Source organism: Oreochromis niloticus, linkage group LG4, assembly GCF_001858045.2.
Source record: "Oreochromis niloticus isolate F11D_XX linkage group LG4, O_niloticus_UMD_NMBU, whole genome shotgun sequence".
NCBI classification, from domain to species: domain Eukaryota; kingdom Metazoa; phylum Chordata; class Actinopteri; order Cichliformes; family Cichlidae; genus Oreochromis; species Oreochromis niloticus.
The window spans coordinates 25,621,400-25,743,295 of record NC_031969.2 but is presented as its reverse complement, the minus strand read 5'-3'; the positions used below and the strand labels follow the sequence as shown (position 1 = coordinate 25,743,295).

The 121,896-nt window shown below is 39.2% G+C and overlaps 5 protein-coding genes, 1 long non-coding RNA gene and 1 other non-coding gene across 10 annotated transcripts; 3 read left to right on the top strand and 4 right to left on the bottom strand.

The window, feature by feature from the left end:
* Window positions 1-3,546: 3,546 nt before the first annotated feature.
* On the bottom strand, window positions 3,547-13,378 carry LOC112846616 (uncharacterized). 2 transcript variants are annotated; one of them, XR_003219668.1, is made up of 3 exons: window positions 9,621-13,378; window positions 5,952-6,150; window positions 3,547-3,824 (listed from the first exon to the last, which is right to left on the bottom strand). It is a non-coding gene; the product is annotated as an uncharacterized LOC112846616 (long non-coding RNA). The 2 variants fall into 2 exon arrangements; XR_003219669.1 differs by having other exon boundaries at window positions 6,019-6,150.
* On the bottom strand, window positions 4,265-4,336 carry trnac-gca (transfer RNA cysteine (anticodon GCA)). The gene has a single exon. It is a non-coding gene; the product is annotated as a tRNA-Cys (tRNA).
* On the top strand, window positions 8,975-16,785 carry lfng (LFNG O-fucosylpeptide 3-beta-N-acetylglucosaminyltransferase). Its single transcript, XM_005468816.4, has 8 exons — window positions 8,975-9,527; window positions 13,385-13,433; window positions 13,655-13,757; window positions 13,837-13,990; window positions 14,085-14,170; window positions 14,559-14,724; window positions 14,827-14,912; window positions 14,998-16,785. The coding sequence occupies exons 1-8, from the start codon at window positions 9,117-9,119 to the stop codon at window positions 15,062-15,064; spliced, it is 1,122 nt and encodes a 373-aa protein (XP_005468873.1). The 5' UTR covers window positions 8,975-9,116; the 3' UTR covers window positions 15,065-16,785.
* Window positions 16,786-30,609: 13,824 nt separating this feature from the next.
* On the bottom strand, window positions 30,610-56,390 carry ttyh3a (tweety family member 3a). Of its 2 annotated transcripts, none has more exons than XM_003442175.5 (15): window positions 56,250-56,390; window positions 55,658-55,880; window positions 52,870-53,039; window positions 50,193-50,304; window positions 49,820-50,040; window positions 47,161-47,256; window positions 46,435-46,507; window positions 45,462-45,537; window positions 41,263-41,318; window positions 40,543-40,635; window positions 39,721-39,813; window positions 38,853-38,989; window positions 37,403-37,576; window positions 36,922-36,997; window positions 30,610-32,806 (listed from the first exon to the last, which is right to left on the bottom strand). In XM_003442175.5, exons 2-15 carry the CDS (start codon window positions 55,781-55,783, stop codon window positions 32,735-32,737), a joined length of 1,575 nt encoding a protein of 524 aa, XP_003442223.1. In that variant the 5' UTR covers window positions 55,784-55,880; window positions 56,250-56,390; the 3' UTR covers window positions 30,610-32,734. The 2 variants fall into 2 exon arrangements, with proteins under 2 accessions (XP_003442223.1, XP_025762149.1); XM_025906364.1 differs by lacking the exon at window positions 30,610-32,806 and adding an exon at window positions 34,573-35,415.
* A 156-nt stretch (window positions 56,391-56,546) lies between these two features.
* snx8a (sorting nexin 8a) lies at window positions 56,547-66,820 on the top strand. Of its 2 annotated transcripts, XM_013269607.3 has the most exons (15): window positions 56,547-56,675; window positions 58,110-58,190; window positions 58,325-58,391; window positions 59,083-59,210; window positions 60,084-60,213; window positions 60,994-61,184; window positions 61,368-61,488; window positions 62,056-62,192; window positions 62,355-62,435; window positions 62,540-62,700; window positions 62,889-63,018; window positions 63,114-63,182; window positions 63,592-63,741; window positions 65,001-65,150; window positions 65,466-66,820. In XM_013269607.3, exons 3-15 carry the CDS (start codon window positions 58,370-58,372, stop codon window positions 65,544-65,546), a joined length of 1,551 nt encoding a protein of 516 aa, XP_013125061.1. In that variant the 5' UTR covers window positions 56,547-56,675; window positions 58,110-58,190; window positions 58,325-58,369; the 3' UTR covers window positions 65,547-66,820. The 2 variants fall into 2 exon arrangements, with proteins under 2 accessions (XP_013125061.1, XP_003442224.1); XM_003442176.5 differs by lacking the exon at window positions 56,547-56,675 and having other exon boundaries at window positions 58,026-58,190.
* Window positions 66,742-73,328, bottom strand: nudt1 (nudix (nucleoside diphosphate linked moiety X)-type motif 1). The gene is made up of 4 exons (XM_005468815.4): window positions 73,101-73,328; window positions 72,834-72,990; window positions 69,849-69,994; window positions 66,742-67,244 (listed from the first exon to the last, which is right to left on the bottom strand). Exons 2-4 carry the CDS (start codon window positions 72,983-72,985, stop codon window positions 67,072-67,074), a joined length of 471 nt encoding a protein of 156 aa, XP_005468872.1. The 5' UTR covers window positions 72,986-72,990; window positions 73,101-73,328; the 3' UTR covers window positions 66,742-67,071.
* A 1,258-nt stretch (window positions 73,329-74,586) lies between these two features.
* mrm2 (mitochondrial rRNA methyltransferase 2) lies at window positions 74,587-76,905 on the top strand. Its single transcript, XM_003442177.4, has 2 exons — window positions 74,587-74,956; window positions 75,691-76,905. Exons 1-2 carry the CDS (start codon window positions 74,668-74,670, stop codon window positions 76,119-76,121), a joined length of 720 nt encoding a protein of 239 aa, XP_003442225.1. The 5' UTR covers window positions 74,587-74,667; the 3' UTR covers window positions 76,122-76,905.
* The last annotated feature ends 44,991 nt before the right edge of the window (window positions 76,906-121,896 follow it).

Here is a 121,896-nt window from a genome sequence, read left to right as displayed (position 1 = left end):
CATTTTTTTTTGCTTTTGTTTTTAACCTCACAGAGAATTTAGTAATGTAACTAAGGTTTAATAACAGGGAGTTTATGAATTGGAGTCCTGGGTTAGCCGGGTCAGAGGATGTTTACTGCATTTCTTCAGCATCACTGATCAGGACAGCACAGACATGGAAAGACAATAGACAAAGCAATGTCCTATTTAAAGATGGGTCATTGCTATTTATAAACCAGTGAAGAGGCCATAAGAAGGGGGATGGAGATGAAGACAACACTTTATTGCTTAACTTGAAAATTGAATTTTACTTCTACACCCAAAGTTTAAAGATCGCTACAATTACAAAGAAAAAAAAATTAGTAGGATAATGACATTTATCAGCTATGCAAGCATGCTTTGGCTGTCATGCTTTCTCCTGTTGTTTCCAGGGTAAAGGAATCCTGTAGTTTCCTCTATTCATTACAGTCAGCTCTTATTTTGACATCTGTAACTGGCCCAATAGAATCTGTTATGCAAGTTAAAAATACAGATAAATTCAACCTGTCACAGCAGCTGCAGACAATGTTACTCTCCATCTCAGGCAGCTGATAATATCTCCTCCGATATCAGATGTGGTGGAGCGTGGCTGTTTTTAAATGTTGCAGCAAAGCACACTTTGTTTTATAGCTGGAGGACTTGTTAATTTTCTGGTAGCATGCTGTCCTTGATGTATCCTGTGTGTTGTTCCTGTAAGTCCCCTCATCGTCTATCCACTTGTGAGATCCCCTTCTAAATCAAAATAGACACTTGTGGCCCGACACAAAGGGCAGTATTGTTTCCCTCTGAAAGGCGAGCATGTGCTTTGCTAATGCCGCACTTGCAGCAACCAACCTCTGGGACAACTTCTACATTCAGCCTTTGAATAAGGAACACAGTTATGCATGGATGACTTCCCCCAAGGTGCCTGGAGGTTGTGGGAAAGGGCCCATAAGTAAGTGTAGCCTCAATGAATGGACATAAGACTTTAATGATAGCAGGCCCATCTCAGTCCATCATAAGGTGGGGGTGGTTTGGTGTGGATAACAGTTCCAAAATTGCTAGAAATCAGGGTGATATAACCTAAGCTTTATTTCATATTTTTATATACTGTCAAATTTTCTTTTACGTAGTTTCAGATGCACTTGAGTTAAACTGAATGACATTGATGCATTTGGAAGTTTTGATCATGTTAGACTTTGATGAGCATCGTTCCCGACTCCAACCTTCAAGGTCTTCAAAGGAAACTTTAGCTGAGTGTGGTTAAACCAAGTCAAGCCAAGTTTGTCACCAAGTAAAGATTCCTGAAACTTCAGAAAAACTTTTTTCTCCTTCCTGTTTTTGCCTACTTTTCTTTTTTTGATCTCTCTCTCTCCGCCCTTTGCTTGTAAGAGTCTAGTGTTTATGACTAACTATTTAAGAAAAACAAAAGATCCAATTTCTGTGGTCAAAATCACTGAAAAACAGTGGATATTTAAAGCTTGGCTACATATGGAGCTTCACAAGATGTTCCCTACTCTGCTGAAAATCCATTCCACTGGAGTCTTTGGGCTTCTCAGTTTTGGCAGTTCTTATAATCCAACCCTTAAATGCTGTGCATACATCATTTTGAACACTGAAGGTCAAAAAGTGAAATACTAATTTAAAAAACATATTTCAGATGGGGAACTTTTATCAGACAAAGCAAAACTAAATGACATTAACAAGGGCAAAAAAAACAATACACCCACTATCTGCCTTTTTTGTCAAGTGACACAAATTCCTCATTACAGCAAGAACACGGTAAAGACCATGTTAACATTGTTGGCCTTAAATAGGCTGACAGAGCCTGGTTCTTGACTTCCAGGCATTGTGTTCCAGGGTCAGGGCTGTTTGTGGCTAGCTTGATCTCAGCTCGGTCAGACATCGCCTCCTATTAAACTGTGTGATCAGAGTGGCGCCTGTATGGAAACCCGTGAGGCTGATTCAGTCGGCTGCCTGAAGGAGATTAATATAAAAGACTACAGACAGGGAGGTGCACCTTTCATGAATCTGCTTGAAGACTGGCAGAGATCTAGCAGCAGGCTATCTGTTGTTAAAGTGCAATCTTCCAGAAAGTGGACAGTAGGCTGATACAAATTGTGCAGTGGGCATCATAAAAGAGATGCAAAGTTGTGATTGCACAGAATGTTTGGTGAGTATCTGTTGATCAGCCTTGATGTGAGTTTTTCCTAAATTTGCATAATATGATCTGTTCGATTGCAGTCATGCCATGCAACATTTGGGTGCCAAAGTAACCTGCTTCTGTCATGGATGTCTCCCACGGGAAATAAAAAGGCTTGTAAGCAGCACTAATGCGGCAGTTTCCCACGGACTAAACACGACTAAACAGGCGCTAAACACGACTGGTACTTAGGGAGATCAGGTGAAAATCATGTTTCTGACACTAGTCTGCAGAAATACCTCAAAGAAAAGCACACAGATCAGATCTTATAAATACATGATTCAAATTCACTGCTTTTTAACTTTTTGGGAGGGAAAAAAAGCCCAAATTCTACAATCCTGCTGACAGTAGAATAAGGCCTCCGCTAATCCATTTAATATGAGAGGATCAGCCCAGTTGGACCCACAACAGGAGATAAACCGCTGCCCTGTGGGATGGAAGCTGCTCTTGTTTCCCGGCTGGAGCTGAACCAGTGACGGTGCCAGGAATTAATCCCAGTCAAAAACAGAACAGATTCCCTCCGCTGACCACGGTGGCCAGTCTGGGAGGAAAGTGTGTGGTTGTGGGATCCATAATCATGCGGGATTTCCTGACAGGTGGCATGTTCAAACCATGCCATGTGGCAACCCATACTTGGCCTTATTACTGCAAGCTTCATCCTTTAATACCGAGCCATCCAGCTATCAGTTAACACCAGCTCCCTGATATTAATAGCTATTATCAGATCATGAAACTAAAAGAGCTTACAAAGCTGAAAAAATAATGAGAAAAAGATAACCCTTGGATTCCAAAAAAGCAATCAAAAGAACAACATTTTACTTCTGATGCATTTGTCTATATTAAGTTATGCAAATTTGCTCATTTTACAGAGGAAAAACTTCAGAAGTTTCCACTAGTGTTATCTAACTGGATAAAAAAGCTACTTTCCCCCCCAAAGTTATGTAAATGCTGCTTTAAGGACAGTAGCCGGTCATAAAAACAAAGTTTGTGAGGCTGAGATATGCAGAGAAAAAAAAGTCACCTACATGCATTAAATTAGATGATTTCAACCAGCTACTGGTGCAAGTGTCTTCAACAATTAACTGGTATTTGCTGCACTGTCTAATGTTTTCACATGGCAGCAAAGTCATTTCACTGCCCAGCAGTCACATCTGCTTTTCATTGTCATGGCTCCTTAATTTGCCCAGTCCCTCATGTTGCTGTATATCACCCTCCTCCCTGTAGAGTTCACTCCCAGTAAACAAAAAGCCTGAACTTTGCTGCTCTGCATTACAAAAACATGAATGAAAATCCTCACGAGTCTTTAAAACAACATGTAAAAGACTGATTCCTTGTAGACTGTGAAATTGAAAGCAGGGTGTTTATTCTTTCTAGCTGTTAATAGACTTTCGGCTGCAGAGTAAACATTCATTAAAAGTCATAAACAGCAGCAGATGTAGAATAATGCAGAGATGACCGAGCATCTGCCGCTGCGCCGTGTGAGGTATTGTGGTATAAGAGAAGAATATTGTGAAAAAAGCTCAGGGGATCAGGACATCTTAGCGATATTAAGGTTTCCCCAATGACAACTGTTCAGTGGTAGTTTCCTTTCAGCCTGGAGGTCGTCTCCACAAAATCCAAAGGCCTGGAAAAAGAGGTAGCAGAGGTTTGGTTAACAGATCGAATGACAGGAGCCTCTGCAAGTGTGAGATCAAAAGGGAGTTTTTATTTGGTCACAAAGCCACCGGAAAGAGGGAATCATAAAAGTCTTCCATACAAGCTGGATTCAGGTGCTAATAATGTATTGGTGCACCACTCCTCTGTCAGCTGGCATCAGTGGTTTAGAGCGGCTCTGTGGTTAGCGCTGTTGCCTCACAGCAAGAGAATCCTAAGCAGTCTGTACATTCTTGGGTGGGTTTTCTCTGGGAGACCTAGTTTTAAAACTCAGGAGTTTAACCTCCTGTTTTTTTAAGATGCTCAATAACATGAACTTGTCCACCTAGTGAGGTCTTGAAATCCCTTTTCAACCAAACACCTATTTGTCAAATACTGTCCTGTGCAGTGAGTCTTTTATACTTAAGAGGAAGGGGGAATCTGGATTTGAACCAGAGACCTTTTGATCTGCAGTCAATTGCTCTACCACTGAGCTATACCCCCCTACAGGAGACAGCAACTATGACAAAATGACAATGAAAAATCACGAAGTAGAACGCTTCATCCGATTGCAGTCTGTGGGAAACTGACAGTCTTTTTTTAACTTAACATTGTTCCACTTGGTTCACATTTTAAACTGTAACCTTTTCACTGAGGCTGTGAGCATCTAAATCCACAAATCACCCTGATCTTCTGAAAAAGAGGAAAAAAAGAAAAGACAAATAACACAATACATATGACACCCACACAACACTCTTGGAGTGAAACCTCAGCACTTTCCCACCAGAGTCTCTCTCCACTGTGTCTGCCGTCCCGTGAGAGTCTGACACATCAGACTGCCCTGTCATTTCCACAGTATCAGATCCCACAGCCCTATTCTTCCACCACAATACACACAGAGATCATATCTCTCCAACTCTCGGTGTTCCACAACATAAAGCCCCCCCGTAACACTGGTGAAACAACAAGTAGGAAACCATGACAGCCCCCAGCCGATATCCATAATTGGGGCCAACCCACTAGATGCATTTAAGTCCGGGGCCTCAGTTGTGAGGCAGAAGACCAGACCAGAATAGACAAGAGTCCTCCCAGTTTAATATGTTGATCATTTGATGCTCCCGGAACAACAAGAGCTGCCACAAAGACAGAGTGCTGGGAAGCATTAGGCTGACAGACTGGAAGTAGGGCAGAAGCAGGGGGTGACTGTCAGGTCTGAACAGTTATGCAAATAGCTGTAGTACTAAAGAGGAGAGTGTGAAGGGAACAAATATGACGGGGGTGTGTGGGGAACTTTAAAATCAGCTACCAGCAGTGAGTTTCCTGTTTTCATTGGACCTGCAGAGTTATGTTTTTCTCCTCTTCAGGAAAAAATTCTCTTGGCTCAGACTGCTTTGGGTTTTTTTCTTTACATTTATCTAAGAAAGAACTTTATTGCTACTGATTCCCTCTTCAAAAAATCAAAAGTTAAGCCTACTCAACATGATGGCAAGCAAACATAGAAAGCTTTGCGATTAAAAAGATGGATTAGGCAAAACCCATTTGGAGTAGTTCTCATATTGGAATAAGAAGGAAGGAATGCATCAAACAATTAACAGGATATGAGTCGCTCTGATGCGAAGGTATCTGACTACAATCTAAAAGAATGTAATAACACTGTATTGTTGTTAAACACAAGCTTTTCTGGGCTATACATTCACCAACTTACTTCTTACAATATGCATTGTCATATGGAAATAATTCACCTGTTATATAGTTCATCAGCTTTTAGCGGTCTCTTGAGTTTACTGAGATCTTTGTGAAAAGACACACCTGAAGTATCGCTGTTGTGTCTTGTTTCCAGTAGCAACAGGTGGTTTTGTACAATTTAGAGACAAACATGCGATTGTGAAAACAGAGAAGTGTATAGCAAACAGTTTGGATGGATAGTATAGATATTTCATGAAAAGAAACCAACCAAATCTAAAATGTACATACAAGTGCAATATTTCTTCAAGTAAACTATCTGAATATCTCCACACTAATACAGTATGAAAAAAAATATGCATGATGGGAATATTTACGTGTTTTATCTGAACTTTATCTTAAAATATAATCTGTTTTGTTGTTCCATTGTGCTCACCTGAAGGAACTACTTCCAGACTTTTGGGAATTCTGTGTGTAGATCAATAAAAATGGGTCATATTTACACGTCTCAAAGCAGCTGAAGCATTCTCAGTCGCGGTCTTTGGAGAGTTTCCGCTAATGCAGCATGAGGAGGGAAACTGAAACCGAGATCTGAGGCGGACGGCCGGTCCCCTGGCTCTCACTTCTGGTGTGACCTGTAATCCCATCAGAGATAGTGTGTCCACGGTGGGAAAATAAACAGAACTGTAGACTGATCCCACCACTCAGCTCCCATCTCAGTGTGGTGTTATTCCATTTGTACTTTTTTATAGATTCAGTCACACTTGGGCAGGGTACCCAGTACCACCCTCCACTGTGGTTAGTGTTTTTATAAAATTGAACAGTGTGCTATATCTGAAACATGCACTGCATACTGGTTATATGCTTGTTTCTTTACATTCATTTGATCAGTTCAGCAAGTTAAATGAAAGTAATCAAACTTGACAAGTTTATACTTCATGTTGCCCTTTTTAGCATTTATAATAAAGTCAGAAATTATATTAGTAACTGCAACTAAATCTGCAAAAATGAATGACAAGTGAAATGCAGTTGTAATAACTCATGTATACCTTAGGAAATTAGCCAAACAATTATTTTTAAATCAGTTTAGAACAAAATAGTCTAGACTCAAAAGAGTCTTAGAATCAATTTATCAAACATTTGTCTACTTATTAATCCTAAGTAATAGGATTTATGTGTTTCTCATAAATGCAAAACTCACAGAAACATTTATTAAATGTTGAGCTCTGATTATTAAGCCCATTTTAAGGAACATTAAATAGTTCTTTTCACACTGTTGGATGGTCTTCAATCAGCTGCCTACCTAGTAGCCCTATAGAGTGATTTCCAGTTGTGCCTGGGTAACAATGATTTGGCGTATTCACAGCTAGAGAGCGGTTGTCCTGTGTTCTACCTCCTGCATGTGTCAGAAGAGAAAACTTTGAGCACTGTTCCAGTCTGATTCTCGTAACATGTTCCAGAGTTCTTGTTTAAACACAGCTCTAGACAGTGTGCTTTATGCATGCTCCCTCCTGCAAGCTCTGTCCATGCAGCTCTCTTGCTGAAACTAAATGGAGTGTTGCCAGAAATGAGATTTCATTCAAAGTAGACTGTATATGAAAAAAGGCAACTTCAAACAATGCCCTGACCTGGTCTGCTGACACTGTGTGAAAGTGACTTCAGACTCGGTACTGAAGCAACATGGCATATACCACGGAAGACTGGAACTGAAATATTCACTAATAAACAAAGGCTTCAAAAAGCAGCAGCATTCATGGAGCCATCCTCAGGAATGTTAAACAAATGGAAAGAAATGGAAAGAAAATCTTGCCTTGAGCTAATGTCTTCCATGTTGTCTTATAGCTGACAGAGCAGAGTGTGTTTTCAGGTTTTTGTGGATTTGGTGAATATTATGTGATAATTAGTGTGATGCTGTCTAGACAGTTCTGGGCTTGGGTGATCACGCTGTCCCACTTCATCCTGGGATTCTTTACCTGCTGTATGTGTTTCACATGCAGCCTCCTTTGGAAATAGAAGAGCTATAAATAGCAACCCTTTAATTTTATCATCTGGGCTCAGATCCCCTGACAGACTGATGCCTTCAAAGGGAAAAATCAAGCACACTGTGTGTTTATTTGTGGGTTTGTGGTCACTGCGGTGAGGAAGTGGCCTCGTCTGAAGAAACTAGGGTTAATACCGCTGCTATTCAGCAGCAATGTTAGATGGAGAGGTCAAAGAGGAGGTAGAGGAAAGGCATCTGAAAGCGTTTCAAATGGCTGAAATCAAGTGAACCGAGAGGGAGGCGGGAAAGGGAGCAGAGGCTTCTAAGACTGGAGAGAGTTTTGACTTGCCATTTTAACAGCTGACATTGTTTCACAAATCTAAAGAGCCAAAATACAGTTTCCTTGCTAGGAAGAAATCCATGCAAACCCAGCAGAAAGAGGCGTTTGACTGAAGAAGAATGAAGGCCACGGAGACAGCCCCTTCTGTCTGGTTTCTCATGCTTTCTTTTAGACGCCTTTCTGTGCTCACTGTGGACAAAGAGCCTTGTCTGGAGCAACAGAGCGGAGCAGTAACTTCTGTCTTGCGTGTCTCAGAATTAGACAGAATGAAACACCTGCAGCGGAGAATATGCTGTTCTTGTGCATATTCTTAAAAAAGACTGATTTCATTTCTTGAACTGCAACTGCTATAAAGACATAAAAGAGTCAAACAGGAACACAGACTTCAGACTTGGACGAGTGTGACTGTTGATCTTTTCCTGATGCCCCTGATACACCTAGTCTTTGGGACACTGTTAGTTCGTTGGTATTGAAATCATTATGGTCTGTGCAGTTTTTCATCCTAATTTGGATACTGTTGATCATCTTGGGATAACACAGTGATAATAATACACCCATGTGATTGATCAGGCTGCCTAAACCTGACGGTTGCTGCGGGTTATTGAGACTCCACCAGCTGAATGTTGGTCTAAATGAATCTCTTTTGGTCAGCATCCCAGCACTCCATTGCGAGAGCCAAAATTTGAATAACAAGTGTTCAGGAATGACCAACTGTTTAGTGGCCTCTCAAGGTCAATGGAGAACAATGGAGCCTGTTTGTCTGGTGAACACCCGGCTCACACTCAGGCGAATTCAAATAGCTTCACTTTGAAAAAGAAAGAAATTTAAAGGGGGGGGAATAAGCGTGATTTCAGTGTGGTGAACAGAATCCTTTTATTACCCGATGAGTCACAGCATTGTGGGGATGATGCACTTTTTCTCCAGGTGCAGTCTCTGAAACACACCTTTCTTCGTGACCAGCTGCAATTTTTGTTTTACTTGGGTCAAACCTTCACTTTCATGATCTGTGAAAGGACAAGCTGCACTCACGCACGCACGCACGCCCCGTTGCCGCATCACTGGCTGAACACTGGATTCACGGACCTCCTACGAGGCGTGGCCAAGCGTCGAAGCTTATATATTTCTCTCGTAAACGCTCGCTCCTGTATTACAGCTATGCACCCCAACGGAATTGATGTTTGTCCTTTTGCGTTTTATTGAGAAAAAAAATTACCATATGGACTTTGGATTGGGAGTTCGTTTAGGCGCTTCATAGGTTTTAGTCGTATTTAGGTTTAATCATGTTGAAAAATAATGGAAAGAAGACCGCAATCCCAGTAGCCTGCACAGCATGTCTCTGCCTGCTGCTGCTGCTCCTGGTTGCTGTGCAGCATCACCGGGTGCAGGTGAGCGAGGTGACGAGCGAACAGGACATCGGTACGCGCGCTCTGCTCCAAGATGCCACGCCGGGGGAAGGGGAGAGCGCACCGCCCGGGAGCGCACGGGATAAGAAAGGATTCTCGGCGTACTTCACCAAACTGACCCGGGGACGGAGGGAGGTGGAGAAGCCCGCACGCTCGTTCGCTGACCCCCCTCCAGCTGAGAACATCAGCGCGAATGACATCTTCATCGCTGTGAAGACCACCAAGAAGTTCCACCAGTCCCGGCTGAGTCTGCTTCTGGAGACATGGATCTCCAGAAACGTGCAACAGGTAAATGGGAAAAGTGTAGCATGGAACATTTTCAGCTCGTTATCAAAACACTGCGCGTGCATAATCAGAAAGTTAAAGATTTTAGTGACTTACTTTGTAGATGATGTCATTGTTGCTGAGCCCGCGCTACATAGTTGTAACAATAAGTCAGTGTACGCATGCAGGTGATGATGATGTTTGATCGCTGTTTACGGTGCTGTATTGTTCCCCTTGTCACCAGATGACATACTGAAACGGCCACACCACCCCTGTTCACCATGCTGAATTCCCTCTGCTCTGTCACGTTTTATTTTCCCTTGAGTGATGTCCCTGAGAACGGAGGGAGCAGTTTCAGAACTCCCTCTTCTCCCCTTTTCTCAACCCCCCTCTCTCCCCTCTCTCTATTATCCCCCCTCTTTTGAGGTGTCCCTGTGAATGCCCCCGGTGCAATGGATGCTTCACAGCCACCGACTCCAACGCTGTCCCCCTTCCAGGGCTAACAAAGCTTCTTTCTGAAGGGGGAAGAAAAGCTTTCCCAGCCCCTTGTCTCCCCTCTCTCCATGGGAACGTGGGAGCTGAGTCTGGGTCAAGCTTAGTGGAGGGATGGGAACATGGGGGCTTCGTTTAGGGGATGCCTGGGACAAAAGGGTGCATCTATAGGCTTGCTTATGCTGGGAAGGAGCACGCTGAGTATGAAAATGTGTCCTTGAAAACCAAGCTCCTAGAGGGTGCACAAAGACAAGGCTGAGGAAACAGTAGCTAGTCAAAGTGATTTTATCCTACACCTCACATGCGCTTTTGCAGAAGTCGTTGTAATTTGTTTCGGCTGCAGTCACATAAAGGTTTTCTTTTTCTTTTCTTTTTTATTCCAAGCAGCAGTAAAGTTGAAGGGGATCTGTTTGATGCCAGGGTTTCAAATAATAATAGACTGTCACAATCACTGTGTGAAAAGGAGTAATGATCAGATGGAGTAGATCAAACCATGATCTGCAGCAGCTGCTTACATGGGAACAGCTTCTGCTAATTGTTTGCAATTACTGCAGTGGATGATGTTAGTTAACCCATTTAAAACAGAATTAACAGCAGGGCTGAGAGGCAGGCAGCTGGTAGGTGGCTGCTTGGACAAAAAGGACAGACTGAGCACCACAATGCATGAAGGAGTTCCTGGAGAAGGGGTGCCAGGTGGTCAGGGGAGACAGCACAATGGAAAGCCTTAATGCCAGCCATATGATGTTCCGAGTTCCCACCATGTACATATGGCCATCCTCTGTGATCAGATTTGATTCTCACGCTCAGCTGATGGACATCTGTGGAGTTTGCATCAATGTTGGAGCGTCAGACACAGGGGACAAAAAGTATTATTTCTGTATAAGCAAGTATGGTTTTTGCAGGCTTTTACACTTGCTTGCTTGCTTCTCACATCTGCTCAGTATGTGATCTGGTGGTGTTTCTGTGAGAACAGGGAAGGTAGATTATCTCCGTGATAGGTTTGTTGACACAATAGTGCTTGTGGCCTTCTTAATCTTTGAGCGCATACATAGCATAAATAACACTTTTGTAAATCCAGCTTGTTTGGGTCTTTATGCACATTGTTACCCGCTATAGCTAATAAATGCTTTTGGAAAAAAAAAACACTCAGTAACTGGGACTTTATGTTTAAAGTTTAATTCCTAACCATCCTCTTTACTTTCTCTCTTTCCGGAGTTCATTTGGAAATCTGGCACATATGAGCGTTTTTTTCCCCCAGTGTGTAAAATTATTTCTTGTGTCTGGACAGCTGGCACTGACATCTTCACGGTGGTGTGCCATGCATTCCTCTCCTAAGAGTCTGATAATTAGCCAGCAGTCCAACAATGAGATCTTTTACCATTTAGAAAAAAAAAACCTACTTGGAGCTGCAGTTCAATTAATCAAATGGCTTCAGTGTAAAGAAATAAAATACAAGCTGTCAGAAAGTGGGTGGATGTCATTCAGGAGGAAATCCTGCTGTTAATCTGCAACTTCTGATTTGGTAATCAACAAATGCATGCGTTTTATGCCATCAACTTATCTTTTACTGCATCCCTGATGAAACAATTCTAATCCTGTTTGATGTCTGCCAAATTATTAGTCTGCACAAAAAGTGCTGAAATGCTTTGAAAAGCTGGGACAGAAAGGGGAAGGAATCAGGGTGGAGGTGGATGATAGAAAAGAAGGGAGCCCAGTGCCCTTCCTTCCTGTGGAGCTGGAGGCAGCCAGCCAGGCACCACGTTCAGCTCAGACAGGGCCGTGCCAGACCTTCCTGTGATCAGGAGCGCAGCGCCGCTCTTCTCCTCACCCCTTGCCCTCTCGCCTCTTATCTCTGCTCCACACAGGACCATCTCTTTTCTCTCTCGCGCATTCTTTTTGTTTGAATTAGTATTCCATGAAAGTAGCTCTTTTAAGTTTTCAGTGAAGGAACAATGACTAAGGAAAACCTTCACCGGGAGATTTCTCTTTAGTTAACTCCTGCAGCTGTATGCAAATGCTGGCAAACGCTTTCAGCGTTTACCCAGTGGAGACTTTACCCAGCATGAAAACTCACAGCATTGTTCTATTCAAGAGGCTCTGGCTGTGTGTGTGGGGGGGGAGACGACAGGGGGTGAAAAGGGGGTGAATGGCCACACACGGTTTTCGATTTACTAATCAGCAGTGAGAATCCACCACCTCTCCTCCATCCACCCTCCTCCTCTTTCTGTCAGTACCCAGGCAGCTCTGGCAGCTGCCTCAGTGATTAGGCTGTCTATTGAACGAGCTTTAAAGCAAACAGCGCCAGCCTCTGATCCCTTCACCAGTGAAACCACCACTGTTCCCTAAACAAATACAGGCTCATGGCTTCAGCGTTGAGCAACATCTGCTCAGAATTTGTTCCACAAACTGCTTGAGCAGCCTCGCTTTGTGTTGGGGGAAAAACAAAAACTAAACTGGAGCAACCGATGTTTCATTTAATTCAAGTAAAGTCAGCGGCCTGCTTATAGATGCACATCACAGATTGCAGTTGCTCAGCAGCAGGGCGATGGTGGTGAACGTGCAGGCATTAGAGCTCTATCTGTTAGTGAGGGTTAAGGGAGCGTGACCTGGCATGTAGAGACACGTGGCGTAGATAGGGTAGCGTGGTGTTCGGCAGGTGCTGCCTCACCTGAGGTGAAGAGTAAACAGACCACTGGCGGTTACAAAGCCTGGGGCCGGCCGCCTTTTCATCACCACTATTCAGCAGCTCGCACCTGCTCTGTGTGAGTTGTCATAAAGAGAAGTCTAATCTCTTCCCGCTTCTTTTAAGTGTGTTCCTGTAAGGTGCCCTTTGTTCTTCACTCCTTTTATGACTAATTGCTACATTTAACAAGCGCCTGCAGTCTGGTGGTTTTAATTCTTCTAACGTTTTTGAATCTGTCAGTCACACAGCTGCGAAGACAAAGAGACAGACATTTTTTTTATGCTGCTGTTTTTATCAGCATTAATCATTTTGAAGCTCGGCAGCAGGTCCAGCAGAGCGACGAGGCTCAGCCACGGGATGCGATACACGAACGGGGTGTGTGTGTGGGAGGCGGACAGTCTGCCTCCTCCTTTGTTGTTTGTCTGGGATGCTTCGGGGCGGCTGCATAGTTGCCATGGTGAGAGTAAAACGCAGGACAAAAGGCCTTTATTAGAGCAGGAGGCTGTTTAACTCGATGCGTTTTCCACTGCATAAAAGCAACGCTGATTGATGCTAATCACACCAGCTGGATGTGACGGAGAGCGACTTTGAACACACTGTTGAATATGACCGTGTGACCACTTCACATGATCAGCCAGAGTAGCTATAATTTTGTGGCTCTGAAGGCCAAGTCTCCTTATCTGTGATTTCCCTTGTTTGTTTACAGACGTACATCTTCACAGATGGAGAAGATGATGAGCTGAAGAAGAAAATTGGTAAGTTTTATGAGGGAGCTTTCAAGTTGCCAACAAAGATTCATTTTGTTTGAGAAAGGCGCCATCAATGAGAAACTGAATCCCATTTTAAATGCCATAAAAATTTAGCTCTGAGCTTCTTGCCTCTGTGAAAGATGACTTTGAAATACACAGATGCTTCTTTGATGATGCCATGCCTTATGTTTTAAACTATAACTCTGTTTCTTTCATGACCGCCACAGGGAGTCACGCAATTAACACCAACTGCTCTGCGGCACACAGCCGACAAGCTCTGTCTTGCAAGATGGCGGTGGAATATGACAAGTTCATCGAGTCGGGGAAAAAGTAAGCATCGCTTTAGAAAACGCTCACTTGTGCATTAGCCGGGAATGTCTTTGGATCTAATAACTTTTCTGTTTCGCAGGTGGTTCTGTCACGTAGATGATGACAATTACGTGAATGTTCGGGCCCTGGTGAAGCACCTGTCCCAGTACCCCCACACCCAGGACATGTACCTCGGCAAACCCAGTCTGGACCGGCCAATAGAGGCCACAGAGAGGCTGGGCGACAATAAGATGGTATGCTGAAGATCGTTGTTGATATCGCAGTATATATTTCAATGGTGCCTTGCCAGATGGTAGCATTAATAACCTTTTCGTTCTCCTTTTATAGAAACCAGTGAATTTCTGGTTTGCTACAGGAGGAGCAGGTTTCTGTGTGAGTCGGGGTCTGGCGCTGAAGATGAGCCCATGGGCCAGGTAAGATATTTATAATTATACTGCACTAAGATTGCATTTGCCTTGCAGGCAAAAAACCCCCCAAACGTCCTCAATAGTCGATCCAAAGGATTACTATATTTGGAATAGTAAATTTCTAAGCTAAAGCCCAATAAAAATAAAGGCAAGAAGTAGCGCCCCAAATCCCCACCCACATGACAATGCCAACCTTGGGCGTGTCTTTACTTGGATCTGTAACCAGCTTGCAACACCCAGAGACTCTAGAACTGCCATTACAAGGCAGTAGGTGCAAGGCTTTATATGTTTCAGAGGCATGTTACAATTTCAAAGTGACTTACTGTCAGTATAAAGGATTAGTACAGTAGAGCAGAGTACACTGGCACTGAGCAGGGGACTTCTTATTTTTCAGTGGCGGTCACTTCATGAACACAGCGGAGAAGATCCGTCTTCCGGATGACTGCACCATCGGCTACATCATCGAGTCGGTTCTGGGGGTTCCTCTGACCCGCAGCAACCTGTTCCACTCCCACCTGGAAAACCTGCAACAGGTGTCCAGATCTGAGATTCACAAGCAGGTGAGAGGCTTATAGGACATGCTGCATCCTCGAGAAAAGGACAAATCCGAGTGAATGTGATGTTAATGTTTTTGCTCTTCTTTTTTTTTTTTTTTTTTTCAGATCACTCTAAGTTATGGGATGTTTGAAAACAAGAGCAATATCATCAATTTGAAAGGGGCGTTTCCAGTAGAGGAGGATCCATCAAGGTGAGGGGCTGTTCTACTTCATTATAAGACGTATTAATTTAAGTACATTTTCAACACAAATCTAAATCTTTTTCTCGTCTTCCAGGTTCAAGTCTGTGCACTGTCTCCTGTACCCAGACACCCCGTGGTGTCCTCCCCAGGTTCCCTATTAGGGCGACCGCTCCTTTCTCATCCTCGTCTCCGTCTTGCCTCGGTATCTGAAAGGCTCGTGGAGACCAGTGTTTGGTATTAGACCATGTAGCTGCTGTATTCTTGCTGCAGTGGTGCATGGTCTTCAATAGTTTTACTGGGCTGCTGTGCGGCCCGCCTCGGGACTCTTCCTTCCTCTCTGGAGCCAGAACCTCATCCCGTATTATGGGATACGGTCGGAGGACTTCAGCTCAGCAGGAAGTAGCTTTCATCGTTAAGCTTTGCAGGCAATCAGTTGAGCTTTGTGATGTACATGTTGCTTGTAAATGTATCTGCTATTCTCATAGAATGTATTGTCTTATATTCGAGCCTTTTGCCAGCTTTACATTAACACCTTTTTTTTTTTGCTTTTTAAAATGCAGAGCCCTTCAAGTCTGTTTGTAGGCTTTGGGCTTTTTTTCTGATTTAATTGGCTTTTTTTGTGTATTTCTTTTGCATCAAATGACTCCGGACATTTGCTCTAATATGAAGATGTTGTTGTGCTTTTAAGTTAACAGTGTTATATTCCCCATAACCTGAGCTGGCAGTTGGCAGATTTCCAAACGCATCCTTTGGCGATCCAATCTGATGTGTATCAGGACAAAGCACTTTTCCCTTCCTCATAGTTTTGTTTTTATTTCACGAACTTACCTAGTTTACGTCCTCTAATGATATACTTCAGATTTGTAGCCAAACTAACAAAAAAATAACCCCTCAAAATCTCAACATTTGCTCCTTTTGATGTATTTAATAACACTCCTTGCATTAGTTACAATCAAGGAAAAGTAATGAGTGGTAGAGATTTTGCTTTGGGGTTATAGTCACCTTTGCTTTGCTTTGCTTTGACAAGTCTTTTTTTTTTTTTTTTTAAATATTGCACAGCTGTGTTTCAAATGAGCTGATGTTTGCTCCTCACCTCTGAAAGGTACAACAGAGCAGAATTACTGTCTTTTTAGTTTGGATGATTCCCATTCGAAGAAGAAAAGCAAGAGCAGTTTGAATCAGTAGCACAGAAAAGGAGAACCACATGGGTAAACTGAGCCACAGTCTATAATAGTTTGCACAAAAGACTGTTGAGCCTCTGTGTTGTTGTCAATATGAATGTTCCTTATTTACACATAACATCAGCTGGTTATTGTTGAGGCCTGCGAGGTGAAAGCGACATCAGCGTTTCCTCATGGAGGTGTCTGTTCCCTCTGTGTCATTTCTCACCCATATTGGGTTACACTATACATCTTGATTACAGTATTGTGTACTGTGCCTTTGTTTAAATGAGTAGGGATTGTCTATGCTTAGAATGTAATTTCCCCCTTTGTGGTTTACATACACTTTTAATGACCTGTATTTTTTTTTTTTTTTTTTTTTTTTTTTTTTTTGGACTGCTTTAAACTGTGCTAAATGACTGTGGTGTTTTATTCTCCAGTATCTGGAGGGTTTGACCAGTTCATTCCCAATAACTGGCTTCTCAGGGATTATGAGCTGATCCTGGTGTTAACTACCATGGGACCCACGGTGGGACCTAAAACTCTGAATAAAAGTGCATAACCACTGAGAAACTTTCCATTTTTGGGTAATGTTTTTATTTGACTGTCTTGCAAGCTTAAGATGTTACACTTAATGCTCACATTAATCCTATTTGTAGTACTTGGTGCTTTATGGACACTTAAACTTAAATCACACATTAAATCTTGTAACAAAACTGTCACTCGTGAACTCTGGACGACACTGGGAGATTCAAGTTTTTTGTTTGGTTTTTTTTTTCCACAGTTGTCCTTTCTCGGGAGTAGCAGACAACAAAAGACAGCCTGTTTCGGATGACATGTCAGTACAGGAAATAGTTTGATTTAGGTGTGGAAGCAGCTTTAGTAGAATCTGCAAGACACAGGATGATGATGATGATTTTCACGTTGCTGCATTTAGATATCAAACAGACTTTGTACAAACAGCCTGGCAGGTTAAAGACCTGTGACTATGCTAAAGACTGGTCTATATGAGTATTTCAGTTTTACTTTATAGCCGAGGCTTACTTTTAATTCCTATGTGTGGATTTGATGCTGTAGTACACATGACTTCACAATGAAAGAAAATGACCCTTTCAGCATGAATTGTAGTGGTTACGCTCGGGATAAACATCCCCTCTACATTCTGAGATGGCTTTTCATAATCCAATATTCAACAGATATTACTATGATGAAAGAAGTAGCCGGAGGCCTGGGTGTAAACATGCTTAGATCGGTCCAGGTTTTCCCAGCCCTCCCTGCACTTATCCGTGCTGTTATAGGGTAAGAGGAAGGGTCCTTCTTAGACTGGCTGCCATACATAAAGACAACCATTGGCATCTACAAACAATTTAGATTCACCAACTAACCTAAAACCACATGTTCTTAGACTGTGGGAAGACGCCAGAGTACCAAGTGAGAATCGACACAGGCATGAGGAGAATGTGCAAACTAGACACAGGAGCGTCCCACGCACTAAATGAAACACAAATAACAGCAAAAATAAAACAAAACTAACACTAAATTCTATAAATCCAAGAATAACCAATGCTCAGTCATTCCAGTTATCACAGGAATGATAATGAAAACAGGAATCGGAGCCTAACCATCATCAAATCTAAGAGAACAACAAGACCAAACAGAAACCACGTAATTAAAGCACTCATAGAATGATTTTCTATTCCATTTGAACACTCAGTGTGCTTTCTTTCCACAAGCCTCATTCACACACTCTGATGGATTCATCATGGGCAACTTAGGGTTCAGTATTTTGCCCAAGGATACTTTGATACACAGACTAGAAGTGCCAGATATTAAACCACTGACCTTTCGACAACCCGCTCTACCTTCTGTGCTACAGCCACCCTGGTTAATATGAAAAAAAGAGTCCAAAGAAATTTAAAACCGCACACATGACAAATTCTTGATTGTTGTGTCAGTTTATATGTTTATTCATCAGTGAAGGAGGCTGTTAGATTCACTGTTATGACAGGTAGACCAGAAGAGTTGTCATTTAAGGGAAATGATATGTTTTTATGTGCTGCTATAACAAGATGTGATATGACCTGTGGATAGATTAAATGTGCAGGAGTGGACTTTTTCATGTTGGGCTCAAAATAAACCAATTGCTGGTGGGTAACACTTTCCGCCCTGTGAAATATACATTAATGTTGTTATGTATCAACACTATCAGCTTTGTCTGTAATGGACTCTTTTTACACTGAAGTGTTGCTATTTTTATTTAGTTTTTATTTTCCACCACTTGTTATGACGGACGGCAATTCAGTGTCTTCCCACAAGGGATTTAACATGTCAAAGGAACAAAAAACCCCCCCAAATTACTACTAACACAGGAACTTTTAAAAGAAGGCAGAAATTATTTTCTGCACTGTGAAGAATAAAATATTAATTAAAACAACTTTTCTTTTTTAAAAACTTTTTTTTTTATCCTAAAATAAACAGTTTACTTGAAACGAAGCACATCCCGGCTGAACTCTGGGAGACACTGAACTGAAGATCCATCACCAAAGCCTTGCATGGGAGACAAATCACTCACAGCAAACATCCTCACCACAAACCATAATCACAGCTTTGTCTTCCATGGATGTATAGTGGGAAAAGCTTGAGTCTTTCATGTGTCTAAAGCTCATGTTCAAACACAGCACGAGTCCTCCGCAGCCTAAATTTCCCCACTTCTCTTCTGTTTTAACTCACAAAACATTTCCAATTAATCTGCACAGGGGTTTCACACATATAACTAAAGAGAGCAATCGAGGCACTTTGATTCGTAGACATTTATTCTGACGGTTGTTCTGCTTCTTCGTCTTGCTAAGAGGAAGAGAAAGATCTGTTCCCTGGCACTGCACCCATGGGAAAAAAGAACATGTGGCTTAAGTGCAAAACTCTTGTATTATTAAACTGTGAATGTGCAAACAGTAATTGGATCAGCAGCAGTTTGATCTTTTCCTGCAAGAGGGAAAGGTTTTTATATAAACAACAAATCATTAGAATCTTGGTTTAATCTGTCTTTAATCTTTTTAACCTCGGAGGAAAACTCAGAGTCGGTCGCAGTTTTACACAGTTTTCCCAGTTGTAAATCATTAAAAGTACAAGTAAGTAAAACAAAAAGTTTGGATGCTTTTACAAATTTGCCAAGAGAGGATTGGAAAACACCAATTCCTGGAGGTTACGTGTAATTCAGATCTCTGAGCAGCTCTGAAACAATTATCACTGTTACATATTTTTCTTTTGGTGGTTTTCCAATATTTGCCTTCCTTGCTATTCTAATTATATCTGTCACCAGCAAGCAAATGCAGGATAACACAGCCAGGCTGAGGCTTTAAGTGTATGCTATTAGCATTTCAATTTCCACCCAGAGCTTAGGCCAAGTTTTCACCCTCACACAAGGAGACTGATTGAACAGAGCTTTGTTAAAGAAGAGAGCATGTTGGACACAAAATGTAGCTGCAACCAGACTCTGAGAAACTGCAATATTTAACAGCTACAAACACTTTTGTTTTTTCAAAACGTGAAAAGAGTGTGCTTACTACCTGAGTAATTAGTCTAGTAAAAACCGAATCAGGTCATTTGCATGTCACTGAAAGGCTCTTAGGAAATCTTGATGGAAAGTTTAGAATGACTGGTTGACAGAGGTGGAATGATTTCAAGTGTTTTGCATATGTAGGATGCGGTGACAGGTGAAAGATTACACGAACTGCAAACAGGCGCCTCAGGTGGAGCACCTGCCCGTCGGTGAACTGTGGTGAAATGTTACCGGGGGGCTGTTTCTCTGGGTTTGTTCACTGATAAAGAATCCAGTATCCAAAATGTCTGTCGCGTTCTGTTGACAAAACATAAAAAAAAGCCAACATGACTTGAGTTTGTCTCAGTTTGAGTCATGGTTTAGGAGAAATGCAGCTTCTCTGCCCACCCACATGTTTTCACCCCAGGGAGAAACTGAATACAAAAACACAGAGAGTCTTGTCTGTCACCCATGTAATGACCCAACAGACTGACTGAGAGCGGTTCTAAGTGTTTTATGACTACCGGGAAAGGTTTTCACTCAGTTCAAAATGATAAAGAACTAGTCTACCTGGTATTTAGATGGCCATCCACAGTGTTTACCCTACCCTACCAGGTATGGAGCCAGGGTCAGAACCTCAGTATGAGGTGAAATGCTAAATGTCAAACACTCAACCGCAAAGAGCCTAAACAATTAAAGCAATGCAAAATCATCACAGCAGAAAAAATAAACAGACATTAAATTACTTACAACCCACAAAACTGCCACAAAGTCACACAAAACACACAGATCAGCACAAAGAGGCAAAAACTCAACCACAACGACACACATTGGAACCACACAATGATCGAAACTGTGACCATGAAGACTTTCAAAACAACCACAGAGACAATAACAACAGCGACAAAGCAAGAATCGGGACAAGCTGACGCAAAACAACCAGAAAGACTTAAAAAGAAGCCGCAAAGAGAAATATAAGAAAATTCAAAATGACTTAAGAGACACAAAATATCTAAAATAGGAATAAAAGAAATGTGAAGTTAACTAAAGCCTGGGGATCTTTCTAGTATTTGTCATTGTGTGACAACATTGATAGTTTATGTTAATTAAGGTGACATCTCTCTGAGTATCAATATGTTTAATACACATTAGTATTTAGATTGGGTTTTTGGTGAAGAGATGTCATATCTTTCAGATCTAAAGGTGTCACAGGTCTTAAAAGTGCTTTGGTTGGAATGACGGAAACACTTGAATTAGCCTGTTAAAAGTCTGTATTGCTGTCCGTTTAAAACACAAACACCCCCGTGTGTTTTTTTACACCTCCTATCAGCGTTTTGAGTGGAAAATGTGAAATTTCACAATTCTGCAAAGGTGCCCCCCTCCTTGCGTTTCACTCATTAACAACACTGCAACTGTCAGTAGAATGGAAAACCCCTTGTGTGTGTATGGAAAAGGGGTGCTGGGAGTAGATCTGGTGAGGTATGGATGCTTGCCACAGAGGGACATTCCTCAGAGTGTAGAGGATTACAGCGACGCAGGCCACTCGCACATTGTCTTCATGACTCTCCTCTGCTATATCAGTCAGTCTCCAATTAACAGCCTGCATTGTCTGCAGGATTAGGAGCGGCGGGACAGGGCCCGCGGAGAGATCTCACAACAACTGGCACAGAACTTAATCCTGCTCTGCATGTGCTCTATAGGCCATCCAAGTTGGGAGTTTTCTATAATCCAGGTATCACATATCCTGGCAAAGGAACGACTTGAACTTACTAAGCAGCACTTGAGTGGAGGGCTTGAGGAATGTTGAGGAAAACCAGCTTGTAGAGAAATGTATTTATCTCAGCTCTCGTGTTTCAAAAAGTCAAATAATCATCCTGATTGATTCCCAACAGAAATCTTGTTTAATTTAAGCATTGACATTTTTACAAAATTGTAATTATATTTCTTTGTTTTATTTGGAATTTTGTCATCAGTATCTGTGCTTTATACTCTACTGTACTCTACTGCTTTCTACCATCTTCTTCTTTCATTTGTTTCCTTTAGAGGTCACCATAGTGCCTCTGTTTTATTCTCTTCTGTCACACCAACTCTCTGCATGTGCTTCTTCTCTACATCCATAAACCTCCTCTGTGGTGCTCTTACTCAGCAGCTAAATCTTCAGCATCCTTTTTCTACTGTGTCCACTCTCCCTCCTCTATACATGTCTAATCCACTCAACCTGAGGTGTCACTCTGACATACTCTTTCCTAATCCTGTCCACACAACTGCTTCCACCATGGTAGAACAGTTTGGATGCTCATAGCCTTGCGTCTCTTCATCCTGGTCTCCTGTACATATAATTTTTACATCTACATTCCCGGTCTTCATCATATCAGCCAGCTCTCGCCTATAAAAGTCACAGTCCAAACTCCGTCCAACAATAGAACAGTTTCCAATGGGAGCCTGCTGATCAACACCAGCACCAGTGCTGCTCATTGTTAGGCTCAGGTATCAACCGATCCGATATGGAGTGCTCGTTTCTTCATATTTGATTTGGCTAAGATCTGATACAACCCTCCTCCCCATTATTCTGGGCTTGGGACCAGCACTAGGAGTACACTGGCTTGTGGCCCCCTGGTTGTTTGTGCAGGATTTAGTTTCTGATCCTTTATTGAAGCAGCTAAAGTGTTTGACATGCAGTAATCAATACAGTTAGATTAAACCGCATGAGATGCTGTAAATAGTTTATAAAAGTTAGACAGAAAGGAAAACAGTCATAGTGAGCAATTAAATTGAGTATATTCTCCATGTTACTGTGCTGCTTGTAGGAGAAAAAGGTCAAATTTTTCCAACATGACGATTTAGTACTAAAAGTGTTAGAAAGACTGACTTTAATAAGATTGAAAATAAGATTGAAAATACAAAATGACGAGGTTAAAACCCATCACTTTGTATATGCCTTGGGTAACACATAGCAAGGAGAATATGACAGCTCCCCCAAACAAGAAAACTGCGTCAGTGTAATGTTTTGGAAATGTTCAACAGAGCATAGATGGTTTGTAAGTGCCATGCTCATTTTCTCATTAGGCTGCACGGCTGACCAGGAGTTGTCAGCTTTACAAACATGGATAAAATAATAACATCTAAAAAAATACTGGAGTTACAACCCAAATTCCCAAAATGTTGGAATTTTTAGAAAAATGGAAATAAAAACAGAATGTGAGGATTTGCATATACCATATTTTATTATCTTATCAAGAAAAACATTGTTGTTTTGAATTTGATTTACCACTATTTAGCATCTTTTTCTTTTTTTAAGCAACAGTTCATAAACATCAGGAAAATTAAATATGTATATAACTTTTAGCACTGACTTTCCAGATGTCCAAGCTTCCAATTCCATAGGCACTAACGCACCCCAATCCCATCAGAAATGCAGGCTTTTGAACTGAGTCCCGTTAACAAGCATGGTGGTCTCGCTTCTTTTTAGCCCAGAGGATGCGGTGTCCATGTTTTCCAAAATGAATCTGAAACTTTCATTCGTCTGACCGCAGAAAAGTTTCCCACTTTGTCTCATTCCGTTTTAAATGAGCTTTGGCCCGGAGAAGTTTGCTCTTTAGCTTAAACATGCATTTCTGGATGGCACGGTAAACTTTCTGGAAGTGTTCCTAAACCCATGCATGATTTCCATGTTATGTTACTGACCTGTTGTCAGTTTACTCTAAAATGTTCTTCCTCCTGTTTCTTTTTTAGTACCACTCATTGTCTTTAAATTTACATTTTACACAGTGTCCCAACGTGTATATACAAGGCTTAAAAGATTGATTTCAGTAACTCTGCATTAAAATAACATGGCTAACGTTACATTTCTAAATCTAAGATTTAACCCATCTATCTACACATTCATCGTCTCAACCATTTGTCCAGTTCAGGGTCGCAGGGAGGCTGGAGCCTATCCCAGCTGTCAGAGAGCGAAAGGCAGAGTAAGCCCTGGACAGGTCTTGAGTCTATCACGGGCGAGCTGGGTTTTTAATTATTTGGTACTGCCATGTAAATTTATTGTTTGAAGGTCATTTGCATGAAAGGTTAAACAGGTTTTGCATAAATGCAAATGAGGGTGCAAACGGTGGTGCATGACCTCAGGCACTGATAACTCATCTCCACATAACAATGCAGCATTCTGGTAACCAACTGTTAAGGATATTTTGGGTTTGATATGCACCAGACTTTTATGTGGAGGACAGCTGGTGGAATACTCTCACCAAGCAACCAAAGGTTTTACATTGTGCTCATAATATTTTTACCAAAACCACTAAAAAACCTTTTAGATGTGTCTGAATGCAAAAACTGTGACTCTCTCCTCATTTAGACGGTGTTTTCGAATGTTTGTCGTAACCTTGGTAATAAGAAAACTTTAATGTCCTGGCTGTGAGATGAGATCATGTGGTTAAATGTCTTATGTGGGCTTTTTCTTTGGAGTTGGTGGTGAACCACTGGATCATGACAAATTCTTCACACAGAAGAACAGGAAGGAAACTTTGAGAAAGTCGTGAAGCATCTCAGTGAGCAGGGCTCAGAAAAAAAGGGGGAAAAAAGCAAGGACATGGATAAATGGCCTGCTCCATAAATCTTTCTTTGGGTACGTGCTCCCACTGACTGCTTGGGGTGATGTGCACAAAGGAGGAGGTGAGGTGTGAACGATGTGAGCGCTGACTCTCAGGACGCAGCAGCCTCCCTCGGAGCTTTGCCACAAAAGGGACAAGCCAGGCGCCCGGTTTCCTCCACTCCCGCTGAGCAACAAAGCAGTGACAGGACATGGAGGTGCTCACGTGTAGAGTTTGCCTCAGCTATACTGTGATGACAAGATGAGAAATGAGAAATGACAAAGTGTGAGAACCATTCATAATTACATGGAACTTTTCCATTTTATGCCACTAACAGCTGTTGTTTAAATACAAAAGCTATGATAATCTTAGGATGTACAACACATTTTAAAATAACACCATCATCTTTTAGGTTTGTGACCACAAAGGCAGCATAATTGATGCCATCTAATTGTAAAATAAAAGTGATTTCACTAAGAAAAAAGTGTGTGGAACTTTAGTCTTCCATTAATCATCTCTCAAACCTTCTGAAAAGATTTCGCAGTCGCTCTGAAAGCAGCTTCTACTGTTATATTTTTATTCGCCTACATATCGACATTGATGATCATTAAACCCGTTGTGTGTATTTTTCAAATATTCAAATATACCAATAACATTTTTCAACTTTCTACTCCGATGAGTGTCTTTCATCACAAAAAGTCAGCTTCCTTGAGATTCATTCCTTGAGTCTACCACAGAAAACAACCCACAAAAGTGACATGACTGTATAGCGGTTATACAAACGTGAGGAGGCATTTATTTTACTGAGCTTAGTAAGCAGTTGCTGCTCATTTAGTTACTCAGCACACATATTTTTTTATTCCTGCTTCACTCTCACTGCTCTTATTGCATTACTTTGAATAAAAGTAGCTATTCTGAGTTAAAAACCTTGCGTAAAAGGATGTATAATAATAATAAAAATAATCATCTGCTCCTTTGCAGGCCTTAAAATGAGTTTTAAAAAAGCCCAGTAAGTACATACTTACTGTTTACAAAGACATTAAGGGGGTAAGTAGGAGCCAGTAGATAATCAAATAATCAGTTTCATCCAAAGTTTTTTCACAAGTGGAATACATTCAAGACATTTGCTGATCTTACCAGGAGTGGATGTCCCACAAATTTCTCCTGAGGGTCAGAGTGCAATGCTCAGAGAATCTGAAAAAAAAGACCCCAAAATCCCTACAGGCATCAGATATCATGTTAGATATTAAAGTTAATGACAATATGATTAGAAACTTGACTTGTAGCTTCTAATTAAACAACGAGACTTCTGGAATCACAGCGTTTGGAGCAACGAGAACAAAGTGGAGATGTTTGTCCATAATGCACAGCACTACATTTACAGAACACCAAACACAGCACAACAGCTCAAACAAATCATACTGTCAGACAATGAGATGTAGCAGTGATTATTGCAGCCATGGGAGCGGGGCACCTGAGTCGATCATGAACTTTTTGGTATACCAAAGTATGCAAGGTAAGCTTGGCTCAAACGGGCTCATGCAACAGGACAAGGATCCCAAGCACAACAGCAAATGTATAACAGAATGGATGAAAATGAAAAGAATCAAAGTGTTGCGTTGGCCAGACCTCAATGTACCACAATGCTAGCAGGGTCTTAAGAAATCTGTGCATAAATTAATGCCTGCTAGCCTCAATGAACTTAAGAAACTTTGTAACCATTGCATTTTTAAAAATTATGTCTCGATACATAAAACCTTTGAATTGAAAGAGGGTGGATCTTCTTTTTTTATGGTGTATGTAAGAGAGCGAATGGCGGTCAACATTTAAAGCTGACAGACGGAGCCCGACTTGACCCTGATAGAGGTATTTTGTGTGTAACTTCACTTGCCAAATGGAAACTCAGTGCTTCCAGAAAGTCAAGAAAAAATAAATTCAAATAAAGTCTAAATAATTATGACATGTTTTGGAAAACACCTGTCAGCAAAGAATTCATTTTCTGTTTCTCTTTTTTGCTAAAATTGCTTATCCTCTTATTTTTTTTCAAATGCAGATGCGCCAGAAAGATTTCAGAGGGGCAATATCAGCCGTGAGGTTTAGGCTGATTACACTGGTGCACTTTTAAATGGAGGTCTTAATTGCCTTGTGAGGCTTAACTCTCTTGTGTGTCTCCTGGCCGTCAGTCATGCAGCTGCTTGGCACTGAGAAGGCAGAGAAGAAGGAAAGCCATGGTCCGACCATCTGGAAGAGAGCCCAACCAGACTCAGGAAGTGTCTGTCTGAGTGTTTTGGGGGGGGTCAGAGGGTGCAGTCTCACCCTCCCCAACTGCTCCCCCCTCCTTCCCCTTCTCCATTCAGCTCGTCACCTCAAAGCATTAGTAATGCATTCCTCCAGTCCAGCAACAAGCAGTGTAATTCAATTTCCTCGACAGTGAGGCTGTGTGAAATTTCAATTGCGTCTCTGTGTTAGACGGGCTGTGAAAACCTCCCTGCCTCCATCGTGCTTTGTTTGTTTACTGCTCAGCCCGCACAAAAAACAGCAGGAGCCCGGGAGATGATGTAACCTTGGCATTTATCATTCGGGGAAAAAGTGAATCTGAATATTACAACTGTCTTTTAGTAGGCTAAACTCAGGAGACACATTTTTGATAGACAAATGTGACACATAGTTAAAGAATTAAAATAAAATAGGCAGTTTTAAGATAAAAAGGGGTATTTTTAAAATACAAAAGTCTGTTTGTCTGTTCTTGAATGATCAGTTGCAGTATCAAACAGGGTAACAGCAGCTGGTTGGCGGCATGAAGGAAGTTGACAAAACCAGACTAGTGGCCCGGTGCTGACACTGACCTCTTGCCTGCTGTCTGCCCAGAGATGTCACAAACACAAGGCTGCCTATTCTCCTCAGCTCACATTGAACTACATCCACACTGTCGTATGTTACTCCATAGCGACAGAACTAAACCTGAGCAAAAATCAGACTCTCTTCTGCAAAAGGAAAGCAACAATGACCCCCAAAACCTCCGAGACAGTAAATGTGAATATCTTCACATTCTCTCCCCTACATTTCATTCTAAATGTTGGCACATGTAATTTTTGCATGTTAGCTGGACATGCCACCCCCTTTTTAGCTGAAGAAACAGATGCCTTTATGCTTGAATTATGCTTTGAGGGAAATCTACACCGTAACTTACGAGGCAACTGGAAACCCCTCTCAGGCTTTTTAAAATATTAATACAAATTTCTCCTGCCAATTCCTTTTAATATTATTTTTGTAAACTCCTCAGCGGAGGCAAACCTGCTCATATGTATTCCACTACAATAACTGAAATAACTCTGGAAATTTAGATTTATAATGGGAACCAGAAAGATGTGAATTATCATCATCTTCTTCTTCATTCTTGCATCTTCAGGTTGACCTCTTGTCTTTTTATCAGTGCTACCATCTCCAAACTGTACTTCATAGCACGTCTCACTACTATCTAGTAAACCTTCCCTTTCAGACTTACAGTGAGCTTTTAGAATAAAGATGAGGAACGTGAAAAGTATGCAACAAAACACAAACCCTTGGCCTTTGCAACATTGGCCCAATGCTCACTTTCTACCCAATGATGGCAGACCTCCACGTAATATAAGAGATGAGATTCCTGTGCTGAGATTCCAACTGAAGGTGTATCCGCACGGGCAGCAAACAAATCACTACAAATTGGTAGCTGTAAACCACAAAGGTACCAAGATCAAAACCCAGAATGACTGGATTCGACTGCAGCTAAAGTGGAGTAGAGAAAATGCAGAAGAGAAGCTGAGTTGGAGATCCAATGTAAGAAACAGCAGGATGAAATCGACTCTGCGATCAGCTCTTCAAAAATCTTGAAGAGAAAGATGCAAAACGCAGAGAACAGGAAGTCAGCTGTGAGATCGCAGAGCTCAGAGTCAAACTCTGCACCAGTGAGACCCTTAGTGAAAAAAATTATTTGAAGGCACAAAACTTAAAACAAGAACTGGAAAAGACTAAAACTTTCTACCTGGAAATCATAGAGAAGCAAAACCAGGAGAACACAAACATCAAAAATGAAGAAAAGAAGATTGTACTGCGGCAGGCTTTGCAGTCTCTGCAGGAGACAAGAAAAAAACAACAGCTGAGTCCAACATTTTCAAACCAGGTCATTCTCAGGCCCAAAATGAGACACTCCAGGAGAATCTGCAAGAAAAACAAGAAAGGAAGGCCAAAAAAAACACCCAATCCAGAGGCAGATGCCCCTCCCTGGGCCTGTTTTTGCTGGAGGTTTCTTCCTTTTCAAAGGGAGTTTTTCCTCACCACTGTCACCAAGTGCTTCCTCATAAGGGATTGTTGGTTTTTTCCCCTTTAATTCAGTTCAGCTCATTTGTATGTGAATACTGTTGAATTGAACTGAACTGAATTGATGATTTTTAGGAGACAGAGTTAGTGAGGGAATCAGACTGTTATAACATATTACCCATAAAAATGACCATAAAATGATCAAATAAAAAAATGGCATTACCAAAATATCTAAAGTGTGAAGATTTAAATTTTATCTTGTTTGTCTCCAAAGTAATTAAAGTGTCAAATTACAACAACTTAGCAGCAGAAATAAACACGTTTACAGCCTTGTTAAAAACTGTATTTGTTCTGGATGATTTCCACTCTATTTGTGATGTTTATGCTTTTTCAAAGCATTTCCAATAGTATCTACCATGTAATATGCCTTGCTCAATGGTTCATGGAACTATTAGCAGTTTTGATAATTGGCTTGGTAAATTTAAATTCTATAGCTTTATCTATACTACATGCGCTACATGCAGGAGACAGATAGCATCAGGTCAGTATTCAGTCATTGCTATGAAGACTTTCTCTTTGGCATCCACAGACGGTGAATCCACGTTTGCATGAGTTTGACTCTGCCTGCCAAAGATTTCTTTGAGTAGGACACTTCCTCTTCAATGCTGACTTCAGTCAATTTGAAGACTTGAAGTTTGAGCACATTTTTAAATGAATTTCTGGAGTTTGAACTCTCACAAATGTCCCCTCAGAGTCCAAAAAGCTCTTAAACCAACTGATTTATCAGCAAATTTTAAAAAGCGTGAAACATTTTCAACATTGTCAGTCATTTTTGCATCAGTGACCGTAAAGGATTCCCGCCATTTTAGCTGCTAAACGCTGCACGATGTTCACCAGCAGCCTACTTTAATTTTAGAGCTCCGTCTCTGAAAACAGCAGCCTGTGGGGGCTGAAAATGAAAGTATCACCTTAGCATTTTATTTCTGAGAAACTTAGCTGTTTTGAATAGTCAAGCGTCACGACTCATATCCTGTTTTGTTTGTGCTGTATGTTTACATTAAATGTAGTGACGTCAGAGAGCACTTGGTGGTTAAAGAGAATTACCAAAAAAACATAAACAACAGACCAAAGTGATCAAAAAACATAATTTCTAAACAGCATCAATTTAGATGCATGCTCTCATCAGCCACTTTATTAGGGAACGCTTTGCTTGTACAGAGTTGGACTCCCTTCTTCCTTCAAAACTAACTTCATTCATCATGGTATAGATTCAGCAAGGTGCTGGAAACATTCCTCGAACACTTCAGGCCATATTGACATGATGACATCACACATTTGCTGTGGATTGGTTGGCTCCACATCCATAATGTCAAATTTCTATTCCACCATATTCTAAAGGTGCTCTATTGGATCGGGATCTGGTGACTGTTAGTCCATCGAACTTATTGTCATTTTCAAGAAATCCATTTGCAATGATTTGAACTTTGTAAGTAAGTAAAAGTTTACTTTTATAGTGCTTTCACAGACAAAAGTCACAAAACACTGTTCAAGAATTAAAACATTGTAGGCTCAGTTTCCTACCTGGTGTGATCCTCTGCTGCTGTAATCTTCTGCTTCAAGGTTACATATGTTGAGTGTTCAGAGAATGCATACCTCAGTTGCACTCTCAACCTTAGTTGTAATAAGTTACTGTTGCCTTCCTATCAGCTTTAAGTAGTCTGACTTTGCTTCTCTGACCTCTGGCATCAACAAGGAATTTGGAGAACTGCTGTTCACTGGATATTTTCTCAGTTTCAAACTATTCTCTGTAAACGTTAGAGATGGTCGTGTGAGAAAATCTTGTACTTTAACCTATAAGATTATTAGACCGGCCCGCCCGGCACCAACAACCATGCAACAGTCTCTTAAGTCACCTTTCTTCCCCATTCTGAAGCTTGGTTTGTACTTCAGCAGATTGTCTTGACCGTATCTGCGTGCATTGAGTCGCTGCCATGTAACAGGCTGATTAAATATTTGAGCATTTGAACAGTTGTCTCTAAGAACTACAGTGAAGTTTTGCTGCTACCTACTGGATGTCAGGAGGGATTTTCAGTCTCAACAGCACAAAGAAGTGCAATGACCTATTGCACTACATTTAAGGTTTCTTTAATTTTGAAACACAGCATTCAAGCTCAAGACGACCACAGTGTTTACATGTACACGTTGCATATATATATCTATATCTATATATATGCATATATAAAAAGGTTACATCTACAGTGATTTTTTTTTCCTCCACAAAAATTTTAATGAAAAATTTAAATCTATTTACCATATTCACATTCATGAAGTAACACACGGTGCTTCTACAAATCTAAACTAAAAACAAACTAGCAAACCCAATAGAAAAAAAAGTTGTTTAAAAATGTAGACATTAAAGAAATTAAAATGTCAATTTCACAATTTTTTCTTCATTTTGTAATAGTTTATAACCAGTATAATAGCATTGCATTACAAAACAACAAAGAGTATGACTATCCAAAGGAGAAAAACTGCATCAGTGTAATAACATTTACCAGAATATAGGTGGTTCGAACCAGTCAGGCTCATTTTCTCAACAGACTTTAAGTAAAGAGATAAAAAAAACAAAAAACAGTAAGGGTTGTGCTTAACTTGTTGGCACAGTCTCAACATCACCTCTTGTACTGGTCACAAAGCACATCTAAAAAGCGAGCTGAGGAAGCAGAAGTACAAACATCTCACTGCACGTTGCAAAGTTTGTCATGCTTCAACAGGAAACGTAGCAAAGAATTTTCAGATTGTACAGAGAGCACAGTTGTTGCAATCCCTTCACAGCATCCACTCACCCGTTACCGTTTTTGATTATAAATGCTAAAACACATTTGAGAAACACTGCACTGCCAATGCATGAAGCTTCTCCTGAAATTTCTGTTGAGATATGCATATTATCTTTTTATATACACATTTGGATTAAGAGGGTTAGTCACTGGGAGGAGGAAGCGGTTTCATTTTGCAGGGAAGGGCATCATCGGATGTGGATGTGTGTGGACAAGTCCCAGTTTTGCTAAGGGAGCACATGGTTTTATTTAACAGGAACATGGCTAATGCATACTATGCTGAAATGTGTAAGGGGGAAGAAAATAAAAAGGAATATAAAAAGAAATTTCACACACTCCCCTGCTTCACCATCTCTCTCTCTCTCTCTATATATATATATATATAGATTGTTAAAAGTGTCTGCCTTTTTACTGCTTCCAGTAGTATATAAAAGAAAAATTCATCATCTCACTGAGGAAAGTGCTGTTGCTTCCCTACAACGCAGTTCATCTTTGTCCAATCCATTCATGAGCCACAATCACAGCTTCACACAGTCCTGGCTGTGTAACAGGGGCTCAACACACCGTCTAAAAACAACAACAAAAAACCCCCCAAAACAAAACACACACACACACCACAGGAAATAACAGGATCTCGAGAAGAAGAAGAAAATAAAGTTCTCTTTCGAAAGACTATAAGACGTGCAATACTGCAGGAAAGCGGTTTCCAGAAATCAGGTTTAAGACAAAAATGCAACAGCATGCCAATGCCAGAGAAATCCAAGTGTGTGGTGCATGTGTCACATGTACACATTAAAAATAACAATACCTTGTACTTTTAAGCCAGTAAGCAGAAAGCAGTGCTGAGGAACTTCCTGTATGTTATGCTTTAGATGAGACAAAAAATGAATTTTAAAAAAAGGTTTGTATGAATGTGCAAGGTATACCTCTCTGAGTATGGTACAGTACTTTACAAATCAAAACAACCAGTAGTAATCAATGTTAGTCTATGAGCACTTCCAGAGTCCTTGACACAGCAATGCTTGTTAAATGTGACTGGTACGTGTCATGGTGCATTCATAAAAGACAAAAAAAAAAAGAAGAAAAATTCAAAGTCAGCCCTGGCACCATCATGTTGGAGTTAATTTCCCAGCACCAATGATGATTCGCGCAGTAGTAAACGTAAGCCGAGGAGATGTAGACAAGTTCCTGCACTCACAGCTCATGAGATGAGATTTGATGGATGTCCCGAAGCTCTGCTTCAACCAGCCAGCGAAAGCACATTTGGTTTCATATTTTAAGTCAAGTCAGGCAGCAAGAAGCAAGAGACTGAGAGAAAAATTATCTATGAAAAGACAAAAAAAAAAAAGACTGATGAGTGGCTTTCTGAGTGACTTCAGTGGCATCAGTGCTGCAGACCAGATGAGCCTGTCGGGGTCTATTGCGCTGGAGTGTTGTTGGGATCCGGTCGACTGTTGGCGAGGTACTTTGCCCGCATGCTGGAGGTGTACTGTGAAGGAAAAAAGTAAAGGAAAAAGAAAAAGACAATTCACATCATAGTTTCACTTTTTTCCAGGTAGCACACTCATCAAAAATACTTGAAACCACATTCTGTGTAGGATTGGAAAGGCAGATTTTTACCCTTACAAAAAAAAATAAAAATAAAAATAAAAGGTAAGCAGCAACAGAAGAACGAACAGACATACAAAATACATACATGTACAAAAAGCAAAGCAGAATTCATTCAACAGATCAGAGAAATACATACAAGTTACATTTCATACAAGTTACTCCAGAGGGCTGAAATCTAAAGGGATAGTCAATGACTCAAACACAGAAAGTCACAGAAACAGCTACAGAGTACACAGACATCAGACTAGAAAGAGCTGGACGTAATTTAGGATCATTTTGACACTTTTGTCCTGCCAGACTTCGTGCTCGCTTGCAGGGCCAAACATTCATATAGATTTAGGATGCAGCCATGCGTTCTTTGAATACAGGTGATGCAAACACAAAGGCTGCATTTCACACTCCTGTCGAAACACTTGGTTGGCACTTTGTGGTCAGATTTTGAGATCAACCCTCAGAGCCATCCAGACAGCCTGTTGATATGAAAGCCAAGTATTTGCAACAATATGGGCTGAAACATCAACACTTACCATGCACATTTAAGTAAAATATTCAACATTAGAAGAGCTGTAACCGTAGGCTGTATGCTAAAGAGGGACAAAGCCACTGCGCCGTTACCCATCAGTTATTTAAGTCCTGCTATAAAGCTTAGCTGAGCATTTTCACTGTTTTTTTTTTTTTAAACTAGATGTGATAAAATGGACAGATGTGACTGTGTACCTGACAGACACCACACCTTACACCCCCATGCAGCAGTGATTTATTAATTAATAGGTAGCCACACCCTGAAACATGCAATGCTGTATTCTTTCTTTTTGCTATAATGGTGATCATATTTTACACAACATAAGACTTAAAAAAAGTGTCTGAGATAATGAACTCATCAGGTTATGAGTCACAGATCAAAAAGGGAAGAGGTCAGTTTTACTGAGGTCGTCTATACTACTGGACTCCGACATTTGCTCTAGACTCCAGACTTTGTTTGGGTAGAGCAACCGCCCCCTTCTGGCTATTAGAAAGAATGCAGGGTTTAAACACTTGTGCACTGGGCTCACTTTTAAGACTTTAAAGCCATCTCCAGGTTTTATACGCAATCTATGGCTGTAATTATCTGTCCATCCATTCTCTTCCACTTATCAAATCCAGGGTGCTGGTGGGGATGGAGCCTATCCCAGATACAATAGGGCCAATTAACCTAACCCCACTAACTGCATGTCTTTAGACTGTAGGAGGAGTCCAGAGGAGAGAACTCACACACTCACACACACACACACACACACACACACACATAAAGGCCCTAGTCAGATGGCAGGATTCAAACCCAGGACCTTCTTGCTGTTAGGGAACAGTGTCAATCACCATGGCGATAATAATTTAGGTTAAATTTGCAATTTCATTGTTTGTTTGTTTTTTGCAAAAATGATTATAATTCTAAAAATAAGTTATGAAATGTAATTTAATCGTTCCAGTTTTACTGAACAGTTTAATATCTTCTAGGCTGGGGAAAGATATTAAGGCTGAACTGTCTGCAAACATTGTCAGCACCCTGCATTTTTCTTACTAGCTTGTCTCAATATTTCAAGTCCAGAAACAAAATAAAAAATAAATAAAAATTTAAAAAAAAAAAAATCAGTATTTTCAGATTTTTTCCCCACGATGCATTTCTTGTCAGTGCAAGAATTCAGGCAATGCTGGGGTCAGTTCAGAACCTTCAGTACTTTCTCATCCACATTGTCATAAATACTTACAGAGACTAACAAGCACAGGTGTTAACTATTCTTTTATATACTCAGTAACCACTGTAGTGATAATGGTGGTGCTTGAGAATGTAATGAAATGATGGATGGATTTGTTTCTATCATCAAATGTAGTGTCAGTGAGGAAAATGTTAGAAAATAGAAAGACACTAAAGGTCATACCAAAGTCAGTACCTTTAAGTGATATGTCCCTGCTTTACAAGGCCAGTAAACAATCCTGAAAGACTTTACAATGTCTACTTGTAACTCCCATGAGATCACCCTCAAAGCCAAGAATCAGGACAAAGCACATCCACATTATCACTGAAATGGTTTAATGGACTTTTAATTTAATGTTGACTGTTATTGACTCATAGGTCATGGTGTGCCTTAAGGCAGAGCTTCCTCCCAATATATCAGAGTTGCAGGGCGTAAATGGACATGCAGCCTGGGGCCACAGGAAACAAACATCAGGTGAGACACCAGGTAGGACATTTAGCAAGAGTCGGGAGAGAGGGGGAGTGAGGGTGAGGGGTCCATTAGATCTGGTGGGTCCTAAATATAGGGTGAGTAGAGCTGGGAGCTGGGAGTTTGGGAAGTGGTACAGGGGAGGAACAGGCCAGCAGGGGGAGGAAGCGGGCATGTTTAGTACCTGTTAGCATAGCAGATGAGGTTACCAAAACGATCTTGAACTCTCCGAAGGCTTTAACTGCCAGCAGTGACCGCTGTTACTGTCCGCAGCAGTCAAATACAACTGTATGGATCCGCAGAAGCAAAAACAAAAACGACAAGAAGAGAGTATATAGAGAAGATACACAAAGCAGTGTCGAGGTCCAGACAGACACACAGACACGGGGGAGAGCAGGAAATCTGGTGATGTTCAGGCCAGGTATAGGCAGAAGGGAAAGGACGAGGTTGCCTCGTGATACAAACCAACACCATTTTAATAACTCTTCACTTAGAATGAAAACAAGAATTCCTGCACATGGTCCATCTAACGGCGGCATCAAAACAGATGCACAGGGATTTATAGCATTGCGTTATGCCATTTGTTTACATGAAGTTTACTCAATGAACTTCTGATCACCAATAAAAGGAACGCGTTATGGACAGTATGCAGGATTTTTCTCCTCTCTGTAACTTTTCAAGTGACACACAGAAAACACTGGTGACAGCATGGCACTTCCATTAGCTATGGTAGCTTTTCTTTTAAGGGTTGTGAAGAAACTATACCCAGGCCATACTCCGGACAGGTTTGACACTTCGAGGCAGAGAAACATTCATGCACACATCCACATCTGTGGGAAATTTAAAGTTCCCTATTAAGTCACCTTTTGGATTTTTAAATTGTGGGAGAAAGCTGGAGCTTCAAGAAGGAGAAGGCAAGAGTTCTGTCGCCCCTTCTTTTAACAAGATCAAGTACAGCACAGCACTGCTAAAGCTGGGAGAGACTGATTAAGACTTAGAAGGGTGGATCCTCAAAAAAAAAAAAACCCCAATCAAAACAAAACAAAAAAGTTCCCACAGACTCATCTCTATAAGGCTAATTTCCATGGCTTATACTAACAAATGAGCTTTTCTTTTTGGCACGGCAACTTTCACAGCATAAAGTTTCCAAAAATCTTTTAAGGAAGTCAGGAACTAAATCTGGCGGGTTCTGGTGAATTTACTGGGGTTTTCCACGACTAACATGGAAACCACAGCTTCTTCAACCATTCACAAAACAAAGAAGTGACAGCACCCATAAGATATGGGTACTTTTTCTTATAACAAGAAATTTGAATAGGTTCTCTGTTCAAATACATTAAAAGAAAAATTTGTGTAAACAACCTAAGGGCATGGTCTGAAGAGAGAGGAAGCTGTGGTTAACAGAGGCAGGGGGTGATAACAAGAAAGGAAGGCGAGTTAAGCAGAGTAAGCGAACATACTCTTGATAGTTTCATGGTGCCGATGCTGTTAAGCAAAGATAAACATCCATCAAACAGTCAGTGCATCATGTGCAGTGGAGACAGATGCTCTGAAGTTCTCTGTCTCTCCTACCACCTTTTTATGTCGGCTTACCATTCATTAATTAAACTCCAAGGAAGCATCAAAGTCAGACGGTAGTATATAGACACCACTGGTCTAGTTAGCTTCATTCAACATGTCTCTTAAAATAAAGTAAACAGTTTCTAGTTTAGTTCTTCAGTGTTTTCCTCTGGTGTAAAGGTGCAGACTGAATATTTTTATGAGGTGCTTTAACAGGGAAAACAACACTTACCGAAGGTGGAGGAGACTCTCGTCCTATCAGTGGTGTGTTTTCACAGCGAGAATTAGGGAAGTTGGCATTCTGAGCCCTGAAGGGGAAAAACACGATTGGATCAAACTCAGTGACCACACAACTACAGTGTCAGTACTCACAAACAGATTTCTAGATTTGAAACCATACACTATGAGCATAGCGATAAAAATCAGCATTCCCTCCTCAAGTTTCCCAAAATGTGTGCATTATTCAGGAGGCAGACGGCTTTGATTTTCACAGGCATCACAGCTGGAGAACACCAGCTGCATCTGCTGCACATAACATGACTTGCTATAGGAGTAGAGCTCCGTCTGGGGACAGATAAATTTGCTCCTGAATACACAAGGAATCTAATGTCAGCCTCACTGTGCATAATCTGGGCTGTCTTGTAAAAATATATCATCCACCCCTCCTGCCTTTAATGTGGTTTTCCCTTTAAATTTCACCAGTAATGTCTTACATGTACTCTGTGACGGGTGCGTTGCTGACGGTGTGGGCTGCAGCAGGGATGGAGGTCTCGCTACCATAGCTGCTACCACAGCTGTACAGGCTCGGCATGTGAACCCGGTACAAATTATCATGGTTCTGCCTCCCTCCATGGCTCAGAGACTCGTCCTCACTGTCCTCCTCGCTCCTGCAAAACACCACACAACAATATAAAAACCACCACCAGGGGGACCCCGTGTCCCATCTCACTGATAACAAAAGAACATAAAGACGCCACGTGGTCACGTTTTTCATTAGTCTGAGTCACATTCTGATTCAATTTCATCTCTGCTTCGGGAGGAGACAATAAGATAAGGTCTCTGCTTTTTGAAGCAAAGAAGATGACTCAATTAATTGGTCCTGCTCCTTCAAAGAGCCCTACTTTTGCATGTGATTTTTAACAGACCAAGAAAAAAACATTACTTCTGCAAGAATAATCGGATTCTATTTGCTTCTTTTCAAACATCGAAGCTCAGTAGTGTATAAGATAACATTATTGGACTAACATGGTCTGTCAAAACAGAGCAACAATAACGCTGGCAACATGGAGCCTGTCTCCCTCTAGTGTTCCCACAGGCTGATTTCATGCATTTTTAATCCATGACATCATGGAATCTCATTCAGAGCACTTCACAATACAATCACTTGAATCTACACGGTCAGGAAAACTGTGCTAATAACTTACTGACAACACTAATGCACTGGAAATGCTAAACTTTGAGACTAAAAGTACATCTTGATAATGACCTGCCATTTCAAGCTGTTAAGTAATTCGCTGCATTATTACAGCAATAAAATAAAACAAGCTTGGCAGGGAAACTGAGAAAAACAGACTGGAAGCATGTAATCCCTTGCTTTATAACAGGAAGCTCTAGCTGAGATCAAACTGATGAACATGCCCCCCCAATGGCAAGATAATTATATGGAGCAGCTGAGCTGAGGCTGAGAAACCACATTCCTGTTAGCAAACCATATCTGCTTTTATTAAGAAAGAAATCAGAATGATTTCACCCCTCCTGCAAAAAAACAAAAACAGACATGTAGTGAGATAGCACATTTGATGAGGTTTATCAGGAAGTAATCTATTTAAGGATGCAGCTAGAGCCCCCTGGACCTGTCCCAGCAGTAAACAAAAACCCGTCTTTGAAGCACAGACAAACATAAGTCTTACAGAAAAACAATCATGTTTCTCTAATTTCTTTCTCTCCAGTTGTTTTGCTTCATCCCCACACATGTAAAAACAAGTGGCTACAAAAGCATGCAACAAATTCATGATTAATTAATTAATGGGCTTTTCCTCTTGAATTATTTCTCACTGTATATAAAGTCCTCAATATAAACCTAGCTTAAAAGCTTTCGCACCACTTTACAAGATGTTTCTGAGGAGGACTGTCCAAACTGTATGAGGTCAATGAAAGTCGTACCGCTTGCCTCTCCAGGTGTGTGGCACACTGCACACAATGGAGGTGAACATGAGAGCAGTGACAAAGGAGAAGAGCACGAGGTAGATGAGACCCTCAAGTCCATCATAACAAAGTCCTGTCATGGCCTGGACGTAGTCCTGTAACAAGCACAGGTGTTAATTTTATTTTTTGGAAGATTTAAACAGGTTCAAACAGTTTTTTGTTTATTTATTTTTTTGACAAACATAAGGGAAAAAAGGCAAAATAGAAGGGAAGAAGTTAAAAAGGGGTCTTTAACATGCATCTGCTTTGACTTCTTGTTTAAACTAGGTCAAACAAAAGAGATCACAGTTGGCAAACTAGAGGGGAGCAGAGTAGGTTTTCCTTGCCTCAAAAGGAACACTTTTCATCATGACTGAAAACTTTTGACTATATGCACTGCAGGAAAAAAAAAATATTTGTACTCTGCTAAAGTTTCTCTCTTCACATAAAATAATTGTGTCTTGCTAGCCAAGGAACTCTTTGAGAGAGAAGGCAGAGCAAATAGCACCAAGAAAAGTGCTTCACTTGCACATGTGCACTTGGAATTTGGAAGCCACTGAGGGACAATCTTCCAAAGCACAGACATAGCCAAGTACTTGTCATTCAGCCAGCTTCATAAATGGTACACAGCCAGCATCAGTTGGACAAGAACTTGCATACAGGAAAGGAAACATTATTTATGATGGCAGGTGTAGTCAACTGCACAGGCATAAAAGACGGGCTGCTTTATACAACTAAGCTGCACTACAAGGATGTCAGAACACATCAAGTCCGCCGGCCCTTTTTCAATCAGACAACGAGCAAGCCCACAGTTAACAGTGTCTCAGTTTGTAAGTCTTCTACTCACCATGTGCAGGCTGCGACAGTCCACCAATGCAGTGAGCTGATGTAGGTTGATCTCTGTGGTGTTCAGTATCCCCTGGATCTCTTCCAAGCGTCCCTGTAAATTAGCGATGGGAAACTCAAAATGTGCACTGTTGAAAAATGGCTCAATGGCTTGAAACCACAAAAAAAGAAAAAGTGGAACAAAGTAAAAATCAGAGCAATTCTCATTGTTTACCTGAAAACACACTACACAGCAAGTTTCCCCATCATGTCTGTTAATAGTTTAAACACTTGACAATGAAGAATGAGATAATGTGATTATTCAATGCACATTTATCAGGGATTTGTCTTGCTTCACTATACAGCAGCACAAAGGAGCCAGAGCTGAAAAAGCAGATTATAATGTATGATACATTTTAATGGACAGTTCCCTTTTTCCCTCTAGTTCTTTTTTTAAGGTCTGGCAGAAAATGTTTGATTGCCAGATAAAAAAAACAGTGTTTCCGCCACCTCAGCAAATTTCACTGTGTGGATACGTGAAGTGAAATATGCCTCCCTCTGTTCCCTATGTCAGCTCTCGTTTATGCCTCTGTCAACACAGAGTAAGGACCATCCTTGGACAATAGCATAGTGTTGTATTGACAAGGGCCAGTGAAAGCCTAATGCACATAATGCAGGTCCCAGGTGGGCTGTCAGCAGGCCTTTATGTGGACAGGTGCACTTCACTTCTCTGCAGGCCGGTCAGGTCCCATTCACTTGTATGTTGTGTCATCACAAACCGTTAGAGATACCATGTAATGTGGGACTACAAGTAAAGGGTATTTTACTGGGGTGGGAAACATACCTTGGTTTGTTTATACTCTCTGGTGGCAGATCGAAGCAGTTCAAACACATCATCCTGCATTTCCACTAATGCTTTGTGGCTCCCGGAAAGCCTCTGAAACGAAAAAAAAAGAATGAATATTGTAGCAGTCCAGCATATTTCAAAAGTATTTCCATTTTTTAAATCAGTGCCAGAGGCTTTGAGAAGCTGTCTCCTTTTGTAGTCAAGCTGATGTCTTGTGAAATCACGCTGAGTTTATAGAGCTTCAAGGCTTATATAATGTATATATAGCGCTTCGTTCTCTATACACAAGGACTAACAATAGATGCCTAGCTTTAGCTGCACTCAAAACTTCTAATTTATTCATGGAGCTCGAGAAATGAAATGTAGGGACTCCATTAAAGAAAACCGCAGTTTCACAGTGAGTGTGACATTTTACTTCTGTACAACATCTCTCATGCCCAACACCCTTTGAAGCAGCCCCACAGTATAGTCATGGACGTACAGGAAGTGCTGCTCTGCATCAGCTTTCCTGCTGGCATAATGAAATGTATTGTACTACTGCATGGAAAAAATTGCTTTGAGGCAGTGGGAGTGGCCCATGGTGCCTACTTGCATTCCTCCTAATAACAAGGTCATACATCATGCAGAAAATATGTCTGTTGAGATTTTACCATTATGAGCCTTAAATGGTTTGTTTTAACATGCACAAAGACGGATCTAATAACACATGTAACAAACCTGCTGGAAGGGATTGCTCTGCTCCAAACTGCAACTAAGGTAGTACTGAAGGGTTTCTGCAAGAAAAAACAGAACACATATGAACATGTTGGCAGAGCCACAAGAAGTTATATGTAGGGCTGCGGCTAGTCTTTATGACGACATAACTTGAAAGCGGTTTTAACTCCCAATGTGTGAACTTTTAAGCTTCCTCAGGATGTTTGTTCTACTCAACCAACAGCACAACTGCAAAGAGGTTAACAACATTTATTGGCTTATCATATGGCAAATGTGGCAGCTTTTTCAGCTGCTCCCTTAAGGCCAGATGCCCTTCCTGACGCAACTCTCCCAGGGATATGCGTTTGAACCAGGAATCTTTCATGTGCACTTGTTCAGTTTTCTCATGTATGAAAACAGACATGTTTATTTATTTATTTATTTAATTATTAATATTAATCATGTTATTCTTTTTATCCTAATTGCATTACTGTTACATTCATTATTCTTCTTTGTCTTTTATACAATGAATATCTAGCTTGCAAAGTAATTAATTACAGGCAGGTTAGCTTCACTATTTGATAAACACTTTTTTATAAAAACAGATATACATGACAACACATTCCACTTAACCCAAAATGCACTAAAAATTAGAGCAAAATATATTTACAAACAACCTGCACATAACCTACAAAAGGAAATCCTTGCTTTCATAGGTTGAGACAAATGAAGACGCTTAAAAAAAACCCTACCATCAAATAGATTTGTAGCTGATTAATCTTCTATTTAAATTAAAAGATACCGCTAGCAACTAAAAAACTGCTATATCACTGTCATATTTTGTAACATGGTCCAAATGTCTTGCACATCACAATAAGCTGACCTTAAAGGGGACCTAGTAAGCTAATGTCAAGGACCATATATTATTCTTGTAGTCTAGTAATATAGCTCTGCATGATTCACAGTTCAAAAACAAATGTGCATTTATGCAATACTGGGCCTTGGTGCGTTATCTCACTTCATCCATTGTGTGAAAATAGTTATTAAAGCTCCCACCCCTTTAAAGGTTTTTTGTGTTTAGCTTTCTTGCAGATCTGTAAAACTTCTGTGCTCACAACTTGTGCCGACTCCTTGCAGTGACCATGTTAAGGATATCCCTCCCCTTTGACGTCAAGCCAAAAATAGACAAGTGCTAGAAACAGCACAATTAGAGCAGCATGAAGCCTGAGCTTTTGACTCATGAGTTTATTTGTGCAAATTTGACCTTTGGTCTATAAAACATAGCCATGTTTGAGAATCTAATTTTTCCATTGGGAAACGTATAACAACAACAACAACAAAAAAATTACTAACATAAAAAGTCAACTTACTACTAGTACAAGTCAGAGTCCAGGAACATTAAGTACACAGAGGTATTCAGCTGCTAACTTTGTGTGTCGGCCTTTTAGTACTAGCCAGGCAATGCAGCAGGTTTCTGAATGTTTATTGTGAACCTCAGAGTTCAACAAACAAATTTTATTTATGCAATTTCAATTTGCAACAATAGCCTCAAGGCTTTACATAGCCTAAAGATCCTACAATGTTAAATACTAAAAGAAAAAAAAAAAAAAGAAAAAAAAAAGAAAAAGGGCTCAATCTCACTAAAAAGCTGTGTAAAGGTGGGCATTAAATTCTCTGCATGGTTATCAGTACAAGCAACCACTTTCAAAACATGAGATACTGTCAAAAAGTACTGATTATAACTACTGCAGGACAAGACGGCTACAGCTTTTTTCTATATTTCTCATTCTTGCATCATTGTGCTTCGTCTTCACAGAGTCACTGGTTCAGACCTTAAGATTCTAGGCCAAAATATACTATGTTACTGTCTAGTTTTGAGTCATTGAATGCTGCCCTGTAAGACACTGATGGCTACTATAACTATGAACAAGCTAATCATGAGCTTTGAGGTTAAATGGAAATGTGTTTTTCTCCTAACACAGAAACACTTGAACAATCAGCACTACACAGCCAAAGAGAGGCTTAGGATTAAGCCTTTACTGCAAACAGCTTCAGGAAAACAACAGTGTGGTTATAACACCTCTAGAGTCATTGTTAAATTACAACATGACCATACTTGCAACCTGCTTGCAGTACACGATGAGCCAAAGAAGACTAATTCATTTTTCAGACTTTCACTTGCTGTTACCAGCCACTTCAGTTAGGTTAATAATCACAGAACTGAGAAGGAGTGGATGAGAAATGCTTTTGCGTGAGAGCATGACTCAGAAGCGGTGGAATACAGAAGTGTCCACGGATAGAGGCAGTAGGAACACCATCACCACCACCAACCTGACACATGGTGTTAGTGACGTCCAAACTCACTGCTGTGTCAGGAGCCTTTTCCCACACAGCTGAGCATGAGAAGCGAATTTCCGGCATTTAAAAGTACATATCAGCAAGCTTCTGTTGGTCCAGCTCTCACAACTACACCCACACATTTATATCAGGAGGAGCAGATTTCCTGAAGTCCTTGGATGAACTATGGATGCCTCATCATGGGGTTGGGATCAGTTTTTGTGTCACTTGGTATCAGAACACATACTTAAATGATGACTCAGTTATGGCTTTCATGATCAAATAAATGTAACGGACAGGAAGTGGGTTTATATAATTCTCATAGTATTATGCCATTTCCCCGTGAAGCACAAGAAGAAGAATTAGTTCTGCTCATAACTCAGTGAGGAACCCTCAAAATAAAGGACAACAAACAAGTATTGTTCGGTATTATGATTAGACTGATACGCCAGTGAGCCATGCCATCAAGATATCTTTGGCATCCAGTCACTGCACTAGGTTAGATATTTAGCAGTCAGAACAAATGAATGAGCTGCACTGTGAGTATTTCCAAACACGGGGATGTGTTGAAAACCAGATGTCATATAGACTAAATAAGCAAATGTTCACAAGGAACCAACTTCCTCCAAACACAGAGGGATCAAACGCACAAATGCAGCTGTTTTGAGCATCTATGGAGTTCAAGCCTGCTCAGAGTTGCAGCTCATCTTTGTCACTGTTGCCACCATTTGTATTGAAAACAAACCATCATAATAATAGAGAAAAACCGGCTGCAGCAGAACAAACTGCATCTTAAATTTCTCTCTGATAAAATGCCTAACAACCACACAATGGGGAGAAAGCACACGCATGAAAACTAACATTGAGTGTTGTTGAAATGATGCTACCACAACCACTGAGGGGAGAAAAGCAATAAATCCAGTGCTGTAATAACACTTTCTGCTATCCAGAGATTTGTCTAGTCCAATTTCATGAAGGCAAAAGCTGTAAGGGAGAAAAAGACAAACACAAGAACCGAGTCTGGACTTACAGCAGTTTTTTCCCCCCACTTTGTGTTAATACTGTAATAGCAATATACTTACTGCCTCATCACAGTAATAATAAGTGAGTTCCTTTTTTCTGCTAAATAGTTAGCATGTGTTTAAGGGAAAAAAGCAAAACTGAAAACCCCCACACTGCATAAATTAGCCCTAGGGTAAAATAGAGCATTAAAGCTGCAGCATAATACAGTTCAGTGCATACAGTGAGCCAGTGCTCATTGTTCAGATTAACCATACAACGGAGCAGTTAAAGCTAATGTCCTGGTTTCTGCCCAAAGCATGGCAATCTCCATGTTTGAGAGATTAGAAGAAGATATATTTTGTTAAGCTGATGTCAAATAAGGGATTTTAAGCAGAAATAGGAGCACCAAAATCCTTGGTGGCGTTTATAACATGTGATTATGGGTCTTATTTCTAAGACACAATATCTTTTTTCCCCCTTCCAAGGACTGAAGGAGGATGCAGGAAATACACTGCGTCCCGGATACTGTGCTCCTTGGTTCTTATCTTCCTCATGCAAATCCAAGGCACTATTTTCCCTCTTACATGTGTCCCATCATGAGACATATAGGTCAATTACTAAAATCAGACAGTTTGAGAGCCGTCTGTAGTGGTTTTTAAAAAGCAGCCCATTGCCCTTCTGCCCCCACTGTAGATGTGGTAGTAGTACTTGGAGGGGTTTTATGGTCTATGGAGAAGAGCAAGGCTGACCCTTTAGAACAATGAGATGTCAGTGCAGCACAACAGAGCATTCAGATCCTGTTCTCTGCCCTTTCAAAATTCAGTTATTTTGAAGAACTTACTGAATCTTTACCACATAATGATCTTTATAAGAGGAGCTCATACCTTTATTGATGACTTGATACTGCTTTGTCACTTCAGTGACATACGTATCAGGAGATGCACAAAAGTCACTGGTGGTCTAGAAAAACAACACAAATTAGACAAATTAGACTCAGTTGGTGACATCTGCATTCAAATGCAGTCAAACGTCGTCACATGCATGATTGCAAATGAATCATCATCTTTGATGAACTGATTGCAGCTTTAAAAACAAAAACAAAAAACAAAACAAAAAACAAACAAACAGGAAAAAAAAACACTTCATGTCGCTGGCTCTCTCAGTCTCTGCTGAGAGCAATCAAACAAAATTAATTAAATAAATAAATAAAAATGAGCACATTTAGGTGTGAACAGCTTGATTCATCTGCAGGGGAGGAAATCCTCCACAGGGATATTTAATTTGCATAAATAAAGATTAATGTTCATCAACATTTTTCAACCTCCTGGAAAATCCATTTAAAATGCCTGTTTAAATTATGTAACACAAAACAATATAAACAAAATATATGGATTTATTTTTTAACCTCAGTGAAGCAGCCAGTTTTACCACTTTCTGCTTCTGGGAGCATAAATTGCAATATTACCCCCATAGTGCATAATAACCAGTTATTTTGCCTTTTAATCACAAATCTTAATCAATACCATTCGTCTTAAAGATTTCTGTAATAAGTACCTAGAAAAATAAAACACCTGTACATTGTTGCACAATCCCCATTAACAAATGCATATCAAACATGACACTTATGAAATACACTTATTATAACTTAGTAAAAGCAGTTTCAGTCAAAATAAAAAGGTCCTGTGTAGCATAGTCCTTCTCATAGGTATTGCTATTTTCATGACTATTTAGTGTATTACTCCTTATATCTTGACTCATGTACTACTAGTTAAGTGAAATAAAACTCTGCTCCGCAGCCACAGGCTGCCCACAAAAACGGTTTTCCCAACAGGATCATGCAGTGATGCAGAAACTTACAGCAGAGACAGCAAACTCCAGCCCCAGGGAGACCCAGCTGATTACCAGAGCCACTACACCAAATAGGCACACCCTGGGGAGAGAAAGGAAGTGAGAAGTATATTTAACCAGCAGCAACTTTCATGTGCAAAAACAACTTAATCTTCTGCAGAAAGAAATATATTTAAGATAGAAAATTTGACAATTTATTCAACACAAAGATCTGCAGATCAGTCTTAAAGAATAGTATCAGCTGTAAAGGCAGAAGGATAGAAGAGGAAGGCAAAGGAAATCACCAACATACATACATGGATAGATTACATAAGCAACTAAAATCAGATGCAGCTAAATTCTTGAAATCATGTTGAACAATATTGAGTGATCCAAAAAAACAAATCTTGACCAATTGGCTATTGGCTGAAGGCTGCAAGAACACAGGATATCCAATATCAAGAAGTGATACTGAGAGTCCGTGTTATCATGTGCAAAGATAGTACATAACAAAATAAACGCAAACCTGTCAAGCCAAAAATGTCACTTGTGTCAACAGTACTGATCAGTAAAATACTGATCTGATCATGATGTGATGCTCCTGTGAAATTAGTTTTAAAAGGGCTGAAATTTCAAACAAACTTTTTTGTATGAACTGAACAGTAATGAAGAAGTGGTTTCGTGTATGGTAACTGCCACTCAGCCAAATCCTTCCCCAGGTCACAAGAGTTTCCCCTTGCATCTTGTGAGACTCACGCTATGAGTGTTCCTTTGGAGTTGCGAATGAGGCCAAACAGCACCAGAAGGCAGATGAGGACATCGAACAGAAGCAGGGTTATGTAGCCCAGCCACCTGTGAAGACACATGTCATTAACAAGTGGTCAAAGCAGCACAACTAATCATCTCTCAGTAAAGAAGCAGTTCTCTTAACATCAGTCACAATGATTTCAGCTTATCCTATGTATTATAGGTATGCCTCCTGAAAGGTTTGTTACACTTGAACATTGAAACCTAAAAAAATAAAAAAATAAGAACCTGAAAATAACTGAGGTTAAGTCATACTGGTCTTGGGGCAACTTGTAAGTGACATGTCATAAGTAACCCAGAGGGCAACCCTGGTGTGCGAGAATTAAAGTTACCAGCGAATAATCATATTCATTTACTGAAAAGGATGCCAAAGGAGGGTTAGGGGCCAGATGAAGAGCGAATTAGAAAAGCCCTCTGATGACCCCCAAAATAAATATCAAGGGACCAGTTCACCATGCATCTGGTGGCTGGGCAGAGCAGCCCAAAGTAGCTATAGGGGTCAACTCGCCTGTGGGTTCGAAGACTTAAGGACTGGATGGTAGTCAGGTGCAGAAGCCCTAGCGGTTCCACCTCTGGCTTTCAAAAACTGGCTTGTGGTACCACTGAATGTCACTTTTCTGGTGGAGAAGGAGTCTGAGGTGATGCGTGGGATAATTGCATTAGATATCCTGAGCTTGACTTAATGGACAGCTAGGGCTCCGAAACCAGTTTCCTGGAGTGGGGGGTGAACTTCCATCAGGTCCACTCAGGAGTTGCTCTAGGTGAGTGGCGGTGGGCAGGAGTGGGTATATTTGTAATCCCCTGGTTCAGTACCTCCCTGCATGTTCAGGTGAAAGAGTGAGTCCTCCATACTGGGGAACTTTAATGCTAACATGGGAAATGACAGTGCGACCTGGTTGGATTTGAAGGGTTTGCCCAATGTGAACTTGTGTGGTGTTCTGTTTTTAGACTTCTGTGCCAACTACAGTTAGTGCACAATGAACACCATCTACAAGCATAAGTGTTTTTATAAATGCACGTAATGCCACGACAACCTAGGTCACAATTTGATCATCAAATGATCAGATGCAGCCGTATGACTTGGACACTTGGGTGTAGAAAGGAGCTGAGCTGTGGTGCTGGCACAGACAGAGTTGAAGGGAGCTGTTGGGCTGAAGGAAGAGTCCTGTTGGCCTTGGTTATCCTGCTTGACTCCAGAGACAGCTAAGAGATATTGGTAGCTCAAGCAAAGTGCAGCTCTGGCAGTAGCTGAAGCAATAACTCATGTCCAAGGAGTTCAATGAGACCATGGAACAACTCATAGGAGGAAGTGGTGCTCTACTTATACTAAATGCAATGAGGATTGGGGAGGATCTCCTTAATACCGCTGACATGCCTTCCATAGTAGAAGCAGAGTCCAGGGGTGACTCATCTCTCACAGGAGAGGAGGTCACTGTAGTTAAACATCTTCTGGGTGGCTAGGTGAATGAGGTTTGCCCTGTATTTCTTAAAACTCTGGATATTATGCGGCTGTCCACAGCAGCTTTCCATAATGTTTTCTGCAATACTGATTAGAGGTCTGCAGCAGTGCCTGTGGATTGGCTGACTGAGGAGGTGGCTTCTACTTGCATATACAAAAGGGTGGCTTGGCTCTCCCTTAGAGATAAGGCGAGTAGCTTGGTCATTTGGGTGTGACTCAGAGTACAGCCACTACTCCTCCACAAATGAAGTGGTTAGGGCATTTGACTAAGCCACAGGCCAGACCCAAGATTGGAAACCGTGTCTACCTGTTTAAGCTGAAAGATGTGGCCGGGAAGAACGAGGCTAATAAGCCTTTTTAGGCTGCTGTCCCTGCAACTTGCATAAGATAAGATAAGATACTAAAAGAGCACAATTTAAACAAAAATATATGCTTGTAGCTAGGTGGTAGCATTCCTTTACTTCCCTGTGACTATTAAATCACATCTTTTGAATGCATGTAAGAGCAAGTATTATGGGAAAGGGTTTATTGTTAACGGACTGTGAACCTATTCTTCAAGGATATAATTGGTATATTTAACTGACACCACAATTCCAGGGTATTTATTCCTCTCACACTGGTCCTTTAGGGGTGCTGCAGATATCAGCATAACTGATCCACATATAGTAAAGGTAATGAGTCTCTGTAACCTTATTTGACAGAAATCAATACATTCAGCTGGTTTTTCTGACCATGTGATAAACAAAGATATATTTTATGCATGAGAAAATTAAACACTGCTTTAATTTTCTAGCAGAGAAATGTAGTCCAGGCTTGCAATTTTTAAGCAGGTCAGCTACCTCATTATGGGCTGAATAAGTTAAAGAAATTCCTGCTTGCTTGTGCCTACCATTGCATCCTGCTATCTTGAATCACTTAGACATTTTAATACAGAAATACATCCAACACAGCACCACTGCCTAACTAGGAAAAGAATAACTAAATCTCAATGAAATATAAATGTTGTAATAAGCACCAGTAAAACAGTTCATTTTTTTTCTGCATCTCATGCTACATCTATTTTAATAAAATAGATGTAGCATGAGATAATTAGTCTGCTGTTATACCACTGCAAAAAGTGGTGCTTTGGCTCCACTGTCCCAGTCTTACCTGTACCAGTCAAAAAGCTCAATCTTGCCAGCAAACTCATCCAGGGAGATGTTGGAGTTTTCCCAGAAGGGAATCTCCACCATCTGTCTGACCAGCTCATCCAGCTGGCCCTGCAGCTTTTGGATGATGGACAGGTAGTCTGCATGCTGTGCATACTGCCCCTCAAGCTGTTGCAGATTGTCATCAACTGTCTGGTTCAGTGAGGAAGTACTGTCATAGACCTAGAGCCAAAACAGGGCCAAACAAGGTCATGATAGAGTTCAGAGAAGAAAAGTGGGGCTCACTATACAGCTCTAATGAAACTGGGGTTGCTTGTGGCAGCAAAGCGATTAATTATTAAACCTCTTGGTATAATTTGTACACTTTGTCTTACCAACTTCTGCACTCCAGTGATCGTGCGGTTAGCATGGCGGAGAGAATACGTCATTCGATTCACTCCATCACAAGTCTCGCCGTTCCCATAGAAACCGACGGCAATGCCAGCGCTGAAGGGAGACAAAAGGAAGGGAGGGGAGACAGGGTGGTGAGGAGGAGGGATTAGCTAAAAAAGACACAGAGAGGAGACAGAGAAGAGAGCAAGCCAGAGGGACAGCTAGCCAGGGAGAGAGGCGTGTGAACTCTACATTAACCCTGTCGGTTCAGACCCCAGTCAACAGGCTCCTTTGAGCTTCTGCAGAAAGACTCCATACAGAACCATGGAAACACAGAGGAATGGACCAGCTATGCCCCAAGCCCCACACTATGACTGACAAAGGCTGTACTGAGGCAGGAGATCTGCTCCCATTAGCACAGGCAGGCCTCAAGTTGCAGAAAAACAGCTCTCTCTAATGCATGAGCAACAGTTTCCAAAGGTACATCGATGGCAAAAAATGGCTTCACACTTATTAAAATCCTAATATCATTGGGAGAATACAGAATGAACTATATTTACAATAAAACTGTTTGGTATATTCTCATATTTCAGTGATAAAATATCAACTCCAATTCTGCACAATAATAAAGATTTAGCTCTGACATCAGTTCCTGCATTGCAGCTGTTGACATTTTGGAAGCACTTATCCTATGACATTCATCCTATAAACAGATTGTATCAGATGAAATGATTATGAATGAACCACTGTGGGTTAAAAGTGTTCAGCCAACAGCACTCAGTAGATCAGAAGGTTTTCCCTTTTCCTGGAGTGCTGCTAATCTCTTCCTCTCACACTCTGCAGTGTGATAAAGGTAAATAGGAGCAGCTTCACAGTACAAAACAAACTAAACTCCCTGGTGAGATGTGACCCTGTGGAAACTCTATACTATTCATAAAAAGAAAAAAAAAGTGAGAAGATAATCCTTTTATTTTTAAGTGATGCAGTTTCTTGTGCAATGATACTGCGATGCTGAGCGTGGACCCACTGTCAAAGAACAAAAGCAAAGCAAAACAGAAATGCCACATCTCTCCAACTTTTTTCCCCCCCTGCTCAGCATTTATGCGTGGGTACAAGCGTGCACACAGATACGGTGATTGTAATGCAGTTCTTGTACTCATCAGGTCCCCAAGCTCTTTGTGCTACTCTGAATCAAATGTGATGGCTCTCTTGCGGCCCATCAACAGGAGGAGGAAAACAGGAAACAAATTCAGTTTCCAAGGACAAAAACTGTGTCCAGATGGTACAATTCTCACACTATGCACTTACAAAAATAATAATGTAAAACCTTAAACTAAAGCCTAAAAGTACATAATGCTCATATACTGTACATCCTCCTCTTCACAAATTCCTGTCACACTGCTTATTCCCATCAGTACAGTTGTGGTGGCGACAATCCAACATACATAGGAATGCAACAGTTTTCAAATTATTCTGTATACAATGGTATCTGGAGGCTTTCAGTGTGGGTGTGAGTGATGTACTGCCTTAGATGGTTCAGGAAGACATTAGCAACAATACAGAAACTGCTGAATAAAACTAGGTGACTTGTAGCAACAAAAGCGAAACAGCTGTTAGTACTGCAAAGTAGGCAGGCCAGTAATTACACTTTCCTCAACTCCGTGACGAGCAATTGATGGGACTATCAACTGGAGGAAAGGATATTGCTGATTGACATTAGATCACGTTGTAAATACATCAGAGAGTTACCTATGCAGCCAGACCCTGACATTTCCACTAATTAACAACCATCAGATACAAAGTCTGGGCTTTATTTCGATGTGGTTATTTTCCAACATCGTAAGCACTTTCATCCAATTTTGCAAACTTAATATGATAATACAACCGAAAACCAATAAACTATAAAACTGCACAAATTTAGATATTTATTGAATTCATCGCTATGAACTATGTCACAAAGTATTGCTTGTTTCAGCACGGCTCAAACCACTCTGAATCTGTAGCAGCTGACCACATTATTTGCATATTCAGCTAATAATGGCTTTAGATTGGTGTACTGCCCTTTACCAATGCTTCAAAGGCTTTATCTCTTGCTATGCAAATGCAAAGCAGCCGGTACCAAAAAGACAAATCTTAATGCCGAGTGCAGTACTTCCATTACAGAAGTTTGCTTGGAGCAAATCATAACACTTCATATTGTTAATCATACTCCAAAACAAAATCAAATCATAAACCATGTGTTATCTGAAAAAGCGATCATTGATTGAATTATTTCATTTTATCACTGGGCTCCATGTAGCTCCTTATAACAATGTGCTCAACCAAAATTGGTTTACAAAACACTATTAAATAAGAACAAGAGTAGCACCATGAGTTACAAGCACTAAATAAACAGTCACACTTGCCATGTTTTCCAAGCTTTAGAAACAAAGAAGGAAATTCATAAACACCAAAATGATCAAACATCCATTTCATTATGTCATCATCAGTAAACCAAAACATTTCTGGATTTTTTTTGGAGTCATTTTAGTAGATGCATCTATTGCCATCTATTCTGTGTTTGGGGATCTGACATCATGGACTGAACCATTGCCAGTGTTTAACTGTCAGTATTGTTCAAGAGTAATATGTTATCACCAACACTGTTTATCACCACTGCAGGCCCATGTTAATACTCACCTACAGACAAGCGTTGCAATAATGACACACCAAGCTGTGCAGCAACAGTCGGCGTTGGGCTGCTCCTCGTTTTTGTTCCGCCGGCAGCACAGCCAAATGGAATAGAAGAGCAGGAAGAGGAGGTCCAGAGCCAGACAGGCAAGCGCCACACCTCCCAGCAACAGGATTGACTGGTAGAAAGAAGAATGGAGTTATGGAAAACTTCATAGCTGTTACTGGTTTTTCCTCAACAACAACAACAGCAGCAACTGGGATAGAATGCTTTTAAAGTCTCCCACAATGGAAATGCACACAACTTCAAGTATGTTGCTATCTTATCTGAGTGCTGTATTACACCCATTCTAAACAGTGGTGTGTGCTTCAATGTTAAACAGAAACATGAAGATAAAGTAGTCTGTTGACTGATTTGCAAACTGAAAGACTGAACTGAGAACTTGATCTCAGAGACAACTGCAAAGAACAGCAAAAACCACAAGAATGTATAATGATGTACAGTGTGATAGTCAAACCTCTCTCCACTAACTGTAGCTCTTCGTATGTAGGTCAGACAGAGGGCCTATGTGTTCACTGTATGCTCCTGAGGATTCATTGCTAGGGCAGATTTCCATCCACTTTTGTTTTTGTGAAAAACCCAGTGTTGTTCTACTCGTTCAGTTTTCCCAACAAAGCATTGCAGTGAATGACACGCCCTAGTGACCTGTGCAAAGCAGCGAGTGAACACAGCCAGTACTTGACTACTCCCCATGTTCCCAGTGATATACACAAACAATGCCATGCCTCATCCATGCTGCTCTGCATACTTCAACCGGGAGGAAAGACTGTGATCATAATGAGGATTAATTTTGGTGCATCACTTCTTTACCATCTGGGCAAGATGTAAGAATGACATATTCAAAAGTTGCATCACCTAGACGCAGCCTGAGCCCCATTAATGTCTCAGCCATCTGGATGAGTCAAGAATGTCCCTGAAGCTTGAGAGGGAGCATTGCACTGGCAATAATTAGCAGCCTGTAATTAAAGTCAGTCAATAATTATGGTTTGTAAGCTGTCCCAATGATAACACCTTTTATGTGCAGCACTTGTCATGATAAAACTAAGAAAAGGAACATATAGCAGATAACAGCTGGATTACCCTTTTAATAGTCTGTTACTATCCCTGTTGCTTTTGAAGAGATATTTTTCACACTGAACTTCCTGAACAGCTGTTATCCAGTAGGGGTGTAACATTTCTCAAACTGGGTCCAAAGGAATTTTTTTTTCTCAAGTTGTGGCATGAAGTGAAATATGGTTTTTGAGAGCTGTTATTCTTTTGTTATATCCATTAACTCCTACCAGGATAGCTGTTGTGAAAAGCTGTGAACTTTATACTCCTTAAAATGCTCACTTGCTCTAAACTAAAATCTATTCTCACCATTAAAATCAATGTTTAACTAAAGGAATCTGATAGTAGGTAACATGTTAGTTCGAACAGGGAAATAATCAGAAATGAAAGTGTAAACATCCTTTTAACTGCATAAGATCTGGCCAATGACCGTGAATTGCAGACGCATGTCTGGAACATGCCTTCCTCGTTTCGGAGGAATCATGATTCACTTCTTGATTTTCTGAATCACCCTTCCATGGTAAAAGGGAAACGGGGTTAGATCTTGATGCATCTCTTAAAGTTAACTCATGTCTGTAGATTTTTCCACTTGTTTTCAAAATGCTCCTCTACATTAGTCTGCCTGCTCTTAGTAATCACTGACCCAGAGCTTTATTAAAAACCACAAAAGTACTGAGGATTTGGTAATGACGCACTTTCTAACACCAACAGCATAAACAACATACATAAAAAGAGGAATTTAAGACTGTCGTCATAATTATAATTATTATCAAACCTTTTTGCAGATCTCTCTTTATTAAAACCTAAATAAAAACAATTACTTATCAGACTAACTGTACAGTTTTCACACAATTAAGGACTGCAAAGTGTTACCTGCATCTAACACCATGGCTTTCACAGATGATAAATATCATCTTTGTTGAAAATAAATTCAAAAAGAAAGCAATGCACTGTTCATGGCAATTCAAATGTATTTATTGATTAAAGGATAATAGAACTAATGGGTCTAGAGAAGGGAATAACCACCCAGAGCTGGGTACCTATAATTATCATAACAATTTGCAGAGACTCTCCAAAACTCTCACTTTATGTGACCTAAATTTAGAAGATTCTATTTAATATTAAACATATGAACAAACGCCCTGCTTTCCCTTCCCCCCAGAGTCTAAACTGCTCATTAGTCAGTGCAGAATCCTCCTTAACCCCTGCCCTCAGTTTAACCACCCCAATGTGAGTCTGTTGGAATAAATATATTTTTTCCTTTGGGTACTCCAGAGTCTTAATGCCCCCCATGTGGTGTAACAAATACTGACCATGATAAGATTACAGGGAAAATAAGACATAAGGAAGTGGTTGCTTAGGTCAGCTTATGTGGCCTGGATTACACTATACATTGCCAGCTGGTTAGTGTCTGGAAAGCTACACACACAGATGGTGTCAGGGATCAAAAGGTGGAGAGAACGATCAGCTGCCACCAATACAACTAATAATATTAAATGACAACCTTACAGGAAAGAAAAACAAAAAAGAAAAAAAAACAAAACACAGACTGTGGCCCAGCATGCCCAAACATGCTAAAATTGCGAAATGGAGGATTGGGATTTTATCAAACTGATACCGAAACAAGCACTTGATAATATCACAGCCCCAAGTGCGAGTCTAGGAACTTGCAGGGTTTTATTTTACCTGTTGATACGTCCAGTCTTCTGGTCTGAAGTCACTGCTCGTTTGCTCGAACCTTAAGTTGAAATGTGGAAGTCTGTGCAGCAGGTTCACCCACCATGGTGGAGTGTAGCTAACCACCGCTGCCATGGGGAGCAAATGTCAATGGGATCCACGGACAGCGGACAGGAGAGAGGGGATGCTTTAAAGTGTAAACACGCAGGGGAATCCACCTCATACAGTCAATCTGTAGCCGGGATGGATGACAAAAACACATGCAGTAATGTTTAAGTGTTTTCTTCACTCTGACAATCATAAACATTACATTCATTTATTTTTCACCTACGTATAAATCCGAAATGCTTTCATTACATATTAATACGAGCTCGGGTAAAACAACAGCTCGCTAACTTCACAAACATTGATGCAGCTAGCACTCAGCTAACCTTAACTACTCGATGTAAACCTCAGTCATGCTAGTTACTTTCTGTCAACTTAACTATCTCTGTCGTTGTGCGACAGTTGGGACTTTGCTCTAATGTTAGCTGTAATCTCTCAAGCACAGAAATCCATTTAAAATCACATAAAATTTTCGTCTTTTAGAAGCTACTTATACCCGTAAAGTAGGTTAGCCAGCGTTAAGTCTGCTAACGTTAGCCGGTTTAGCTGCTAGTTAGTTGAGTCCGCTGAGAGTCGGGGAGGAATCAGAAGAAGCAGTCTCTTTTGTTTCACTTGGCATTCTGCTCTGCGGTTTGTTGCATCCTGCCTTGCTCATTTGGTAGTTCCTCATTTCATCTCTCGCAGTCTTATTCCACCGCAACGACTCAAACTACCGAGCGAGACCTCCAACCAGTTATCGTTCGTGCGAGAGGCTGGAGCCAACCCAACTCGGCGACTGTTCACGACATTCACCCAGCTGGCAGCAAACCCAGCCCCGGCCCGCAAAAAGTAGCCCAACACCGTCGATATGTTTTAAAAAATAAAACATGACCCAACAGCGCCACCCAGAGGAGCCGCAGCGTCGGGCTACTGAGAGGTTCAGGTAATGTCGGAAAAAGTATGACTACCTGTCTATTGAGTCACAGCTAAGAAAATTGTCTCCTCTAAGGCAGCGGTCCCCAACCTTTTTTGCGCCACGGACCGGTTTATGCCCGACAATATTTTCACGGACCGGCAATAAGGTGTCGCGGATAAATACAACAAAATAAAACTAGTGCCGGTACCGAAAAAAAGAAGATTTATTCATAACACACGTGAAAAGACCCAGGAAAACCGAGTTAACGATAAAAACGATAACAAAATAACGCTGAAAACCGATAAAAACCCTGAAAACCATACATTTCACACCTGAGCCTCAACTCTCGCGGCCCGGTACCAAACGACTCACGGACCGGTACCGGTCCGAGGCCCGGGGGTTGGGGACCGCTGCTCTAAGGGGTTTAAGATAGTTAAATTTTTTTTGCACAGCGGGAAGAAAAATTAAAAGTCTTGTAAAAGTCATGCAATAAACTTATCTAAAAAATATTAAGGAAGGAGAACAGAGGGAAAAGTCCAAATTACACAAAATTACACCAGAACCTTGATGGAATTATGAAATCAGAACAACCTCCAACACCCATCAGATTGCATGTGGTGCTATCTAAAAAAATCATCTGACTAGTAACAGCTTCATTTGTCAGGATGACGATGAACCCAAACATGCTGCAAAGGGAGTAAAAGCATACTTGGACCGAAAACCCCCCCCCAAACCCACAGTGGGACACTATTAGTCATGGATTAGCCTCCCCAGAGCTTGGATCCAGCATTACTGACAAAGAAAGAAACAACAGGCAGTCAACATCCAAAGAAGTTCTTTGAATATCCTTTAAAAAGCCTGGAGAAGTATTCTTGAAAAATGCTTTTACAATAAAAATTACAATAAAGCCTAACCGTAAGAGACTTCAGGCTGTATTAAAGAATGAAGGTGGTCGTGCCAAAAACACTGACTTTCAAGCTTATTAGTATTCTGCAAACACGGTTACATTCTGTATTTCCATATTTCTAACAAAATATAATGAAATAAGTGTGGCTCAAGCCTTTTGCACATTATTCCTGAAAACAATGTGTATTGATAATCTGAGAGTATTTTCTGTTTATTTTGTTTCATTTTTCTATTCTCTTTCTGCTTTATTGTTGATATCTACGACAAAACAACAACAACAATAACACGTAAAGATAATACAGCTAAAAACAGTACGGTTATGTGTACAGCAACAACGATCACGTCAATTAAGCTCTCTGCCTGTGCATCTTGTTATCCCTCAAGCTAAAACATACAAGGAGCACATGAAGGCACCATTGCTTATGCAGACAAGTTTAAAGAATGAGGAACAGAGAATAAACTAAAATTAAACCTCCCAAGTGAAACCATGAAATAAATATCCCCCTTCGAGACATTTTTTCCCCATTGTAAGTCTGATAAACTTCTGTCTCACAGAGTTGGGAGCGTCATAAATCGCTTCTTCACACCCCAAATCCGTTTCTTGGTTCGGATTAATGCAGTTTAAAGGCACAATTGGTGAGTAACTGTGGCTGTAAGTAAATTACTGCACTTAAATCATGTGGATTATTCATCTCGGGGCTCGGACTTGAGCCAGCGATCGCTACAACTTTAAGAAATAAATTGCATGTTTTTTTTTTTCTTTTCTTCAGGAAATCACATGGAGGTGCTCCCGTGCTCACATGACAGGCTGAACCATGGCAGGAGAGATCAGTGAAGGTAGAGTGCCGAAACTTCTTAAAGTCCTTTTTATGACTGTATCGCCAAATAATTTCCATATTGGATTTATTTATTTTTCTCGACTTTGCGATGTCGGAAAAGTTTAAAGTGTGAATATTCCTGCGAGCTAAAATCGCTATGAGAATTTTTGAGTAGGCAACATTACGATCGGAATCAATCTTCTTTGGAAAAGCCGTCGTGTGCGCGTTTTATCTCACCTGTTGATGTTTTCTTGATACCAGTGAAGCTACAGTCTTGGTGATTTTTCCCGGTAAAGGTTATGTAAGCGGTGAACAGGGCTACTTAGTTTGGGAGCTGTTTTACTTCCATTTGGAAAACTTTCCCTTGTCCACTGAAATACCTAAAAACCCCGTAGTGATATTATCTCTGCTTTATTCATCTTATCTAGTCCGCACTTCTCTAAAAGGTTGTTAATATAATACATTTCGAGGCTTTTTTGTTTTATTTGTTTTTTGTCTGATTTTTGGATGCCTTAAAAGATTCAAGTCAACACAGTAGCCTGTAATTTCTATGTGGGGTAATATAAAACCACGAGATAGGAAATAAAGCGAGTAGTTTCATAAAATTAGTTTCTGGTGACCCCTGCACTGGTTACCACTTCATTATAATGGTGGAATATTTCTCAAATTTGGGCAGTTGTGATGCTATGTAGGTGTTGTTCCTCTTTTAGGCTCAGTTCCTGCCTATTACAGGGAAGTGCATGAGGCCATCCGCTGTAGGACAGATGAGAGAGTGCAGGTTGAGGTTTTTCAGCGGCTGCTCCAAAGGACTGATCTCTCCAAGGTGGTCTTAAACCAGGTGCGGGGTCCACACTTAAAGCATTCATGCTGCCACAGGCAGAGACTGCAGTGTTATTTAAAACTGTAACTTTTACTTATTAACTGGCACTGGCCCAAAGCAGCCTACTGTAATGGACTATACAGCCCACACTGAACCGAAATAATAGAGGAATATCCCATTCACCCATCCCTATTTTTTGCATATTACCAATGTGACATATGCACTCACAGTTTTATAGTGACATGAGGCTGGGATAGAAAAGGATTACAGACTGGTGAATTGAAGCCTTTAGTCAAAGAGACAATTTAATAAATTAAATGGGCTGCTATGCCACATTTTTGCTCAACTGTTCACTTTAATTTTGATAAGGGATGCTTTGTGAATTAGTGTTAGCAAATGCAGACAGAGTAGATAAAGACACAATATTTTATCAGGTCGCCACTGTGAGATAGGCTCCAGTGCCCCTGTCACCCTGAGTTGGATGAGTGGTTGAGACAAAGGATAGTGGGATGAATATCTTATCAGCAGGAAGTAACATTGTTGGCTTGCAGGCACTGAATACATAGCGGTGTGTCCCGTGGTTTTTGTTTGCGTTAATGCTGAGATATACAACACATGCACAATATGAAATTTCTCTGAAGTTACAATGTCTGTAGGTTTTGGCTCAAAGGTTTTCTAATTTCTGCTACATAACTTTGCACTTTTGCTGTAACAAAACAAATTTAAAGAAATGTTTTTTTTTTTTAATGTCCCGTTCCCTGACCCCATTGCATATCATTGCCTTTGTGTATACTGTGCACTTTTCGCAAAAGGAATGCAAACCACATTTGAATTTGGTTGTCAGACTGTAAAATTGTGACTCTGAGGCCATATTGTCTTTGTCCTCTTCAGATTGCTGAGCATGTTGACTCCACCGATGGATTCCTGAGCAAATTATCACTCTATAAAGCGCTTGCTTTGATTGCTCTCGCTCAGCAGGGCAAGCAACCGAGTCCCAAACTCTTGGAGAACTGCATACTAGGTAGGGGACAGTGACAGCAGTGTTGTAAATGTTTTGCTTAATGAGTAGTTTGGAAAGTCTTCAGTGTGTAAAACGGCAACGCCAGCATTTCCTCTGCTGTCAGGATAAATCATTTGCAAAGATATAAATGTCACTGTTTTTATTGACCATATAGATGTAAGGTTTCACTTTTAAATAGAAGGATTTTTTAAAAATGACAGCTCTAAACTGAAAAGTACCAACTGCATAAAATTTTCATTTCACTTGCCTCATGTGGCTTCATTTAGTTTTATTTTATTTTGGTAGGGAAGACTTTGCTATATTTAAGTGTTGCATTCTTTCACTAGCCCCACAGAGGGAAGATGACAGGGGGAGAGGTTTTTATGGTTTTCATTGAGGTAGCCATTATGCTGGCTTGAGTTAGATCCATCCCCGATCTTCTGTGATTATTTAAGGCCCTCTCTGTTATTTCAGGTGTGGCCAGTGTGGCAGCTTGCTGCATGCCACTTCCTTGTCTGCTCCAGAATGAGCCTTATGCATTTGTGGGAGTACATTACATTCAATTCACGATCTTCCTGGAATGTCCTAGAAGAAATGAAAAGCAGATCACATGAAGGCTACACACAATACTGAGCTAGCAGGAGACAAACAGAGGGAAACACGTAGTCTTCTGTTGAAAAACAGAAAAGTGGTTTTAACATCAGCATTCCTCCCACTTGGGAAATTCACTTCTCTCTAGATCCATTGATTCGATCACGGAAAACAAATATTAGATCTTGGTTGTTGCTGTGTGGTTGTCAGAGTTACCGAAACCTCAGCTCGGGGAGCCGAGGGACCTGAGCACACTGAGGATGCAGCCGGCTCAGGACGACGTGCTGACATTGTCGCAGACGCTGGACGGGCTTCTGGCGAAAGACACGGTCCAGGTGGAGCTCATTCCTGAGAAGAAAGGCCTGTTCCTCAAACATGTGGAGTACCAGGTCACCAGCCAGGTAAGGCACCAAATAAAACCTGATACAGTAAATATGTGTGTTACATTGGTCTAAAAAGAAACTAGAAACTCTGCTTCTCGATCGGTATTTAAATAATATGAACTAATCTAGAACACTATGTGAACTACTACACTGTAACTCTTTCTCTTAAATTTTCTTGTCTTTGCTTTTTGTTTTATTCAGCGTTATAAGATATCAGTTTACCGGCGTTATAGCGACTTCGATGTCTTCCACGAGGTTTTGCTTCAGAGATTTGCCTACAGAGTGGTGCCAGCTTTGCCACCTAAAAGGATGTTAAAGGGAGGTAGGTCAGGTTTTTTGTTTCTGCATTGAATCATTTTACAGTTTATCTTTTTAGCTGAACATGTCTGTTACTTCAGATTTGTTTGGAGATTATTTGCATGTATATTCTCTACAGAATGGTTGACAAACACATAGCCAAGCATTTTGGCGGGTAAAGAATAAAAGTTACATATTAATACAGGAGGTTTCAAACTGATGAATTTAAAAAATATAAAAGAAACTAGTGATGTGTAAAAATCCGCCTGTTTCCTCTTTATGTAGATTCTTATGCACTGATGAATCCTCACAAAAACGCTTGGTTAGACACTGACTCACTTAAGTCTTAACCAGCTATAGAATATCTAAAAAAATGCATCATCATATGCAAATCAGCTTTTGCACCATAGGTGCTTTTTGATGCATAACATCGGAAGAGTTCTCCATTTATGGTTTTTAAGTAAATTGACATAGACTTCAAGTTTAAGCTAAAGTTTGCCCCCGTTTATACCCCACACACCCCTCTCTGTCAGCGCTAACACTCCTGGTCAAACTGCTCATGGTGTTTGTTCTCTGCTGCGTCTCTCCACAGTCCTGACCTCTCTCTCTGAGCGGGAGTTCATTGAGGGGAGGAGACGTGGTCTCGGCAGATTTATTAACTTGGTGGCTCGACATCCCTTCTTCTCAGAGGATGAGCTGGTCAAGACCTTCCTCACTTTCAGTGGCTCTGTATGTCGTTTCTTTAACTCACTCCCTGTTTCTTTTGTGTTGGCTGTTGCCCAGTAAGCATTATGGTCATGATGACTGATAGTGCAATGCATCCTGTTTTAGCTAATCTGTGTCTTTTTCCCCCCCAAACTCTGACCTCCTCACCCTCCTCTTCCCAAACAGGATGTTCAATCTAGGCTGCGTGACACTTGTAAGAAAATGGGTGACGAGTTCATGATTAACAGAATCGCAACTCAGGCAAAGGTTTGCACATGGTTGATGACTCCAGTTGTACTTTTCTCATAAAGAATCGCCTGCTTTTAAGGATTCAGACAGCACAAAAGAGCTTTGCCTCACTTGTTTTACAGGAATATCTCCCAGCTGACATTCAGGCTCAGTTTTCGACAAGCAGAGAGATGATTAGAAATATCCACAACAGCTTCCAGAGGCTGCGGGACAGAGCTGAGAAAATGGTGGAGCGCTCTAAGGACAATGCATCTGATCTCCTCATGTTTGGCAAAGAGCTCAGGTATTTTATTATTACGGGTATAAACTTAATCTTTCTGTAGTATCCGCAGGTATTGGAGTTTTTGGTAATAAGGTTCAAATCCTCAGTGTTATCTGTGATTCTGTTCCTGGTTGTTAACTTGAAATGAGTTTGGCAGCTAGCACACCACAATATTACTTTCTCCCTCTGTAATATTGTATTTTCTGCAGTACACTGGGCTCAGATGCCTCGCCTCTTCCCTCCTTGGCCTCTTCACAAAGCACCTGGGGGACCCTGCGCCAGTCGCTGAAGAGCCTTTCTGTGGAGTTCGCTGTGCTGTCTGACAAAGCTGCTCAGCAGGTATAGCCCTCAGTCTTTCATCTTCACCACCTGCTCTGCTGTGTTTGTCCAAAACTGGCACTGGGTAATAAATGTTGTTTTGTTAATGTCCTCAGGGCCGGCGAGAAGAAGATGATGTTGTGGAAAAATTGAATCTTTTCCTGGATTTGCTGCAGTCGTACAGGGTGAGTGAGTTTCACTTTTGGTTCTCGCCTTTCACTCCACCTCCAGGGGATCCTCAACCTTTTGTGTGGCAGTTACTTTTGTCCTGCCTGCTGTTTTCTGATAGAAGCGCAATGAATATTTGTAAATTTAAATTGAAGTGCATTTAGTTACCAAAGTCAGAATATTATGTAATGGACTGTTTTAACCTCACTCCGCTGAAATTGCAGTTTTATTCGTGGGTGGAATTTTTTTGATTTTGCAAAGCAGCTGGTGGGTTAATAAGAAAGCATTTTCCACAGCGTCTATCAAATCTATTAACCAAAAAAAACAACATGCATAAAGTTCTTCCATTACCCCTGGTTGTTATGTGCAGCACAGTGTGTTTCCCTACAATTTGGATTCAAATAAAGAAGTACTTTGTTTCTCAAGGATCTCTGTGAGCGGCATGAGAAGGGCGTCCTCCACGAGCACCAGAAAGCATTGCACAAGTACAGTGTGATGAAGAGGCAGATGATGAGTGCCACTGTGCAGCCCAAAGAGCAGGCATCTGTGGAGCAGCTGGAATCGCGAATTGTTCAGGTGATCATTTCATTTTCTCTTTTGTGAGCCTTCAGAGTGTGAACTTATTTACTGCTTCAAAAGTAAAATTCCAAAACGACTGGAGTTCATATAATAGTAACATGTGCCCTTAAAACACACACACTGACCATATATTTGTGTGGGTTCGCATTTGAATGGAGCTATAGCCTTGTGAGCCATTAAAAAAATATTAAAATGTTGGGGATGAGAGAAATTTGTCATCTGCACATTATCCTGTTCCACTACATCCCAATGGTGCTCTATTAGATTGAGATGTATTGACTATGAAGGCCATTCGAGTACAGTGAACACATTGTCATGTTAACCTGCTGAAAATGGCCATCAGAAGATGGGTACAATGTGGTCATAAAGGGACAGGCATACTCCTCAATAGACTGTTTAAACGCTTAATTGGTACTAAAGCACCTGAAGTATGCAAAGAAAATATCCCCGTGTTTCTACATCACTATCACCAGCCTGAACAAAACAGGGTGGATCCATGCCTTCATGATGTTTACACCAAATTCCGAACAATCTGAATCTCACAGTAGACATCAAGACTCATCAATTTCCAGTTGTCCAGTTTTGGTGAATCTGTGTGAATTTGTAGACTTGGCTTCTTGTTCTTAGCTGACAGGAGTGGTATCTGGTGTGGTCTTTGACTGTTGTAGCCCTTCTGCTTCAAGGTTAGATGTGTTGTGCATTCAGAGATGCTCTTTTGCTACTTTTATTTATTTTTCTGTTGCTTTCCTATCAGATCGAAGCAGTCTGGCCATTCCACTCTGACCTCTGTCATTAACAAAGCATTTTCAAGCCATCCTCTGTAAACCCTAGAGATGGTTATGCAGGCAAAATATACATAGGGTGCCCCGTCAATGCATGTAATGCTCTCCAAAAACAGAGAGATTATTAGTTGACTAATATGTGAGATTAATGCTCTGTAATATTATGTACAACAGTCATGAATGAATGATGAAAGGTAATTACAGTGTTGACATGACAACACAAAATGAATCAATTTTAAATCCTATAGACTCTTTTAAATGTAATTGAATAATTTGTGGGCTTCTTGTTTTGGTAATGAGAGTAGAGCTTCATCATGTTGTTGTTGTTTTTTTGTTTTTTTTCATATTTAGCCCCAACGCTTGTACATGTGAAATTAGACAACGGTCACTCCATATAAACTGTTTTATTTCTAATAATTTCCATCCTTTAATAAGCGGTAAAGACATCTTCCTGTATGTTTATTCTAATAACAGCAAGAAAATGCCATCCAGACCATGGAGCTGCGTAACTACTTCTCCCTATTCTGCCTTCATCAAGAAACACAGCTTATCTTCACGTACCTTCCGATTACCTCGCACATTCTCGGATCTTTCGTTAACTCCCAGGTCCAAGGACACCGAGAGGTGAGACAGCTTTTTGAAAATAATTTTTCTACAGATCCACCTTTATGGCGACACCTCTTCAGTAAGGTCAAATAAGTTATAAATTGGCTACTGAAACGGATGGATGGTATAGCTGAACAGACCAGCCTTTTTCATCTGGGATTTGAAACCAAGCAAAGCAGTAACGGTTATGTACTTCCTTCTGATCGCTGGTTTTCAGTTTCTGTGGTTCAAGTACTTGAATGCTTCTTTTTTTCAGTGGGTCTTAAAGCTGGAAAGTATTGAGCAATATATTCTGTGCAGTAAAATACACCATTGTTTTCCCTTTCTTTTTAGATGGGGGAGGTGTGGAGTGAATTGCAGCCAAAGCTTGGGTGTCTCTTCAGCGGTAACAATGGATTGAAACACTCCGTCTGAAACCTAAATGTACATGAGATGAAAAAGGAAAAACACAGCCAGTGAGGATTGCAAACTAGAAAATAAAGCTCTTTGAGCTAAAAGAGAGGGGAAAAAAGCACAGCTTTTCATTCAGTTAGAGAATTTACACATTATGTCTGATCATTGGCCATGTCACCTGCATGGGACAGCTGGCTCGTAAAACACTTTACGCTCTGCTTCGGAGTAAAGTCCAGTTCACTATTAACTTTTTATAATTATTTGAACATGTCAGGAAAATCCTCTGAGGTGTTATTTTGTAACAGATACAAGGCTGGTGCATTCATTTCTGCATTCTGACTAGTTAAAGCACCTGTATGTGATATTTAAATTTTCCACACTAAGATGAAACAAGTGGTGAAGGACAGAAAGGCTGACTTTATTAAAGGACAGGACTATTTAAAATCTTACTGTTCTTGCTGAATAACATTGGACCAGTATATTATTTTGTTTTAGAAATGTTAGTTCGTAGGGATGTGTATCAGCATACTCTTCCTGCTTTTTGTTATTTACATCAAGAGTTTTCGCTGCCTGAAGTATTTGCAAGCGTCCCAGTTTTTATTTTAATAAGCTATTTCAAACATCTGACCTTAAACTGTAGGATAATATGAAGGGCCGAGGTGAGATCTATGAAAGGATAATGTCTGGCACTAGTGACATAATATGTTGATAATAACACTATAAGCTATTGATTTACTACCAAAGACAAAGCTGCCTAAATACACTCCTTTGCTATACATAAAAGCAGGACTCCTGCATCGCTCCAATTTAACAATCATCGCTTTTATTTCTTTAAGAAGATTTTTGCGCACATCAGCCAACAGATGAATTATTATCAGGACAAAAATGTCTGGATTTTGCTGGATTTTCTTCTCATTCACTGTCTGACTTTGTACTTTTCTAAAACTATGTACATTTTTGATTTTTTGTACACACATACTGTCATATAACAGAGAATATACTTTACTCAAATATATGTAACAAAGGTGCAATTTGGGGTTCATGTTAAAGAAGCTATGTTTCAAATGGCAAATACACCCAAGTGACCTGGTTTAAACATGTATTTTATGAAGAAACTCCCAATACCGTACAGTATGAAACAATTATTTTAGTAATCGTCTTGATTTAGAAAACGTGCTGCACAGAATATGAAACCTAATGAATTCAGAACTGTATATACTGTAAATATTCCACTAAAGCGGTGCTTCAAAAATTGTGTTGAATCAGATACTTTAAAAATAAAATGAGAATATGGATGTTTTCTTTCAGTGTAGTGCTGCTTTGATTTTCATGGGGAAAAAACCTGTAAAGAAATAAAAAGGTTTCTAATTGTGTTACAACTGCATAACATGTAAACCCTCCACAGGATATCCTCGTTTCCTCCGCATAATGACACAAAACAACCGTGATGTTGGATTATTCCTGGTATTTCTCAATTTCCAGAAGACTGAGGTTTTATATTGGTCCCTGATGTAAAAGCCACCAATAACAGCTCGATTATTTCCCTTCAGAGCTCCTCCACTTCTTCCAGTGTGTGGCTGAGAATCACATCGTGACCCTGAAACTTGAAGTATCCAACGAATTTCTTCTTCTGCAGCATCAGAGGGAACCACAGTATATCATCGGCCCACATCTGACTGAAAGGAATTTTGTCACTTTCGAACCACTGAGGCCTCATTTCTAGAAAACAAAAGAAAAAATAATTAGACCTCCGGAGAATGAAATCGCATTTTATCATCTGCCTTCAGATATCATCTGCCTTTCACTGTCATTTTTTGTGCCATTTCTTAGTTACTGTCCAGAGAACAGAGAGATTTATTATTAAATCAATTCAAGTTGCTTTAGGACTTCAATCCTAGGTAGACAACAGACATCTGCATTACGGCAGTGCAGATAACACTTTCACTCATTTCCTGCTTTATCTTATCGGTTTTATACAAAACAAAACTTTTATATGACAAGCTGTTAAAATCAAACACTTTAATGTTATTTGATGTGCCTTAAAACGCTCATAAGTGTATGCTGAAATAGTTATTGTCACTAAAATTACTCTTTTTTTTAGAATTTTTTCTAGTCAAAGATTAGAGATTAAAAAACTCCACCATATTCATTCATTCTTTCTTAACCTTAACAAGATGCTAGAAATGGTTGGATCTTTGTTTTTTTATTTAATAGCTTGACTAGACTGTTCTTGACTAAACAAACTTCATACTTAATTAATCCCCTGATTGGTTATTAGTATTTTTCAACTTTTTAATTTCTGTCTTGTTAAATCACTGTTAAAACCACATTACACAATTTCCCTTAACTTCACCACATTTCAGTTAAGCTTTTTTCCCTCTACTTATCTCTTCACCTCCTGGCTGTTTGACTTCTCTTACCCTCCAGACTCTTTGGTTCACTGCTAATGCCTGAACGCTCGAGGAGCTGAGGTTTGCCGAGCGCCTCCAGACTTCACCCTGCTGACCTTGGCTAAATTGCCTGGAAAGACATCCTTGCAAGTTCTTCCTGCTAAGGGCATCAACTCTTCTTTGTTTATTTACAATCTTTACCACTGAGAGCACAATTATAGATTTTTCTTTCCACTTCACAAATATACTATACACGCTCCTACTTCTATCTCATACAAAACAGTCAAATAGTCAAACAAAATCTAACACAGGATACGACTGGTTTAGACAATTGCAGACCCATTTCCAGACTTCTACTAATTTCTAAAATAACTCACAAAACTACTGCTTACCAGCTTTATCAGCTGGTTGAGGGACATTGTACTTAAAAAAAAAAAAAGTATACCAGCCATCAGACCAAACCAATTAACATATTATTGATCTGGTATTTCTGGCACTGCTATCAAATGGTTTTATTAATAGTTATTTGACAGAGACTTCAAAATTCATAATAACTTTGTCTTTATCTTCTCTTTTCCCATGTGACATCTCTCAAAGCTCCACCCTTGCACCATTTCTGCTTTCATTACACATTTCATGTTTTAGAGTTCTCATATTTCTTATTTCTTACTGCTGCTAATCTAATAATATGTAGCTATACTTTCCTATTACACCTATCAACCAATTTTCACTATCATTACCGACTGAGTGTCTTTAAGTATCTCAAAACTGAGGTCCATGTGTTCAGACCTGACAGCTTCTCTAAGGAGATCGGTCACTAGCCCTGCAACATCAAATAATCTGTGAGGAGTTTTGCAGTTATTTTGACCAGCATTTGAATTTTGAGCCTCAACTCTCTAACCTCATGCACTCATTTCTTTCAACTAAGAAACATCACTAAAATCAAACCTTTATTGTAACCTTCTACTTTGAACACACACTCCAACCTTCTGTCTGCTGTAAGTTATTGTACCTTACTTTTGATTTGCACTACTCGGTCCTCTCTAGCACACCCTCAAAAACCACAAAGTGCTTGCACATCACGCCTATTCCTATTCTTGCTATCATAAACCTTGCATGGAACTCAAAAGCCATGAAACCCCCCAGTGTAGCTGCACTATGACAGATTGGCATAGAAGAGTGGGCCAACATTTCATTAAAACCTAATGTCAGAGCCTGACTCTAGTTATTAGAAGAATTTGGCTTCAATTGCTTTGCTCAGACTGCTTGTTTCACTTTAAATTTTGCTGGAAAAATATAAAACTAGTACAGCCTGCAAAACAACCCCCCCTGAAGATGTCAGGAGGAGGTCAAATGCTTTTCACAGACTACACAGAACTCTTAACTATGAACATCTGCTCCAGTACTGCACAATTATTAGATATATTTTTTCTTGCTACCTAACATTTCTACTCAACTCCATTTAAAAAGCTTTTTCGGCTGTTCACTTATTCGCTTATTATTAAGGGGTCACCAAAGTGGATGGATTTGCATATTCAACAAATTTGATTTTATAAAACCTTTAAAATATTATTTTCATTAAGAAATGTGACAGATATGAAAACTGAACTGTTGATTTTAAGTTTGGGTCAAACATCACTTTAACAGTAAGTTACAAAAAATGTTTTGCATCAAGTTATTAGGACTCAATTATATTTATTATAAATGTATTGAAATATAAAATATTTTCCTGCCAAACTGTTAGGCACTGTGCAACAAACAGTCTTTGCATCTCCTCTCATAGGGCACCATTATCTGAAACTTATAGGCAACAGTGAACTAAAATTCACCACCCCAAGCTCTCTCTGTTTCCTCTCATTTCAACAATATGACTTTCAAACTATAATACCACTGGATTTCCTCATTTTTCAGTGTGGTGCAGCGGACGGCATACCATCGGATTCTGTCGGTTCTCCATTATATGTGTCAGCTCTGAAAACATGGACATCAAGTAGCTGCGTTTCTCCCACAAATTCAAATTTGATATTTCCGATCTTGTCGAGAGCATCCACCGTGAGACCACTTTCTTCTTCCAGCTCTCTGAAAGGAAAAAACATCAAATAAATGTTTAATTATGTGGGTCTTAAAAATAAGCTCACTGTAGACGTCACACGGACACTAAAAGCAACTAAAAATGGCAAAGTAATGATATCAGTGGTTCTAGGACACAATCTATTTGTGGCATTTGCTTTACCCTCTACACAAAACATTTTAAGATTATTAAAAAAAAATTAGTATGAGAGTAAAAGGTCTGGTTAAGAGCTTGTGGGCTGAACTTTGAGATCGGGGTCAAAGTGTTGCTGCAAACTGCAGAGGGTAGTAAAATATGCCAGAATAGCATGTTCAGGTTGACTGAATGTCAAATTTCTGGTACTTTTATTCTCTCTTATCTTTTTTTAAAAAGTAACTAACCATTAATACACTAATATGTGACATAGCCTAAAACCGCCGGGGCTGCTTTCTAATAAAAATGTGTCCTCAGAGAAGAAATTAATATAAGAGCTTTGTTGCTTTCTATGAAGGTGTGGCAGGGCGTGGTCTGCGGTGCCGCTGCAGTGGAGGCGGACGCACCTGAGCGGCATCTGCAATCACGCCTCGCCGGCATAAAGAGTCTGTACTGGGTCCTGTCAGTTCCTGTTGTTGGCGATGTGTTCGGCTGGTGGCTGGAAAGCTGCAGCCGTGTGTGTCATCATTCATTTACAGAAGGTTAAATCTTGGTAAAGGTACACTTTATACATATCTTACTCATCACAAGAGCTTCAGAGATCAGAACTGTTAGGGGCAGGGATGACGACTTTTAAAAGACTGAAAAAAAATTAAAATTTTATGGAACCATGCAGCAGCTCTTTTTGTTTTATTTTCTGGGGATTCACCCCAATCATAAAAAAAAAATAAACAACTGCAAAAATGATGCATTAGCAGCATCCAAGAAAACACTCCACCTTAAAAGCTGCTGGTAGTTGCCAGCAGCAAGTGAATTTTAATGTTCCTTCCACAGAATATTATACATTACACTCAACATATTAACAGACACTAATTTCTATGATTAGGACCATTAATTACAAACTGCAGTTTTCCTCTTTTTCTTTTTATTTAATCAATCACACTTTTTAAAAGAAGCTCTTTTGTCTAGCAATATTTTCAGTCACAACACGTTATCTAAGGGCCCTCATTTTGGCTTTTTAGCCCCCAGTATTCAAGCCAAACACAACCTTAAGTTCCCTTCACTAAAAGAAATGTTTTGACTGGTGTTACTTATCTTTGTTGTCTCACCTTCAATGCACAGAATGATATGCAGAGTTGGACACTAGAGTCTGTTAAAAGTTTTGAGAGCCAATACAGGTTCAAAAAGCAACTTAAACAAGTTAATTCGGAAAATGTGAAAGCTGAAATTGCTGTGGAAGAAATGCAAAATAAATGTTTGCCTATTCACTGACCAGGATTTATTAAATTAGGAGTGAAGCTAGGATTGGGAAGTGGGTTAAGATGATTTTTAGTATTACCCTTACCTGACCATTACATGAAGAACTAAGTGTTTCTAACTCAGTCTTGTTACCCATCACATTTCACTTGTGTTCCCATCACTTGTTACCCTTTAGCATTCCAAATATCCTAAACACAAAGCTGGTCTCACTACGTGTTTAAGGGAAAACGGCTTGAGAACTCGCCTAATAGTTTTTTGGGGGTTTCCTTCCTTTGCTTTGAAGCAAATTTCCTGCAGATGATTGATCACAGATTGTCCAGACTCCACATTAATGTGTTTCCCCCCACACACTTACACAGTACTCACACTTACAGAGTACAGCATATCAAACTCCCTCTTTTTCAGTCGTCTCCTTAACCCTTGCACAACACTGTTACTTTGCTGTTGGATATAAATACAGACAGAGTTTGGTCTTAAAATCCAAAACCTAGTGTTATGTTTTGTCATATGTTTTTAATGGTTCATGTTAAAGCTGTAACTGTATCTACCATGACAGGTATCACAGTGCATATTGATGTGATAATATGCACCGTGAAACTGGTTAAACTACACTTAAAACTACTTTAGATAAAAACACAAGGGCTATAAGAAAATACACCTGTAATAACCTAAAAGATGCTTTGTGTTTGCAGAAATTTGTGCAAAAACAAAACAAAACAACAACAACAAAAATAAAACAAAACAAAAAAAACATAGTTGCACATCCAAACGTGCTGTGCTGTGAAATCTAGTGACCGTGGGGATTCAAGAAACCAGTTTCAGATGATTTAAGCTTTGGGATGAAGTATGTCAATTAAACAGCACAACTTTTCGTTTCTCTTTGTGGTTTATTAGCAGGTTTTATTGACACAAATTCATTACGAGAAATGCATTTAGTGTTTTATTATTATCCTGCTGGAAGGAGCCATTAGAACATGGGCACACCGTGGTGCAGAAATGGATGGACATGGTCAGTAACAATATTCAGGTAGGCTGGTAGCATTTAGATGATGTTCAGCTGGTACTAAGGTGCCCTAAGTGTGCCAAGAAAATATCCCAGACACATTAAACCAGTACTGCCCGCCGCTGATACAAGGCAGAATGGATCCATGCTTTCATGTAATTTACAACAAATTCTGACCCCATGATCTGAGTGTCACAGTCAAAATTGAGACTCAGACCAGTTGACATTTTTCCAGTCTTCTATTGTCCAATTTTGGTCCCCATGAGAATCGTACCCTTAGTTTCTCGTTCTTAGCTGATCGTTGTTGCAGCTTTTGGAGTCTTCTGCTGTTTCCTTCCTACCAGCTTCCCAATTAGTTTCGTCACACTTAAGACCACTTCATTTCAAAATCGTTTAAATCACGAGTCTATTATTATTATAATATAAAAAGTGTTGAAAGCAACTAAACTTGCCTCCTAGCAGCGTCCTCAATAGTTTCTCCAGGCTGAACTTTGCCCCCAAACCCGTTCCACTTTCCAGCTCCAAAGCCCCTCTTCTTCATGCCCAGTAGCACTCTGCCCGGCTGGACTACGAACACAAGGGTCAGTAGCTTGGAGCTCAACATCTCGCCTGAGTGTGGAGGTAAAGAAATCTGATGTTAAACTAACGCAATGCATCTCTACTGTGCTGCACAGTAAGCGTAATCAGCTGCACACTGCGCTGTGTGCTAACATAGTTACCTGCTAAGTAAAACTGTGCTGGCGTATTGAAACCAGGAAATCTTGCTCAGCGGTTGCCGAAGAAAAAACGTAACTGTTTATAAAAACAGTATACTTTGAGTTCAACAACTCCCGCGTGCAGCGGCAGATCGGTGGTCACGTGATGTGCTGATGCGTAAGAGCGTGGATGAGTACGATTGACGTAAACTCAGCTCACCGGGTCCATCGCTTTCTTGCTAGATCGGTTAACCGTGGTTACCATGAAATGTGTTCGACTAGAAACTGCAGCTGGTTAATGCTGCAGTTACAACACGTGTTATCTCAAGATAACCCAACAACAAATGGAGGTTATCAGTAACATCAGAGCTAATGTTATTATCATGGTATTTATGTTGAAAAATTCTACTGAAAATACAATTTTATTGATTGATTATTTTTATTTTGTTAATATAACAAAAACTGCTTCTAAAAGCTTCGTTATGTCTCTGATGGTTCTCAGTCATCTAGGTCATCCAGGCCCTAAATGCTTCTTTACTTACTTTCATTACTATGTAGACTACTAGTAATAATAAGAAAAGCAATAATACTTAAATGCACTTTAATCATGCCTTACAAAAAAGATTCCACCTGAAATCTGTAAAATTTAAGGTTGAGTTTACCATTCAAAAACTGAAGAACATTTTCCAATCTAAATTTGCAACAAATCATCTTTGTGGCCCATATTATTATTAAAAGTTTATAGAGAAACCCAACTGGATAAACAACTGAATAAACAAAGGAAAATGGATGAATGGCTGGACTATAGAGAATCTGGAGAACTATCTGCATGTAAAGATCATTACTAACAGATGTGATCTCCCAGCCCTCAAATTAATCTACAGCACACAACATTCCATAATGTGAAATCACTGCAGGGGGTCTGAAGAAATGCCACTTCGTCTCCTGTACTTGGATGGCATGGTCTGACACATAAAAGCTACTTCAGTCTGCTCCCTTGCCTCAGCTGGTAGCTCCATATGTTTTGATTTGGTAAAGTTTTACATCAGATGCTCTTCCTGACAGAACCCCCAAAGAGAGTGGAATCGAATTGGTGACTTTGGTGAGCCAATGTGTTATTCACCAATCAAACTCTCCAATGCTTTTTGGAAAGCATTTGTGCTTTACATATGCTGCAATCTATTCCTTTAGGGAAGGTCTCGTCTGTCTTTGACAGTGTCACACCTTCTGCACATATTAGAGCACTGTAATAAGAGTCTGGATGCTAAACTGGCTTAATATAGCTTGCCTGTCTTCTCCCACATTAAAAGATTTTGTAAACAGTAAAAAATAAATAAAGAAATGTGACCTAGGATTTCTCAGTATTGTATAAACTTAAAACAAATGGAAAAATAAATTACTGTAGGCACATTAGCCTCAATCTGTCCCAGATAGGAACACTTGTTGTGTACGTGTTTTGCAGTAAGGGGACGTATATAGGCACGCACCTAACGATTTTGCCCTTAACCAATGAGGAGGGGGGGGGGGGGCGTGTATTTTGACGCAAGCGCAGTTCAGCATGCGGTACACGTGACTGCGCACTGTAATAACAATGTGGATGTTTTCCTTGCAGAGGAGATACCTGCACTCCTCGTTGTGTTTGATGAAGAAACTGAAGGGTAAGACGCCAGCAGAGCAGCGCTGGCTCCGACGGCAGCTTAAAGACCCGTATGTCAAAGCTTCTCAGGCCCAAAACTTTCGATGCAGGAGCGCCTTCAAGCTTCTAGAGATAGATGACAAGTTCAGGCTCTTACAGCCTGGATACGCTGTGGTGGACTGCGGAGCTGCTCCTGGAGCCTGGAGCCAGGTGGCAGTCCAGAGGGTCAATTCAGCTGTGACAGGTGAGAGGACAGGTGTCTAATCACACACGTTTGTGGGAGGGGCGCTATGATATGATTGTTACAACGTTTAACCTAGAGTTTTTGTGCTTTTGCTAAGACTGTATGTCAGGGACGACTTTAAACCCAACCTTATAATAGTTTGTCCGATTTCTCCCTATTGCGTAGTGCTTCTGTAGTTTTCCAAGCGTAAAGTATTGTGGCTCATCCCTAATTTTCCTAATAAGATTATATAGGCATCGTAAAATGTCATATTGATTGATTTTGTTTTTAAATATCTGCAGTGTGGTTTGAATATTAGCATTCAGAAACCGAAGCTGGTCTTAATATCCATCATGTCGGCGTTTATTCTTAGTGATGCAGATTGATGGGAATAGTCTGCACTACATTTACCACACAAACAAAAAGCAGTGCTCTGCAAAAAACAGAAGCAGATGTGATAGACTGTGATGTATTACCAAGCTGAAAGTTATTGAAGCCTATGGCAGATGCATTAATAAAAGCAGAAAATTCACAAAAGAAACGTGTATTGATGACAATATAGAACACGTGCTATTATAATTTGATATAATTATGTATTATTATAATTATCAAATGAGTTGTCTTGCTTCTCTAGTTGATCGTGCAAGGAAATAGACTGACTTTTATATCCAGACTTGTCTTTCTTGTAGCTCAGCCTTAAATAACAGAAAAAATAAGCTTGTAAATTAAAGTCACTATCTTTCCTATTACCTTAGATCCAGAGTTGCCTCGTGGTATGGTTGTTGGCATTGATTTGCTGAACATACCGCCTCTGGATGGTGCTCACTTCCTGTCCAGTTGCGATGTCACAGACCCTGCCACACATGCCAAGCTGTTGGAGCTTCTTCCCCACGGCAAGGCTCATGTCATCCTGAGCGACATGGCACCCAATGCCAGCGGTTTCAGAGAGATGGACCACGAGAGACTCATCACAATGTGTTTGTCTTTGATAGACTTGGCTGAGAAAATTTTACAGCCCCAGGGTTCTCTTCTTTGTAAATACTGGGATGGGATCCTTGCTCATAAACTCCAGGAAACACTCTCAAGTGTGTTCAGTAGTGTTCGGACTTTAAAGCCAGATTCCAGCAGAAAAGACTCAGCTGAACGATATTTCCTTGCTAGAATGTTCAGAAGGCCAGTAAACTGATGTTTAATTATGGAGTGTGTGCTCCGTTCAGTCTGAGCATGACGAAGGGGCTCTCTTAGTGGCTGTCATCAAAAGATGGCACTGTTGAGGCATAAGTAAGGCTGACTGCTCCAGGCACAGAAGCAAACACATTAAACACTGTGATGCTGGCTTTTAAGCCCTGCAAACTTAACACAGCAGCAGTGAATCAGTAATATGTAAACCTATGCAAGAATCAGTTTGATATTCCTCAAGAGCCCAATGCAGTGCTTCTCTGAAGTTATTGTTTGCCCCAAGTGTTTGTTCTACACACTCAGACTGGTATTTGCTTTGTTACAGAAAGTCATCTACCAGTGGTGCTTATGCTAATAATTTGCACTGCCAGCCATGTAGAAATATGTAATAATTCTCTCACTGAGAGCTCACAGAGAGCGAAAACTAATACATAAGAGTCAAACACAGTATGACTAACTGGAAGTGGGATGCTACTCAAGTGTTATTGGGTTCTGACAGTGAAAACATGTCCATTTCCTGTGAAAATGTTATAAGCACAGTCATTTCAGTTTTTTTTTTTTTTTTTTTTTTTAACTTCATATTTTCACAGATCTCCTTTAAATCACTGAGGTGAACACTTTCATTTGTTTCTATTTTTTTTTAGTACAACTGGTCATGAAATAAAAGCACATTTTGTAGTCGTACTGTGTCACAGTCTTGTCCTGACTTGTAGCGCCATTCACCAGAGCCAGGTGCATATACGATGTCAGTATCTTCTCTTCCCATCTTAGTGCATTCGTTTTCATGTATGTACAAGCAGCTATCATTTTTAGAGGGCATTTTATGCTTTTAGTCCAGTGACAGAAATAGATTGGGAATGACTTGGCACAAAGGTCTCCAGCTGGACACGTACTTGGGATGTTGCTTTACCCTTTGGCCAAAAGGGCTCTGTCATGTACAAATGAGTGAATAACAATGAAATGCAACCATGCGCAGAGGTTCAAAGGAGAAGGAGTTATTTCAGGCACCCCTGGTTCTAAAAGGAAAAATCCCCATTCATTTTACAAACAGAGATGCAATTCGCTGAATACTTCTACAGCTTGTATGTCTTTCATGGTTAAATAAATCAGTACAAAAGATTAACATCTGTGTTGGCAAACATTTGGTTCTTTAGTAAAAAGTTATAGGTCAAGCCAGACGATAGCTTGATCTCAAGTAAAAGAAGTATTTTTCTTTTGAATTCTGATTAATTTGTGGGTGGATTTGTAACAAATCTACCATAAAAATAAAGTTCTTTAAATTTGTTTTTAAAGGTATAGTAATCCTTACTACTGCAGTAAAAGCAAATGCAGTCTCTAGAGGGATAAAGAGCCTAAAGAGGCTCTCTTATGGTTTTGGGTAGAAATGTTTGGAAGTTAGTAATTTACAATAGTTGAGTAATGAGGTCAAAGATGCATAACATTTAGAGGATGTGCATGTTGCTTTTTAGATTCTAAATTTGTGCAAAAATGTTGAGCCACCTCATATTTCCTAATGTTTTGCTAGAAAAATCTCAAATGGGGGCAATGATTTATTTTCTTCTGATTTTTTTTTTTTTTTTTTTTTTTTCCTGGTGTGTCTGGTCAAGTTCTTTTCTACTTTGGTAAACCTCGGGAAAATAGGGAGAAAAGACTTTCTTAAGAAGGAATTCACATCAGTCACCCTTCCACCGAGACCATTTGTGATGAAGATTCAGTGAACAGTAGATGGATCAACTGAAGGACCGTATGCAATCTGCTGGAGTTTGCTTTTTTAGGCCTGACACTTCTTTTGTCCTCTACTTGTCCAGTTTACAATTTTTTTTTTAAAGAACATAACACACACCCTGCCAAGATGTGACATTTTTAGCTAATAGTTTTTTGGGAATCATCTTGTTGGTCAGAAAATAGTATTTTTTCAAACTGTTTTATCTTTGGCAAGAAATGGGAACAAATTATGTTTTGTTGACAGGTTGTTGGTAACAAATTACCCAAAGATACATTTTCAAATGGATTATTTGCTTACTGTTATGTGTATGGACAACACTGGTTCATCCACTGATTTTGGTTTCTTTGGTGCTTAAATGATTTATAGGTCAGTGCTTTGGCTTAACAAACAAACAAAACAAGACAAAACAAATCTGGTGAGGTGCAAGGACGGGACTGAGAATGAGTGAAGAAACCAGCCAATGTCAAAGAAAGAAAACTAAAAGGCCTTAAAGACCTTCAGAAAGCCAGAAGAACTGTTGCAGAAACAAAACTACTTCAATGAAAACACACAAAAAAGAATGGCTTCCCTGGAGAAAAAAAAGAAAGAGGCGTGGCTCGAGTCTGAATGTAATTTAATTGAATATGAATATTCTGTTAAATTTCATGTTTGCCTTTTTTCCCCAAATGTGTTTAATGCTAAATGTATATCTGAATATATCTATGTTGCAAACGGTAACTGAAAATATTTTAATTCCTTGTGAAAATACAATATAATAAATGACTCACAAGCTGTTCTTGTTTTGAAATCAGTTTAGTCCTAAATTGTTTTTTTTTTCCAAGTCTGATCCTGCCATAAAAAGAAAATTAAAATCCTAATCGAGCTCAAATTTGCATTTATGCAGCAAAGAAAGAGATTGCTCACATGAATAAATTAATATGGCTGCTATCTGGCCTTTCTGTCTCAGGAGTGATGAGTAATACAGTGTGAACTGAAACATTCATGCCTCTTGGTAAAATTAACTGCATAGAAGGGAGACTGACCCCTAAAGATGATTGCTTAGAATGAACGGGAGCAGCCATGCCTGTTGATGAAGCTGATAGTGCAAGATGTGAACAGATGACCAATTTTACTTCTCATTACTTGTTGATTATTCAACCCTTTGCTATTTAGATTTAAATTATTTCAGAATTACTGTGGGATTTATGTAAATTCCATTGGACCCGAGTGTTTCGGCTCAGGATAAATGATGATTCATTCACAGGCTAATTCATTCTTCCCTGGACAGCTGCAGGTATCGTTGTAAATAATAGTAAATGAAGAGAGGAAAACAGAAAGCCACAAATTTTGATATTCAGATCTGTCTGCTGAGATGTGGTAATTACCTTTACAATCTGCCACGTAACACCAGTTTTCACTGCTTTGGTTTGTTATTGCTGCATAGGATTATATGAACTTTACTTTTCATAAAAAGTATTCTATCCTTAGCACGTCTCACAATTTGGAGCATTTAATCTCAGATGAACTACAAAAAAAGGCAAATTATTTAACAAAAACACAGCCAAAATGCAGAATGTGTGAAAAACTACAACTCTAAGTACATTCCAACGTCCTTTAGCAGCATCTGTTGTAGATTTCTGGTGTGATTGGGATTATTATCCTGTTTACTTTAGTATAGAGAGGAGTTCATGGTCAGCTCAGTGAGTACAATGTGCCTAGCTAATACAGCTGCAAAACAAGCCTAAATCATCATCCCTCGACCACTGTGCTTGACAGGTGGCACAAAGTATTTTTTTTTTGCCTATGTGGTGCATTTGGTTTTTAACTAAATGTGATGCTGTGCATTAGGTCCATATATCTTCATGTTGGTCTCATCTGTCCAAAGGACATTGTTCAAGTAGTCTTGTGGTTTGTTTAGATGCAACTTTGCAAACCTTTGTCATGTTGCCATGTTCTTTTTAGACAGAATTGGGTTTCTCCTGGCAAGCAAGAAATACTTGCCAAGTCTTTCTAATTGTACTGTCATGGACTCTAACATTTAGCATGCTAACTGAGGCCTGTAGAGTCTTAGATGTAGCTCAACAGTTTTTTGCAATTTCTTTAAGGATTGCACGCTCTGACCTTGGGTGAATTTGCCGGGGTGTCCACTCCCGGAAAGATTAGCATCTGTCTGGAATGTTTTGCACCTGTGAATAATCTTTCTCACTGTAGAAACAATAGGCTTCAAATTGTTTGGAAATGGCCTTATAACCCTTCCCAGATTGACAGGATGCAACAAGCGCTTCTTTCAGATCACTGCTGATGTATTTCCTCCTTGGTATTGTAATAGTACACACCTGAATAGTCCAGACCAGCAAACTGGCAAAACGTCTGATTTACAGACACTTGCTCATGATCAATTAATCAACTTCATTTAATAATTACCACCTGGCTGCTACTAACCCTATTAATTCCCATGAAAGCAATAAGGGTGTACTCAGGTTTTTACATACTTCTTCTGTGTTTTGGTTTAGTTTTTGTTAAATAATGAATCTCTATAGTACATGTTTTATTTTTTAATTTTTTTATTTATTTATTTATTTTTTATTGATCAGTGTTCTTTGATCAGTGGGTTTTGGTCAGTGATTGTTGATCAATGGTCATGAGAATTTGCATAATTATGATTAAGGAACTGACCTCACAGCCCATTGTTCCTTCAGTGGGCTGGTTTCAGTCATTATGCAAATGTACTGTTTATAAGGTTTGGGGAAACCTGCAGTCAGCTGAGACTGAAGAAGTCACTTGGATGAGTGACGAAACGTTTCTCCCACAAAACGCTACGTCCAGATGAACAGATTCAACTTTTGGAGATACATGTTTTATTTTTAATCTCAGGTTGCATTTACATAAATTTAAGACCTACTAAAGACCAGATATTTTTTTTATTATGTCTTGATATGTAAACCTGATAATTTATGCTTTTTACTTTGACTGTAAGACAAGAAGTAAAAGTACTACTGACAAGTTGCTGAGGTTTTGTTGAAAAGGCGGAAGAAGAATATAATTAACAGCTATTCAGTGTCATCCTAATCAAGAATTAACTTGAAATTTCTGTTCATAAACTCTTACCTTTCTTACATTATGAATAAAAATGTGTTCATATGAATGATAAATACATTTAAGCCTCTTCCTGTGTAATCTGATGTTATTTACTCTGGTGACAAAAGAGTATAGAGGACCCCCAATTAGAAAAGCCCTCAAATGATTTGAAAACAGAATTGATCTCTTACCAAACAGATTTTTTTTTGTAAAAACTCTGAATCTTTCTGAAAAAAGACCTCCTTTTTGAATTTTGCTCTGTCCCACTAATAAAAACAAACATTGCCTCTAATATTAACACAGTGGAACTCTCAAATTGGCAGGAAATTAAAGAAATGGAAATATCTTTTCTACCCATCGTGCCTTTCATTCCCTTGGCTGACCTGAGTTGCCAAAATGAATTGCTCGTCTGACAACATTCATCATTCCCAGTGCCTGTCCCTGAATGTTAGCAGACTGAGCCAAGCAGGCATTCACTGACGTAAAGTAATGAATACTATTATGATGATAATTTCATACCATCTTCACAGGGAAAAAAAAAAGAATCTGAAATCTTAGGGCTGTATGAAGACCGCAACTCTTTTTTTTACTGGAAACACTTTCAGTTCATGATGTCAAGCCATTTAATATAATGGAAATTTTCTGGTAAACAAGCGTGTTTCTAAGAATACGTGGGAGGGAAAATATTCCTTCAGACATCATTTTTATAGTGCCTCATTGCCTCTCAGACAACCGTAAAAAAACAAAACAAAACACAAAAACTTACAGGTGTTTTGTGTCTGCTTCCCTGGCATTGTTATACAAAAGGACACATATCAGTGAATAATCTTGATCTTTGCTCATCGGGGGCTGCAGCAGTCCTGCAGAAAAATGTCAGGAACATTATAGCAAACAGGGTGAAGGTTGGATGTGGTACGAGGGTTAAAGAGACACAGGATAAACAAAGCATGGTCTACATTTGTAACCCCATATCTACTGACATTTACGGGGCAGAGCGGAAAAGGGAAACTGAGAGATAAAAACTTTGAACTAACTTTGTGTTAAGATTTTTGCAAGTGTGGATGTTTTCCGGTGATTTGTCACACTTGGTTAGTAAACTAATGTGTGATAAAAGAATGCAGAGAAGGAGATGATGGTGATCAAATATTGTTGTCACGGTCCTATTAATAAGCTGTGGTTTGTGTTTTCAATTCTTAGCTTTTTTTTCTTTCCTTATGTATTTGAGGGTGTTTGCCATTTTTATGTTCCCACTGTCTTTGTCTTGCTGGTTTTGTAGGTGAATTTAATGATGGAGTACAGACATATAGTCCAGAAAACTGACCTCCTAAATCCTTCTCCTAATCACTTTTCCTTGACCTCAGTGGAAAATGTCATGAAAAGGTGAGAAACAGAATTTATAAGAACGTAGGAAATGTGAAGTATGTGGACAATCTGACTGCACTTGCACCAGACTTCTTAACAATGTGATGATGAATGTCTGTCCTTTTGAAACTAGAATGTCCAGAAGATGGTACCAAATGCAGATCTTAGGTTTCATGTTGGTTAGATCAATGAGAACATCACTTCATTACAAAAAATGAAATTGCAAATTGCAGAAAAAGTAAAATATTGCCTAAAAAAATGAAATATATTCATTTTTGAAATGAAGTATTTTCTGCTGGAGACTGATCCAGGGTAACCCCTTTCCACCTTTTTGTTGAAGATTTCTGTGCACAAAATAAAATTCCCAGCTCCCCTCCATAACCTTTATGATAATCCTAAAGACTGAAAATACAGGAATGGACATGACTAATGCCAATGGAACTACAGCAAAACGTAAAACCACTTTGATCAGTTAATGTAGCTCATAATATTGATTTAGAGAGCTTCTCTAATGCAAGATCATTTCTTGATAAGAAGCAGATTTGATCACAGCAGTGTATTGTTTGTAGTTAACCTTTAATCTGTTCCAATGATGGATCCTTCCTTATTATTTAGAAAAATCAAACAATTATGGCTGTCAGAGAGATTTTTACAGGTCACTTCACTTGGTTAGTAGTGTCCCTCTGCAAATTTAATCATCTGACTGCACCTTTGGTCTCCCTTTCAGTTTACTTCTCGTTTTACTTTGAAGATTAGTCCCTCATTTGGCTTTCTTTGTTTTTACTTCCCAACTTTTTTCCACCCTTGTTGTGTCTGATTACCTTTTCTTCATTATATGTATTTAGTCTGTGTCTGTTCTGTTGTCAGCTTCCTTGTTAGGATTCCCACTTTCAGCTTTGTCTTCATTTGGCTCCTTATATGATTTGTACCTTTTATGCATTTATTTTTTCCCCCCTAATAGTTATCAAAGTGCCTTTTCATTCCTGCTATTCTGTCTTGGTTGTTTGTCTGTGCTTGATCAACATTATGACTACAATATGCCAATTGTGTTTATCCTTTGAATATTACATAATGCCCACATCTCCCAGTAACATAATGTCTGCACTACTGTTGCACTTACCGCTTTTTATAGGCACACTCTGTAAACTGATAACTGCAACATTTACTCTAAGAGGTCTGAGCTGATGAAACATTATGTTAAAAAATGGCTGCTCTTGAAAAAATACGCCCTTTGACGTTTAGATTTAAACCCACTAGAGCTCTGGAATAATAATGCTTCATTATTACCATCAGCTATCTTTTGAAGACTGAACGCCACTTATCAGTCTTTGCAAACACTTCAAGCATTTGAAATGGTTATATCTTAACACCAAGTTCCCCATGAATCAGCTAAAGAGTACATATATTTTGATTTCCTTCGGTTTTTCTTTGTGAAGCCCTCCTCCATGTCTAATCACTTTGTATCATTTAAAACCTTTCACAGTTTTGCTAAAATAGGAGGTTAATAACGGTTCTAAAAATAACTCTAATATATATTTAACACATATTAAATTATAAAAAAAAATATAGGACTTTTAACTCTGGCATGAAAAGTCAAAATAACAAACATCAAAGACCAGACTAGTTCGATCAGGTACATCACTGGAATATCTGTTGACTAAAGGTCACGCAGTTGAAAGGGACTAGAAAGAGAGAGCATATTTCTCCTGTTTTGGCTTCCCTTCATTGGCTTCCTGTTAAATCCAGAATTGAATTCAAAATCCTGCTCCTCACATACAAGGTCTTAAATAATCAGGCCCCATCTTATCTTAATGACCTTGTAGTACCATATCACCCTATTAGAGCACTTCGCTCTTGCACTGCAGGCCTACTTGTTGTTCCTAGAGTATTTAAAAGTAGAATGGGAGGCAGAGCCTTCAGTTTTCAGGCCCCTCTTCTGTGGAACCAACTTCCAGTTTGGATTCGGGAGACAGATACTATCTCTACTTTCAAGATTAGGCTTAAAACTTTCCTTTTTGCTAAAGCATATAGTTAGGGCTGGACCAGGTGACCCTGAATCCTCCCTTAGTTATGCTGCAATAGACGTAGGCTGCCGGGGATTCCCATGATGCATTGAGTTTTTCCCTTCCAGTCACCTTTCTCACTCACTATGTGCTAATAGACCTCTCTGCATCGAATCATATCTGTTATTAATCTCTGTCTCTCTTCCACAGCATGTCTTTCATCCTGTTTTCCTTCTTTCACCCCAACCGGTCGCAGCAGATGGCCGCCCCTCCCTGAGCCTGGTTCTGCCGGAGGTTTCTTCCTGTTAAAAGGGAGTTTTTCCTTCCCACTGTCGCCAAAGTGCTTGCTCATAGGGGGTCATATGATTGTTGGGTTTTTCTCTGTATTTATTATTGTGCTATCTACTGTACAATATAAAGCGCCTTGAGGCGACTTTTGTTGTGATTTGGCGCTATATAAATAAAATTGAATTGAATTGAATTGAAAAAATATGACTCAGAATGTTGCATTAGACTGTAAATCCTCTCTTTCTTCCCTGATCTCCAAATCCCACTGTAGAAGATCTCTGGTATACTCAAACCCAAGAAATATCTCACATCTTTTGGCAGTGTTAATATTAATTTAACTAAAAAACAATATCAGTCATTGCTCTTTTATATAGTAATTGTATTCTATTTAATATTGAGCAAATCTCTGTTCCTGAATGATCCTAGTCTTAATCAGTCTTAAATCAGCATTCTGCCCGGATCCTTGAAATGTAGTCAAGTGAATATGATTTTTTCAGCAGTAAATTTATTATGATATTGGGAATGTTGGTGGATTTCCAGACCAATGTTGGAGAAAATCCAAAATGACTTCATTCTTCTTTGGCAAGTATTTGGTACAATGTGTGCTTTTTGTCATGCTGCATAATCCATTTTCACTTAAAATTAAGCTTAGTTCTGTTATAAGATGCAATACCACTGAAACCATGATACTCACACCACCATGTTTCATTGCTGGGATACAGTAATAATACCGGAATGCAGTGTTTTCCTTTATCCAAACACAGTGCTTTTCATTTTAAAAATAAAACTTTAATTTTGGCTTCATCCACCCACAAACATTGTTTCAGCAGCCTTCTGGCTTGTCCTCGTGATTAGCAAACTGTAGATAGGCAGCAGTGTTCTTTTTGAGGAGCGCTCGATTTCTCCTTGCAGCCATGCCAAAGACACCGTTGTTGTTCAGTGTTCTCCTGATGGCGGACTCGTGAACATGGACAGTGGCCAGTGTTAGATAGGATTTATTAGAAATGACCTTTTTGACTTTCAGGGCTATTACACGTCTTGCTCTTGGAGCAATCTTTGTTGGTTCTGTAGAGGTTAATGCTGTTTTTGAGTTTCACTCATTTGTACACAGTGTGTTTGACTGTGGATTTGAGTCATGATCAGCACATTGTGTTTTTTTTCCCCCTGAAGAACTCATAAATCTTCTTTTGTTCATGATAATAATTCACTTCAAATATGTATTGTGAGGATCAGACTTTCATAGATCCTGGTTCTTTGAATAAAACCAGTGCACACACTCATGCCTGATTGTTATTCTACTGACTGAGACCACCGGATTCTTATTTCTCTTGCAGTTTTACTGCATATCCTCAGGATCCATATATTTTTTTCCTTCTCCCCTCTGTAAAAACAGCGAATGTCTTAAACAAATATATGGCTAAGAGGAATATTTTCTTTGGTTCAGTTGAGTTCTTTTATTTTAATTTCATTGCATGTGTTAAAATCAGGTAGTTTTAGGTCATTATTTATACAGAAATATCAATTTTATTTTTTTCACTTGGAAGAAATGTCACAGGAAATATCTGTGGCCAGATTTGATGTGGGGACAGTCATAAAATCCTCAGTCTACTATCACTACTATGAGTGTTGCTGGACCACTGATTATTTGTTATTTCAGGCTACACAAATATACTTTATTTTAATTGACATGTTGTTTTTATGCCATAATTTTCCATTTTTCCCAATTAGATATTTTAGAAACAAATTATTTTTGCTACAGAATCCTTATGCTGAATCAACATTGTTTTAGAATATGCAACAAAAGAAAGAAAAGCTGCTGGGAAAATGTAAACAAAATCTGATTGAACATATGAAATTCAAATGCTTACACTGAAAAAATGAAACATTTAAAGAACAAAAAGTTAATTTTGAATTTGTTGGCAAGAACATGTCTTTAAAAAGTTGGGTCAGTGCCATCTTTACCACAGAGCACCATCCTCTTTTTTTTTTTAACAACACTCCACAAATACCCGAGAACTGAAAAGATCCGTTTCTGGACTTTTGGAAGGAGAATGTTGTCTCATTCTTATCTGATATAGGATTCTAGCAGCTAAAGAGTCCTAGATCTTCTTTGTTGTATTTTTCATTTCATGCTGTATCAAATGCTTCCAGCTGGTGAAAGGTCTGGACTACAGGCAGGCCAGTTTAGAACCTGGACTCTTCTACTATGAAGCCACACTGTTGTAATATATGCAGTATGCATTTTAGCATTGTCTTGGTGAAATACCCAAGGCCTTCGATGAAAAAGATCTCATCTGGGTGAAAGCACCCATTACCCTAAGACCAGTACATACTGACAGTGCCTTTCAAGATGTGTGGGCTGCCAATTCATAGGCACTAATGCACCCCCATACTATCAGAGATGCAGCACCGAGAACAGTCTAGATGGTCCCTCTTCTCTTTTGTCTGAAGAATGTGGCACTTATATTTTCTCCTTAAAATGTTCCTCAGCCCATGCCTGTTTTTAATGTAGTGCCACCTGAGGGCATCTAATATTTATTTTTGGCTTTGTCCCTTGCACTCACAGATTTCTCCAGATTCTCAGAATATTTTGATGATGTTGTTTACTATATTTGATGAGATATAATTGTTTTCCAAGTTATAGATGCAGTTTTTTTGCTGATCGGTGAACCTCTGCCTCTCTACGATGCTATTTTTATACCCAGTCATGTTACCAACCAATTGCCAGTTAACCTAATTAGTTGCAAAATGTTCTTTGAGCTGTTTCTTTTTAGTGCCACTTACTTTTCTACCCATGTGTTGCTAGTTAACTTATTCATATTTTATTCACATTTAATCTATGTTTCAGACAGCATAACAGCTTTTTGGAATTAAGATTGTAAGTAGCTACTCTCCACAAACAGCAGAATTATGAAATCCAAGTTTAAATGTTGTTTTCTTTTCCATTTAATTAACTTACCATGGGACAGGTGGGGAGCTATCTTCTGGGGATCGTGTAGCCAGTCTGCTTGCTGGTGAGTAGACAAATGAGAAAATACAATTGGGATTGAAGACTGGGTTAAAGACAGATGGTGCAATGGCAAATTGTATGACATCTTACTTCATGTAACTGTGACCGGACAGAGGCACTTAATTTATTTTAATTCCAGCTTATGAAATATAAGAGGAGCTGCTTTGTACAAGAATTTATTACACCACGCTTTATTGCTTGTAGATACACATTTTCTCACAGCTGGTGAATATTGTTTCATTTAATGCTGAAAAATGTTTCAGTAGATCGGGCAATATTCCCATTGTGTTAAAGCTTATGTAAGTCTGCTTAGCGGTAGTTATATAAATTAAAAATGTTTATCAAATCTGAGCCTTTGAAGTAAAGTTCATCCATTTAGCAACTCAGGTAATGACTATAAGCCCACTGGATTACTTAGCAAGAGAGAGATGAAGCAAGGGGATCTTCTGGAGTGGGCATGCTCATTAATTTTTCTAGAGATGCTGAAGGCAGGACTTCACGTGGTTGTACAGTGAGCGCCCCTTGGGTTCATGTCAGCGCTGTACCGAGAGCTGGTTGTACAACCAGAGGCGCTGTGTTGGGTTTTGTTTTTCTCAAGCAGAATGAAAAACAGGTCCGATGAGGTGTCTGCAGGCTCCAGCAGTGCTCTACTGGTTGTTATGGTCGACTTGTCTCATTTCTGGAAGGTGCAAAACTTCACCTATTGGGGGAGTTGTCATTCTATCAGCAGGAGAGGAAGATAACACTTTTGGCAAGGCATCTAACATTCTCTCAGAGTGGAGAGCAGCAGGAGGTTGATGAATGTAGAGGAAAAACATGTCCTCATTGTTATGCAAGAGGACTGAATTATAGTTGTTATAGATACTGCATTTGGTTGATTCAAGCTGTGAATTTAAATATTCATATAATTTGCAATGATCTTGTGTTAACTTGAAGCACTATCCAATTTCAGGACAGTGCATCAGTATCAGTGTTGACATACAATAAGCTATGAAAATAAACATTGCATCACTCATACACGGATACAAAAGCTAAAATCCAGGCCATTACTTATGTTTTACTCACTTTTTTCTTTTTAACCATGCTTTTCTGCAGTATCGCACAGAAATGAATCCAGTATTTGTCTCCAGAGAAAATAATCATCTGGGATTTAAGAGGGCATTTTGTGTGTTTACAGTGGATGTTGTGGGATGTTTCTTGTTTTGCCTTAATGCCACAGGAACTTGCAAAAAAGGCTTTGAAGTGAACTATATAGGAGGCTGCTAATGAAACACTCATCACAGCTAATCTCCATATGAGTGCTTTGAGAAACAACAAGGGAAAGATGTCTCACGTTAGCTTATTTCTCTATTTGACATGTTTGAAAAAACTAATATTCACTAATACTACATCGATGCAATCGGTATGAAAACTAGCAAAGAAATAAGTTCCCTAAAAGATGGATGCGTGTGGCAACCAAGGTCGCGTCAGGTTGTTGGTCAGGAGGCGGAGAGAGGTGAGGGGTGGCCTGATGAGGCAACGAGCAGCAGCTGAGTCCCATTAACTCTCCATATCTGTCCCCGTCCTTCAGCACAGTTACAACCTATTCCCACTGCTTCGCCATATGGTGGCTTCATCTTTTGCTGTATGGGCTTTATTTCATGAAAATAATCTTTTGCTGCTGTCCTCCTCTTTTCATTTCTTTTCGCGTGCAGGAGAGGCTCAGCAGGAGACGTTTCGAAAACTTCTCCAATTGTGACAGGACTCGCCTACCCCTGCGGGATGAGCAGTCCTTTTGTTTCCCATTTTATTGTTCTGATTTTGTTTCAGAATTGCTCTATCATCCATTTTCCTCAGCTCGCTGGTAAATGAATGAACCTCTCTTGCTATGTCCTTTGGTTGGGGGAAATGAAAGAGGAAAGAAAGAGCAAAAGTTCAGGAAAAAGAAAGAAAAACATCCCTCTGGTGTTTTGGGCTTGTTGCTGTGCGCCTCTTTTCCTGTGGGCATCATAGTAGTTTTACTAGGTTTGGCTTAGGTTGCTGAGTTGAGTGGGAAGGGAATAAGATTAAACTGGAAAAGAAGAGTATGGCGAAAGAGCAGCTGAGTGACTTTTTTTTTTTTAATCTTCTGTGCACATGAGTTTACAAAGACTGATGCTTAGTTTCAGGTTCATACTAATTCTATTCCCTGTACTTTATGCTCCCTCACAGTGTAGACACTGTGTTATTGTAGAGACTGATTTTGCACACTTTAACAAAATATCAGCGCTCCAAAGCATTTTTACTGTCAAACAATGTTGAATGTGACTCAAACGCCAACTTTGCAAAGCAACTGAGAATTAAACATCAAAATACTGTCTACAAAACTTCAGTTACTTTTTTTTGTTTTTGCACGACTTCTTTTTGAGGTGTTTCACCACCACCCACAGTGTTTTATGTCTTCTTCAGTTGGAGCTCTTCCATTCGCTTTGTGTGGGAGAATATTCTGTATCGACTGCACTCAAATCTACTGTATTTAGTAGGCATGATGTCTCTTTTGAATATTCTTTATTTTGTTATTTCTGTGGTAGGGATTCGGTGTCATTATGCAGTATGGATTTTTGGGGCACAACCTTATGCATCATTGCCTGTGTTATACTTTATTGCACACCTGGAGTCTGAGTCATTTATTCAATCTTCCTACACAGTTAAAGCAATATGTCTCAGATGTTATCATTATGAACTTCACAGTTTTAAAGATATTTACTGTGTAAAAGTCTCAGATCACTCCTAATGTCTTTATATTTTGCTTCCAAGGAGCCAGGTGTTCCTTTTTTTTTCCTTAATGGTCTTGAGCGGTGGATCTCTAGTCTTTCTTAGGATCTTCAAAGCTCATCAGAATTGTACATACTGCATTCTTGCCTTATATTACTTTTTTTCCATTCACGTTTGCACATGTTTCAATAAACTCCTATTTCCCATTTTCAAAGCAAAATTTGATTGGGTGACTCAAGACTTTTTGTACAGTACTGTATGTGCTTGTATTTTTTTTCTATATTTCTGTTGTTTGCCAAGAACTAGTACAGCACAAGATAGACGATTTTAATTTGTCTGAATTGGAGGCTTGTAAGGTATAATTCTGAACTCTGGAGAAAGCAAGGCAAGATACATCGCCCTGCTCTCCATCACCACAACAGAGTTATTATAACTACATATTTATGACTCTTAAAAGGTAATCATGTTAATCATGTTAACATTAAGAGACATATTGAGTTATAATATGTCTGCATATTAATCACTTAGCATAACATGAGCAATCAAATGACTTTCTGCTAGTTTTATTCACCCAGTTACACATGTGAAGACATTTCACCTTCACAGATCCTCTAAGGGTTAAATATCTGGGACTCTTCACCAATGTTTTCATGAACAAAAAACCCCACAAAACATTCTGTCGCCTTCTCTTCTGGCAAATCGGCTGTTTAGTTTATAAGGCTTTTTAGCTTATGGTTATTCCAGTGATGAGCTTTGGTTTTGCGTTCTGTACTTTTTTCATGACTTTGTTACTTTTTCCCCATCTGTTCCTCCTCATCTGTTCTCACTTTTGTCTTATTATCTAAAATGCGTCTTTTGGGACGCTTCCTATTTTACTTTGAAGGTTAGTTTTCTTTCATGCCCTCTGTTGGTTTTGCTTCCTGTCTCTGTCTTCCTTGACTCCCTGATTGTTCTCACCTGTGTTAATTGTGTTCAGCTGTTCTTATTCCCCACATGTCTCCTGTTGTTTAAGCAGCCCTTTGTGTATAAGTAGTAGAAGTCTTTGTGTTGTGCATTGTCAAAGTTTCTGTTGTGCTCCTCAGTTTTCTGCTTTCTATGATTCCTCCTGTTTTTTCTTTTTTTGGTGATACCTAGTTTTTGGACTTGTTATTCAACCTTCTTAGCCTAAATAAAATGATTTCATCTTACTTTTTCAGCCTGTTGCCAGCATCCTGCTTTTGGGTCCTCTCTTTCCTCACAATATTGCTATATATTTGAGAAAATAGCATTAAGTAGCCCTTCCTGCATGTTGAAAGAAATATTTCTATTTGAAACAAATGTGAGTTTTGTTCTTAAATGAATATAGGTGTCTTTTTGTCATATTTATTACCAAGCTTATTGTTAAATTTGACCTCAAGCCTCTATCTCAGAAATATAAAAGGTGTTTCACCCTTAATGTGACTTTCTTTGCTCTTCCACAGCAGAAATCTGTAACAACCCTTTTGCTGGGGAGGCTGTGTAACTGCCAAACCACAATATCTCATGTGTTGTGATGGAAAATTATGCTGGGTAATTTCCTTGATAAAGTCTTAAACTAAAACTAATGGAACCTAATAGTGAAAAATCACCATTGTCAAAGCAGCCAAAATGATATGATCTCTCATCAACATAATAACTACACAGGTCACTCTGTCCTTGTCTCTTTTTTGCCATCCTTTTGCCTTCCAAATAAACAGAGGCTCTCAGAAGCACAGCAGCAAAACATGCAAGAACCTTTCGTGTTATCAATTGTGATTCATTTATAGAATCCAATCTCTCTCTCTCTCTCTCTCTCTCTCTCTCTCTCTCTCTCTCTCTCCATATTTGCACATTTAGGTGTGTACACACACACACACTCACACACACTCACACACATATATACATATGTATGTATGCATATATATATTAGCAATTTGTAAATGGCAGAAACTTAATATATAGTTTTTGTTATTTTGTTGCTTTTGTTGTGATTATTTTCTATGATTGTGCTGATTCCTCAGCTTTATATAATGTAATTGTGCTGCAGTTTGGCCAGGACTTCCTTCAAAGCAGATTTCCATCTCATAAATAACCTTGGTTGGATGAAGGTATCCTATCTCTTGCAGAAAATGGTCTCAGTTGGACTGAAGACATGTTGAACAACAAACTCTCTCTGATGCAATTTCCTGTTCTTTTATTTGGCTGGTCTGTGCAGTCGGTGTAGAGCTCTGCTCTCACAGCCGTTTCTCGAGTTTTAGTTTATGTACTGCTTTTTAAGAGGGGATCTGATTAATTATTCATATCAGTGGTCTGCTGTGATATTGTGGCCATTACATGTGCTGCATCAGAATATCTGCATTATATTCATAATCAGTTTATATTTTTTCGGATGAGATGCTCAGCCATATCTTTGAATATTAAACACAGCCTGTATAAGTTGAAGATAACACTGTTGCTGCTGGATGAAAATATTTTCCCATCCAATTGTCAAAGCTCTAGAGATGGCAAAATGAGTTTGTCAGTCGAACAACCTCGTTGCATTGCTGACTGGAAAGTTTCCACAGCCAGCTGCAATAAAAAAGAACGGACCACATTCTCTTTTAAGTGTATTTTTTTAGACTTATTATTAATCATAAAATACCTAAAAATAAATAAATAAATGAAGAAACCTTCGTATTATTACCCACAGTTTATTTTCTTGGCACTGCTTTACCCCTTTAGCATTGATACAGGCTGTTGCTCTTTTGCCAGATAAAATATGAAAACCAACTATTTGCCACCGTCACTGTCTGGTTGGAGATAATAATGGAGGGCTGGCAATGCCGTAAATCACAGTGGCCAGAGTTGCACTCTTCTACAACTTTAATCATACAATAGAAGGCAAATTTTTCCTGTGTGCAACATGGGGGTCCCAAAACAGTTTGATATCAACAGATATAATTTGACTAAAGTCTCATGGTGTTTATTTCAAATCAAGACAAACTAAATGACAAACCTAATCACCATTGCATCACCTGTTAATTAGTCAGCTTATTAGTTATTAGTCATTATAAAGCCTCAAGTTGTTTGCCATCTCCATCTTGACATTTTGAAATTGGATATGAAGGTTTACCAGCAGGACATTGTCCAAAGCATCACACTGTTTCCACCGGCTTACCTTCTTCCCATTGTGCATTCTTATGCGAGGTGTCCCTAAGGTAAGTGACACAATGTGACTCATCAGACAGGCCACTTTCTTCCATGGCTTCTTGGTCAAGTTCAGGCCTGTCTATTGTTGGCGCTTTCAGCACTGGACAGGGGTCAGCGTGGGCACCCTGACTGGTCTGAGGATATGCAGTCCCATTTTTCGCTTCTAGCACATAAACTTTGAGGACAAAATTTTCTATACTATCCTCTAACAGGTGCCATGATGAAAAGATAATCAATGTTATTTACTCCTCTTCAGTGGTCAAAATGTTATACCTGATCGGTGTATTCTGTGTTGCTTCCTGTTGCTTCCAGTGCACACGCCCACCTCTCCAGACTATCTTCCACATGTTCCCTACTTTCACTAAAGATGTAGTCTGCAAACATGATCGATGGCGACCCCTTCCTGACCTTACCTGAGGGAACCATGGTAGAAGACTCAATACAATTCTAGCATGCTAGTCTTTCTTCTGGAGGCATCCCAGATGAAGCATCAATTTTCATCCATTACAGCACATATTCATATATTCAGATAACAACACCACCAGTATCGTTGGACACTGTTGTTTGAGTAAAATCCACATAAAACACAGCAGCTTAGTTGAAAACCAGGGCAGTATTTTTGGTTGCTTTTCTTTTAAAACATGTTCGTGTTAAATAGACTATGTCATACAAAAAGGAAAAAAAAAGGATTCGGTGCATTTTGTTGATGTTGAACAATTGGATGTTTTTCTCAACAGGAGATGCAATTTGAATGTGAATTAATGAAAAAAAGAATGACTAATGAAGCAAAATTTTAACCTCTGCTGAGAAAGCCCCTGTGTCTGTCTGGCTGGATAAATGATCAGTGCAGGTTTATTGTCAGTTTGCTCCAAAAGACTTGATGGCACACTGCTGGAGACCTCAGCACTGATATTTAAGCTTGTAATATTGCTGAAAAGTCTAATGCATTTGCTCTGCTGGTAAATAAGAATTATAATAAGTGTGTGTACTAATTAATCTTTACATCTTTGCATGCTTTTAGATGCAGCAATACAAGGCATGGACATTATAGTTCTATGAATATTGTAGTTGTATGAAAATGACAAAATGTTTTTGACCACTAGACTTCATATCAGCCTCTCAGGATACAGTCATTAGCTGACAATCACTACCAATGCAGCAGCTTAACAGTCCTCATGAGATTCGCGGCTCTGCTGCTTGAGCTGTAAGACAGAAGAGTAATCCAAACTCACTCAGAAGAACTGGATCATTATGAAGTTAGGTCACTCTGAAAGTCAAGGGAATAGCATGTTTCAATACTGAATTGTAGTGGACTTTCTTTTTAATGGATTGAGATTACTAAAATAGCCCTGCATTAATTCTTCCTTTTGCACATAAATTGTTCATTGACTGACTAAAAAGAAATGCTTGACAATGGTGTTTTTCCATTTTTAAAGCAGGCATGAGAAATTTATCACATGATCCAGATTCAGCATGTCACCAAAGCAGTAAATGTTTCTGCTGCTAAAAATACGATTCAGGATCATGTGACTATTAACAAAGAGAAAAGGCACTGATTGCGGTTGGAAGTGAAACAAGCCCATGAGTCCTAATATAGTGAGTTAATCATAGCAGCAAGCTGTAGAAAAACATCCATAGTATTGATGTTTCGTATAATGGAAGGGTATTTTGACAGGCTTTCTGGTTACTGACCCGGCAGATCCAAACAACATTACAGTAAAATGCTAGTCGTCTTTAAAAATATGACTTTTAATGCCAGTGGTTTTTCTTTTTGGCTTGATTTTCTGCGTGTTCAGAGGAGCTTGTTTGGTTTTAATTTCACATCTAGTGGCATGGGAGGATGACGTGCCAAAGAACATGGGCCACAGGCAGTTGAAATGCCTGCCATACTTCCTGCATCAGAGCAATGTGTAACAGGAAGTCTTGGCCTGAATATCAGCTGGCTAAATTAAAAGCCCCAAGAACGAAGAGGATAAATCAGTATGAAAGTTGATGGTTTTGCAGATTGCCCCCCAAACTTCTGACTCCTTGGGCTCCTAGGCCTGTGTTTGTTAGGCCTGTTGATAATCCAGTTATGGCTAGAGATGATTTCAGAATTTAAAAAAAAAAAAAAATTATAAGATTTATAACATTTAAAATTAAGTATCATAAGGATGTATTTAAAACATTAATTCATAATAGATAATCTTTTGCATAATTTATGTTTCCACAGAGCAAGGACAGTTAGACCTTTTAGTTTCACATATTTGTGTATTTTCAGGTTTTTTTGTAGACTGATTGTCTGTTTTAGGAACATTTTAGCTCTGATTTTCATCACTTGTAACCAATTGCTGCTGGAATGAGGAAGCTAGAATCCTCTGGAGCCCACGGCCTCAATTTATGGTACATTGTTGAGAACTCCACTAAAGCCCAATTCAATTCCTCATTCACGACGTGAAAAGAAGAAAAAACTGTTTCCAAATTGTGGCTGTTCATTCCTGGAAAGGACCAAGTATTGGCTTGCTGTGTGTTGATGAAACACACACAACAACACGATTTGCCTGATTAATCTAAAGCATTATTACTCAAGAGTGAAACTTTATGTAGCTTGCAGTCATGGTGATAACACAATTCTTCCACTGCTGAGTGTTGAAATGGGACTTCTCAGTCAATAATGCCACAGTTGCCTCACATTTAATTCAGGAAAACACAGCTAATAGCAGCAGACAAAATTGGCAGCTAAATCAGCTTGAGCTCCAGACTTGCTTTAACTATGTTCTTTATAGTTTTAACACCTGAACATTTTCATTTCTGGACTTTTGAAAATCACAACTTGCGATGGAGAAGTAGCCAAAAGTTATGCATTTTTGCAACTTCTAATAAATGGTGCATCCATCTCCCCTCAGTCTGCTCCCTCTGTTGTGTCAGGATCACCATAAGCAAATGACAATCACATGAACTGACAAGACCCCGGGGGACCACTTTGGTGTTGAAAACGCACCCTGTGAAACTGCAACAGCAGGCAAACATCTTCTGCAGCGGTAATTATATCGTCTCAGCAGAGACTATAAGAGACATGATGAAACAACATAGGGTATTCTATATGGAAATGCTCATTAGATGAGAGGTGGACTTCCTGTTCTTTATAAACCAAGATGATTCCTGAAACTGCCAGAATCATAGTAAGGTCCAGCAGGTCAAAACCAGCCTTCAGTTCTATAAAGCATACATTTATGGCTTGAGTGTCCTCCGATTGTATGAACTCTGAAATCTAAAATATCATGTCATAAACTGATTTTTTTAGAACAATAGAAGCATTGTGATTATTGATGGTTTGTTATAGGAAAGACAAATCTCAGAACTATTGCTCCAAAGTATTTTGAAACAAACTTATTGCAATAGTAAGTTAAACCAGGACAAAATGTCATGAAATCAAGAGCACAAAAGAGCACCAAAGCAATGTAAGTAGAATTTACCTCAAGAAAACTGCAATTTGTCTAACTGAAGATTTCTCTGAATTGCTAAGGAAGAACCAATCAGACCTCTTTCCTGCAACGAACCAGGCCAGCGAATGAGGAAATCGTCATTAACTATGACAGAATGGCAATTAAACCACAAAAGCTTCAGGAGATGACAGAAACCACACAGCATGAGTGAACCTGTGCCAGCAGGACTCCGAAACACAGGGTGACTACTTTGAACAGCTTTTCACTCCAAATGAAACTTTATGACATCATGCTCATCCAAGCATTCTCTGGCAAATTTACTTTAAACTATTAAGGACTTCACCGATTCAGTAAATTCATTATTTTTGTCCCTTCTTCACATGAACCAGAAAAGTCCTCTTCACACCTGTTTAAAGGGCAAGTCACTTCTTCCATCCAACCAAAACTATACCTGGTTGTGTTTTAACTGAAAGTTTTGATGTGCCCACATTTTTGCTTGTGTGTGTGTGTGTTGTTGTGTCTTATGACTGATGAATTCATTACACCTTGCAATAGTCTATGGGATGCACCGTTTTCAAGTAAAATGCTAAGCTATTTGCCATTTCTAACATTTTTGATAGATACATATGACTGCACATATTACACTGCTGTATTCATTTTGTACAACACGCTGCCTGGAGAGTGGCACTATTTAATGCCCTGGAGCGTTTTTAGGCAATTCTTCTTCACATTCCCTGCATAAATAAAGACATAAAATAGAAAACGTGAAAACACAATGTTCATCTTCAATTCAACTTTTTCTCCCCATTTTTTGAGTACATTTATACACATGAACTGTATCACTGTGCTCACCGAACAAGGCCCACACGCACATATACATACACACCTGCGCCGGTCCTTTTCTTAAAGGGCAGCTGCCAGCATGAGTCACGGCTCACTGGAACGAAACGACAAACAACAACAGATTGTTTTAACATTGTTGTTTCGAAAAGCCATTACAGTACAGTGCCCTCCATATGAAAGAGTTTTGTTTCATATGGAGGGCATTTCAGCTGCTGTAAGAGGGGTGGCAATCAGTTGTACGCTGATTAGGGAAAAAGTGCTCATTACAACTCCAAGTTTGTGATTAAGAACAAGACAGAACCATTTGGTTATGACTGAAGAAAGATAAATACAGAGGGAGATCAAGAGAAGGAGTGAATGCCATAGTTAAATAAAGTATGTGAAAAAGTATGTACCGAGACAAAGCAGATGGAAAGCACCCATGTGAATGGGGGACACATGTTGTTTAAGGTCACTAGTAAAGCCTTGTGGCTGATTTAGACTTCTGTAGTAAATATTTGTAGAGCCTAAGATCTAAGCTATGTAAGTGGCTGATGTCATTACCAGCACTCATGCTTTTGCTTGGTGTTTTATGTTTTTTGCTCTGCGTTTTTAATGTGGTGCCAGCCACAATAGCCACAAGTAAAATCATGGAGCTTTTTTAGCGTTCCCACTCTTTGTTGTGGTGATTTCTTTCTTTTTTTTGTACGCAAACATATTTGCCCAGTTTTTCCACTTCTTTGTACATTCCCTCACGTCCATTCAGTTTCAGCAATCTCCTTACAGGTATTAGCTGACAGCTGTGAGTCCTTCTATTGAGGCTATTATTATTTTTCCTTATGTTCAGGCTCTCCCACTGATAAAAATTTAAAAATTGGAGCAAAAAAGTAACCAGAAATGCATAGGAGGTATTAAAAGCACTGAACAGGCAAATTGCAGTAGTGGTGAGCAGTGCTGATGTGATGTGTAGTAGCACCTCCTGGAAGCTGCACATCAGGGTAGGGTCTTAGGGTTTAAGGTAGAGTTTGAGGTTGTGACATACCTACGTATAGATTAACTCACAAGTATAAAACCCCTGTTAGTCATACAGGTCTAGAGACCAGTTACTGGGAATCACTGGTTGCTAGTTAAAAATGTGTATTCTGACAAGGAGCGTATTGCACAAATTGGTATCTTCCATGCAAATTATGGGCGACCACAACAACCTGCTAGTGTCCAAATCAAGCACAAGGAGGTTTTTGGTGCAAAACATTAAACCTCTGTATGATCAGTTTCACCTAGTGACTACCACAATCTTCAGAATCCACCTGCCACCCAGTCAGGGAATACGCATATTACATACATAGATTTTCCCCAAATAACCTGTGGTTGTTGGGGGTCATTGACCTATTATTGACTAGCCTCGTGGGACCTATAAGGCAATGAAAAACATGAACAAAGTTTGTTTTAAGTAATATATTAATGCATCTAAATAATTTAAAGAAAAAGCACAGTACTCAGACAGGAAATTTATCTCTTGAGGCTCAGCATGAGAAATCGCACTGCAGCAAAGGTTTAGCTTGGTCCAACATTTTTGCTAGAAGACACTCTTTTCTTGATGGAGCCTTATTTTCACAAAATTTCACAGTAATCCCTCCAACAGCTGATGGGACATTTCAGTCTGAAACACAGCGGTGAACTGAACGACTGATACGCTGCCATCAGGGCTGAAAATGACATAATATCACTGCTGAATCTTATGACTATAGAGTCATTTCTCGGGGAGACTGAGTTGGATTGTTGCATTTTGCTCTCAATGACAAAAAAGTTCTATTGTCTTATCGGTTCATTTCCAGTGTTACAGACAAACAGCTGCAGCACTAAACATGGAAATAGCTGCTCCTTCTCAACAGGACTATAGGTAGATATTATTGTTATTCGTCGGAGTGAAGAACACCAGCATGCTTCCAGGTCATTCAGTGTGAATTGTGAAAGAAATGGCAGAGCAGACTCGCTGATTATTCCTGGCCAATGTTTTGCGTGTTTCCAAGAAGCAGGAAATTTGTCTGTGTGCCAGTGGTGCATCCGAGTTCGATGATATCCTGATTCTGTGTGTTCATCCAAATAGGTGGATCCAAACTGACTGCCAGGGAAGTTACGCACGCACCATACTGCTGTCCATCTTGTTTTGTATTCTGCTGCTTATTGTTTACATTGTTGCACAGAAAGCGATTACAGTTATGAAATAAATAAATAAATAAAATGTCACTATTAATCAATATACTGATAGAAGTAGAAGACAGAGATGCAACTGATGATCTGGTGCCAGATGTGGGTGTGCTGTTGCCAAGCTTATGTCTGCGCACAGCCAAGGCACGGTGTGACTTTGCATCTGAGATTTTAATGTATATTTGTTTTTAAATGCCCTGTCAGTGATGATTTATGTGGATACTTTGATGGCTGTTTTGTTGTGATTCAGCAGCATAGAATCAGGTGACATTATCCATGACAAAACTGAAATGAGCTTATTCTCTATCATGGAACTGGATGTGCAATCACAGTGACAATGGATGAGTAACCTATCATCGGGAGGTTGGTCTTAAACTGGAGGAGACAAAAACAAATCTACTTTGGCTGAGTAATTTTGTTCATAACTTTAATTGCATTTCTAAACCTTGCGAGAAGGTGGTAATCTGCCCTGAAGGCATTTCCGCTAATGTTTTAGTGAGGACGGTTATAAGTATTTACTGAGAAAATCATTTTTGTATGAAAGTAATAGAAAAACAAAAACAAAAAAACAAAATGAAACAGCAATATTCACTGATATTTAATGGTAGTACATTTTTGTATGAATTATATGCATTATTCCAGGTTCTTTGGGTATATTAATATCTACTGAATATTTACATTTATGTTAATATTTAATAGATAAAATAATAACGGACAGATTTTTGTATCAGATGTAGCATGAAACATTTACATTTCATGGACTTTACTCCATTTTTCCTTCATTCACGGTATTCATACGTTTCCCCACCTGACTGACTGATTGCAGAAATTCTTTGGGCACAGCCCCCGGCATACAACTAATTCAGGCCAACAGTCAGGCACTTTTATGTATCTTTAGTGCTGACGCTCAGCAAGTGAAACTTCTGAAAAACATCTACATGTGGGTTACATTAGCAGGTGACTGCAGGTCCAGCCTGTTGAACTGAAAGCAGTGCGTGTGTCTTTATTGCTTTCATTAACATTTCAATTTCATGCTTAAAAGTGCTTTAATCACAAATGTTTATTAAGCTTCTAGTGGTTTACTCACAATTATTTATGCCCTGACTGACCTTATTGAATTCATTTTCCAAGCTTTTTACTATTTATTTTTATTTTCTGCCTAATTCCCTGACCTTTTGGAACCAGTAAACAGTTGTTTTGAACAAAAACACTTCAGAAATCCACTTTCGCTACCTGTCCAGCAAGAAATGTCAGAAAGACAAAGTTTGCAACTAGTTAGAAAACAAAACAGACCAACTACCTCCTAAAGAGCTGCATATTTCTCTGATGAGTTAATAGAGACCAAAACATGACCATTGAACTTATATTATTTAGGATTATCACATGTGTAAATGAGCCACCGTTTGAACACACTGCTTGCCAGATCTGCTCCATACAGATCCTCCTATTTCCGTTGTCATTTTTCCTAATTCCGTTGTGTTTTGTGTGCTTTTGCAGCGTTTTTCTTATTGCAGGTGTTTTCTTAAGTTGCAGTCCGTTTGGCCTCTCAGGGCCACCGTAGCTCCATCAGATGATGCTGTAAATCTTGAGTATCTTAGACTTTGTGATGCTGCTCCTGATTGGATGATAACAGTTAATGGAGGCTTAAATTTGGATATAAAACATTATTGATGTGCAAACTACATAAGAAAATCCATGTTCCAAATGAAATTAATAACATTTAATATTGTTAAACATAATTATCAGTATAACCTAAGCATTTAGAAATGAATTAATCTTGTTCAACTGCATTATTATTTTGGTTCTCTTCAAATTTTGAGATGTTTGAGAACTATACTTTCATGTTGCAAGACGTGTCGCAAGACAAAAACACATAACGTCATTATTAGCCACTGGGGATTGCAGATTTCCAGCTTGTTCAATAAAGTTATGAAACCTGTAACTCATCTGCAGCGCAATCGTCTTATTATATGACTGTTAACCAAATAGTAATTCTCCTCCTCCTTTATATGATATTTGCGAGGGTTTATGACCTGAGGAGGTGGCGATTCTCATATTACAGAGATAAATTTGAGTGAGCTGCCATGTACAGTCATTACAGTAAAGGTAATGGCCATGTTATCTCTGAATATAAAAACTAGAGTCTGCTGGTTGACTTACTGGCTCCTTTGGTTGTAGCAGACTCAGAATTTTATGTCTTACACCAAATCCAGCAATAGTAGAGATTTATGTTTGCAATAGAAGAAGTCTACAAATATGTTTTTTCACAAAACCTCTGTGCTTTTACTGTTAAACAGTTACTGTATACTTTTTAGTAACTGTATATTGTATGTGAAAATCAAAAAAGATGTGAAAGGAAAAACCAAACTCAAACTTTCTTTGAGTTAACACAGAGCACAACTTCAAAAACTGTGAGCTGCATGTGAGCTCTACAACAGGTTTCTAATACACTGCATCATCTTTTAGAGCTGACATGGCACTCTGCTGCTCAATAAAAACCTTTAAAAGGCTGCTGCTCTTAAGTTGTTTATGATTTTAGGTCTTGCAGCAACCTGCAGATTAATTCTTAAGTGGATTAAAAAGATGCTGTCCTAAAAACCCCATTTGTATTGCACATTCGCATCATATAGAGCTACAACTACACCAAGCCAGCTGACAGCCAACTGCCCACCGGTTTACAGCCAGTTTCCAGTTTTCCAGTCACCCCTCCTTCTTCGTGGGATGTATGTACTTTCTGGGACGCCCCTTTCAATTACAGAGTGCGACCAAGGTGGCACTTTCTTAAAACAATAGAGACTGTTTTGATAGCTTTCATACTATTTTTTTGTTTTAATTTAGTGAATAATGTCTAATCATTACAGTCTAATCTGTTTTACATTTCTAAATGAAAATGCAAAATAGATAGATTTTGACCTTTCACACACTTTTGCACTGCAAATCACCAAAACTATTCTAGCAAACATTCCTTCATTTATAGATTCATCTTGTATATCAGTGGCTCCAAGCTATAATTATGTGAAATAGAAGGTTTTACATATCAGGACATCATTAAAAAAGATGATCTGGTCCTTAAAGGGTTTTAAAATGATTTCAACTCATCTTCATAAGAACAACACCACATGACGTATTATACCAGGTCAAGATTTATTTAACAAAAACTAAGCCAACATGCAGAAGCACTGTGTGGAAAAACTAAGGACACCCCATGCTGCAATAGCTTGTGGAACCACCTTTAGCAGCAATAACTTAAAGTAATCGTTTTCTGTCTGACAATGATCAGTTTTTTACCCGTGGGTGCAAAACAATCTCATCTGTTCAAAGGACATTATTCAAAACGTCTCGTGGTTTGTTCAGATTTTTCAGATTCAATTTTGCAAACCTAAGTCATGCTGCCATATTATGTTTAGAGAGAAGAGGTTTTCTCTTGGCACCCCTTCCAAATAAGCTATATTTGTTCAGTCTTTTTCTAATTGTACTGTCATGAACTTTAATATTTATCATGCTAAGTGAGACCTGTAGAGTTTGAGATGTAGCGCTCAGATTTTTTGCATTGCATGGTCTGATCTTGGGATGAATTTGCTGGGGATTCCACTCTTGGGAAAATTTGCATCTGTCTAGAATGTTTTAGACTTATGAATAATCTTTCTCATGGTAGAAAGATGGGCTTCAAATTGTTTGAACATGGCCTAACAGCGCTTTTCAGATTGACGGGTAGCAACAATAGCCTCTTTAAGATCATTGCTGATGCTTTTCTTCTTTGGCATTGTGTTAACACACACATGAATGCTCCAGCTCAGCAAACTGCCAAAACTTGATCACCAGTTAATCAAATTTATTAGCAGTACCTAGTGCTACTCACCCTCTTGTTTTTCACACGTTGCATCTACATTTTGATTTATTTTTATTAAATAAATAATGGCATAGTGTAATATGTCACATTTTGTTGTTAATCTGAGGTTGCATTTAATTTTAAGAGCAGTAATGTCCCAGATGATCTTTTAAAATTATGTCTTGAAACATAAAACCTTAGAATTGACCTTTGACTCGGCATACATAATATATAGGAAATCTTCATTATCTGACCAGTGTGCTTTGGGTTGTGGCCAGATTCCAAAATGTGTTGGTCAAAAAATAGAGGAACATACTTGAGTACTGCAATAGTGCACTTTTCCATGTTGAACTCAGGGACTATTGTATCACACCACTTTTTAGCTACTTGACTTGCACATAGAGTTGGTGTGCCAAAGACTGTCCAATATACTGTGTAATGCTAAACACTCCACAGACATGAGGCACAAGGCTGTCCGTTTCTATTTGTCAGCCCACAAATACTTCGATAATCCTCGAAAAACATACGTGACCAAACATAAGCTAGGCAAGCGTAATCCATATACAGCACCTTACACAATAGTTTAATCAATAAAACAGCATAATCCCTTTTGGTGGCATTTTACACATATACTGTGGTTAATCCCTCCTATTATACAGTTGCCAAGATGAATGTGTACAAAAGGACAGATGGTTTTATGTACACACTGGACATGTCTCCAGTTTATTGCAGAGCTAACATAGAACAGACAGACAACCATTCACACCTACAGCCAATTTCCAATCACCATTTAACATACTTAGTGAGACTGTGGGAAGAAGGCAGAGTACCTGGACCTCAGTCGGAGAGTGGATTCAAACCTATGTAGAACCTTCTAACCACTGTACCGTCTTGCTGCCTGACGTGCTCCGACACCATACTGCTGTATCTTAGCAGAATTAATTTCCAATAAAAAGCGGAGAATATGAAATTTCTTTATTCTTTTTGCCATTCATTTTACGTTAACAAAACTGTCTTAGCACACAACACCATACTCTACCTTTTTTAGAGGCAGCTGCAAACAAATGTGGTAAATAAATAAATAAATGGCTATTTATAGCTATTTATTTTTGATAACTGTTATAACACTGCACTTAGCAAATTGTGTGAGATACATTAGTGTTTATGTCTACTTAAACAGGGACCACACCACACCCCAACCCTCTCATCCCAGTATATTGAATGTTTTATCGGAATATCTGATATACAGAAAAAAAAAATGCTTATTGCCTGCAGTATATCGGCTTAGACCCTGGAAAATAATTTTTCACCATCCTATGACAGGGTATAGACCAAAGACTGAATTAATTTATGGGGACAATAATCAGAAGATTAATCTGTAATGACAATGGCTACAATACAGGCTTGAAACTAATTAAATCTTGTAAAGTTTGTACAGAAATAACACAGATGACAATTAATTTACATAACAGCTGTTAATTTATGTCATTTAAACAAATAATGAGACAAAAATTGCTAATACGAGATGTGAAAGTGTTCTTGTAATACCAATCACAATACAAATCTAACACATGTGGACCTTGAGGGGAAGGAAAAAACGTGGTACTATACATTTCCCCAGATCCTCCCATGTAATAAAATAGCAGTACAGAAAGAGATTTAGGTTTCTTTCCAAATTAGGAAGGAGGTTTAGCCATCATAGCTGACTAAACCTCCCCAAGATTGTCAAAAACAGCAGGTGGCAAGGAATGTAACAGTTACCAATTTTAGCTGTTTTGTTAACTGATATTATTCTTATGTTGAGGGCATAAAAGACATGAATATATTGGCATTAACAGAAAACACTTAAGTGAAAGACAATTTCCCATAAAAGAAGGAAAAGGTTCAGGCAGGTGAAGTGTCCAGTTGTTATGAAAGTTTAAACTCCAGAGCTATTCCCAAAAAAATGAGGAATTTGACATTTGCTCCCTCCTAAGGCTCACTGTTTGCAGCTAGACGTGAAATGTAACACAAGCTGTGTGTAGTGTGGTGTAGCCTAATGATAAAATCAATAGATGTTTGAAGTATAGCAGAAAGGCATAAAAAACTGTTTTGTTAAGTAACAGCAGTAAATAAATAAAGGAGAGCAATGGAGGGAAAGAAGAGCTTAAAATATAAAAGAAAATCTTCAAATGTACACTCAACAGTCACTTTATTAGGTACACCTGCCCAGCTGCTTGTATATATAGAAATATCTCATCAGCCAATTACAAGGCAGGAACTCGCTGTAGACATTCATATATCCTCAAAACAACTTGGTGAAGTTCAAGCTGAACATCAATATGATGAAACAAAGGTGGCATGGTTAGTGTTGCCAAATGGTCTTGTCTGACTATTTAAGGAGCTAGGGTGTAGGGTTTACAGGGAATGGTCTGAAAAAGAGAAAATATCCAATGAGTGGCAGTTCTGCAGACAAAAATGCCTTGTTAATGCCAGAGGTGAGAGGAGAATGACCAGACTGAGGCCATTCACTGAGGTGATATCTCTAAAATATGTAGAGCACAGCAGCTGAAGACCAAAAAAAAAAAATTAAGGGGATAACAGGAAACTGAGGCTACAATTTGCAGAAGCTCAACAAAATTAAGCAACAGAAGTTTGGAAAAATGTTGTCGAGTTTAATGGGCCTTGATTTCTATTGTGACATTTGCGAGGTGGGGTCAGAATTTGGTATAAAAAACATGAAAATTTGGAGTCATCCTGCCTTTTACCAACCATTCATGCTTGTAGAGGAAGTATAATGTTGTAGGGATATTTTCTTAGCACGCTTCGGCCCCTAAGAACCAAGTGACCCCAGTATTGTTGCTGACCATATCCATCATTTTATGACCATTTTTCTGTTTGCTACTTCCAGCAGGATAAAAAGCTGCTTTCTTTAACATGACAAAAGTTCACTGTACTCAAATGGCCTCCACAGTCACCAGATCTTATACCTTTGGGATGTGTTGCAATGGGAGATTCACATCATCGATATGCAGCTGATAAATCTGCAACAACTGCGTGACGCCATCATGTCAGCATGGACCAAAATCTGTGAGGCATGTTTTCGACACCTCACTGAATGTATGCCATGAAGAATTAAAAGAAAAAAGGGAACTAACCTTGCATTAGTGGCATACACCTAACAAAGTGGGTAGAGGGCGGTTGAATGTTCAGTATGTTAATGCAATTTTGTGTAGTTCTGTTGAATGAAGCCATCTTTATGCTTTCATCATTGGCATCTCACAGCGGAGTCAGCAATGCCAGAAAATTGTTCCATTTGTTGCTTTGTTGCTGTGCCCTGAAATGAATATATACACTTTCACATTAAATCAGCATTCTTCTGCGGTGAAAATAACTCAGAGAGAGTCTCAGAATTTAGACTAATGTGTAAAGATTATTTTCCTCTCATCTTAAAGTTGGTTATGGCTGGATTACCCTGAGATATTTTAGAATTAAATGCTTTCATCCACAAAATTTGAAATGCAAAAACAATGATAACAGTCATCTGACACACAATAGTTGATTAGTTTGATCTTTCCTTGTTTCAATGTTAGAATAGTCTCTCTTGTGGCTTCTCACAAGTGTTTTTAAATGTAAATATGTACAATGTGATGAAATATAGCGAATATAAGAAATAAAAAGTGTACGACTAAATAATATTAAAGAGCTTTTTTTTTTCTTTTTTACAGTTGGAGAATACAGAGAACACAGCCCGAAGGATTTGTTTTCATAATTACCACAAAATTAATGAGCTAACTGAAACTGTGTGACCTGCAGCAGTTTTGTGTGCGTTTTGTCTCAAATTTGAGAAAGATTATGTGGCTAAATTTAAGCAACACATGTCCTGTGGAAGATAAACATTCCCTTTATTAATTTACGCTACTGGCCCAGTAATTCATGCTTGTTGGGGTGTGAAGCATTCCCCAGTGTATTATCCAACCATATCAGACACACACTATTTTATATTCTAAAATGCAAAATATAAAAAGGTCCTTTTAATAAAACATTTGCTGTTTAAAAGGTTTAAAACTTCCCTTTCCATATTTATTGGAGGGTCACAGTTGGGAAAAAGATGCTATATCATTTATTATCAACAACAAACAGTATTCTGTAAAGAATTACTATGGTATAATATTTATGTAGAACTTTTTCTTAACGGACTGATAGTATTCAAACTTCTTTAAAAAACACTTAATAACGCAGTTACATTGTAATGGCACTAAAGCTTCAGTAACATCCACCACTTATGTTGTTTTTTAAGATGTTGTATTATTAATTATGGCTCCTTAATTAGGGCCATTAACAGGGGAGCCAAATTCTCTGCTACACTAAAGCTGGTGAAACTGTTTTTATTTAATACCTTACCTGGGGTTCAAACTTTGCTCTATGACCTAAATAAATACATAAATAAAAAAAAACAAACTCAAATCTATTGAAGTTCTAGGAAATAGAAGTAGCAGGGTACATATACTGTACATTAAAGGAAATTCATGAAAGATAAAACTTGTTTATTCATTTTTCTTCCATCCTTCCATTCTCTTCCGCTTATTCTTATTATGGTCACAGGGGTGTTGGAGCTACCAGCTACCATAGGGCATAGTCAACTCTAACACAGAGAGACAGACAACCATTCACACCTATGGAAAATCAGAATCACCAATTAACTAATTGGTCCCACTAACAATGGGAGGAAGCCAGAGGACCCAGAAAGAGCCCACACAAACACAGTGAGAACATGCAAACTTCACATAGACACACACCTGGCCAGATGGTGGAGTGAAACTCCACCTTCTTGCAGTGAGGCAACAGTGCTAACCACTGCACCACAGTTCATTTGGCTTCATGAATGCAACTGTAATGCTTCTAGTTTGATTGAATATTAGAAGAATATATTTTGACGTTCTGTGATATTTTCCACTTAACTTCCATTTAGAAAACAAAACTTCACTTGGTTAAAGTTGCTTGGTCAATATATGCTGTCAGAAGAGCCTCAAAAATGTTGTACTAACCAAAAAAGGGTGGCACAGTGGTGGTTAGCCATTCCTTCACAGCATGAAGATCCACCATTGGCTGGAGTTGGCATGTTCTCCCCGTGTCTGCATGGGCTCTCTCCCTGTACTCTGGTTTCCTCCCATAATCCAAAGACAAGCATGGAGATAGGTTAATTGGCAATCCTGAATAAGTCTGAATGTGAGTGTGAATAGTTGTCTGTCTCTCTGTGCTAGCCCTGTGACAGATTGACAACCTGTTCAACTGACCTGTCTCTTGTCCTATGACAGATGGGATAGGCTCCAGCCCACCTCATGATCTCATCTATTTTCTCAGTTAAGCGGCACAAAATAGATGTATTACATACTGTTTAATAAGTTTAATAAGGAAGATCCATAATCACTCATCTGCCTGCTTTTTTGTGTGTCAGGCTGCTAGTTTGTTCATCACTACTACTTTCCCACACTGTCAATCTCAAAACTGACACTATTACTTCTTCTTTCTTCTCACCCACTTTCTATGAGACAATCTTTGAGCCCATCAGCCACCTCCTCCCCATTTCCACCTCACCCAAATCACTCAGAGCTCCACCAAGGCCTCAATCCTCATCTTCACCACCACCAGCATCTAGACTCTGGGGGTTCCCATCCTTTCAAATGATCTCTCCTTACTGAATGTATTTCTTTTACGGTCATGCTTACCATCACAAATAAAAGGCATTTAATTTTACTTTATTAGGATTCAAATAAATTGTAGTTCTTTTCTATGTTGGCATTTGTTCTTTAGCCTTTTTACATTTTTGTAATACTAATAGATAATCTGTAATCTTTGACCTGTGATTTTAGTCCATTGCTAGGTGGTTGCTAAATATCATGATGACATCATAAAATATCATTCAAGTTTTGCAGACACAAATTGCATGTTATTGCTTGGGAATTAAAACGATAGGTAGTTTTTATAAAGGTATTGTAGGCTCATAAACCCTAAAACACCTTGAGTTATTTTTAGCCCATTCATAGGTGGTTGCTAGGCAACATGATGACGGTATAATATAGCCTGCATAAATTAGATGCTGTTGTCGATAATATTCGATTTGGATGAGGACCTTCAGGTGCTAATTTTGGTTTCTTTACTCCTGTTGGTGTAGTAGGACCTCAAGGCAAACAATTAGAGATTTGTGTATTATAGTAACACATAAACGTATTTGTACTGGGTTGAATTGCTTTAAATATTAAGTGAATATCACCTTATTGTTACATTGCAGCTTAATGTGGGAATATTGTGATGATTGGTGATGAAACCACCTTGACTTTGAAAATGGGGGGTAGTTGGTGAGATGATCACAACTTAGCAGTGTCTGCATTATGCAGGAATACCTCCCAATGTACAGTTTCTGAAAGGAAATAATTGTTGGCTTCATGCTTTCAGTACATGTGACATGGAGCAGTTAGTTGAAACCAAGCACATCTCATATGCACCTCTGAAGACATGCATGACATCTGCATGAATAAAAGTAGGTTGTGTTAAGAAAGGTTCGTTGCGTTTTAATCAGATCACAGATTCAAATGGTCAAGCAAGGATGTAAGCATCACAAGTATTGCAGGTTATTGTTTTGATATAGTGTTCATCTTGTTACTGGGAGCAGATCAGTAATTCCTCAGTATGCTGCACTTTACAGAACAGGAAAAAAACCTACAGTCTTAAAGAAGTATAAGAATAAATGTGTCTTATATTAGGTAGTGAAATGAATATATGTTCTTTTGTTTTGTTTAGTGTTATTGTGGGTGGGGTAGTGCTTTCACAGTCCTGTGGACTTTTTGCTAAAATGCCATAATTATTCAACATCATTGTTTTGCACTGAATCAATGACAAACGCAGGTGGAGCTGGATGAAAAAGGAACCACCTGTTGTGTGACATTTAACTGTTAATTTACATTTTACCTTTGCTTCTCTAAAGAAATGCTTAATTTCGAAATTCCTTTTAGTTTACATGAAAGCTGAACAACTCCACGCTCTGTGGGGAGAAAAATGTCTTTCAGGCGTTCTCGACTGGACTGAAAATCTACAGTAATCTCTTGAGGCTGCTTCCTGTCATGTCTCCGTAATTTTTGATGGGATTCATGCGCCGCAAACTATTCAGACTGAGTGTGGCAGTTCTGTAAAACTGCAACATCAAAGTTAGACGCTTGCTTGAAAATATCAGAATTGTCTGCTCAATCCCTCTGAGAATATTTAACAAAAACAGACCTATGTCACTTTTTCCTCAAGATTTTTGCAATTGTGGATGAATCTGTGACGATGACAAAACATCAGATAGCCTAAGATGTCTTTTACAGACAAAAACGTGCTTGAATACATTTCCTCACTTTTCATGACACCTTAACATGCAATTCAGAAATACAAATGTATTCAGTTAAGAGAAGTCTTGCCTGCTAAAGAGCCCTAGGGTGTAAATGACTTCATCTAATTGCTGCATTTGCAAGCAGTGCAGTTGAGAAAAAAAGAGAGCTATTGGAAGGAAAGCATCAGCTGCAGGTGCAAAGGTAGCTATGACGTCTGTTTCTTTTGTGAGAAAAATGCAAGACTGAATTAAGTTTGTATTATCATACAAGTATCTGTTATGCAGGTAGAACTACCAGAGTTCATGCTGTTTGCTAAAATGACAGAACCCCCCCTCAAAAATACCATCTTCTTCCTGAAATTGCATATGATTTGTCGGAGGTGTTACAGAGTCTTTGACAGGCTTATCAAAGGATAATGCGACATCAGAGGAAATTCCTTCAGCTGGCTTTAGTGCTTACTGTTTGTATACAGTGTAACATCTGTGAGCGCTACACTGTACGTCTGTGGATACGGTAGTAAAAAAGTGTTTTTCCCCGTATATTCTCTGAACACTATTCTAGTCATTATATTGCAGTTTTCACTGTTTTCAGCTCAGTGCAGCAAAATTAGTGCTATCAGTAAGCTGTTGAACCATTTACTTGACTGACAGGCCCCAGAGGTTCAATTACGTAAATCCATTCATTGTCCAAATGGAAAGTATTGATTGAATTGACTGTACGGATGTTAAGATGTCCAGAAAAGATTACTTTGTGTGGAGACCAGAGGGGGGAAAAAAAGAGTGCTTTGTAAAAATATAAACTCAAGAATGTATTTTGTCACAGAAAATGCTTGAAAGTACAAAAGCAGTTACTCAAAAAAATATAACTTAGTTAGTAATATGTCTTACAGCGGTCCACAGTAAAAGTCAGAAAATTACAGCACTTGAGGGATACTGATTAGTTTTGCATAATGTAATTAGGTAATCAGTCACCAATCTGACTTATTCTGTGTAAATAGATTTTATGTCATATTTTTCTTTGTCCTACTGAGATTCACATTTTTTACCTGAATGTGGCACGGCAAATTAGACCATAGCACAGCAGTGTAATACATTAATGCAGACAAAAACAAGCAGGTTCTATAAATGAAATCGCTTCATTAGTTTGACTTCATGACTCCCCATGGTGGTGCTTCTTAAGGGAATAAGGTTAAAGTGAATGAGGTTAACTATTTGCAGTGAGGAAGCAGAAACTCATGGGGAAAATGGGGAATTGGTAAAAGCCACCCAGGCAGCCAGTCAATCTAATTAACACATTAATGAAGTTGAATAATAATGATAATAAACACACACACACACACACACACACACACACACACACACACACACACACACACACTCTCTAAGGATGTTACTTGTTTCTAATTGTTGTCCTCAGTTACACCAAAGCAAAAACCTCAGTCAAAAAGTGAAAATTTTTATTTTATTTAATATATTGTATGTACAAACAACATGAAGCTTTTAATCAAATTCTTCAATAATTGTATTTTTACTTTGCGTAAATTGTGTTGTGGATTATATTGGGTACACACATTAGTTTGTTGAATCTGGCAAGTATTAGCAACGGTTGTGACAAAAGCCTTCTTTCTTCCACTCTGTGCCGTGTGTGGTTGTATGGGTGGTTGTATGGTTATATGCCAGCTTACTCTGGCACAGCAACAGACTTCCTGTCGCAGAGGAAGAGAGAGATGCTGCCATTGAGTGTAGGGTGGCTGTGTTACTTCGTGGACAAAAATTAACCGGTGTTGTACATTAATTAAATTGTACTAATTAGTTTTAAATCACTAGATTTTCTGTGCCATCTAGCAAAAGTAAAAAAGTCAAACCTAGCTGCTTTTTTAGGTGTCACATGACATAGAAAGTGGAGTTGCTTAAACAGGAAAAAGAAAAGTGGCTTATAAGACTGTAAAAATATGTCTCTCAGGATTCCATAATATTAAACTGTTGTTTAATGAACACTAACTTTATCAGGATAAAAATGAAGATGTTGGCATTGCGAGACATAAAAAACAAGGAACCAAAAACCTCACCAAAAAAAGGCTTCAGATTATTAAGACCCTTTAAAATGTAATGGCATAAACATTGGAATACAAATCTGTCAAGATCATCTCATTTCCTTTAATCTGAATAAAGCTCACTGCTTATTGAGTGTCTTCTGATGTTTACATAATTGGGATGAACTTGGCTCATTAAATCTAGAAGCAGTAACTTTGAGCTTTAAGACAAAGTGGTTCTTGGCTTGGTAAATCAAAAGATTAAAATTTACAAGGTTGAAATCTCAGCAGTTTGGAGCTATAAATTGGCAGAGAGAAAACTGAAGGTAAATCAAAGAGAGCCATTTGAAATATATTCACTGACATCAATGTAAGTCTGAAAGGAGCAAGAATTTACCAAAATGTCAACACCAATGCATTTCAGCTCAACAAACAAAAATGCGAGCCTTGCACTTTCCATGAATTGTCAGTTTGGATGTCATTTTGATGTGAAGCTCATATTTTTTGGTTTCCTTGCCATCTCATTTTTTAATGCAACTGAGAGAAAAGGTAAAGTGCTATAATTTAATATAATTTAAAACCAAAATGTACCTACTACGATTAAAAGTATCCAGTTCACTTAAAGCAATCACATTAATACTAAATCTGGCCACGTTTTATAATGATAAGATTATATATGCATTACTGCTGTTCTTTCACCACGAAAGAGGAGTCACATTTTCTGCCACAGTGAAAACAACAAGGCCCTGTTCCTGGAAGCATCTTCAACAAACTCTGGTTTTAAAAATAAGTCCAATCAACTCTGAGTATGTTCACCTTGAGTTAAACATACGCATGGCTGTAGAAAGAAAGCAATCTCCAATAAAGCTTTGATAGCACAATTCACCACAGCAATGGCTAAATAAAAAGCAGACTTTCCATTTTAATCCAGTGGACTGAACAATATGTATGTGTGTCAGTTTGGACAAACAGGATGGGAGAAAATAGTGATTTTAATTACCTTGGACCACTCTATTGTCATAAACAATATAAAAGTATATAAACATCACAGTTTTTTGTACTTTCTGTGGTTTAATTTATCCAAATATACATTTTTATTAGAAGTTGGAATCTTATTTAATTTTTAAGTCAAATTATTCAGATGTGACCTGAGAGGACCAAAATTTAGGTGACTGAAAATAAAAATGCGGAGAAACAGATCAGCCACAGTTCACTGATGGACCAGTGATGCAGTAACTCAGACATCAATAAACTCTGGGCAGATCTGCTCTCAAGTCTGTTTTTTATTACATAAAAAGAAAAACCAAAACAATTTTTACACCAGTTTTTGAAAAAAATTCAGTAAAGACATAATTCACTTCTGAGCTGTAAAAATCTTTTTTGGAAGATTTTATTATTTCTGATATTAAAGTTTGATAAGATTCATAGAAAAACTATTTTTAACTAATTTTTCTCACTTTATAATCTAGTCTAACATCAGCCATTACTGATGGGTACTTAGAGCTCTATTACAGCCATAGCAGAGATGTTTTACATAGTTACTCTCAATAATTGTATAACATTGTATAATATTTCTCCCATATTGGCTTCTTTTCATTGGATAACTGTTAAATTCACAATTTAAATTTAAAATCATTCTCCTGACACACAACATCTTGAAAATTCAGACCCCATCTTATCTTAAAAACATCATAGAACTTCATCACCCCAATAGTATAAGTAGAATTGGAGGTAGCACCTTCAGTTTTCCCTCCTCTGTAGAACCAGCTCCCAGTTTGGATTTAGAAGACACACACCTTCTCTACTTTTAAGATATGATTTAAAACTTTGATTTTTGATAAAGCTTATAGTAAGGGCTGGATCAGGTGACCCTGAATCCTCCCTTAGTTATGTCAGACTGTCGATATGGTTTGCTTATGCAGCCATGATGCACTACCTTTGTGTGGATCTGGTTCTGTTTAGACCCACTGAGACTGATTTAGGTGATTTTCAGTGAAAAATAAGCTAGAGGTTCATACTTTGAATTTTCGGTTCTAAACCTTGGAAAAGGTTGTTTGACACGGTTATTTTTTTTGACTGAATCTGAAACAAAAATTTAACCAGAGATGTTCAGAACACAGACTGTCTGCAGGCTGTATTTTAAAAATCACTTTAAAGCACATTTAACCCAGGTCTTACAATCTTAAAGTCATTTTTACTTTGATTCACAACATCTCCAAGATTGCAACTGTGACAGACATTTTTCCACCACAGCGACTTATTACAACACAGTAAATGAGATATGACAGATGAGTGCGTTACGTGTCTAAAGCTTGATACTGAGAAGTGTGATTTAAACATTTATTGCTACAGTAACATAAATGTGTCCAGTTCAAGGAAACTGGCGGGCAGCCTGACAGCTGCCCTACTGCCCAGAGTCACAGAGTTAATAGAGTTTATTCTTCGCCTATAATAAATCTGATGTAATTGCTGTTTCTAACCTTGCACTAACTACTGATTGAATATAAAGCAATCATGTTAAGTACAAAACACACCAACCTAATGTCTAACTGGGATTTCAGTGTTTGTAAGAAGAAAACAGATTAATTCACTCTGCTCTAAGGTTTGACAGCGACTTCAAAAATGAAGAAATTAATCAAAGCGTCTGTCAGCTGGATCAGGTGGAGCAGGACGAGAGTGTCAAACTCAAAATTAGTTGCAGACAACCTGGTTTTCGTCCTGCTTTACTTTGGTTCTTGCTTTTCTTTGTGTGTTGCCTTTCATCTTTACTTCCTGTTTTTGCCTTCTAATTGATTTCCTGATGCTCTCATGTGTGAGTTACTTTTAATGTGATTTGCTGCTGTGGCTTGACTGTTTTCACCTGTGTCTTGCTCACCTGTGTCTCGCTCTTTAACGTTCTGTTATTTTTATTTTCTTTACTTACTTACATCTACGACATGCTGGTTAAAACGTGTCTTGTATATGTATCATGCTGTCTTCTTCTTTGTACCTTTTCAGACTGTTTGCTATCCATGTATTTTTCTGTTGCTGAGACTTTTTTGGATTCCTGTCTTGTGGATTTTGCATTTAGACATGTGCTAATGTTTGCCTTTTGTTATTACTTCCCTTTCACGTATGTATTTCGTGACAGATCACAAAATGTAACATCCCAAAATAGTTTGCCATTTTGTTTAGCTAAACTAAAAATGATGCACATTATAGTGGTTGTGTCTGGGCAAGTATTAAACGTGTACATGAAGTGGCACTTTTCACTCGACACTGGACTTGTGATATCAAGCTGGTGATATCACAAGTCAGTGCAGGTAGTTTACAAGTAGTTCATCAGAGCATCTATGTGTTCTTGCTTGTCAAATTTGGTGACTATGTTAAGAATTAATCCTAAATAAATAACAAGAACAAAATACTTAAACTACTCTGTGTTGTAACACCAGACTTGAGTGATTTTTCTCTTTGAGTTTCATCCTAATTTCTTGTTCACACGTGCTCATCAGATGCCTTATTATAAAATATTGACCACTTAATGCCATAACAGCTCAAATGGTGATGATACGTCAATATTTTGGTCACAGCTTGTTCTTGCTATCCACAAGTGACAAAAATTCAGTTTTCTTAGGCTTCAAGCATAGTAACATCACCAGCAGAAAATTAAATAAAATCGCATACTAAGCTCCATAAACCAAACACATTATCTAGGTGATAATTTGACTGTGTATTTCTTGAGAATAGTGCCCTATAGGCAAACAAACAGCTGCACAATATGCGACCATAATTGTCCTCTGTTCCATGTGTGTGTAGGAAGAGTTAATTGCTATTCTAAAATGTGTATGAAATGGTATCTACTGTAACTAAACCTTGGTGTTAGTAAACGCATCAATGTTAAACATGTACAACATACATTACAATATGTCTTGTTGTTCTAAAGTAAAACATGTGGCTGGATTCATGGACTCAGGATTCAGGAACTGAAAAGTAAAATTTCAGACTACCAGATGGTGTACTTTTCAGTGTCTGTAAACCTTTCATACACAGAATCACAAGTGTATCATTAACTGGCAGGTCCCTCGAACATATTATCATACTGGTAGAGTGCTCTGAATATATTATTCATAGAGCCTGATAACTGTGTGGGATGTCTGTGGAGGAGTGGGGATAGAAGCAGGATCTACTGAATTACAACTAATATGACTAACAACAGCTAATGTCTCATTTGCAACAAGCTTTTATTTGAACAATCATGCTATACGCTCATACAGTAAATTCTGATTTGGAAGAGCATTAGTAAAAAAACAAAAAAACCAACAAAAAACAATTTCAGTGATATAAAACAGAGGAGAAGACAGTAAATCCTCTGTAGAGGAATTTTTATTCTGTTTACAACTTCAAAGAGTTCTTGATTAGAACCTTACTGGTATTCAAGGTTTCAAGGCTGACATAAATATTGATGTTTTATGCACAATGTGCAGAGCTACAGAGGAACATCTCTCACATTTTAGCAGACATGGTTGCACAGCATCTATCTATCTATCTATCTATCTATCTATCTATCTATCTATCTATCTATCTATCTATCTATCTATCTATCTATCTATCTATCTATCTTTTTTGTTATTTCATCAGTGTTTTTATCTTAACACTACATAAATATGCCATGTAGTATTGTAATGAAATATCTGTATAACAAAGGTAAAAAAAAAAAAAAAAAGGAATTGTTGTTCCTTAGGGTTGTAACCAACATTTCAAAAGTTGCAACTTTTACATTTAAGGTCAACTGTTTCCGGTTAAGGCTGCGCATACAGTTGCATTAGCACTTGGTGAGTATTTGCTAAGTGACTAAGACTAAATATTAATGGCAAAAGCAAGTGGGTTTTCACTGCAGCACCAAAAAATTGTGGTTGCTGGATGTTGCTGGTTAACTTCAAGCATCCTCCAGCAAACACTGTTCAGCTGGTCACACTTTTCTCTAGTGACTGGTGATTACTGACACTTCATGGTCTTCCAGTCTCCTGTGGATCTTTGGCTTCTTTTTCTCCTATCTCTGAATATGAGTTTGTGGATGTTTGTGTGTGATTCTGTGTGTGTGTTGCTAATCACGCCTTGCCTCGAAGGGGTGGGATTCTTCTGAGATTCCCACCCTCCTCTCCGGTACACCTGGAGCAATCAAGCTCACATGTTTGTCATTTGCTGATCAGTTTGCCACTACTTATGCTGGGATCAAACCTTCAGTTGTCGCCTGGGTGTTGAACTAAACATGTTAGTGCAACTGTTTTTACTTGCCACAGTCATTTTACCTGTTCCTGTCTTTTGTGGAGAAGCCCTTGGAGCGCTAACGGACCAATGGATCTTTCTTGTCAAGGGCTTTGTAAATAGAGACTGTGGATTTGTCCCTTCATGAAGTATTTTTTTAAATAGCTACTTTTTCACTAGCACTGTAAATAAACTCACTAATTCTGATCTCCCGAGTCCTGCGCATTCAGTCCGGCCTGTCTCATTGGTTATGACACCAACTGTCCACTACACCTTCATGAATGGGCCGTTAACAATCATGTTCAGAGTCACTGCCAGGAACCACTTGCATTCATCTGGTTTTTCCTCAAACTGGTGGTTGACAACTGCTTGCTGCCAACCAGTTTTGAGGTCTGTTTGACCGGGGATTATCATAGTTTAGTAAACACTTATTAAATTTGAGGCTTATAGCAGTATCATAATGGTCAGCAGGATTATGCAGTGGTTAGCTCTCTCCCTCCTTGGCTTTATCTGGGTGCTTCAGTTTCCTCCAGTAAAAAGAGATACATGTTAGATTAAGTTAAGACATAGGTGTGGATGTGAGAGTGCGTGCACAGAATAAAGCACTGTATTAATGTGTGTGGGGATGGATGAAAATGGCTTGTAGTGCCTTAACAAGGGGGAATCCTTTAGATAAGTTCACGAATTCCACCACAAATTAGCCCATAAGAACTACAGTGTACTGACATGGCTGACAAAGTTAACAGTTTTCTCCAGTAAACTGTAGGACAGTTTCTAAATATCAAATTTTGAACTTATCAGAAACTAGTTTAATTTTTTCCTCATTTTTTTTCTTTTTGATAGATAAGCACTGTGCTGGATTTGAATCCATTGGCTGGCTTTCAGTGTGGAGTTTGCATGTTGTCCTTGTGCTTGTATGGGTCTTCTCCAGGGACTTCAGTTTCCTTCCACAATCCATTGAGCTGCTTTCTCAGGTTAACTGATGATTCAAATTTGGCTTTACACGTGAATGTGATCATGAAAGACTGTCTGTCTTTCTGTATTAGACTGCTGACCTGTCCAGGGTGTACCCTAGCACTTGCTTTATGACATCTGCAATAAGCACCCACCTGCTGTTGCGTTGAATTGGATAAGTAAAAGAAAATGAATGGATGGATGGAGCTCTAATTAACTTTGTTTTACAAGACGGCATGATGTGTTTTTTTTTTATGTTCAAAAATGTTAATACTACTTTTTTTCCAGACCTTTTTTTAAGGATGTTATGACAGTTTGTTTTTGTACTAAAACTGTGCCTTGAGTTAGCCTGCTCAGTAAAAGTGAAATAACAGTAGCATCTTCTTCAATTTTTGCACATACAGTATTGTATATTAGAATTAGAATGCGCTTGGAAGGGCTAGGAGCTTTGTTTGAGATGCAATCACTCAAATTAACACATTAAAGGGTTTAAGTATGATACTCATCTGAGGTCAAATAAATACACCTCCAGAGGATGAAATAGCCAGGTAAAGGATGTGGGTGACACCTTAGAAGACCGTGTAGCTGCATTAAGCTGTATATCAAGCATACTAATGTTAAACAGGGGCCTGAAATTCTAATTGTGTTCCTGTTAATCAACAAGACTGACAACAGGCAGGGTGAGCTCTAGAGGACTGGGAGGAAATCTATTAGCATACAATATGTTGTTGTGCTTGTTAAAATAATGGAAAGGCTTTGGGGCGGGGGTGGCTGGGTAGGTGCATTGTTCTCCTCACCGCTGCTTTAGTTAATTGCAAATCCGAACCCTTTAAAGCTGTATGGAAGTTTGTGCAGTTTGACAAGCTCCACGAAGACTTGAACTCCACACTCTCAATGAATTGTGTCTCTGGGTAATCCTAATTGAACATATATTGGCCATGCGGCTTACGTTGTTTTGGCACTTATTAATAGCGTGCCAAGAAGAATTCTAATGTGGTTTCTACAATTGAAATAAGAGATAAACAAGAGTCCAGATCTCTCTGGCTGGCTCAGGCCAGTAATGCTTCACTTGTCACTACAACTCCTCTAATTGGGCCCTAGGTGAAGACAGGATGGGACTCCAGGGACTGACTGGCTTTATTTTTCAGATCTATTCTTATAGAGCAATTTTGTTGTAGATTTGAATGACTTTGCTCTTTAATAAAAGTGCAACAGGTTGCAGTTTGGGTTTTTCTCACCACATGTGCAGATCATGAAATGCATTTCTCTCGTTTTCTGTTGCTGTCACGATAAGTTATTCATGAACCTGGCAGCTCAGTCCTCTTTATTTCAGGCCTATTGCAAACACTGTTCTGTCCTCTAGTTAAACTCTAGTCAAACTAATACAAGAGGAGCCCTTTTCAACCAAAAATTAAAATTAGCTATTTTTTTGGGTTAATGTTACTATCTGAGCTCCAGATCAAGATAATCATTTATATTGATAAGAATTACTGTTGAAAAGTACCGAAAAACTCCTACAAACACACAGTATGTTTGATGAATATAAACCTTGTTCGTTTGACAAAGATGAAATAACACTGGCATTAAAAATGTAGTAATAAAAATATTTGGTAAACACTGCAGAAACTCATATCGCAGGAATATGCTAGACATTCAGGTTTTGTCAACCTTTCAAACTGGTTGAAAGGATTTATTTCCTGGTTTCTTTGAAATGGCAGGTGGAAGATTGTTGAAAGGAAAATTCATTTCTTTGTGCCTGATAAAACTGACGCTCATTAAAGCCTCTGTTGGAATATATCTAAAAGAGTAAACCAAACCTGGTGTGGGTGCTCACTGCTTGTGGCATGACACCCATACACTCAGGTCCCAGGGGTGCTGCTGTGTAGAGAGACCTCAACAGAGTGCCTCATCCTCTTGGCAGGCAGAGAGTGGCAGCCCCGAGGGAGGACCACTCAGTCCTGTCTGCACACTGGCCAAGGCGCAGACATATACTGCCAGATATGTCCTTCCACTGGGCAGCCAAACTTTTTGCGGTTACATGAAACTACATGACCTCTTTACCCCTTATCCCTGTAGATTTTTTGGCAGGTTTGAACATTTTACCATTTCTGTACCCCCAGGTTCATGCTAGGAGAGAGAAAGTGTGAAAACCATGACAAAGGTGGACCTGAGGTCAAGATAAAAAGTGTGACGATATCCTCTGTTGGCAAGCACAACCTCCTGTAGTGGGCATTCAAACCAGAAATAGCACTATGGAAGAAAAAAAAAGAAATAAAGCATAAAACAAAAGAGGCTGTTGGTGTGGGCGTGTAGCTACAGGTGCTGCTGAAAAGATGAATATGAATCCAGAGAGAGTTCAGTTTTAACTATTTATCCATGAGTTCAGGCTTGTAAGAAAACAAAACACTGTTTAAAAGACTATAATTACAACTGCAGAGTAAATGTTGTTCAGAGCACACTGCACTGCACTCAGAAGGATGTTTTTCTTTTACTTTCTGCTGGGTTGGTCCGTTTCATATGCATAGTAAGCATGGTACTAATGGTGCCACAGCTT

Coding starts and splice junctions, on each gene's coding strand:
- lfng (XM_005468816.4), top strand. CDS start 9,117: ATGTTGAAAAATAATGGAAAGAAGACCGCAATCCCAGTAGCCTGCACA. Junction 13,434..13,654: donor TGAGCTGAAGAAGAAAATTG/GTAAGTTTTATG, acceptor TGACCGCCACAG/GGAGTCACGCAATTAACACC. Junction 13,991..14,084: donor GGCTGGGCGACAATAAGATG/GTATGCTGAAGA, acceptor CTCCTTTTATAG/AAACCAGTGAATTTCTGGTT.
- ttyh3a (XM_025906364.1), bottom strand. CDS start 55,783: ATGGCAGCGGTGGTTAGCTACACTCCACCATGGTGGGTGAACCTGCTG. Junction 38,990..39,720: donor ACTGTCGCAGCCTGCACATG/GTGAGTAGAAGA, acceptor TGCTTGTTACAG/GACTACGTCCAGGCCATGAC. Junction 36,998..37,402: donor GCACCCGTCACAGAGTACAT/GTAAGACATTAC, acceptor TTTCCCCTTCAG/GGCTCAGAATGCCAACTTCC.
- snx8a (XM_013269607.3), top strand. CDS start 58,370: ATGGCAGGAGAGATCAGTGAAG. Junction 60,214..60,993: donor CTTGGAGAACTGCATACTAG/GTAGGGGACAGT, acceptor TGTGGTTGTCAG/AGTTACCGAAACCTCAGCTC. Junction 61,489..62,055: donor TAAAAGGATGTTAAAGGGAG/GTAGGTCAGGTT, acceptor GTCTCTCCACAG/TCCTGACCTCTCTCTCTGAG.
- nudt1 (XM_005468815.4), bottom strand. CDS start 72,985: ATGTTGAGCTCCAAGCTACTGACCCTTGTGTTCGTAGTCCAGCCGGGC. Junction 69,995..72,833: donor ATTGAGGACGCTGCTAGGAG/GCAAGTTTAGTT, acceptor TTTTCCTTTCAG/AGAGCTGGAAGAAGAAAGTG. Junction 67,245..69,848: donor AGAACCGACAGAATCCGATG/GTATGCCGTCCG, acceptor TTTGTTTTCTAG/AAATGAGGCCTCAGTGGTTC.
- mrm2 (XM_003442177.4), top strand. CDS start 74,668: ATGTGGATGTTTTCCTTGCAGAGGAGATACCTGCACTCCTCGTTGTGT. Junction 74,957..75,690: donor GGTCAATTCAGCTGTGACAG/GTGAGAGGACAG, acceptor CTATTACCTTAG/ATCCAGAGTTGCCTCGTGGT.